The 144,179-nt window shown below is 36.8% G+C and overlaps 1 protein-coding gene across 3 annotated transcripts; it reads left to right on the forward strand.

The window, feature by feature from the left end:
- Nucleotides 1–18,875: 18,875 nt before the first annotated feature.
- Nucleotides 18,876–98,875, forward strand: MSR1 (macrophage scavenger receptor 1). 3 transcript variants are annotated; one of them, XM_066236661.1, is made up of 10 exons: nucleotides 18,876–19,013; nucleotides 29,179–29,282; nucleotides 31,781–31,894; nucleotides 39,043–39,449; nucleotides 49,371–49,557; nucleotides 57,126–57,206; nucleotides 63,372–63,461; nucleotides 67,217–67,270; nucleotides 86,342–86,530; nucleotides 96,458–98,875. In XM_066236661.1, the coding sequence occupies exons 2-10, from the start codon at nucleotides 29,183–29,185 to the stop codon at nucleotides 96,589–96,591; spliced, it is 1,356 nt and encodes a 451-aa protein (XP_066092758.1). In that variant the 5' UTR covers nucleotides 18,876–19,013; nucleotides 29,179–29,182; the 3' UTR covers nucleotides 96,592–98,875. The 3 variants fall into 3 exon arrangements, with proteins under 3 accessions (XP_066092758.1, XP_066092759.1, XP_066092760.1); XM_066236662.1 differs by lacking the exons at nucleotides 86,342–86,530; nucleotides 96,458–98,875 and adding an exon at nucleotides 69,488–70,210; XM_066236663.1 differs by lacking the exons at nucleotides 86,342–86,530; nucleotides 96,458–98,875 and adding an exon at nucleotides 68,193–68,212.
- Nucleotides 98,876–144,179: the final 45,304 nt, after the last annotated feature.

Raw genomic sequence — 144,179 nt, forward strand, 5'->3', positions numbered from 1 at the left:
ACAATAGTTTTTATTAACTTCAAAATTAACTTTTTGTCCAAACATTACAAAATCTCATCTACTGTAGGATATAAGCATGCAAGAAAATGAAAAATAGTAAAATGATTATTTCTTTAATATTCTGTCATTTAAAACAAAGGAAACATTGAAGATTTAAATGTTTGGCTTCTTTGTATAAACACACACACACACACACCCCAAGGTATAGTTTGAATAATGCTTGACTTCTTTGTATAAACACACACACACACACACACACACACACACACACACACACACACACACCCAGATGTAGTTTGAATAGTTCTTGCCTTCTAATTGTGCAACTGCATACGAGGAAGCATCTTCATTTGCCTGACAATTTTCATGCTCTTTTCTACAACTGAATCAGCAGTCATGATTTGTATCCTTTTGCTTTGGAGTCTTGCACTGTGAGAGTTCCTTTTACATGCAGTTTTGCCAGTGTCAATTCCTTTAAAACATCTTAATTCTTTTTTGTCACAATCGCTTTCTGGTTTGCCTTCACTGTGTTCCTCTGGCTGCATATCTACACTGCTCACAAAAATTAGGGGATATCTTAATTGCTTCATATTTATTTAAAATATCCCCTAATTTCTGTGAGCAGTTAGATTACGCTAGAATAGCAGAAGTTTCAGCATCCACACAGTCAGCTATTTCTTCTATCCCTTTATTTACATTTGACCTGAGGTTCACTTCTAACATAGTCACTTTTTGTTTCCTTGTTTCACTTTCAGCTTTTAAAATGCACACAGATCATATACCGAGATAGGTAATACTAAGAACCATAACACAAGTCTCAATGAATTTCAAAGATATGTTCTCTGGTAACAATAAAATTCAATTAAAAGCAAATCAAAAATATTATTAGTATTCCAAATATTTAGAAATTCAATAGCATACTTTTGTATAACCCATGGGTCAAAGAGAATATCAAATTGAAAATTAGAAAATATTTGGAGTTGAATAAAATGGAAACACAGATATCAAAAATTTGTAGATTGCAGATAAACCATCATTAGAGTTAAATTGATAGCATTAACATTATGTTAGAAATGCAAACTTAACCTTTAAACAAGTTAGAAAAAATAATAAACCACTAGAAATTAATAAAATTGAAACCAGAGAAACAAGAGAGGAAATCAAACAAAAAGTTTTTTCTTTGAGAAATGAATAAACAATATAATAGTCTCTCTAGACTAATCATTTTCAAAAGGGAAAACATAAAAAAATGTGGCTACAGCAAACTAAAAGGCTTTTACACAGCAAAGAAAACTATCAGAAAAATGAAAAGACAATCCACTGAATAGGGGGACATATTCACTGATGTATCTGATAAAGGGTTATTATCCAAATTGATAAAATGTTATAAAACTTAATACCAAAAAACAATTCAATTAAATAATTGGAAACGGACCTGAATAGATACTTCTCCAAAGAGGACGTACAGATGGCTAACAGATATATGAAAAGATGCCTAACCTCATCAATCATCAGAGAAATGAAGATTAAAAGTACAATGAAATATCACCTCACACCTGTCAGAATGGCGCTCATCAACAAGTCAAAAAGCAACAAGTGCTGGCGAGGATGTGGAGAAATGAGAACTTTTGTGCACTGCTGGTGAGAATGTAGATTGGTGCACCCACTGTGGAAAGCAGTGTGGAGTTACCTCAAAACATTTAAAATAGAACTGTCTTATGACTGTGTGATTCCACATTTGGGAATTTACCCCTCAAAACCAAAACACTAAAATGAAAGAATACGTGAACCCCTACATTTATTGCAGCATTATTTACAATACCTAAGATTTAGAAACAGCCTGTGCTCATGAGTAGATGAGTGAGTAAAAAGAGCTGAGGTATATTTACATGATGAAGTACTATGCAGCCATAAAAATGAAGGCAATCTTACCCTTTGCAATAGCATGGAGGGACCTGGAGAGCATTATTCTAAGTGAAATAAGCCAGTCAGGAAGAAAACTACCATACGATTTCACTCATATCTAGAATCGAAGGAACAAAATGAACTAACAAGTTAGGAAAATAGAGATAGAATCACAGAGAACAGGCTGACAGTTGTTGAGAGTGAGGAGTTAGGGGGAGTGGAGAGATTGAGCAAAAAAGGTAAAAAAGAGAAACTCGTGGATACAGACAACAGTGTGTTGATTGCCGGGTTGGGGAGAGGGAGGGTGGAGGAGGTGAAGGAGGGTTCAGAGCGGATAAATGGTGATTGACGAAGACTTGATTTGGGGTGGGGAACCCCCAATACATATACAGATGATGTTGTACAATTGTGCATCTGAAACATGTAGAATGTTTTAACTAGTGTCACCCTAATCAATTCAGTAAAAATGAAACAAAAGGTAAAAAAAATGGGTGAAAAGCATCAAAAGAAGAAACTTCAAGTTATAAAATAAATAAGCCATAAGGATGTAATATACAAAATAGCTATAGTTAAAATATTGCATTGCATAATTGAAAGTTGTCAAGAGAGTAAATCTTAAAAGTCCTCATCACAGGAAAAAAAGTATGTAAGTACAAATACACTAGATTTACTGTGGTGATCATTTTGCAATATATACAAATATTGAATCATTATGTTATACACCAGAAAATAATACAATGCTATATGTCATTTACACCTCAATTTTAAAAACTACTGACTACCTTAGATAAATACAGGGTGAAGCTCAAGTAGGTTTACAGTTGTTCATATTGAAAATAATAGAATAATTAATAAATAATGATACAAGGAAGAAACTGCTTCATGTACTCCCAACTGTAAACCTCCTTTTGCCACATCCTATCTGTAAGCCTCGTAACTTTATCAGCTTTGCTTCCAAAAAAAAAAGGAGAAATGTAAATTATTCAGTTCTAGCATAATAGGACAAAGCTTGAGAACATGATCTTAGAAAATAATGGGAGATTTCATGACTATCTTATGACAATATATTTGAAAACTTAAAAATGAGTAAATATCATGAAAACCACAAATTAACAAGGTTCGCACTAAAAAGAAAAATAGATAGACTAAAAATCCCTATAAATTTTAAAGGATATTTAAGTAACAGTCCAAAGCATTTCCACAAAGGAAACCACTTATAACTTTATACTAGCAATTTTCAATCAATGTGCCACGAGAATTTTTAAGACCTGCAATACCCATTTCGTCAGGGGAACTAGACTGTCAGATTTTAAAAACTGACAACAGCCCAAACCATAATAGCCATTCAGTGTGAATGAATGAAAAATATACCTAATTTTTTTGGTCAGATTGGCAAAAACTATATTTTTGGTGTGCTACAGAATTTTAGTAATAATGTGTGCAGTAGATGAAAAAGGTTGAAAATCACTGGTCTATGTTACTGAGTTCTATCAAACATTTTAGAAAGAAGTTGACCAATACTAATCAAACTGTGCCAGAAAATACAAAAGGAAAAAATACCCTCTCATTCTATGAACTCAGCATTACTCTGACACCAGAACCAGAAAACCATACTACCAAAACACTAGAGCAGGGGTCCCCAAACTTTTTAAACAGGGGGCCAGTTCACTGGCCCTCAGACCGTTGGAGGGCCCAACTATAAAAAAAAACTATGAACAAATCCTTATGCACACTGCACATATCTTATTTTAAAGTAAAAAAATAAAATGGGAACAAATACAATATTTAAAATAAAGAACAAGTAAATTTAAATCAACAAACTGACCAGTATTTCAATGGGAACTATGCTCCTCTCACTGACCACGAATGAAAGAGGTGCCCCTTCCAGAAGTGTGGCGGGGGCCAGATAAATGGCCTCAGGGGGCCGCATGCGGCCCGCGGGCCGTAGTTTGGGGACCCCTGCACTAGACTAATGTTCTTCATAAACCTAGTCACAAAAATCCTCAACAAAATATTAGCAAAAATGAACCCAGATGTATAAACAAGTAGAATATAAATCATGACCTAATGGGGTGTATCCTAAGAATACAAATTTGATTTTAAGTTCAAATATTAAACAATATAATTTGTATTACTAACAGACTTAATAAAATGTCCATATCAATAAATACAGAAAAAGCTTTTGATAAATTCAACATCCATTCATGCTAAAAGTTCTCAACAAAATTAGGATAGGAAGGAATTACCTTCAGCTAATAAAGGACAATTTACAACAAACAAAACAGTGGCTAGGGCGTACTCACTGGTGAGAGGCTAAATCCTTTACCTCTGAGTTTGGTCTCAGTACTAGGTTATCCATCCTACAATGTGTATTCAATATCTCCCTAGAGGCCATGTGTAGTAACATATGGCAATAAAAAATAAAAATGTACATATACTAGAAAGAAAAAGTGTCCATATTTACAGGATGCATAATTATCTGTAAAAATAAATCTTAAGAAAAATCTTTGGCAAAATCTTTTAGAACTATTAATTAAAGTCAGCAAGATTATAAAATACAAACTTAACAAACTAAAATCAGTTGTATTTCTGTATATTAGTAATCAGTATCAAATATAAAATAAAAATATTATTTATAAGTATCAATAATGTGAAATACTGAGAGAAAAATTAAGCAGAGTTGGACAAAATCTGCCCAATGAATACTATAAAACATTGCTGAAAGAATTTATAAAGACAAGTAATTTCTGATACTATATACTAGGCTTGTGGATCAGAGACTTGATATGAACACTTTATTTCCTCCAAATAGTTCTATAGATGCAACAAAATCTCAGTAAATTTTAGCGTTTTATAAACTTAGCAAGCTAAAATATACATAGAAAAGCAAAGTTCTTAAATATATAAAACAATTTTGAAAATGAAGGACAAATTTTGGAGAAAAAGTAACTTCTAATAAGATAAAAAGAAATAGGTACCTTGGTCCGCCTGAGGTTCTGTAAGAATATACCATAGACTAGGTGGCATAAATAACAGACTTTTATTTCTCCCCGTTATACAGGCTGGATGTCTGAGATCAGGCCACCAGAATGGGCAGGTTCTGGTGAATACTTTCTTCCTGGTTTGCAGATAGCTATCTTCTTGCTGTGTTTTCACATGGCAGAGAGAGAGAGAGAGAAAGAGAAAGAGAGAGAGAGCCCACTCTTAAAATCTCATTTAAACCTAATTAGCTCCCAAAGTCCCCTTCTTGACCTATTGTCACACTGTGGGTTAGGGCTTTGACATACCAATTTGGAGGAGATGCAGTTAGGTCCATCGCTATCGGCTAAAGTTAATCATCCTCAGAAATGTGTGTATCATTAGAAACTTGACTTATTAACACAAGTGAATGATTCAACTTATATCAGTGTGTTAAGCAATGCTTTCATGACATTAGTACATTTCATATTATTGTTATTTTAAGAGCAATATGCTCACATATCCATTTGTCATTTCCTCTTTATCTAAACATGTATCAAAAATTGCTAACAGACACTACGATATTGTTCTTAACCCAGTCTCTAGAACTGAGCACTTCGGGCCTGAATCCCCGATCCGACACCTTACGGCTGAATGACCTTTGACGAGTTTTATTAACCTCTCTCTGGCTTACTTCACTAATTTATAAAGTGAAAATAATAATAGCACACTTCTCAAAACTATAATGAATATTAAATCAGTTTACATAGAGTGTCAGATATGTATGAAGTAAGAAAATGTGCTTGATTGACATTATCAAGCAGTTATGAACTGTAATAGTATGCCAGTAACACTATGGGGCAGGACATGGACAGTAAGTAGACCAATTTGAAACAAAAGAATTCAGCAATATAATAAAAATTTCTCCTCTAAATTTTTTTTATCTTTTTCATCACTTGAGTTGCTCATTCTTACATTTTTACAATATTTAACACACATAGGTAATTATTGCAAATATTTTACAGTATTGATAAGAAAATAAAACCTATAAAAATTTCCTGTCTTAACCATGTATTTTAAATACACATTTCAGGCACTTTTTGACAATATTTTATTTGGTGCTAAAAACTTTATCTCTACTGTAACCTTGTTTCCTTTCGTAGTTTCCAGGTTTTCCTTCTTGTTTAAGAACACCCTCCCCAGTCAGGACAAAAACACACATTCTGAATTCCTTCTAAAGCATTTTACTGATTTGGTTTATGTTGAATTTATAGTTTTGATTTATCTAAAATGTGTTTCAAATGGTGAAGTAGAAGTGTGGTCTAGCAGTTTTAGGCAAATGGCTAGTTATTTAAAACCAATGTTTTTCTCTCTTTGCCTTGAAAGGCAATGATGATTCTAGTGTATGTCTCGAGCACCTGGACAAAGGAGGCTGGCAGCATTTACTGAGAAGGGAAAATGGTCAAGAATAAGAATTATTTTTGAAAGGAAGGATTGAAATAAAATATTTTAGAAGTATTATATTAGAGATTCTATTAATGGTGCAAGTTGTGGCTATTCAGTAAACAATTAGATATTTCATTAAAGACAGAGGTGAAAATATAATTTTGAACAGCAGTAATTATCGGGACAAAGTCATCCTCTGACATGGGGGACAAGCCTGATAAAGACACCAACAGGAAAGCGTGCTTCTTAGAGTCAGTAATTGAAGGAAATTCAAGCTTTTTGTCACTTTTTTTTTTCAGGGAAGTATGCTGTTAAATATTTTGCTGAGTGCAAAGGAAAAGGGGGGTTTGATAGGAGTTGAAAAGAGTACCAAAAGCTTAGATTAGATGCTGAAGAGAAATAAAATAACGACTAGTAAAAAGGCTGACAGACTAAGAAGGTTCATTCCAATGGGAAATGAAGAGTTTGTAGTACAACCCTCTGTGTCTTATATATCCTTCACCAGCGCTGGAGCAGGAGCAAAGGAGTTAGGTCCTAGGTTTGATCAAAGTTGGGAGATTTGAAGGACAGCCACTCAACTGATAAAGGAAACTTTGTTGAAATTGTTACTGATAAAGTAGTTCTAATGGTTAAACATTTTCTTCTGGCTAGTCAAGAATGATAAAGGCAGATAAAGAAAGACTAAAAAAATTGGAGGGAAAAGTGAAAAGGCCAAGGATTGGATTGCCTGGAAAGGTGAAAGTATTTGTGATTAGTCTTAAATTAACTTGAAAATTTTTCATTCTCAACTTCAACTACCCTAAATGTTAAGGTATACTTTATATTGCCTGTCAAACTTTTTTAAATGAAGATCCATCCTTTGAAATAAGGTGGAATTGTATATGAAAACTTTTGCTGACTCACATCTAAAATGTTTACAAATGAATTATGAGATTTTTTTAAAAAGTCATAGAACTACAATTATTAATTGGTTGTATTCCCAAATTAGAGTAACTCACATGCAAATATGGTTAAGTTGCACACAGGTGTCCCAGTTATCCAAGGTATTAGCAAATTATGAAAGAAGAAATTTAGAAGTTTTCAACCCTCTAGGACTTAAATAAGAACTTGAAATAGGATATTGCTTTTAGAGAACAGCTAGCTTGTTTATATTTAAGAGTAGCCGAGATAATGTTAAAAAACCACAAGAAAGCCCAGGTCTTTATTTTTTAATTATAAAAAAAGTATTCACTTGTTCTGGTAACAGTCCGAGTCGCCCATCACTGCCAATTAATCACAGCGATGGCTCTGAGTGATAGAAGAGGGTCTTTTATTCGTGTTGCCAGCAAACTGAGAAAGCAGGGAACTCCAGTCCAAAAGAGCCGCCTTAACACTCTCCTGGTGCTGGGTGTTTTTATAGGGGTCAGGGGCAAAGTCTGTGCAGTTAGTCAGGTACTATTGTGCAGGAGATGAGGGTTCAGTTGGCAGAAATGTTTCCCCCACAAGTTCTTCTGATGTTGACAAAGGCCCAATTAGCATGGTCCTATCTGGTGTCCTTGGCAAATCTTCAAAACAGCCAGGACCTGTCCCCTCTGAGACCATCTGCCTCTGGGAATTGTCTGTGAAAAAGACTCCCTATTTCCTTAGGAGATAAAGTAAAGATTTAAGATTTGTCAACTAAATTTCTAATTGTCTGGGAGACATTTCATTAGCCTCCAACTAGATTTGGTCCCCTTCAATGTTTCCAACTATTGCAGATACCTTTGTTAACTAAAAATAAAAGACCAAAGTGAGAGGCAACGAGCATTTCTTTGAGATATAAAACAGTAGCTATTTGGAAAGCACTGATTCAGGCAGAAACCTAAATAGTGTTTTGATTAGGAAGTGAAGGCAAGTGGAATTTATGAGAAAGGGAAGGGGGCAAGTACCTGAAAAGAAGGAAAGAATTTCTACAGATACAGATAAACTAATATACTGATGCTAATTCTAAGGAATGTCATTCAATCCGGCAGTCATAAAATCTGCTTTCTTGTTCACTTTGCAAACAGTTGTTTGGGCTACAATGCTGATTCTGGCCCAGTCCAAAAGCTATTTTACCCAGTTTTAACCTTGCAAAAGTTTGTGGAGTAAAATACTTGCAAAATGGTTACTCTGGGATAAATATTCCCACTCTACAGTGTGTCCATAAAGTCATGGGGCACTTTTGACCAGTCACAGGAACAAAAGTAACAAAAGATGATAGAAATGTGAAATCTGCACCAAATAAAAGGAAAACCCTCCAAGTTTCTGTAGGGTGATGTGGCAGCATGTGTGCATGCGCAGATGAGGACGTAACACCATGTATACAGTGGAGTAGCCCACGGCCATGCCAGTCAAGATGTGGACGATACAGAGGAAAGTTCAGTGTGTTCTGTGGCTCACCAAATTAGAATCCGTGACCAAAATGCAATGTGAATATTAGCACATTTATATCGATTTGCCACCACATAGGAATAACATTACTGGGTGGGATAAGCAGTTGAAAGAAACCGGCAGTTTGGTGGAGAAACCCCGTTCTGGTAGGCCATCAGTCAGTGATGAGTCTGTAGAGGCTATATGGGATAGCTACCTAAGGAGTCCTAAAAAATCTGTGCATGAGCCCACATCGAACTGCACTGAATAGGTATGAAACTGGGAGAGTTTTCCTTTTATTTGGTGCAGATTTCACATTTCTATCGTCTTTTGTTGCTTTCCTGTGACCGGTCAAAAGTGCACCATGACTTTACAGACATACTGTATTTGAAAGTGGGTTTGTATATATTATTTTGATACTTTATTCTTTGAATTAAATACCTTTCTGCTTAAAGTGTTTAAATACATTAAGGAACATATATTTCTATTTTGGTACATGAAATTCTAAATTCAAAATTACTAAATTAATAGAAAAATTTAAATCTGTTAACAGAGGTTAGCAATTTTTTTTTGAAAGAGATATTAATTAAGTCAGGTTTTGTGGAACATATGTTCTCTGTCACAAATGCCTAATTCTGATGTTGTAGCAAAAGCAGCCATGGGCAATATGTAAACAAATGGATATGGATATATCCAGTAAAACTTTATTCATAAAAACAGGAAGTTGGTCACAGTTTGTTGACTCATACTCTAAGGATAAGATAATTCAGATTTTAGTAAACATTTGATACTAATGTCTTGAGAAACATGGCTGTATTTTTAAAATAAAATTTATTTTATTAGAGCCCATAATTCAATATATATGCATATACATTTCAATAATTTTATTTTTGTTTTAGTATATAACAGAAAATATAACTTAAGTTCCTATGATGAATATTAAAAAGTTGATTTAATTCTGAAAATATTCCAAAACATTACAAGAGAGTTCTATAAACCATTTTATTCGCCATTTTGGAAACTATTCTGAGTTTCAATTTTGTGAAATTTTTAAAAGCTTTGAAGTATCTTATTTTATTTGGAAAGAGTAAGTGACTACTTTAAGAAACTATATTTTCAATACTAATTTAAATGTGCTATGTTTTTTGCATGTTATAGTATGTTACTTTGGGTGTCATGTCATTTCTTTGCAATGTGTGATCCAATGTTGAATAATCTTTATAGTTCTGAGAGTCTAGCAGGATTTTTCTACTTGAGCTTGTACTTTCTATTGCTTTAGCCCCAAAGTGACTCATTTCATATTTTACCAGCCATAACAGTCACATGCATGCAAAATTGACTGAAAATGTGACCTTACAAATACCCAGAAAGAAAAGGAGACCGTACTATTGATGAGTACTAACAATAGCTTTTAATATATATATACCCCTTCTAGATTATAAACCTACACACAAGGAGTGTTTTATTGTATATTTACTTTGCCCACATGTCTATCAAATTGGCTAACTTATAATAGATCCTCAATAAGCATATTTTTGAAATATGAGTAATGTCAAAGAAGTAGACATCTGTCTAAAATTATAGCAAATACACATTTTAAAGGCCCAGAAATAGATACCAAAAATTAAAATATAATGACGTCATGATAAGCATTATTATAATAATACCACCAATAATGATAACCCTTATAAAAACACTGCTATGCACTTATTTATTTTTCACAATAAACCTATGAGATAACTCTTATATTATCCTGTTTGAGAGATGAGCAAAATTGAGACACAGTGAGGTGAAATAACTTGCCCAGAATCACATAACTAATAAGAATAGATCCAGAATTCAAAGTTTGGTTCTAGAATATGTGATATTTTCCCCATGATGTTATAATGCTAGACTTCATAAGCGAATCAATTATGATAATATACATAACAAAAATCTTTCCACTTATTATCAGATTTAAGTTTTTCACTTGAATTGTTGAATTGTCAAGGATAAAAAATTCTGTCAGGAGAGAAATAGCTAAGAGAATAGAAAATATAATAGCCCATCTAGTTTACCTCAAAACAAAGTCCATAGTTGAGTTTACTGGGTAAAATAACATGTCATTGTAAGAAATAAGCTACTAATGATCAATGAATATTACTAATTAGGTAATATTTCATAAGAGAATGTTCTTTTAGAAAAAATTGTAATATTAATGAAGAAAATTCAATGTTGATTTTACAATTTTAAATTCTAACATTTCTATTTGCTGTTAACGATACACTTATAGAGTACTATTAGATGCCAAACACTATTAAACTCGTGTTTTAAATATTAAATTATTCAGTTCTAATAGGTTCTTCTTTAAATTCTCATTTTGTTGATGAAAAACTGAGGTAAAATAATTTGCCTGATGTCACAGCAAATTCCAGAGGCAAGATGCAGTTGACAGCCTGTATTAGCATTCATACTTTATCTTCCATGCTGTTTACATAAGAATCGTATGTATAACCATGAGTAAGTTATCATGAGAAAATAAAAATGTTAGGTTTCTAGAAAAATTGAGGACTCTATAATGTGTTTTTAAAATAAATAACATCATGTTTCTTTCCTGAATAATTTTTTACTAGCTAGTTTATATTCTATCATTAGAGGCCTCACCTAGCTCATTTCCTCCAATATTGTGTAAATACAGCAGGTGATTTGGATGCCAGGAGTTTAATTGGAGACATAAACATGTCAGTAAGTGATTTTCTCAGTCTCCTTCCTTTGACTTAGCCAGTGTATATGTGAACAGGTAAGAAGTAAAGTGTTTAGGTATAGGTTCTAGAGACAGGCTAGAGTATTGGATGTGCTGGTGTGCACTGCACTAAAACAAATCAAGTGAACAAATAAAATCTCTTTTATGTGGCCTGACCAGGCACTGGTACAGTGGATAGAGCATTGCACTGGGACAAGGAGGTCTCAGGTTTGAAAACTTGAGGTCGCCGGCTTGAATGCATGCTCATCTGGCTTGAGTGCGGGCTCACCAGCTTGAGCTCAAGGTCGCTGGCTTGAATGTGGGATCATAGACATGACCCCATGGTTGCTGCACTGACTTGAGCCCAAAGGTCGCTGGCTTGAAGTCCAAGGTCACTAGCTTGAGCCCAAGGTTGCTGGCTTGAGCAAGGGGTCACTTGCTCTGCTGTAGCCCCCAGTCAAGACATCTTTGAGAAAACAGTCAGTGAACAACTAAGGTGCCGCAACATAGAATTGATACTTCTCATCTCTCTCCCTTTCTCTCTGTTTGTCCCTATCTCTGACTCTCTGTCTCTGTAAATAAACAAACAAACAAAAAAACCTCTTTTATGTGATGCAAAAACAGCTGAGGAAGTCTGTTCCCTTTGCTTACGATCAATGCCACGTGACTCTGTGTAAATTTGTTGTGAGCATTATGATAGATGGGAAAAAACTTGTTTAAATTTCAAAAGCTTTGGTTTGCAAAGAAAATTTTGACTTTTTAAAAATGATTTTATTTATTTATTTTTTTTAAAAAAGAGTGTAGAGAGAAAAGGAGACAGAGAAGGAGAGAGAGAAGGGGTGAGGAGCAGGAAACATCAACTTGTAGTAAAGTTGCTTATCATATGTACCTTGACTGGGCAAATCTTGGGTTTCAAACACAAAGAAATGTTTTAAAATAATTTTTATTCCTATCTAAATAATAGAAGGTTCCATATAAAGCATTGCAATTGTCATTTATATTATAAAGAAGATGCAAACTTGAGTGCTTTACACTTGTTTCTTTTTTTCATTTTCCTGAATCGTTCTCTTCTTTGAACTATTTTTCGAAAGATAGTGTTGCTTTCACCCTTTGTGGGGTATCCTTCACACTGGCTAATGGTGGAAAGTGGCCATTTCCTTTTCTCCTTATTATCACTGTCACTGTTCTCCTTAGTTGGTTTCTTTTTGGATGATGCTCTTGTCCTGCAGAGAATTGCAGGACTTCATCAGATCTGTTCAGTCATCTGAGCCTAATTAATGACGTTCTATTTTCTTTATTGTAGACTTAATAAATTATGGTGTTTCCCCATAAATCATTCAGGACTAAGTGAATATTTTTTTAAAAGAACATTACTAACAATCACAAAGTGTATCTTGTATTCATATTACATCCTATACAGTCTAATGAGGAGAAATAGAAGGTGACCCATTTTCGTGTAAGACTCTATTCATACTGCCCCTTACCCCATAGAGATAGCATGCCATTTACAAAGTGACCATTAGGATAGGGTAAACTATTGAATTTTAAACTTTTAACAACTGAATTGGAAAATAGGGAAAGAAAAGTTCTGAACAATGGTGATTAGCCAGAGTATTCAGTATTCTTGAGACTATTTGGTTTCTCTACATGAGCTTTTATTTGGTTACACACAATACCATCACCACTGTAGTATGTAAAAACTCGAGCTAATGTAAGCAACAAAGAACTTTACTACAGACTATCTGATCCCTCCTAGAATCAGTAGGAAGGCTGAGAAAAGGGCAAGAAGACGGCTCAGTACACAGGCCCTAAGCCTCTTTTACTTAGAACGGTGCTTACAGCATCACCAACACAGGATTCTTTTTTTTTTTTTTTTTTTTTTTTAAAAAAAACTCTAGTGAGACACTTAGCTTTTTTTTTTTTTATTTTTATTTTTATTTTTTTGTATTTTTCTGAAGCTGGAAACGGGGAGAGACAGTCAGACAGACTCCTGCATGCACCCGACCGGGATCCACCCGGCACGCCCACCAGGGGGCGATGCTCTGACCCTCCGGGGCGTCGCTCTGCTGCGACCAGAGTCACTCTAGCGCCTGGGGCAGAGGCCAAGGAGCCATCCCCAGCGCCCGGGCCATCTTTTGCTCCAATGGAGCCTTGGCTGCGGGAGGGGAAGAGAGAGACAGAGAGGAAGGAGGGGGGGCGGGGGTGGAGAAGCAAATAGGCGCTTCTCCTATGTGCCCTGGCCGGGAATCGAACCCGGGTCCCCCGCACGCCAGGCCGACGCTCTACCGCTGAGCCAACCGGCCAGGGCCAACACAGGATTCTTAACAGTAAATCTTACTCTGGACTCTCCTTTCTAGCATTGCCACAAATCATTTCTTACCTAACCTAATGTCTTTGTTTTATTTTTTTCAAGACTCAAAATCCAGGCAGGATAAAGTCCTGGCCTGGCTTAACTCATAGTCTGAGCTCCAGTTATCAAGAGTCAGGAAGAGAGAAATGCAGGAGCTTGCAAGGACCCTGCCTCCCACAATGGTAATCACCATGGGAAATGAGCAGAAACAGAACGGGTCACTAATGGCTCACTTCAGTTACCATCATCATATTTACCGGTCGTAAAGTGCTGCAAACAATGCTCAAGTAACAAACAAGTTGGGTCCTAATGCAAACTGAACTTTTACCAGTCCTTATGATCTTGACTAAGAAGTTAATTCTCTGAGCCTTTGTTTTCTCAGAAGGATGGTACATGTCAAGTGTCACCAGTGTGCCACCAGATGACTGACTAGGCCAGCAAAAGAAGTTTCAGTGGCTACGTCTGCTGTTGACATATTGAAAACTCATTAGCAACAATCCCAAGGTCATCCCTGTGGAGCTCAGGAGTCACTCCCATCTCTGCTGCAAGATCTCTTTTCACATGTAGTAGCTGGTGGAAGAGAATGCCCAGCTTTCTCCAGAGAAGGTCATCCTGACAACTTGATTATTGGAAGGACCCGGGCCAAGATGGTTCATAAGCATTCAAAAGGTGTGAATTCAGAGCTTCTAATTTACAAGGCCCATAAGTCCCCTGGGTATATTATCTCAGGACCCTCTGGAGATGGTATCAAGGGAGGTTCATAAAATAGTCCTTATTATCCACTAAATTGTGTTCCCCGAAAGTTCATGATAAAACCCTGAGCCCTAGTACCTGAAACTGTGACCAGATTTGGAGATAGAGCCCTAAGAGAGGTGATGAATCCAATCTGACTGATGCCTTGTAGGAAGAGGAAGTTGAATACATGAGGACATAGGAAGACAACAGGGGAGTGTGAGCCCCGAGGAAGCACCATGTAAAGCAGGAGCAAAAGGGCAGCTCTCTGCAAGTCAAGGAGAATGCTCAGAACAAATCACACCTGCTGACACCTTGGTCTTGGACTTCAATCTCCAGAACTGTGGGAGGTACATTTCTATTGTTTTCACAACCCAGTGTAATATATTCAGTGACAGCCCTAGGAAATTAATGCAGTCTTGCATTAGTTTTTCCTACTGCTGCAATAATAAATTAACAGACACAATTAACTTGGTGTCTTAAAGAAACATAAATTTATTTTTTTATACTTCTATAAGTTTGATGTCCAACATGAATCTCACTGGGCTAAAATCATGTTGGCAGAGCTGCATGACTTTCTGGATGCTCCAGGGAGAAATATGGCCTTGCCTTCTCCAGCTTCTAGAGGGCACCACAGACTTTAGTGGCCCTCTTCCTTCATTGCCAAGGTCAGCAACCTTCTATTTCTCTGGGCTTTCTTCCATCATCACGTCATTTTTTCTGATTCTTTTCTGCCTTCCCTTCTACTTTTAAGGATTCTGATTATTACATTGGACCCACTCAGATAATCCAGAATAATCTCTTTATTTTAATTTCAGGTGATTAGCCACCTTAATTCCAGGAGGAATTTAAATTTGTCTTTGCCCTGTAACATAACATTGTTCTAGAAATTAAGATGAGGCTATCTGCTTGCAGGGGGCATTATTGTGCCTACCACAAGTCTAACCACTCGTGGCTTCCTAAAGGGTTCCATCACTTAAATCCTGTTGGAACAGTTTTTATCCTCACTGTTTGGAACTGTATAAGATATTTAAGTTATAATAATGAAAGTTAAGTTTCTACCTACCAAATCCAGAAATTTTCTGTTTCTATGGGTCAAGTAGCTCCTTGAGAGGTCATCTAACATTCCCAGACAAAAAAAAAATATTTATTTTATTTCTAGACAATTACCATGAAGAACTAACTCTCCTTCCTTTCACAAAACTCCTGCTGGGCTGCCTGTTTGTCAGGCCTGATTGGAAGCCACAGGTCAAGGGAGTACAAAAAGGTGAGCTTGTTGGAGACACTAGAAGGGTGAAAAGAGATAAAGAGTATATCTGGAGTAGGAAATGAGAAAGTGTCAAGCCTACTATCTGTCACCATCACATTCAATATTAAGTCCCATTAAAATTACCTTTTAATATCTCTATCCACTTCTCCCCATTCCAACTCATGTCACCCAAGTCCAAGCTGCCATCAGCTTCCCCTGTACTCGTACAGCACCTTCCTCACCAATCTACTTGCCCTTAATCTAACCTCCCACCTCCATTTATTCTCCATATTGCACTATGAACTAGTCTGCTTTCCAAATCCAAACATGTCTCCGTAATCCCACTTCACAATCATTAATGTATTGGCACTGCTCTTAAAATAAAGGAAAACCTCTCACTCTGCTGACCTCCTACCTAACCCTCAGCCTCATCTGGAACCATGCTTGCTACCTTCTTCCCTCCTTCTCCTTCTCCTTCTCCTTCTCCTTCTCCTTCTCCTTCTCCTTCTCCTTCTCCTTCTTCTCCTTCTCCTCCTTTTCCTCTCCTTCTCCTCCTTTTCCTCTCCTTCTCCTCCTTCTCCTTCTCCTTCTCCTCCTTCTCCTCTCCTTCTCCTCCTTCTCCTTCTCCTTCTCCTTCTCCTTCTCCTCCTTCTCCTCTCCTTCTCCTCCTTCTCCTTCTCCTCCTCCTTCTCCTTCTCTTCCTTCTCCTCCTCCTCCTCCTCCTCCTCCTCCTCCTCCTCCTCCTCCTCCTCCTCCTCCTCCTCCTTCTCCTTCTCCTCTTCCTCATCCTCCTTCTCTTCTTTTTCATCCAGCCACACTGGCCTTTCTTTGATGCTCTTCATGTTCTTTCCATTTTCAGGCATTTGGATGCACTGTTTCCTCCATCCAGAATCTTCTCTCCCTTTTCAGCAATTCAGCTTCCTCTCTTTCTTCAGATGATGTGTCCTTTCTGAGTTCCCAGACTAAAGCAGTATCTCCCAGGCATGAGATACTGCTTTTTGCTTCACTTCACAGCATCACTATCTTGTCTTCACGTCTTCACGTGCCCCAGAGAAGATACCAGGAACTACATTGCTCAGAATCACCTTCACCACGTAGTTAGTTCCTGGTTAGAGTTCATTAGTGAGTGGTGCTCTCAAGAAATGTAGAAGACAAAAGAAAAAGAACCCCTTATTCTCTGAAAGCCATTGCAGGCAGATCAAACAGCAAAAGAGACCTGAACTTTAGAAGCACAGCTGGTAATTATCAGCCATGGCTTCTAAAGATTTTAAGAGAGAAAATGGAGAAGTGTAGACAAATAATTATGCACGTTCACAAAAACTAAGTATCCATGTTGCATAATGGAAAGAACACTACAGAATATAGGTTTAGTTAATGTTCTGTTACTGGTCAGGTGACCCTAAATAATTTTAAGGCGAGTCTTTAAGTTTCTGCGTTTTACAATGAAGAGCTTTTGCGACAAGAAGAAAAGGGGCCCTGGCCGGTTGGCTTAGCGGTAGAGCGTCGGCCTAGCGTGCGGAGGACCCGGGTTTGATTCCCGGCCAGGGCACACAGAAGAAGCGCCCATTTGCTTCTCCACCCCTCCGCCGCGCCTTCCTCTCTGTCTCTCTCTTCCCCTCCCACAGCCAAGGCTCCATTGGAGCAAAGATGGCCCGGGCGCTGGGGATGGCTCTGTGGCCTCTGCCTCAGGCGCTAGAGTGGCTCTGGTCGCAACATGGCGACACCCAGGATGGGCAGAGCATCACCCCCTGGTGGGCAGAGCGTCCCCCCATGGTGGGCGTGCCGGGTGGATCCCGGTCGGGCACATGCGGGAGTCTGTCTGACTGCCTCTCCCTGTTTCCAGCTTCAGAAAAATGCAAAAAAAAAGAAAATAAAAAAAAGAAGAAAAGGGTTGGGAATATGAGAAGTGGCTGTAAAGTCAATGATATCCACTTTGCTCCAATTCTCTTGACTATAAATCCTGTTTTCTTCTTGCTCTCCTAGTCTGACATCCACAATGATTCCAGGAAACATCTGGGTAGGATTTTATGTAATAAATTTTGCTCAGACTTAAATTAATGTACACTTTTACCACTTTTAAGCTTATTTAAGCTATATATGTGAGTCTGTCACTTTAACTCTAAAGGGGCCCTTCCCTAAACCAAGAGCAATAAGCATTCATGTTTTTAAAGTATCAGTTGAAAACAAACTCATATTCATTTTTTTTTCTTAACTGGCACTTTCGTGTCCTTTTATTAAGACATGAGTCACAAGAAAGGGTGAATTGTGGATGCTGCTTTGGGGAGTCAGCTGAGCTTGCGAGGAAATTAGTCACCAGTATATTTTGCACACTTTGTCTCCCATCATCTTCCGAGGAACATGACTTGTAGGGTCTGGGATTCACTTTCCTGCTTTTTAGCAAACCTTGTAATTTTGTGTTGAAAGCCAGAAAGGATAGACTAGGTAATAGGAACTGAGGTGAATAGGGCATAGGGTGAGGTTTTTTGATAACCTGGCTGGAAATTGGGTTGTATTTAGTGTTTGCAGTGGCTGTAGCTGACAGAGGTTAAAACTTCCCCTAGTGACCTTGTTTTTATCTCCTCTGTTGTCATTCGGGTTTCCCTGCAAACTTCCTTTAAAACAAAAACTTGCAGCTCTAATCTACTGTTATAACTGAGCCCTGCGGCTGGGGGTGGGGTTAAAGTATGCAGACAGAAGTGTTCTGTAACTTTAGGATCAAATCCCAGTCTTTCTGTGGGCCTGTGGCCTGTGACCTTCACAGGTGTTTCTTAGTCCCTCCTTTCCCCGCTCCCTCCCATTAGGAGGGACAGCAATGAAGCTGGAGCTGGGCAGCTTCCCTGTAGCTGACTCAGTGAGATGGGTCTATTCACTAAAGAGGAAACCTTTAATATGAAGAATGCTCTGTTCTATTCTAAATGCTTACTGTTCACTTTTTTTTTTTTTTGCATGTATCTGTCCAGACATACATATCATTAAAAGGGAAAATTAATCTGCTGTATATTATGTACCCTGTTCTAATAACCCTTGTTTCTTTTTCATCTTACTTCTCTTTTTCTTTTGTAATGTCCTGGATAGGAAGAGGAATGGGTTATCTGATAAATTTAGATTTTGCAAACTTGTGCTTTGGTGAGACTATTTGTTAAGAAAGATTTTCAACACTCAATGTGTCATTTCCTTTCTTCATGTATCAGATGCTGAAATACTATGTGATAAAAATTTTACATTTCAATTGTAAAGAGTGGGAAGTGGATAAATCAGTTCACCCGTCTTGAGGACAAACGGTAAAGTTAATTTTAATATTTTCCAAAACTGTTTCTGTTAATTATATGTGTCTACTCTGTGTCTGTGTGGCTATGTGATGTATGATATATATCATCATATATATATGTGTGTGTATATATGTATGATATATATATATATGTGTGTGTGTGTGCATATACACAAAATCAATAATTTTTGGTAGTATTTTTAATCCTACCACTAATAATTTGGTTCAGTTGTTTCAATAATAAAAGACAGAAATTTTTGTTAGGTTTTCAATGATGTATCTGTGTACATAGATTTTTATGAAATATACTACTTTGTAGTATTAAACTGGTAAAAAAATTTTGGCATATAACTATTTTTCTTGAAAAATATTGGTTTTATTCAAAATATGATTAAACATTTCAATTAGTCACTTTCTTAATTTTCACAATCTACATTTGGCTTTAACTTAATACCCTTTATTGCCTTTACATACTCATGAGAACTATAGGTTGTGCATCTCTGTGTATGCACTTCATTGCATGTATGTTCAAATGTAGGAACATATACAGTCAGAATATAAAATACAGTCACTGTGTTCAGGAACGTCATGATTTAAGGCATATATATATATATATATATATATATATATATATATATATATATAACTTGAACACCTTAATATAATAGAATATATAAACTTATAATTTATCTTATATTAATTAGTTATACTAGTTGGTACCGTAACTTGTGTGTAAGTATACAGATAACTGCTTATGGGAATATAGGAGTGGGAAAAATTCCTTCAAAGAAAAGAGAGAAAGGACTATATTAAAAAGGTCATCATGGATTTGTTAAAATTTAGATTCACCTTGAAGACTGCATAAGATTTACACAGCATAAAATGGAGGTTCGCGTTTCATTGGCCATGTGAGAGTAGGGATAGAAAAGTTATAGAAAGGAGATTATAAATGCTTTATACAGTAGTTAGAAGCTGATATTCTGGAAGCACACTGCCTACATACAAATCCAAGCTTCCCCACTCACTAGTTCTATAACAGTAACTAGTTATTTAAACCTCTTAAGTCTTGGTTTCCTAGCCTTGTAAAATGGGGACAATACTGCTATATATCTCATGGAGTTACTGTCAGAATAAAATAAGAAAAGTCCAGATAAAAAGGAATTAGGTCTTTTAAAATAAAATTATCAATTATTGATGGTTGTCTGTGTAGCAGACTATTTATAAGAATTATTTTAAATCCTCATAATTCTTTAAACTGAAATTGTAATCATATTTGACATATAAAAAGAAGCTGCAATAAACTAAAGTATTTGTCAAAGGTCACAATTCAGAAATAGCACAACCAATACTGAAAACTAGACTTCACATTGAAAAATTGATGCTGTCCTGGCTGGATAGCTCAGTTGGTTAGAGCATTATCCTGATATGCACAGGTCATGGGTTTGATCCTTGGTCAGGGCACATACAGAAACAGATCAACCTCTCTCTCTGTCTCTCTCAAATCAATAAATACATTTTTAAAAATTGATGCTCTTTCTTCTTCTCCGCCAAAGGTGAGCATCTGCAGTATCAGGGACAATATAGCTGTTTCTGTTTTTTAACCTTAATTCTTTTAGTGGACACATTCCTTAAGTGGAGAGCTATTGGTTTTAGAAATATGTTAATTATTCATACACATTTTAAATCTGTTCATGCAAAATCAAAGATTTTTTTATTAAATAATAAAGGTTACAAAGTTATTATTTACCCCCCAATCTGAAAGATAAAGTTAACCTTAAGAGTTTGATGACAAATCTAAATAGGGAAGAGTCTTCAATGGAAGACGGTGCATAAAATAGGTGTTGCATATCAAGGGCTTATTCATAGCTATACAAAGATCCCCTGGGGATGGATAAGCAATTAATATGAATAAACAAAACCCAAGGAGAAAAATAAATAATTACATGGAAATATCTCTTTCAGACTAATAACAAAGAATGCAAATAAAAGCCATCTTGAGGTATTAACTCTTATTAAAATAAATATCATGACTGAACAGTGTGAGTTTGGTGTAAAAGTGCTGTACTCCTATCTGACTGGAATCTTTGTAAATTTGTACTTTCTTTATAATGAGCTGTTTATAAAGGGCAGTAGATACCAAGAAATTAAAAATAGTTTTTCTGTTAAATGGTAGTTCAACATATGATGAATTATCCTAAAGTTACATTTCAAAAGAAGATAAATTATAAAAATATTTGCATTATCTATTTAGTAAATATTGCTTTCCAAGAAGAGAACTTTTTTAAAATTTAAATTATAGAAAAATGGATACATAAATAAGATTCATATATTTGATGAGTTGTTACATAATCCACAACTTTAAATTAAAAATAGTTTTACGGCCCTGGCCGGTTGGATCAGTGGTAGAGTGATGGCCCGGAGTGAGGAAGTCCAGGTTCAATTCCTGGCCAGGGCACACAGGAGAAGCGCCCATCTGCTTCTCCCCCCTCCCCCCCTCCTTCCTCTCTGTCTCTCTCTTCCCCTCCCACAGCCCAGGCTCCATTGGAGCAAAGATGGCCCGGGCGCTGGGGATGGCTCCTAGGCCTCTGCCTCAGGCGCTAGAGTGGCTCTGGTCGCTACAGAACGACGCCCCAGAGGAGCAGTGCATCGCCCCCTGGTGGGCGTGCCGGGTGGATCCTGGTCGGGCGCATGCGGGAGTCTGACTGTCTCCCCGTTTCCTGCTTCGGAAAAATATAAATAAATAAATAAATAAATAAATAAATAAATAAATAAATAAATAAATAAAATTGTTTAACGTATAAAGATATTGATATGATTTTAAGGAAAATAGGTAAGACCAAATGATAAGGTCACCATGAATCAACTAAGTAACATGGATATATAGGTACAAAGACTCAAGTTTCATACTAAAAATCAAGCTTTTTTTATTTAATTAGGGCAATGATTATAAAAACTTTGTCCCAGTTTATCTATAATATTGTTATATTTTTTAAATAATAATGAAAAATAAACAGGAAAATGGTAGAAAATATGTTTTCAAGGCAGTTACCGGCAACAGTGAAATTCTGTCCTAAGGGTTTCCTGTTTTAGCTGTTGTAAACTTTTCACCCACTTTAGTAAAAGCTGATATTGCAGAGATGTGTTTCACTTCTCATGAGAACATGCTGTTAATAAATTATACAAACTCCGAGGATTTCACAGTCCTTTGTCAGTGTGTTGACATATGGTTGGAATTGTAACTTTATGTGAATCTACTTTTTCTCTTAACTTTGGAAATAACATATACAGGCACATTTTAATTATGTACATTGTTCACTGGCTGCTAACAAAACTTCCCTAGTGTAGGTTCTTTAAAATTATTTAAAAATTACAATAATAATAAAGTAAAGAACTGAAGTAATCTATTAAGTCTAGTGGAAACTTTGGGGCTAAAATATATTGTTTCAGTTTCCTATTTAAACAAAGTTCAGAGAAAACCTTTTTATTTTCCAATTTATAGAAGAAGAACTTTTAAAATTTTCACATTAGTGAAATACAAACTATTCTTGCATCGTAACCTCATATAGGAAACCGAGTCATCTTGCAAAAAGTATCTTTCATTTATTTATGACATTTCTTATATTGTGTTTATGTATGTAATTGGGTACCTACCAAGTGGCGAGAACTTTCTGGTCATTGAAACGAAGAGATTAAAAACTTCTGAATCATGGATCTAACATGAGCGACAGGAGAACGACAATAGACAGGATGAATAAGAAAAAAGTATTTCAAGTTAGATAGTGATAAGCTTTTTTGGAAAAAAAAAACAATTAAGCCAGGAATTACTTGAGGAAATGAAACAAATATGTTGTAATTTTACATCTGAGGTTCTAGAAATGTCTGTGTGTCTAAGAGAGTGAGTTTTAATCAGGACCTGAGTGAGATGGGCAGGTGGTCACAGGTTTTGAGCAGTGAAGTGACATGCTCTTACCTGCTTTGTGAGAGGGACACTCTAAAGGTAGTGTGGGGAATAAATAAGCAAATACAATGAAAATGGTAAGCATGAAGCTGAGAGAGCAGTTGAGAAAGATAATGGAACTCTGACCAGATGGATGGTAGTAGGGAAGGTGAGAGTAAAATAGAGGCGGATTATGAGACAAGGAAGACCCTGGGTTTGGGCCATAAAGAAATCCAAGTAGCGATGCTGGTAGGCAGTTACATACATACAGTAGCATACAGGTCTGGAGTTAAGAGGAGAGGTCTGAGCAACAGATACCAATGGAAGAGTCATTAACCAAGCCTCATAGTTTTGATTTAAGACAATGAAGCTAGAGAGAACACCAAGGGAATGAGTAGAAAATAGAAAGAGGATTGGAACTGGGACCTGGCACATGTGTGTTCCCATATCAGTAAGTTTGGAGATGAGGAAGAAGCAGGGAAAAAAAAAACTTCCCTCAGGGTGTCATCTCAGTGCCATCTTTAGTATCTCTTCTCAATAGGAAAGCATGAGCATGAGATCTTCAGTATACGCTCAAGGCCTGTTGGTTTTATACCTTTACTTTTTCTTGATCTCTCAAGAATCTGCTCTGTCTCCATCATAACAGCAAAAGAGTTCAAAGTCCATGTAGCAGGTTGTGGATGTCTTGCATACCTTGCAACGATTTTTTCTATTCTATGACCCACCTTGTTGTGTTACCACAGTGTTGAGGATTCTCCCTGACCTTAATACTGATTCTTCTTCCTGTACTTGCCCGTTACTATGTTTGTTCTCAAGTTTATGTCCTCCATTTTTTTTGCCTGAAAAGTATTGTTTGATTTTTTTCTTTTAGTCTTTGTTAAAGTGCTACATTTTGATGCTTATTTATAAATTCTTATTATTTCTTTCTCTTTCTTAATGCTTCTTGGATTTTCTCCTTTAATTGCCAACTCCATTGCTACTATCCAAGATGCCTAGCTGGGGTAGAGAAAAATGTGCTGAAATAAAAAAAAAATTGCAACAGAGTGGAAGGAATGGCTCTGAGGAAGTCAGGAGTCGCTCTGCAATGAGATGATCTACCGTGTGAGAGTGAGCTAGAACAGTCCTGGCCTCTGACAAAAGACTCTGTGTGTTGCTACCATCTCTGAGTTACCTTTATATCTGACGGTATCGTGTGTATCTCACTGCATGAAAATCAGAAATAAATGAGTATCATGATCAGATTATTTGAGTAGATGATATCCCAACACCAAAATACCTGGAAAAAAGGAAAAGTTAGGTTGATGTGGAAAATACACCATTGTAGCTAGTTGTAGTATCAAAAAAATTATTCTGAGCTGAATCAAAAATGGGATCTGAGGTGGCTATGTATATATTTTGAAGTGTGTCATCCTGACACTCAAGGAATTAACAGGGCTGGGTTCAGACTACCCAGGTCTAGGGTTATGTGGCCCTTGCAGGTGGGCCCAGCTACAAAAAACACACAAGGGAATGGGCAAGAAGGGAAGGGGGGTGTTAATAGATTTGGTCTTGAGCTGGGGGTGGGATGGACAGTGATAATCCTTAGGGTTTCAGATGGGGACCAGTAGGAAGCTTTATGAGGCCGGCCTGGTGGGCCCAAAGGAGCAGGCTGCTGCCCTGGGGCTCAGAGTTGAGAGGGAAAGAAAAATGAGCCCCCTCCCCCTCACCGAGGACAAGGCACTGGGTTCAGCCTCCTCCTGCCCCAACCCATCCATGGAAGAGATGAGGCCCCATCTCCTAGCTCTTCTCACTGGCCCAGAGGCTGTTCCAGGTTGAGCCTTTGACAAAAGCTTTTGCCCAGCTCATACATGCTGCTGCTGATGACACAAGAGGACAGTCTTGATGATCCTTGGGAGGAAGCCTCCGAGAGTCCCCTGGTGCTTGACTCGGCCTGGCTCCTCCACAGTAGCAGCCAGGGACTTGGTATGCAAGGGTATGTGTGTGTGTGTGTGTGTATATGTGTATATATATATATATATATATATATATAACATATATATAATATATGACATAAATATATAATGCATATTATATATGTATAAATATATATCAAACACTGGTGATAATTTATAGATTTTAGTCTTCCATATTGGTGCATAAAATCTTTGGTACATGAGATATTCTATACACATTGGTCTTGGCATTCTAGTGCTTTGCACAGTACTGGATATAATGGTACATAATAGAAATCTGTCGGGCTAGCCTTCATGAAGGGATAGATATTTTTATCTTAAAGTTATTGATTGAAAAATATCCCAGTGCTTCCCATCTATTTTTTTTTTCTGTGTATTGTGTAACATCTAGTATTCTAGAGCCACCTTAAAAAACAAGAAGAAAAAAGTGGACTTTTTCTCCTGAGAAAAGTTCATTAAGCCAAGGAAACCCTGTGGGTTTTAAATTGCCAATTTATTGAAAAGAACATGTGAAGCTTCTGAGCATGTATATGGATAAAAATAACACTCATTTTGATTTATTGAGGCCAATATTATATCACTGTACTATCATTCTGGATTTGCTACTTTCTTTCTCTTTAGAATAATAAAATGTTTAAGTTTTCTGTAAGAAATATTCCTTTACGCTTTAACAAAGTTTTATAGTGAATATTTATTTAAAGGGCTAAACACACAGGGAGTGATTTGAGAGATATTTTGAAAAACAATTTGAGGAATCTGCATTATTGCTGAAAGTCATGGAAAAATCTTCATTTGCCATGTTAACAGTCTAATTGCATTGCCTAAGGGATCCACACCAGGGATAGTATTGAAGAAAGGTCTCAAAAAGGAATGGGTGTTTGGAAATGTGTGGAGATGAAATCTTTGAATTTTTTTTCAGGGAGGAAGCAGTGATATAACAATTAGGAGACATTATTGACATTTAGTGGGTGGCAACCAGGTGTGATAAACATTCTATACAACTAAGACAGTTCTTCGCAAAAAAGAATTGTCCCAACCAAAATGCTAGTAATTGTTCTCTTGAGAACTGCAGTGGAATATGACCATTGCTAGTTGCCCTTTGGACCTGACAGAAGGAAAATGAACCAGCGGCAGTGAGTGACAGTGTCTCAACAATGTAGCTTAATCACCCAGACCTAATATATTTACTTCATGTTCTAAGAAGCTGTAAAAAGAATAATAAGAGTATAGAACAGGAAAAAAATCCGAGTTAAGTACAAAACCTGTTCCCCAAGAAACTATCAGAAGAAGCATATCTTTTTGGTCCCCCTGTCTCCAAATATCCATCTTGTTTAAAAAAATAAAAACAAAAATAACACTAATATATGAGACAAATACCTGAAAAAAATACAAATATGATCATTCATTCAACAAATAGTATTTATTAAGTATATTTTATATTTCATTGTCCCTTTTCTTATATACCTAACATCCTAGAGAGATTTATCAGGTTTAAAATATTACACTTTTTTTAAAAACAAAAATATTCCCATGGAGATGACTGAAAGATATGAGATGTTTGCTTTGTAGATAAGTGAAATACTGAGTCATAATGTCAAATATTAAGGTGAAAGTCATAGTCAAATACACTGAGAAGAGCCAGTAAGCAGCCTGAGAAAAAGGGATTTCTCACTACACAGAAGGTGTCTCTAACTGCGTATTTTCTGATCTCATCATCTAAAAACTAAGTTCCAAGTTAAAAAGCTTTGCCACATAGTCCCCACAGCTTTGAAGCTTAGCTTTAAAATTTAATTTAGCTGAGCTTTATTGTTATCTCAGTTTTTTTTTTTAATTTTTTTTGCATTTTTCTGAAGCTGGAAACAGGGAGAGACAGTCAGACAGACTCCCGCATGCGCCCGACCGGGATCCACCCGGCACGCCCACCAGGGGGCGATGCTCTGCCCATCCTGGGCGTCGCCATGTTGCGACCCTCCTGGGTGTCGCCATGTTGCGACCAGAGCCACTCTAGCGCCTGGGGCAGAGGCCACAGAGCCATCCCCAGCGCCCGGTCCATCTTTGCTCCAATGGAGCCTTGGCTGCGGGAGGGGAAGAGAGAGACAGAGAGGAAGGTGCGGCGGAGGGGTGGAGAAGCAAATGTGCGCTTCTCCTGTGTGCCCTGGCCGGGAATCGAACCCGGGTCCTCCGCACGCTAGGCCGACGCTCTACCGCTGAGCCAACCGGCCAGGGCGTTATCTCAGTTTTTAAAAATTATTTGTTTTGCCTGTCAAGTGAAACAAATAGGATTTGAAAGTCATCCTATTCAAATAATAGAGTGAATTAAAAGTAAGTAAATATTAGAGGAGTCTGGATCTAAATTATCCAAGTCGGTTTCCTAAAATGATCAATTTCTTCAGATAATTGTTTATTTTTTTTACTTTGCTTCTGCCTCAGAAAGGAGGATGTAGTGTCTATCCCTTCCTCCTTCACTTTCTTCCTCCTTAGTGGCCAAGTCATTTAAGAGCACACTCCTTGATCAGATCAACAAGATTGTAGAAAAGTAAGTTTTCAGAGTGATTCATGAACAAATTCACAGAATGATGCATGGACAAAGGCGGTCATTGCAAAATGCAATATAAAGAAACTCCTTGGTAATATTTAAAAATATATATTGACAGGTGTTGAGTCTGTCCCTTCCTTTCTTATCAATACCTCTCCCCAGAGCAGGACGAATGTTTGCATGTGAATGATTTTATTTCCTGGACAAGATATGAATTTGTTGTCCTAAGGCTGCCAGTGCACTCAATTAAATTTTGGCTGTGCTAAATCCATAACTCAGCATTAAAGAAAATAAAAAATCATCAGAAGATGTTGGTTTTATTCTAAATTTGTCAATCAAATGAATTGAACTGAGTCCAAGAAAAAGTCATATAATCTCTTTTCTTGGAAACTGTTCTTAGAATGTGGTCCTCAGATTGAAAGCTGCAGCATTACTAGAGGAGTTGTTAGAATTGCAAATTCTTGACTCCCCCAACCCAAACATTGGAAACGCTGGGTGTGGGGCTCATCAATCTGTTTTTAATCAAGCCTTCAAGAGACATAGGCATAGATTGTATCATAGAATATGAATTGTGCTTAAAAAGGTACAAAGACATATTTGTAATGCTGCCAATGTATAATGAGGAGTCCTGTAAAAGAAATAGATAAATTTAAGTAAGAAGAGAAAAAACCCTAAGTGTTTCCTATGATTCCTAATCTAGTGACTAGATTTTATCTTTCCGAAGTGGTAAACAGGAGCCTTGGCGAAAGAAAAACTAATTCATGAAGCACTGATAAAAGATCACAGGAAATATTTGCTTCACATTTTGCACAACTATTTGTTCTAAGGAAAATTACTTTTTCTTTTCAGTTAAACAGTTGTTTTCTGTCTCTTGGGAAAAACAATATATATCTGAGATGTTTGCTTTGCATTTAAGTGAAAATGAAGTCATAATATCAAATAGTAAGGCCAAAGCTATAGTCAAATACATTGAGAAGAGCCAGTAAGCAGCCTGAGAAAAAGGGATTTCTAGTTACACAGCTGGTGTATCTAGCTGCATACTTTCTGATTTCATCTTCTATAAACTAAGTTCCAAGTTTAAAAGCTTTGCCACATAGTCCCTATAGCTTTGAAGCATAGCTTTAAATTTTAATTTAGGTGAGAAGAAAGGAGACAATGAAGGAAGACTCCAGCATGTACCCCAACCAGGATCCAACCGGCAACCCCATCTGGAGCCAATGCTGGAGTCCCGAACTATTTTTAGCACCTGAGCCTGGTGCCCTCAAACCAACTGAATTATCCTCAGCTCCTGGAGCAACACTCTAACTAAGCAAACCACTGGCTGTGGTAGGGGAAGTGTGAGAGAATGGGGAGAGAAGCAGATGATTGCTTCTCCTGACCAGGAATTGAACCCAGGCCATTTATATACTGGGCTGACTATCCACTGAGCCACTGGCTAGGGACTGGGAAAATATTTTTTAGCTAAAAAAGAAAAGCTACTTTTCACTCTCAAAAATTACACACCTGCAAACACAGATACGCATTTGTGCATAGAAAGATACATGAGTAGGTTCTATGTGTCTGTCTTTTATTGTTACAATTAAAACTTATGGGTAAGTATAATATACATATATATATATACATATGGTATATATGTAAATGTAGTTTATTAACTGTTTCCTTGCTTAAATGGAATTTTAATTATAAAATTCAATTGGAAATATTGTGACCAAAGATCCTATGTAATTAATATATTTTTCCATGTGTCTGATAGAAATATGGCAGAGTGGGATGATTTTCTTGATCAACGACAGGAAGCTGATAGTTCAGACTCTGTGAAGTTTGATGCTCGATCAATGACAGCTTTGCTACCTCTGAGTAAGTAGCAGAAGTGGGGGATGCCCAGGAAAGTTATTCTTAGAACTATTGACACTACGAAAAATTATAGTCTTGAGACAACTTAAATGTGTATGAATGTTAACATAATATTTATTGGATAAATAGGTCTTTCACTCTCTGGTGGGAGAGTACAAAATAAGCTTAAATTGAAGGAAGGAAGCCTGACTTGTCGTGGCGCAGTGGATAAAGTGTCGACCTGGAAATGCTGAGGTCGCTGGTTCAAAACCTTGGGCTTCCCTGGTTAAGGCACATATAGGAGTTGATGCTTCCAGCTCCTCCCTCCTTCTCTCTCTCTGTCTCTCTCTTCTCTCTCTCTCTCTCTCTGTCTCTTTCTTTCCCTCTCTCTCTCATCTCTAAAAGTGAATAAATAAATAAATGAATTTTAAAATGAAGGAAGGAAACATTATAATAGATTAAATTAATCTACAATACTGATTGAGTTCTTTAATTTCCCAGACACTGGACTAGGTCCCAGAGATGCTATGATCCTAGCACCATGAGTTGACATTGGAACATCCTGGGTGTAGGTGCTTGTATTAGTTTCCCGGGAATGCTGTAACAAATGATCACAAAGTGGGTGGTTCACACAACAGACATTTATTCTCTTACACTTCTGAAGGCCAGAAGTCTGAAGTTGGGGTGTCATCAAGGCCACACTCCCTTTGAAAGCTCTAGATTAAGAAGCCTTTCTTGACTCTTTCTGACTTCTAATGGCTCCTGGTAATCCTTAGTACCACCCCTTTGTTTGTAACTGAATCACTCCAATCTCTGCCTCTGTCTTCACATGGTCTTCTCCCTTGGTATCTCCATGTCCTCTTCTCATAAAGACATCTGTCATTGGATTGGAGCCCACCTAATCCAGTATGGCCTCATTTTAGTTTAGTTATATCTACAAAGACCCCATTTCCAAATAAATTCACATTCACAGATACCCAGTGTTAAGTTTCCAACAATGTCTTTTTGAGAAACACAATTCAACATACAACAGTGAGGAAACAGATGTTTGTACAGGTTACCATAAGCCTTCAAAAGAAGCAGTATTCGGCTGTATCTAAACAGGTTCATTTAAGGTATCAAGACGGAAGTGCTTTAATTCTGCACAGCCTTAAGTGCACTTGAACAGTGGGTGGAGAAGAAGCCATAGAGATTTTTCAGTCAGAGGAAGCAGCAAATGCAAAGTTATAGGATCCTATATGAATTCATACATAAAAAACCTGAAACAGAGGCCATACCTCCAAGCCATGATGGATCTTATATACTGTGTTAACAGTGGATGGAGGGATGTGGCACCAATGAGAAAAGGGGAAAAGATAATAGTAAAAGCTTTGAAATGTGGGATGTTGAGGGACTGAGGAAGAAGAATAAATTCATTAGGAACAGAGAAAAGGCAAAACAACCAAACAAAACTTTTGAGAGCTTTGAAAAGGCAGCATACAGATAATTTGTGATTGTGAATTGGAGATAGAGGACCAAACAGCTCCTGGTTTCTGGCTTAGCCACTCTGGCAGATGAAATGTCCCATCTTGCTTGTGTTGTGGCTTGTTCATTTTTTTTCTTAGATTTTTTTCTTCTTTTTTCTTTTTCTTCTTCTTTATCTTCTTTTCCTTTCATTCCCTCATAGAACATTATTGAACTATGTGTGAACTCTTGTTTTTAATTTTGGAGTTCACAATCTGAAAACAAAATTGACTTCTTTTTATTAAGCAATAAGAAAAATGGCCATAGGGAAAATATTTTAATAAATATTTTATTCACTTCAAGAAATGTCTTCCTCTTCTCCTGAGATGCTCTCTATATCAAGTTATCTTTTCCACAATTAGCATCCATTTTGTGAATCACTGCTTATTATAAATTAATAAATATAAAATGTTAATATGTTCTGATATATTCAGAAGATGGACTTTATTGATCCATTCCAAAGTTTAGTCAAAATATAAATAATTTTGTTTATTTATTTATTTTTTTACATTTCATTCATATCGTATGAGATATTTAAATACAAAGTTATAGAGATGGAATTGTAAAAAAATATATATGATTATCATTGAAAACAGATGTTTCTCTTCTCTGACTTAAAATAAGAAAAAATTTATAGTTACATAGTTACTTGAGGGATTTTATTTTTAACCAGAATATTTTCCCATATATAAAATAGAATACAATTGTTTGCATATGTTGGCTTGAATATTAAAATTTGTCAACTAATGCCCACAAATGAGACAAGTACAATGTAGAGGACAGTCACTTTTTCATGGATGCTTAATTTATAGGTAAGTAAATCAAATATCCATAGTGATGCCTGTATTGGCTTAGTCTGTGATTGTTCCTTTTTGTTTCCTACTGAATAAACAAGGACATGTTTCTTTCCCTTTTTATTTCGATATGCTTGGTAGTAACAATATAATTGCAGATTACAAAAATTTTAATTAAGTAAGAAAGCTGTTTTCTAACAGTAGGTTGGGCTTTTGTTTTTTCAGATCCTAAAAATGGCCCTTCCTTGCAAGAGAAACTGAAGTCCCTCAAGGCCGCACTGATTGCCCTTTATCTCCTTGTGTTTATAGTTCTCATACCTATCATCGGAGTAGTGGCAGGTACAGTATCCTGGAGTTCTGAAAACCATCAGCTCAGCCCATGAGTTAGTTATTGTAGAAGCTAAGAGAAGCATTCAGTCTTTTGTATGTGATTCAACAAGGTGAACTTTATATCACAAAGTGTTCCTCAAATTTATTAAATGAACAAAATAGATTCTTCAAAGCTACTAAGTGGTATAATAGAAAAAAATGAAGTAGAATATGAAATAAAAGATTAGTATAAAAATAAAAGCTGTGGAAAGGATTAGCCCATTTCAAAAATATATTATCCTCCAAAATCTTATGGACATCTAGTGATAGGTCACAAAGTTCATGATAAGTGTTCTGTCAATGTAAAAATACAAATATGATCACTTACATTAACAATGCCTAAAACATGAAAACAAGCCCGTTGATCAGGTACAGTTCTTCTAGTATTAGAAAGCAGAAAGAAATGTTACTGTAAGTCTTCAAAAAAAAAAAATAATGGGTTTCATTTCAGTAATGCAATATCTTTACAGTTTATATGGCCATATGTTTCATAAGGCTATTGATCAAAACATCTCTAAAAATAACCCGATAGTATCTCCTCAAAGAAAAAAATTAGAATGCTTTACTTGAGTTCAACATAATGTTTGCAGCACATAATTCTCTGAAGAGTTTGTCTTAAATTGGGATAGATCTGAGAGTTTCCAAAGGGGTGACTGATATAAAATTCAGTCAGATCTGTAACTATTGTTCCCTTAAGTAGCATTTTTGATATATTTGATTGGCATTTGAGTTTATACACCTTGTAGTTCTTCTTTCTCTAAGACTGACAAAATATGTAGACATGTACTCTAATAAGAAACAAGCTGGGAGTAAGATACATTTTTCGTGTGCATATTAATCAGCTACAAGAAAATGCTCCAAAGCAGAAGGCCAAACCTCTGCTGAGAGTCGATCTAAAGGACTATTCCAAAAGAGTCAGAATAAGTGGAATCTAATAACAAAGTGAACTGAGGAACGGAATAGAGGCAGAGGCGGGGTCACGGGGAGCAGAGGGACAGCTGTCAGAGGGAAAGAGGATGAGAGGATGGGATCAGAGAAAGTGAGGGGATTATTGAGATTATGTATACATAACACATAGATACAGATAACAGGACAGCAAATCCCAAAGGGAAGGGGGGGAGGAGGGCAATGGGGGACAAAGGAGTGGAGGGGAGGGAGTTATATTGAGTGGGACACTTGAATTCATGTTAACACAATAAATTAAAATTAATCAAAAGCTAAGAAAATGAAATGATAATAATACAAAAACAGCAACAATTTTAACAGTAGCTATCATTTTTGAGCATTTTCTACATGCAGGCACTGGGCCATAATTTTTTTCACAGATTATCTGAAGACACCTTTCCAGTTCCCCTGAGCAGATGTATACTTACCCTCGTTAGCCACAAAAGGAACTGAAACTGTCCAGCAGTGGGAGCTGGAGTTCCCACCCATACCACTTGACTCCTAACCTCTGTGGTCGACTATTTCCCACTGTAATCTGGCTTTTAACACAAAATATGGTTTGAACAATAAAAAATCAAAACAAAACAGAGCTGCTATCATTTTAGCCAGGAAAATATTTTTCACAGGAAAGAGTAATTCTTACTTTGGCCATTAAAAACAAATAAAAAACAAAAACCAACCACAACAAAGTAAACCAATTAGGCAATCAGTCCAACCACAACCGTCTAAGTAAAAGAACACGATGTCTCTGCCATGAAACTAATCTCCTGATGAACTGAGGTTATCTGTTTGTTGTTTATGTATTGATACATGCTTATCTGTAGTTTCAAAGCCATAACTGAGAGATGTTTTATTGTTTGAGATTTTTAGGTATAAGCAAATTTACAATTCAGGCAAATTCCATCACCTTTATACAAACCATAATCTGCAGAGCCAACATAAGAGTACCGCTTCTTTCTAATAAGCCTGTGCAGAATGTGGACCAAAGCTGTAAAGAATTCAGGGTTCTAACCAAGTTCAAATATCTCTGGGTTATTAGAAAATACTACCAACCCAACATATTTGTTACAGCGTTGACAATGATTGATCTGAAGTGGTTCTTGTTTACTGAAACTACCGCAGGTACTATTGAAGTTGACGAGAAGTTAAAAATGTTCAAATCAAATAAGTTCATGTTATCATGAAAATTCACCAGAATTTGGAATAGATCTTGCTGTGTCAAGCAACCTTGAATAATGAACAACTGACAGTCCATTTATTACTTTAAGTTACAGATCAGGATGTTTTTAAAAGAGGAAACTAAAATACAATACATATTTCTACTTGATATCAAAAAATCACAGTTATAGACAAAATATATTCCTAAAATGAGAGTAATCACTTTGTTTTGGCAAATACAAATTTGTGGGTGAAGTAAAATATACATAAAATCTGTACTTAAATAAAAGTGTCATATTCATGAAAGATATTTCTTAATTTTAAAATCTATTCTGTATGCTGTCTTTTCTTACAGAAGCTACTGGATCACTGTTGTAGTATAACAACATAAACATGTATGATGACAATAAAATATGATTTAGTATTAATATATGTCAATTGTCACTGAAATTCTGAAGATTCTTTAGGTCAAAATAATAAAGATTTTTCTTTTTTTCATTTTTCTGAAGCTGGAAATGGGGAGGCAGTCAGACAGACTCCCGCATGCGCCCGACCGGGATCCACCTGGCATGCCCATCAGGAGGCCATACTCTGCCCCTCTGGGGCATCGCTCTGTTGCAACCAGAGCCATTCTAGCACCTGAGGCAGAGGCCACAGAGCCATCCTCAGTGCCCGGGCCATCTTTGCTCCAATGGAGCCTTGGCTGCAGGAGGGGAAGAGAGAGACAGAGAGGAAGGAGAGGGGGAGGGGTGGAGAAGCAGATGGACGCCTCTCCTGTGTGCCCTGGCCGGAAATCGAACCTGGGACTTCTGCACGCCAGGCTGACGCTCTACCGCTGAGCCAACCGGCCAGGGCCAATAAAGATTTTTGGTAGAAGATATTACCCTTATGAAAGAGTAAATCTGAACTGTAGAATCAAATATAACTGGCTCCCTAGGTCTTTGCACCAGCCATAAAATATTGTCTCCTTTCAAATGGAAATAGAAAAGTAAAAAGCATTGTCTCTTCAATGATAGTGAAATTAATCAACATTTGAAATTAGGGACCCTGGTGTTCTTTACTAGATTTGTGATACAGAGTTAAACATTTTTAAAGAAAATAGGGATCAAATTAGTTTTCATTCAGATATCGGGGAAATAAGCACTGTTGTGTTTTTAAATCTATAAGCAAAATGTAACTTTGATTGTCTATTCTTGTTGAACTTGATGTCAAATAAAAATCGTTGGTCATTTGACATTTTGTTAAATCAAATCTCTCTTTTACCTGTGAAAAAGATTTGCTTTACCCATATAAATAAAACTTCTTTCTAATATAAGTAAAGTTATATGGTTGAACAATTAGATCCATGTACCTAGTAAAATACAGCACAGAGATTACGTATATCAATACTGAACTTCCCTCAATTCCTTTATAATACACAATTTTAATTTCCCCTAGTTATCAATGTTGTCTATATGGATGTGTAAGTCACAGAGAGTGAATCCAAAATATTAAGAACATCAAAAATGCTGAAACTTATGAAATGCTTATTATGGTATGTGTCAGGAAGTATTCTAAGCACTTTATATATATTAGTTTACTTAATTATTTAAACACTATTTTTATCCCATTTATAGGGAAGTGAAATAGAAGCATTGACAGATTATCTTGCCCAAGGTCACAATTTACAAAGGAAAGAGTATGAATAGCTAATCCAGGCAGTTCTAATCCAGAACCTGGATTCTTAACTGCTGACTAGAAAAAACAATAATCATCACAAAAGGAAAAATTCTAAGGAACACCATTGCATTTCATTTGGTCTTATTCTCCGAGGTGCTTAAACAGTGCTTAATAAATAAATCATAGAATTGATCAATGCATATATGAGGTTGTCAATCCAAAACTTGTTTTGCACACTACATTTAATAAATGTGATAAGATCCTACTAAGAAATATATTTTATTGCCCAATTTATTGATAAATTAAGAAGTATAAAAATAATGCACACTTAAATGGCCTCTATTGTGGATCATATTAAATAAGCTAGTTTTAAAGAGAACTGAAAATATATGTTTTTTAAATTCAGATTTAATTGCATATATAGTTTAATACTTAGTATAATGTCTACAACAGGGGTTAGGAATCTTTTTGGCTGACAGAGCCATGAATACCACATATTTTAAAATGTAATTCTGTGAGAGCCGTACAATGACCCGTGTACGTCACGCATTATCCAATAAAAATTTGGTGTTGTCCCAAAGGACAGCTGTGATTGGCTCCAGCCACCCGCAACCATGGACATGAGCGGTAGGAAATGAATGGATTGTAATACATGAGAGTGTTTTATATTTTTAACGTTATTATTTTTATTAAAGATTTGTCTGCGAGCCAGATACAGCCATCAAAAGAGCCACATCTGGCTTGCGAGCCATAGGTTCCCGGCCCCTGGTCTACAATAACAACCATTATCAATGACTTCTTTAAGTAAAGGTGGTAAAATCAGTTTTCTCTATAGTGAAGATAACATCTTTCATGGATAAAGCACTTAAATGTGAATGAGGTTTCATATGTGATCTGTGTGCTATGGAATTTATATGCCTTAACTCATTTATCCTCAACACCACTGTTGAGAGAGCTACTATTTTTAGATCATTGAGGGAACCTGAGCAGGGAGAAGACAAGTAACTTTTCCAGAATAATCCAGCTAATGATGAGGAGTAGAGCTAGAATCCAGAATCAGGCAGCTTGACTCTGTAAACACCAAGGTCTCATTCATATAAGAGGCACCCTGAGTTAAGGATGAAAACTAAATATTTTTAATGGGTTGTCTCATTTAATTCTCAAATACCTATAAAGCTGGTGCTATTCCTGTATCATTTTTACTCATAAAACTGACAGATCAAGTATAGCTATCATGTCTGAATTTAAACTATATGAAGTTATTCTTTTTATTGCTTAACAATGGTCAAATATGGAAAATCTTATACTATACATTCAAATTAATATAAGTAAGAGACTAATATAGAGGTAGATAAAGTGTATAAATAATGAAGATAAATATGAAGAGAGATATGGAAAGATAACAATTTTAACCATCACTAGTTAGTGGTAAAATAGTTTTTAAAGTTTTCTTTATTGTTTATAGTTGTGTTGTTTTTATCTGCAAAGTTAACACTTATGCTTTTCATTTTTGGAAACTCTAAACATATTACTCTAGATCCTTTCAGAAGAATAATTAGCTTGTTTAGACTCTAAACTTTAGAGAATATGTGTCTATTTAGAAATACATATCACCAGCTCCGTATGTCTTCAAAATACCATTTAATAAAGTTTTATTAGGAAATAATTACTCAAAAGATTGTTTATAAAAATATTGAATATATTAGTAATCATGGAAACAAACTAATTTAGGGGCTTTGTTAAATAAATCTGGTAGATCCATATATAGAATGAAATGTAGTTATTAAAGTTATTTTTGTTAAATGATTCTAAGTAATATGCAAAAGTCTTTATAATGTAGTATTAATTTTAAAGTAGTTGCTAGGTTGTATATAAAATATAATTTTGATTTTGCACTTATAATATGATAGGGAAAACAGAGTCAGTTTTTTTTTTTTTTTTTCATTTTTCTGAAGCTGGAAACGGGGAGGCAATCAGACAGACTCCCGCATGTGCCGGACCGGGATCCACCCGGCATGCCCACCACGGGGCGATGCTCTGCCCCTCTGGGGCATCGCTCTGTTGCATCCAGAGCCATTCTAGCGCCTGAGGCAGAGGCCACAGAGCCATCCCCAGCGCCCGGGCCATCTTTGCTCCAATGGAGCCTTGCTGAGGGAGGGGAAGAGAGAGACAGAGAGGAAGGAGAGGGAGAAGGGTGGAGAAGCAGATGGGTGCTTCTCCTGTGTGCCCTGGCCGGGAATCAAACCCAGGACTCCTGCACGCCAGGCCATCGCTTTACCGCTGAGCCAACCTGCCAGGGCCCAGAGTCAGTTTTAATATACATGCACCGAAATGTTAGCATTTAATTTGGGATGAAAAGAAAAAAAAATTAATGATAAATTATTTTTTCTTATTATTCATCTTTTCTAATTTTCTACCATGAATATATATCCCATAGGCAAAGAAGAATCTTATAAAAGCAGTACTTTTTAAAGTAAAAATATAATTTGCCTAATTTTTGTTTTACCAACACTAAATTAGGTCTGTGTAATCTGCAAATGAAAATTCTCTACCAGCTTAATGATGAGGAAGATGAAACAACTAATTTTTTTTCTTTTACTACATATTTTGTCATCATTATCATTTATCTTGATAATAACTAACATATTCAACATGGTTACCTCAGATACTGTGCTAAACAATTTCTCATTTTATCCTAACAACAGACCTGAGCAGTAGGATACAACACACTTTATAATCTGTAGAATCTTTCTTACTGGGAAAGCCAAATGCAGTGGTCCATAAGATTTTTTTATAGTGATGATGGTATCTTCCTTTAATTTAAAATTTTTTATTGAATTTGTTTGGATGACATTGCTTAATAAAATTATATGTTTCAAGTGTACAATTCTATAGTACATTATCTGTATATTATATTGTGTATTCACCACCCCAAGTCAAGTCTCCTTAAAACTTATTCCCCTTTTACCTTCTACCTCCCTCCACCTTTCTCTCCTTCTTACAATCCCCAAACTGTGGTCTATCTGTATTTTTTTTTCTCTGCTTAACCCCTTCACAATTTTTATCCAACTCCCTAACCCCCACCCCCTCTGACAACTTTTTATAAGCAGCAATTCAGAAAGAATGGCTTAATCAATTCTATAAGTTATAATGTAAAGTGGGAAGAGGAGACTGTCACCCTATCAAGAATATGCCTCCCATAGTTCATACATTGTCTATTTAAAATAAATACCTGATTTACAATAACATTAAAAATATTAGAATGGAATGGAATGAATGACATGATACAGAATAGAATTGTATATGCATTTGAGGAGACAGACTATGACTCTGTTTATTTTTACTTAAACATACAGCTCAACTCCTAAAGAGGGAAACGAAGAATGTCACAGCTGGTTCAATTAATGCCGATGGTACACCTCAGAATCCCATGAGAAAAGGAAACGACAATGAAGATAGCAACTTTCGAGAGATTCTCACGGGAAACATGAGCAACATGGAGAAGAGAATCCAGTATATTTCAGATACACAAGCCAATCTCGTAGATTCAGAGCATTTCCAAAATTTCAGTGTGGTGACTGATCAAAGATTTAATGATACTCTTCTCCAGCTGAGTACTTTGCTTTCCTCCATCCAAGAACATGGAAGTGAAATAGATGAAATCTCCAAGTCATTAATAAGTCTGAATACCACATTGCTTGGCTTGCAGCTCAGCATTGAAACACTGAATGGCAGAGTACAAGAGAATAAATTTAAACAAACGGTAAGAGCTTTCGTATTGGAAGGTCACATGCTGACATTGAATTCATTTAGGTCCTATCTCCTCAGAAGAGCAGGAAGACAAACATTGCAAACCCTGTTTGAACATCATCCTATTACCTTGATTCCTCTGACAATCTTACCAAGTTTCAAATAGGTTTATCTCATTTCTTTCCCAGATTCCTAGCAAAAAGAAAAATAGTTTTTTTTTAATTGGATATAGTTTCTCTTAAGGTATTTTAATATTAGAAAACCTGGTATAGAATCTCTGGTATAGACTGCCTAAACCAATTATGATTGTTAGATGTATTTTAGCAGATCTTGGGAGGGGTAGGCTCTCTGTAAATTTTACAACAGACCCCAGAATTTTTTTTTATCATCAAAAGAATGAAAACCTTACATGGAAAATTTAAAAAACTCTACATTTTAAAATAGCTATTTTTTCACTCCCAAAAAGTATACATAAGTTTCTTATGTATAACATATAACTTAAAAATTAAAATTTAAATAATGCATTGAATATCGTATTGTCATAAAAAAATGAAATACACAAGGCAAAAGAGCAAGACATATTCTAGATCAGTCGTCAGCGAAAGTTTCTTTTTAAAGGGCCAAATAAATATTGGGCTTTGGAGACCACGTGGTCTTTGACCTAACTCTGCAACTCTGCCATTGTTTTGTGAAAGCAGCCATCAACTATAGCGGACAAGTAAGTACAGCTGTGGTCCAATAAATCGTATTTACAAAGTCAGACGTTGGCCCATCAAAATGATCCTATTTTAAACTTTTCATTGACGAATCTTCTGGATTACTTTAGATCTATGAGAAAGAATTTAAGTCACTTATTTCAAAATGGGATTTTTTCACTGGGGAAAAAAATTTTTTTTTTTTTCATTTTTTGTTGCATGAGAATTTAGAACTCTTTCTATATATATCTGCACGGCTGATTACAAATCTGAAATCCATTCTTTGGTGCATGCTCTAGTTTTTATGCAATTTTAATTTCTTTTTGTTACATTTAATGGCATGCATTGGTTTTTGTATCAGAGTTAAAGGGCAACTACACATGGATTGAACATAACCACAAGACAATTAATGTTTTACAAATATCACTTTTACATAATTATAGTTGTGTTTAAAGGTAAAAAATTATTACCTGATAAAAACACCCTCTTATTTTGTTTTAAAATTAAATCATGGCTTCTTCAAGGAGGCGTAAATGAAAGAATAGTCCTGACCCCTTCTGTTATATATGTGGCTGTTACACACTTCAACGTCAAAGGCACAATATTTTATCATTTGTGACACATGCACAGATTGCCTTTTTTCAAGTTCCTCCTGGCCATCAAGACAAGAATTGGGCTCCTCATATTGTGTGTCATAATTGTGAGGAAATCCTTTGTGACTGGACACAGGAAAAACACAAAGGAATGCCTTTTGGTATTCTCATGGTTTGGCGTGAACCTAAGAACCACAGCAGTAACTGATACTTCTGTCTGATCCATACAAAGGGCATTGGCAAGAAAAAACGGCATATGATCGCATATCCTAATATTCTTTCAGCAATACGACCTATCCCACACTCTGAGACACTCCCTGTTCCAGTTTTCAATAGTTTTATTTCTTTTAAGGAAGAAGAAAGAGAAAATGGTGATCAAATGTATTTTGATAAGATGCATGAGGAAATGGTTATAAAATCTGAAGGGTCTTCTTCTGATGCCAAGCAGTCATTAACCCCTCAGCAGTTTAACCAACCCGAATTGAATGACTTAGTAAGAGAATTGGGCCTATAAGCAGCTGAGTTATTAACCTCCAGGCTTCAAGAAAAAAAATGTACTTCACCGTTCAGCTAAAGTATCCCATTTCAGGAAGCGTGAACAAATTTTTGTGGACTTTTTTTCCAAAGACAAACACTTTGTTTACTGTCATGATATTAGTAGTCTTCTCAGCCAGCTAGGTGTTACCACTTACAGTCCAACAGAAGGGCAGCTATTTCTTGACAGCTCTAAACAGAGTCTGAAATGTGTTCTCCTACACAATGGTAATGTTTATTCAGCGGTTCCAATTGGTTATTCAACTCATCTATGAGAAGATTATAATGACATAAAAATTGTCCTCAACTTACTGAAGTTTAAGGAGCATAACTGGATCATTTGTGTGGATCTTAAAATGGTAAATTTCCTTCTAGGACAACAGAGAGGTTTACAAAGTATCCTTGCTTTCTGTGTTTGTGGGACAGCCAAGCTCAGGAGAAACACTGGACACAGAAGGAGTGGCCAAAAAGTGAAGCTCTGGAAGTAGAGATGCAAAATATTGTGAATGAACCTGTAGTTAATCAAGACAGCATCATTTTTCCACCAGTTCACATAAAACTTGGCTTAATAAAGCAGTTTGTCTTTTGAGAAGATAAAAGCAGGTGTATTCAATGGACCTCAAATGCCAACCTCACGTGATGAAAAATTTGCCAGGAAGATGAATAAGGTGGAGAAAGCAGCATGGCAGTCTTTTGTGGCAGTTACAAAGACTTACTTGACAACAAAAAAGCAGAAAACTATGAACTTCTGGTTCAAAGAATGCTGTTGGCTTTCTGCGACATTGGATGTAACATGAGCATTAAGATTCACTTCCTGAACAGTCACCTTGATAAGTTTCCTGAAAATCTTGAAGCTGTTAGTGATGAACCAGGAGAACTCTTTCATCAAGATCTGAAAATGATGGAATAGTGTTTCAGGGGTGATGGGACAGAAATATGATCGCAGACTACCACTGGAGCATCATCAAACACAGTTGTCCTCAACAAGTGCACAAACGCAGGAGCTACAAACGCAAATTTTGCCTGAATAGAATTTAAATAAGTTTTGCGCAAATTTTATGATTAAACTAAGTGTTTTAATATGTTCTATTTTGAAATTGTAGACAAATTCTGATGCAATCATATCTTTTAGTGTATTAGTGTATTTACTGCATTATATAAATGTTATATTTTATGATGCCCAAGAAAACATATACTTCATTATGTTAAAGTAAATGTTGAAAATTTTACAATAAGATGAAAACCTAAAATCTTGAACTGCAAAAAAACTGTAGCTTACAGAGAAAAACTAATGTCATATTTGAGATCAGCACACTCAAGTTAGGTAAGAACGAGTGTTTTTGTGGATCCAACAAAAAGTTTGTTCCCCAGCGTTAGTTATAATTGTTCTTTTCCATGAAAAATGAACATATGTTTGAAATTTTACTATTTGTGAAAACATAACCTGCATAATATGTAAAACCTGAGATTATAATTATTGTGAAACCTATAAAATTTCCATCATTAGCTAAAAAATCTGACATCTTCGTAGTAGATTAAAATGAGTAAAGCAAAGATCAATTTAGTATTGTATAAAGCAAAGAGAAGCCTCTAAGTTTACAACATCAGATGAAAACCAACTAATTATTAATTAGAGGACAGACTAAATGGGTTAATACAGAATATTCTCCATGTTTATTTTTTTTTTAAATACAACGACTCAGAGCTTTTAAATTTTTACACTGTCCTTGTCTTAAGGCATTAGAAGACAATGGTATTGCTTTTTAAATATGGGGGTCCTATGAACCTCATTTCAACAGCAACCTTGATATTCTGTTTCTATTCAATGTCACATTTTCCAAAATCTAACTGTTAGTGCTTCCCATGTAATTAATAAGTAAGCCCATCAAGACTCAGGCCAGGAAGGGTTTAGAAAAATGTACAAAGAAGAAACTGGCTCTAGGATTGAACAATATGAAGACAGAGGAAAACAAAACGTAAGTTATTGAAATTGACAGTGAGTAATTTGGAGAGGAAGAGGAAGAGAAAGAAGTGTTACTCTATGTAGAAACTGGATCAGAGATGTAGTGAGATGGAGTGAGGAAAGAGAAAAGAGAAACCATATATAAGAACTAGGACAAAGTTGATATTGGTTATAGCCCAAATCCAGCAGGGATTGGTGAATATTTATGAACCCACATTAATGAGGCGTTGAAACCAAATTGAAAACATGATAATTAGTGGAAATAATTAAAATCTGGTTACCAGTGAACTGTTTGAGTTTGGTTAGATTGCACTTGGGTTTTGGAGGGGGTCCCAGCATTAGAAATGGAGGTGCTTGTACAAGGAAATGAAGGAACTTCAAAGCCTATTTTTTTTTCAAGGCAGTAGTGACTTGTAGAGATTTAGAAACTAGGTCAGTGCCAGTGTATGTGTGTATGTACGTATGTATGTGTGTATGTATGTATGTGTGTATGTATGTATGTGTGTGCACGCGCATGCCTGGGCTCACTGCAAACAATGTTGAACTCTCATTTCCATTGCTTTGACAATCTTATCTTTGAATCTTTAGCCAAACACAAGAATTGATAAAATAAAATGAGTGTGTGAGTCAGTAAGTAATGTTTGAAAAGAAGGCTTATAAGTAACATTAGTATAATAATTATCAAGAATGGACCAAACATTAATTAAAAAAATAAAAAAGAATACTGGCACAAAATAAAAGAGAAAGGTTGAAATTTATCATCTTTATATACAGAAAGGAAGTTAAGATGGCAAAATATAGCCTGCTTCTGGTAGGCCCACTGATGGTGGAGTGCGGAATGTGTGTGTTTAGATGCCGTATAAGACTGAAAACAGTCCAATGTGTGTTTCCTTCTCTCAATTTAATTCTTTCAAGTGGAAGATGTCTAATGTTAGCATCGTATGCAGTTTTCAAAGAAGGGAATAAAAGGCCAGCCTCAGCTTTAGGTATTCCTGGGTTTTATGTAGCAAAACCACTTGCTAATCCTCCGACCTCTGCTCTGTGGCTATCTGGAACTACCTGGCTGGCATTCCTACAGCAATTTGAAGGCACCTAAACTAAGTTGAGCTATATATTATGTTGCTCAACTTAATTTATTTGTTTTTAATGAGTTTACTATTATAGTGAACATATATGTGTTTTTCAAATATTTATGTTTACTATTTATTTTTGGCACATTGTATAGACAATGCCAAACAGGGAAGAAGGAGATAGAAGCACTGTTCTATTCTAGAGTAAGGTTTTGGGTGAGGGGAGGCACAGTTAGAGCGGCAGAAACTGATAAGCTTCTCTGCTAGAGTACAGTGCCATTGGTGAGACAAATCTGGGTATATGTTCATTTCTTTTCAAAGGTTTTACATGCTCATGGCCTTGACCCTCTCACCTCAACTTGTCCAATCAAGGCAAGGAAATGCATTTTTTTTTCACACCTGGATTAAGCAACAAGTATACTACTGGTTTATTTCTTTGTACAAGTGGGAAACAAGACTATCAACAGTTGATCATGGAAGTATTAATACTTGAAAAGTATAAAGCATATATACCATTAAAACAGAACTTGGGGTGAAAGTAGAACTGAGAAATAGAAAACATTACTAGAGTAGGTAAGAAGGTTTGGGGCATCAGAAAGAGGAAAGCCAACACCCAAGGGAAAACCAAGCAAAAGACTTGAAAGAAAAGTAATAAGGAAAAATATCATCAAAAACTTTATGGCTTGGTAATTGACCTTTTCATACTTCAAAAAGCAAATTAAATAATTGGACTGTGTTATGTATCTACTCTTACCTTGCAAATTTCTATATATTGATGGTATCTAATATTTGGGTGCAAAATATAGGCTCTAATGTACAATTTGTAAGATTTTTAAATGGTACTATATATTTGGAGGGAAGTGCGAGATTACTGAACAAAATTTTTAATATTTAAAAGTACATGATCACATTTACTTCCAAGAAGCTGTCTTATAGGAGCATTTATAAAAATATGTAAACAGCGGAGGACCCGGGTTTGATTCCCGGCCAGGGCACACAGAAGAAGCGCCCATTTGCTTCTCCACCCCTCCGCCGCGCCTTCCTCTCTGTCTCTCTCTTCCCCTCCCGCAGCCGAGGCTCCATTGGAGCAAAGATGGCCCGGGCGCTGGGGATGGCTCTGTGGCCTCTGCCTCAGGCGCTAGAGTGGCTCTGGTCACAACATGGCAATGCCCAGGATGGGCAGAGCATCGCCCCCTGGTGGGCAGAGCGTCGCCCCATGGTAGGCGTGCCGGGTGGATCCCGGTCGGGCGCATGCGGGAGTCTGTCTGACTGTCTCTCCCTGTTTCCAGCTTCAGAAAAATGAAAAAAAAAAAAAAAGAAAAAAAATATGTAAACATATATATAAAATGGTGTTTATTATAACATTATTTAAAGTTATAAAATATGTGCAGTTCAAAACTCTATCAATAGGAATTAAATCAATTATAAAAATACATATAATATACTTCCAGAAAATTATTAAAAATAAGGCATCCTCTAAGTATTTTAATAGGTAAATATATTCTTACTATATTATTGACTAAAAAATAAAAGCATGTTTGAGATCAAACAAATATTACACTAGGGAACAAAATTTTTTTTTTTAAAGATTTCTAATTTTTATTTTTTTATTCATTTTAGAGAGGAGAGAGAAAGGGAGAGATAGAGACAGAGAGAGAAGGTAGGGAAGAGCTGGAAGCATCAACTCCCATATGTGCCTTGACCAGGCAAGCCCAGGATTTTGAACCGGCGATCTCAGCATTTCCAGGTTGACGCTTTATCCACTGCGCCACCACAGGTCAGGCGGGAACAAAATTTTTGTTGCATCCAAAACACACTTGTTCTTACCTAATTCAAGTGTGCTGATCTCACATCTGACATTAGTGTTTCTCTGTAACTTACAGTTTTTTTGCAATTCAAGATTTTAGGTTTTCATCTTATTGTAAAATTTTCAATATTTACTTTAACATAATAAAATAGAATGTCTTCTGGGCATCATCTTTGTGAAAATATAATAATTTATATAATGCAGTAAATACAACTAATACACTAAAAGATATGATTGTATCAGAATTTGTCTACAGTTTTGAAATAGAACATATTAAAACACTTATTTTAATCATAAAATTTTCGCAAAGCTTATTTAAATTCTATTCAGGCAAAAATTTGCGTTTGTAGCTCCTGCGTTTGTGTACTTGTTGAGGACAATCTCGTTTGATGCTCCAGGAGTAGTCTGCTCATCACTAACAGCTCCAAGATTTTGGCAAAACTTATCAAGGTGACTGTTCAGGAAGTGAATCTTAATGCTCATATTATGTCCAATGTCATGGAAAGACAACAGCATTCTTTGAACCAGAATTTCATAGTTTTCTGCTTTTTTTGTGGCCAAGGAAGTTCTTTGTAACTGCCACAAAAGATTGCCATGCTGTTTTCTCTACTTTATTCATCTTCCTGACATATTCTTCATCATGTTTGAGGGTTCGAATTGGAAGTCCATCGAATGCACCTGCTTTTATCTTCTCAAAAGACAAGGCAGGAAAAGCAGAAATAATATGGTGAAAGCATTCACTTTCTCTATTCAAACCTGAACAAACTGCTTCATTAAGCCAGGTTTGATGTGAAGTGGTGAAAAATGATGCTGTCTTAATTAACTACAGGTTCATTCACAATATTTTGCATCCCTACTTCCAGAGCTTCATATTTCTGCCACTCCTTCTGTGTCCAGTGTTTCTCCTGAGCTCAGCTGTCCCACAAACACAGAAAGCAAGGATACTTTGTGGAGCCTTTCTATTGTTCTAGAAGGAAATTTACCATTTTAAGATCCACACAAATGATCCAGTTGTGCTCTTCATACTTCAGCAAGTTGAGGACAATTTTTATATCATTATAATCTTCTTGCAGATGAGTTGAATAACCAATTGGAACCGCTGTATAAACATTACCGTTGTGTAGGAGGACACATTTCAGACTCCATTTCGAGCTGTCAAGAAATAGCTCCATTGTGTTGGACTGTAAGTGATAACATCTAGCTGGCTGAGAAGACTACTGATATCATGACAGTAAACAAAGTGTTTGTCTTTGGAAAAAAAGTCCACAAAAATTTGTTCACGCTTCCTGAAATGGGATACTTTAGCTGAACGGTGAAGTACATTCTTTTCTTAAAGACTGGAGGCTAATAATTCAGCTGCTTTCTTTGATAGGCCCAGATCTCTTACTAATTCTTTCAATTCGGGTTGACTAAACTCCTGAGGGGTTAATGACTGCTTGGCATCAGAAGAAGATCCTTCAGATTCTACAACCATTTCCTCATGCATCTTATCAAAATACACTTGATCACCATGTTCACTTTCTTCGTCCTTAGAAAAAATAAAACCATTGAAAACTGGAACCAGGAGTGTCTCAGAGTGTGGAATAGGCTGTAATGCTGAAGAAATATTAGGATATAAATCATATGCCGTTTTTTCTTGCCGATGCCCTTTGTATGGATCAGACAGAAATAACAGTCATTGCTGTGGTCCTTAGGTTCACGCCAAACCATGGGAATACCAAAAGGCATTCCTTTACATTTTCCTTTTGTCCAGTCATGAAGCATTTTCTCACAATTATGACACACAATATGAGGAGCCCAATTTTTGTCTTGATTGCCAAGGGGAACTTGAAAATAGGCAATCTGTGCACATGTCACAAATGATGAAATATTGTGCCTTTGACATTGAAGTGTGTAACACCAACATATATATCAGAAGATGTCAGAACTATTCTTACATTTACGCCTACTTGAAGAAGCCATGATTCAATCTTCAAAGAAAACAAGAGGTTGTTTTTGTCATATAATAATTTTTTACATTTATAAACAACTACAGCCTGACTGGGCAGTGGTGTAGTGGATAAAGTGTCAGACTGGGATGTGGAAGACCCAGGTTCGACACCCCATGGTTGCCAGCTTGAGCACCGGCTCATCTGGTTTGAGCAAAAGCTCACCAGCTTGAGCCCAAGGTCGCTGGCTCGAGCAAGGGGTCACTCGGTCTGCTGAAGGCCTGCAGTCAAATCATGTATGAGAAAGCAATCAATGAACAATTAAGGTGTTGCAATGTGCAACAAAAAATTAATGATTGATGCTTCCCATCTCTTCATTCCTGTCTGTCTGTCCCTGTCTTATCCCTCTCTCTGACTCTCTCTCTGTCTCTGTAAAAAACAACAACAACTACAATTATGTAGAAGTGAGGTTTGTAAAACATTAACTGCCTTGTGGTTATGTTCAATCCAAGAGTCATTGCCCTTTAACTCCAATTTAAAAACCAATGCATGCCATTAAATGTAACAAAAAGAAATTAAAATTGAATAAAAACTAGAGCATTGTACTAAAAAATGGACTTCAGATTTGGAATCAGCGATGCAGAAATATATATATAGAAACAATTCTAAAACATCATGCAACAGACAATGAAAAAAAATTGTTCCCCAGTGTTATCTCTCTTGTTCACAATCTCTCTATATATGCATGCAGGTATACAGATGCACACAAAAATGTATAAATAATTGAAAACAAAATAAAAATGAAACCCTAAATACAGAGGCAATACAAATTAAAAGTAAGATATTGTTGATGTGCTAGTTGAGTTTGTAATGAATATGAAAAGCTATCCTGAATATCTACTGCCACTGGGAAATATGGCATTATATTCAGTTATTGCTATAAAACATTTTCATATTCAAATATATTAAATCACAGGATTAATACAGTATTAATATGTTTTACTTCAAATAAGTTCAAAACTATATCCCAAGTTTTAAAAAATTACTTTAGAATTTTGACATCTATATATTTGGTAATAGGAAAACACTCTAGATATATTCAAGTAATCGGTGTGGGGCGTGGCTGTGGGTGTGAACATTCAGCTATTTAGTCAAAATAAAAAAATACTTCAAAACCAAAGAATTGCTATTTTAAAATAGTTCTCTAATTTTGTATTCTTATCTCATAATATTCATGTAATATATGTTTTTTAAAAAAAATCTGGCTTCTAGGGTTTCTTAAACTTACATATTTGATAAATAATTGTGTAATAAAAATTGCAGATGCTTGCTTATATTTCATAGGAGATGAGTAAGTTAGAGGAGCGTGTGTATAATGCATCGGCAGAAATTATGACTGTGAAAGAAAAACAAGCTCATTTGGAACAGGAAATAAGAGGAGAAGTGAAACTACTGAACAACATCACTAATGATCTCAGACTGAAAGATTGGGAACATTCTCAGGCACTGAAAAATATCACTTTTATTCAAGGTAAAATATCTTCTTGTTCTTTCAAAAAATGACATATTAAAATGTATTGATATATGCAGAGAATTTGTCCTCAAAATCTTATAGCTTAAAATAGTTTTTATATCTAGAGGAAGGCATCTTCAGATTATATTAAGACCATATATATTATGGTAAGATAATAGTATCCTGGTTTCCTTTATGAGAAAGGGATTAAAAAAAAGTAAATGAAATCTCTCTTAAGATCTGATGAATCAGTGTTTCAAATATCCCATATTACTAAAAATTGAAGAATTTATCTTTAAGGTACAAAGTTCTCTACCTGTCTATAAATCAAGTTTGTTAATTCTCTTTTTAAAAACTAGATTCTTTCTTATGTCTTACCCCTATGCTATTATTTGGAGAGCTCAAAGACTTTTCTAACTAGAAAAAGTCTTTGAACTCTCAAAAAACAGAAAACAAAAAACAATGAATTTTTCATTTTCTTTTTTACTTGTTTGTAAAACAAGGTGAATTAAATATTACTAATTTTCAAATTAATATATATATACTATATATTTTTTCACATTAGACTTTTAATTATAATATTTTTCATATTTATCTTCAACCTTTTGGTGTAGTTTTGTTTCGGTTTGCCTCTCATAAAGAAAAGTTCCAGAAAGTTACATATAGTACATTTTTGTTTCCAGTGTTCAGAATTTAGTACAAATAAATAATCTGTATTTTCAGATATAAACACATATAATGAGAATATTTGGTTTTAGACCTTAGATTTATGCAATACATTAAAGTTTTAATTATTTTTTAAAAAAGAATGATTGTTTTTAAAATGTCTGCTAACGAGCCACACAAAATTCATATTAATGTTTATCTCTGAAGTTGATGTAGATGAATGGATCCTGAAATACCCAAATAATACCTACATCTTGGGTTGAGATATAACAGGCATCTTCTCTTTATTATTGTGCTTTACATCTTGTGTAGAACAAATTGTATGTATTCTTTAATTATCAGATTAAAACAGATAATAAAGAAAAAGTTGAGTTAATCAGCTTTCTCTCTAACAATTATAGACAACTCCACTTCAGATTTCAAACAAATTTCTGAAACTTTACAAATCCAGACGAAATCCTTGATTTCTGAGCATCCCACCCTTGTGAACCCCTAAAAGTGTTGCTTTCCCATCTTACCTGTTTGTTGTATTATCGTTCAATTTGTTACTTACTCCAACATTTTGGAAGCTATCTTTGAGATTTCTCTGTCTCTCACTCCCTACACTCAATTCATGTATGGGTACAGTTAGCTCTTGTATAACAATTTCAAATAAAACTCCTTTTCAGCATCACCTCTGCTACTATTTTAATTTAAGCAACCATATTCCAGTTTGATGTACTACATCAACTTCTCAATTGTTCTCCCTGATTCTACCCTTAAATTATTTTACGTAATATAGAACAAAAGGTGTTATCAAAAATTATCACTGGATATTTTCTTTCTCAAGCTTAAGACCCCCTCATTATCTCCCTATTAGACATAGAAGAAAATCTAAACTCCTACTTGGTCTGGCACCTATCTGCTTATCTGCCCACATTTTCTAATTTTTTCTCTGTCTAGCTTGGAAATCTGGAATAATGAAAGTGCCATTAAAAAGTATAAGTTAATAAGGAAGGAGGGCTAGTTTCACTTGTCACTTTTCATAATGTGCAGTAAACTCAGAATGCTCTTTGTCTTGAAATGTTTTCTCTTGCATCTCAACTCCTTTTGGACTCCACTCAAAATAGCCACTTTAGAAATAATTTCTCCCCCATTCTCATTCTCCTCCCCATCTCTATATTATTATTGGCTCTAACTTCCTCACAGTACTTATTGCTACATAAAATAATTTCCCATGTTTATTTGCTTATTAATCATGTATCTTCTCCAGTAGAATGTGTGTTCCAGAAAGTTGGGTCTTGTCTCCCTTGACTTATTTAGCGTCTGTTAGAGCACCCGACATAGAGTGGGTTAACAATTACGTATGTGTTGAATGAATAAGCAAGTCTAGTGCTTTCATTTCCTCTCATTCTTCACAGTTTCTTGTTAAGGTATAGTTTGTAGTGACAGTACCATTCTTCTAGGTTTCCAAGATAGAAAATTTAATTGTTTTTATTTTTCCTTCCAAGGTTATCATTAGTTCTTATGTTCCATGTTCTCTATCCACTCATCACTTCTTTATATTCCTGTATAAACTATATTTATCCCTACTCTGCCAGATTATTGAAATAGTCTTCCAGTCATTTCCTGCCTCAATCTCTCACACCATAATCCTTTCTACATTTTTGTTAGAACACAGTGTTTCGAAGGGAAACCCTAGATTGCAAAAAGTCTTTTATTGCCTCCTCATTAGAGACATTTTTTTTCTTCTTAGCACTTAAGGTATTCTATAATGTGTTTCTTAACTATTTTTGAATGTCGCATGACCTCCCTTTTTCCTTTTAAATACACAATATTTCAATTTATTTTACTGTGATTTTAATATACCTGATACTTTTTATATCCTGTCTCAGGTATTTTCCTTCACTTGAGATAATCTTTTTTCTTTTATTAGTATCTAAAAAATATCTATTATTCAATGCCCATCTAATATGTGACCTCTTACATGAAGCCTTCTCTGGTTCCATCATAGTAATACTCTTTTTTTCTTTTTTTATTCAATGAGAGGAGGAGAGGCAAAGACAGACTCCCACATGTGCCCCAACTGGGATCTTACCCAGCAAGGCCACTAGGGAGCGATGTTCTGCCCATCTGGGGTGTTGCTGCATGGCTCAACAACCAAGTACTTAGAGTCTGAGGTGGAGGCCATGGAGCCATCCTCAGCAATTGGGACCAACTCACTCCAGTTGAGCCATGGCTGCAGGAAGGGAAAAGAGAGAGAGAAGCAAGAGGGGCAGGGTTAGAGAAACAGATGGGTGCTTCTCCTGTATGTCCTGACCAAGAATCCACACACGGGTCAAATGCTCTCCCACTGAGCTAACCAGCCAGAGCTCGTAGTAATACTCTTGCTGACATGTATGTCTTACTTAAAATTGAGCATTAAGTATTTTTTCCACAGGATAGTTTTTAGTATGATTGTAATATCTAAAAATATTATGTTAAGTGAAATAAGCCAGGCAGAGAAAGAAACATATCATATGACCTCACTCATTTGAGGAATCCAATGAACAATATAAACTGAGGAATAGAATAGAGACAGAGGCAAGATCAATGGGTCCAGAGGGAAAGCAGACAGAGGGAAAGGGGGTGATAGGAAGGGAGCAGAAAAAGGAAAAAGATTGGTCAAATTATATACACATAATACAACGTTATAGAGAGCAGAAAAGCTAATCCTGGATGGAAAGGGGGATGTTGTGGGTAACATCCCACAGGAGAGGGGGGGATGCATTCAGGGGGACGCTAGAGTCTATGTAAACACAATAAATTAAAATTGTTTAAAAAGTCTGAAAAATAAAAAATAAATCTCATACTGTCTTCTAGTAAAATGTTATATCTTCTTGGAAACAACATGTTTCTTAAAATTAGAGACTATTTTTATATTCTTTAGAACATTTAGCTATGAAATAAATTTTTAATAAATATTTATAAAACTATAACCCAGGGAGATATATTGTAAAATTAATAAGGTGTTTATTATTTGTGGGTTTTTGGATCAGTATTATTACTTTCTGTCTCTTTATATTTACAAGTGTTAAATAAGTATAAAATAAAAAAGATATAGATATTTTAATACATTTTTCAGGTAACTATAGTAATTAGAATCTCAAAGACTGAATTGTTGAAAAGGTAAAGGAGAGTTTGTTGGGGAATGTGGATAACATCATTTAAAGAAACAAAGTTGGCAAACATTGAAGAAGAAAGTTAAAAGAAATAAAATATGATATGTGTCAGTGGTGAAAAATAAGTAATCCAATGTTCGTTTGGGAAAATTTGAATGTCTTTTTCTACTATTTAACATTTATTTCATGATAAGGAAGAATAAGCAGTTTATGGTATTTAAATTTGGAGATTTTCATTCAATTACTTAATGGTATTTAAAAATTGATTGTGTCTTTAGCCATTATTAAGGAAAAATTAATCTCAGGAATAATGGAAGAACAAATGTCTAAAATGAAGTCAATTAGGTTTGGAGTAGTATAATTTAGGCCTTAATTATTAGGAAAGAGAGTTCTAATTCTGGTTTTGCCCAATTAGCTTTACGACCTTGAAGAATTCACTGTCTTACCCTCTATAAATGTGTTTACTAAACAACCGTTAAGGCCTCTCCCAGATTAAATATACCTAAATCAGTAAGCATAAAAACTATAAGAATAGATATAAAAGGGGGCATATTTAAATGTGGACAAAGCCCACCGGGGGTGAGGATGACGGAGGCACAGAGACCCGACTCTGGGGACCAGGTTCAGTGACGCAGATCCTCTTTATTCAGGAAGCAAGCTAGCTTATATACACAGGTTCAGCCTACAGGGTGTTACAGCGTGTTCTTCAAAGCCAATGGCTGAAAAGATCAAGGATCTTCTTGGTTGGCACTGAGTCACTTCCTTATAGTGGGCGAGCTCCCTCCTGGGTGTGCCTAGGAGAGTTTCAGGTGCTGGAGTGTTCTCACAGCATCGCATCATCCACAGCTGTTAGTAATGCGCTCTATGCTCCACCCACATTTAAACAGTAAGAGCCTAGAAGATTTGGGAGATTTCTATGATAATCTAAATATGAGGCAAGATTGAGAACAAGGTAAAATAGTGATATTAATGATCATAATGAGTAGGACATGATGCATAGCTCTGGAAATGTGGGCAGATATTGTTAGTGCTGTGTTATCATCTGAGGATTTTAAATAATGATATGCCTAGGTCTGTTTTGCCTGTAAACTACACAGTGTTTATCTATAATGGTTATGATGACTGAGTATTCTAAATCAGTACATTTCTTAGGGTTATATAGAAATTGCAGTATTCCATTTTTTTTTAAAAAAATCACATGAAAGGAGCTAAATAGTGGATTTTTAATGTGTCTTTTATAGAGAGAATTGTTCCTGGAAACTTTTAGCTATAGCATTTATGAATTAATCCTGTAACTCCACAGTTAGGAGGAATTAAAGATGAAGAAAAATAATGTGTATTCATATGGCTTTTTGAACTAGAGCAAATCATACATTTTTTACCAATAGTAGTAATCTTGTTCCTTTGACATACATTAACAAAGGAACTTACAGATAGCATTATTTCCATTTGATATATAGACATGATTACTGATGTGATGATGAAATAGAATCTTGAGAAGCTAAATAGTAACTCAGAACAAAGAAGATGATTACAATGGACTCTAAGTCTCTCAACTTAAAGTTCTTTATTCTTTTGTCCAATACATGGTAAAATAGATTGCTACATTTTTTTATAGTGAGGTGGAGATATATAATACTTAACTTAATAGGTCAATCAGATAGATGATAGATAGATAGATAGTTTTTTTTAAAGCTTACTGAAGGAAATCTGAAGGTGAGATAGACAAAATGCTTTCAGATCAGATTTAAAAAGAAAAGAAAACAACTCTAGAATACTCCCACTGCAGAGCCATGAACGTGTAAACTAAAGCAGGGATGAAAAGGAAAGCAGTTTTGGAAGGTAGCATCATAGCGTTGTGTTGAGAAAGTTCTCAAAAGTTCTATGCAAGAAGCTAAAAGGAAAGTGTTTTATGATCCATGTACTTCTATCTGTCCAAACTAACTAAGACAACAAAAACATTTATTAAAGTAGTTTTCACATTTTGTTCTTAGCAGTAGAAGAGTTATATCAATGGCTAAAAATAAAACATTATGTAGTAACTGAGATTAATGCTAAATGAAGAATAAAATACAAATTAAAAAGTAACTTTTAACACTCTTAGTTAGACTCTGTAAAGGAAACATTGACCTGGTTTCCTACCTCTGAGATTCAGATATCTGATCTCAGGTTTTTTTGCTGTATTTGTTGTTCTATTTCTTTATAAATCAATTTATTTATTTTTTAAATTATGTTTTTATTTTTCTGTTGCAGTTGGCATTCAATATTTTATTCAGTTAAAGTATATAGTATAGTGGTTAGAAATTTATGAAACTTATGTATGAAGTGATCTCCCAATAAGTCTAGAGCCCACCTGACAGTCTACACAGGTATTATAATTTTATTGACTATATTCTATATGCTGTATTTTACACCTTTGTGACTATTTTATAACTGCCAATTTGTATCAGTATTTTTATATAAAAAAATAGAGAGGTGTTTATAACTCAGAATTTTATAAAATAACATGTATTTGTTATAACTGAACTAATGCCCCAACATTAGAGGCATATACAACTACTATACATAGTTACATGCAAAATAACTTCAAAAGATGTAAAGGAAATGGACTAAATATACTAATGCATGAGATCATCTTTACCTATTTATGTGGCCATCTCTTAGAATTCTTCAGTTGTTACCTCTCCCCACCTAACTAATATTTGTAAACTAACAGTTCTAACCAGTGATGCTAAATATAGTCGTGTGTTGTCTTTGGGCTATGTATGTGGCTAAACCACAGTAATTGGAAAATACTTCTCTTAAAACATTATTATTTTATTATTCTATGATACATCCAGGTTTGGTTCTTTCTTTTCGAACTGAAAAGAAAATTTCTAAGTGTTTTGCTTCAAAAATAAGGACTAATACTTGTAGAAGAAGGAATACTAGTAGGACACCTTTAAGTTCTAAAGACATTTTCAGTACCATCATTCTAAAGAAATAATTACCACATATCATGTATCTTTTTTGCTGGGCACAGAAAATTCAAGTGACTAATCAGTGTTGATCTAACTCAGTACTCAAGGACATCTGGGAAATTGTGAGACCAAGTAGTCAAAAATTTTTCTGTAATCTTTCCATTTTATTTTACAATCTCTATATCTATCTAGGGATTATATTTAATATTTAACTTGAAAAAGTATTCTTGTTCTCCCTTTCATCTGCTTGCCATTCCCCACATCTCTTTCACTTACCCAGAATTCTCTTTTTTTTCCATTCTACTCAATGTTCAAAGTACACTACAAATCCCACTTCTTCAAGAAAGTCTTTTCAAACATTGCTACTCAACTGAACCACTATGTGTGGTTTCATTTCCCTGATGGTATCATTCATGAGTTATAAGTCCTTACTTACACATTTTCCACACCGCATCAAACTCAATATAGTGAAATCTGTTTACTATGTGCACAACACTAATGTGAGTTTGTGCCATCACTGACTCAGTGTCTCTCTCTGCTCCCAGGTTATGAGAACTTAGAAAGGTGCTAGACACACATAACTATTTATATATAATTAGGTTGTCTAATTTAGGGCTATCCATTTTATCAATACACAGCATTGTACTATTCAACAGCAGGGTATGCCTCTATCCGGGAAAGTCGGTCTTATTTATTTTGCATTATTGTATAACGAATAAAAGACTTTGAATTTACTTATACAACTGTCTTAACAAATGACAAATCCATGTTACCTGTGCTTTAAAACTATCATCAGTAATTGTAATTTGTTTTTTTAAAGGTCCTCGTGGGCCCCCAGGTGAAAAAGGAGATAGAGGTTTCACTGGAACCGTTGGAATTCCAGGCTTTCCAGGTCCAATGGGTATGGTAATAGGACTACTTACTTATATGCTACAGAATAGGTAATGCACATCCATGTGTGTGTAGGAGGAACCACTTTGATTATTTCCTTGTAGGTAGTGTATGTGTATGTGTGTGTGTGTGTGTGCGCGCGTGCACACGTGCATTGGGGGGAATATCACCTCGTCCAGCAGCCTAATCACTATAAAGTGCTGAAAGGCAACCACTGACCCTGAAGAAAGTTAAAAGCTTTAGCCAGAGCAACCACATGGTTGCATAAGTCTCATGAATCTAAGGATTGCTCTCCATACCATGGACTGCAGACAGCATGGGGCAGTGATCTGGCTCTAGATCACATGTGGAGGAGAAAAGGAAAATCATCTTCACATTGAAAATATTTACAAGTTATCTGGTTTTTAAGATACAAAAATTACACATTAATAGGTTAAAGGCAAATTGCATTGCATTTCTTCTATCGTCCCTTAGTGGAATGTATCCGCAGAAGCCTACAAAATCCAATGGTAAATACTGACTAGAATGCAGTTGACTTTCACCTTCGCTGTCAGACATTGTCTGTTTCATTTAGAGCAAAACTGTTTGCAATTATTTTCCTCTGTCTATGCTGTAATCTTGAATGTAATATTTTGAAAGAAAATAATACAATAACAGAAAAATGGAAAGAGCATAAACCTTCTTTGCTCTCAAGAAAATAAGGAAGACAATAATAGCATGATTGTCATGTTATTCTTGGCTAGAAATCAAATACCCTGCATGCTTTCTGAAAGTGGGGAGTATATTGCATTGTCTAATTATAACTGGGTTGGTTGAGCTGGCAAAACATGTCTAAATACCAGGTACTTCATCTTATTTTTCTGTCTTTTGATTTTATTAAGTGTTAATCTTTCTGGTCAATATTAATTTTTTAAAATGAAAAGTATGACTCTTACACCCACCTGACCTTTACTTCAGTGTGCTTAAAAAGTCAATATATAAAGTTTACATTAAAAAAATTAAAATTATTTTAAAGAAAAAATATATCCATTACATATATAGATATATGTAAATATCTATCTATCTATCTATCTATCTATCTATCTATCTATCATCTATCTATCATGATCTATCTATCTAATAGGTTGTTTGTGTACTTTTGAAAGTACTGCCAGGTAAGATTCTTTGTTCAGAAAGTCTTTCTACTTGACTAGCACTCAGCAGGATCTTAATAATGGTACATAAATGTCATAAGCAGGTGAGGTTACCAGTATTATGTCAGCTGTCAGAGCTGCTATTGTCAAAGGTCTGCCAGCTCCTTCATTACAATTGTCAGTGCTTTATAATTGAAGCGTAGAAGTTTAGACTGGGCTACAACTTGCCTTGCAAAGCTTCATCTGGGAGCATCTTTTGCAGCTATTTCTGAACTGTGGATGTATGAAATATAAAGAGGGATTTAAAAGCTTTAGCTTTAGTTAATACCATACAGATGCCATTGCAAAGCTGCTTTGATTCTTGTAGTGAGGGCTTAGTCCATTGCTGCTGGTTCTGCTCATTTACACAAACAGGCATTATCCAGACCCTCATAAAAGAAAGATTACATTAGTTGGGGTGATAAGTTGACTTTTTTATGATTAGGTCACCATTTGGTTTGGTGTATTGCAGCAGAATATTTAAGTTATCAGGCCTCTCTCTTAACGGATTTTTCCCTGCTTAATTGGTGAATTTTGTTTTGCTTTCTGACAGATTGCCTAACTGCTCCATACTACGTGCTAGGATAAGGAAGTTAAGAGCATATAATGGACTGTCAGTATAATTCTACTTCCTGATTTGAGCCAGTTCAGTAAAACCCCACCTATATATCTAATTAAACCCACTAAACTCAGCTTGACAAAGTCAAAGTCATCTGGACTCACAACAATAATATGAAAATCTGAGAAATTTAAGCAGTTATGCTAGTGGTCTTATATAATTAATACCATCACAATTCTTCTTTTTTTTTTAATTTATTGGGTTGGCGTGGTTTCAAGTGTCCTACTCAATATAATACCCTCCACACACCAACCATATCGTGCCCCCCAGCCCTCGTGCAAAGTTTCTTTCTACCCCCATTTCCCAGTCTTTGCCCTCCCTCCCTCCATCTCCCTCCCTCTCCCTCCACCCCCACCCCTTTCCCTCAGCAATGGCTGCCCCCTGTGTGTATCAATGCGCTATGGATGTATGATTGTGGCTAATCCCCTCACCTCCTTTGATTCCGTCCCCTCTTTCCCCTTCCTTATGACAGCTGTCCTTCTCTTCCCTGTGACTCTGCCTCTGCTTCTATTTTCTTCCTCAGTGTATTGGATACTTACTCATATATGGGGAACATCTTATGCTAAAATATGCTTTACCTTAAAATAATATTATAGAAATTTATTTCAGAATGTCATTTCCTTGGAATTATGCCAGTGAGAATGACCTATTTATTGTCTTTTACTTGAAAGAATGTTTATTGAGCACTTTTCCTGTGCTCTACTAGGCTCTGTGGATCCCACAGAATTACAAAGACTTTCTGCCTTCACAGAACTTAACAGTATGACAAGTCATTATATAAGGGTGATGAATGTCATCTCAAAGGCTTTTGATCTCATCTGAGATCCTTTGGGGACCACTTTCAGGGTTTTTCCACCATGACAGCTATGCTTTGAAAAATACCTTCTTAGTTCTAGTGGAAGCCTCTTTGTAGGCCACTTAATGGTTAGTTTCTTCCCACTGTGGGGTTACGGGGTAGCCTGACCTGTTGGTATTACCTTTATAAGATGCCATGAGAGGGAGCCAAAGATTCCTTGGCTACAAGATTTTTATCATCAACTAATGCTGTTAACTTTTCTTACATAGCCTGATTTTTCTACCATAAGAATTATGACTGGAGGAGAAATAACTTGTATCCTCACTGTGGACATTGGAACACAGGAACTATATTTTATTAGACTTTACATCCATGCATGACTTTATCCCATCCCACCTCTACTTCCATTCTGACCTAGAAAAGCCTCTCCTCTGGCTTTGTCAAGGGCAGTGTTTGCTAAAATACATGTCTGAGTAAGAAATGTAGTGCCAATGACTCTGAAAAATGTCACTGCTTACTATGCACATATCATTAAATAAAACTAAATTCAGCTGCCTTTTCAAAAGCCTGGTGCAAATAACGATTACATCACTACAAAGAAGGAGGAAGAAGAGGAGGAAGAGGGCGAAGGAGGGGAAGAACCAACACAAAGCATTTATCACGTGGAAGGCACTTTTTTCTGTTTTACATTAATTCACTTTTTAATTGAATTTATTGGGGTGACATTGGTTAATAAAATTACACAGTTTACAGGGGCACAATTCTGCAATACATCATCTGTATATTTTATTGTGCATTTACTCTAAGTCAAGTCACCCTCCATCACCTCTATGCCCCCTACCCTATTCTACATCCCTCCACGCCTATTTTAATCATCACATCAATTTATGATATAGGAATAAGTACTATACCATTTTATAGATGCACAGGGAGGGTAAGTGGCTCGCCTAAGGTCAAACAGCAGCTGGTAAGTAACAGAGCCAGTGTTTGAACCCAGATGTACACGAATGCAGAGTTTGTTTTCTTAACCAGTCTGCTAGACCACAGAAAGAAGCCTGACTTCAGAACTGGGAACCCAGGATATGTGAATAATAATCAGACCAATGTTACATAAACTGTTAGCTCTCCCTTGTCTTCTGTATCTACCTCTACAAAATGACAGCTTTTAACTGGATAATGTGGAAGGTCTCTTTAAACTCTTAACAGATTATAGTTAGGATTCTGTGTGAGATGTGTTTCTCTTGTCTGTGGATTAGTAGCAGGTGCTAGACCCTATTCCCCACGCTACAGATCATCACAGAAAATGAACTAATTCCCACCTGAAAGGCTCAAAGAATCTGGTGTCTTGGAATAAAATTCAATAGTGGTACTTATATTTAGGGGTTACATTTCCAAACATCATTGAACAAACTAGTCATGTAACTCTATGGGCTATACAGAGTCTGCTCAAACATCTCCCATAATAGAGGTCTAATAATTGAATAATAATGACTAGTATCACATGTACTTCATTTATGGATTTATTTGTCCACCTATTAAAAATGTTACATAATTCCTGAACAGCTGTATTCTGAATGTCACTATGATTTACTCAGTCAGCCATTGTTGGAGAGGCTCTCTCTGATTCCCCAAGGCATTCTCTATTTCTATTACATTTCTTTGTTTTTCTAAAACTTTAATCTCCAAAATAACCTTCTATATTTATTTGTTAACTTTCTTACCATCTGTCTCCACACCAGGAGGTCTGTTTGGATAAGAACCTTTGTAACTCCAGGAATGTGCAGGGACTGAAACAATATGCTTGCTCAATATATTTTTGTTGCATTAATGGAGGTAATGGTAAAAATGGAAGTCACTAGTGAGTTGCATTCTATAAAAAGTCAAGGCTGGGCCTGACCTGTGGTGGTGCAGTGGATAAAGCGTCGACCTGGAAATGCTGAGGTCGCCGGTTCAAACCCTGGGCTTGCCTGGTCAAGGCACATATGGGAGTTGATGCTTCCAGTTCCAACCCCCCTTCTCTCCCTGTCTCTCTCCTCTCTCTCTTTGTCTCTCCCTGTCCTCTCTAAAAAAATGAATAAATAAAAAAAATTTTAAAAAAAGTCAAGGCTGTTCTAAGATAAAGAAATTAAAAAGTTCAGAGTCAATGTTTTTATTTATAAATTTGAGTGACAGATCTTTATAATTGCAAGTGCAAAGGTCTGACTGCCTTGCTTAGATAATGAAGAAAATTATAAATATTAACTCATCAGCCAGTTTTGAGAACTGATGTTATATAATTTTTCAAGCTGTATACTGTGAAGTCCAGCAGTTATAAACTACAAAGTGTGTGTGTATACAAACATATATATATTATAGATATATGTGCACACATATCAATATATATATTAGTGTATATTGAGAAATTAAATGGAGACATCCTGACTATTCATATTTCTAAAAATAATTTGTATTTTATTGCTGTAGATATCTGCTTAATATCTGCAGAATCCAAATTTTACATTAGTTTGAATATTTCTTAACTATTTAGAATAATATAGTTCTGAAACTGAATAGTTCTTAGAGAACGGTTAACCCAAATTTAAGTGTCTATATGAAGGAACCTTAAGAAAATATTTTTTGATGAATTAAATATGTGTAAGTCCTGCTTCCTGAAACTTGTAAACTAATGGCAATATATTAAAAGATTAACATTAGCAAAAGGTGTGAATCAATTTTATATAACATTTTTTCCAAAGAGTTAACTGAGAATTGGATTACTAGGATTTCTGGGAACTGATAATGACCCCTAAAATGACATTTTTACCATAATTTATGTCAAACTACTGGACTTTAAAATGGAATACTTTATCCCACAGGAAAATAATATTTGCTTTCCTATGTAGTCTTCATAGCCACCATAGCGGTGTAGGGTAAAAAAAAAAAAAAGCTGTTTACATTAAAGTGTGTAAAACCATGGTTTTGTATATGTATATAATACATACCCATACATGAATCTTTATATACTGTACACACCCCCGCACACACACACCCTTTCACATGTGTGTGGGTGTGTACGTGCAGTTACATTGTTGTTCAGGAGTCCAGTGGAATATGTAAAAACAAGTCCATGAGAACTAGGGTAATATATTCTGGAACTAGGACCCCAATTTTTAAAAAATAAATACTCTTTGATACTTCTAACTGCCTGAGCTGTGCTTTTTCTGGGATAAAGCTCAAGAACCCAATTTCCAGCTCATACATTTAAAAGCTGTCATTTTAGCTACATCAAAATCCTGCTATTTGAAGACTCCTGATTAGATGGCTTAAGCTTTCTGGTTAAAACACCAAGATGTTTTCCTGCTATGTTTTTATTTGTAATAACAATGCTATTTATTGAAAACCTGTACTGCCTTAAATATATTAATGTTTTTCTTTATTATTTATACCATCTCTCAATAGCACACATGAAATTTTAGGAAAGCTATTATTACTCCATTTGGAGATTCACATATAGCATACTTATTAATGAAACTAAATTGTTCTGTTATGCTATGAAGTCGATCTGAAAAGTGAACTATTACCCCTGTGTTTCATTCATTAATGATACAGGTCCTCCAGGTCCTAAAGGTGATCAGGGACCAATCGGCTTTTCTGGACTTCGAGGAGCCCCAGGACCATCAGGGAAGATGGGGAGGCCAGGTATTATAACAATTTTTTTTTCTTTATAGACTATGAAAAATAAACACCAGATCATAGATATTTTTTCAACTTAAGTAACCAAAACAATAGTCATCATAGTGTGAATAGTAACACTCAAAGGCTGTATATTTAGTTGTCTGAAACATCTTGAAACTTTTTATTGTCCTTCTGAGGAAAGTTTCTGTGTCTTAAAGGAAAATAGCTATATATAAAAAAAGAGGATTTATAAACTTTACACAACCATAAATCACCATGAAGAATGGTATCTATTTTAGAACAAAGAGGTGGAAAGTCTGGCAAAGAAAAACAAACACACAAAGTATAAATAATGTTTTAACCAAAACTGGCCAGACCCTCTTAAACTATAGTTCGCCAAGTACAGATTGGCCTGAAATCCTACCCTATGCAGGATAAGCTGCCTGCTATTATATACTGATATATTACTGATAGAATCAATTGGAGTTCGAAAAACCAGAGTAACAGGCTTTAATGAAAGGACACCTGCCAGGCTGTCTCATCAGGGAGAGCAGCCCCTGGCTACAGTCTGAGGCCACGTTTTAAGGGCTCGGTTTAGGGAAGTAGGAAGGGTAACGGGGTATTTGCTGATTGGCTGTCGCTATCGCTGGGCGCAGGGGTGCTTGTCCACTAATCAGGAATGTTGGTGCATTTTCAATCGTCAGCAGTTTCAACTGTCGGTGACTTCGTCAGACATTCCTTTGTGGTTGGTCACCTGCCACAAGCCCTGAAATGAAACTCGTGCGGGCAGGGTAAAAGAAAAGAGACCTAAGAATTACTACTTTATAATTAGCATTATTTGCGTTCTTTAAAATTTACATAGATGATGATGTCATTTCTATTTTTTATGCCAGCCAGTAGTATAAACTTGAATTGTGAACTTTGCACAGATATTTTAGAATTGAACAGGTTTGTTGTTTCCTAAATTGAAAGTAAATTATGATCAGGAGAACAGGATTTTTATCGCTGGATGTTTAAAAAAGTTTTTAGAATAGTTTTAGGTTTGTAGGAAAATTGTGCAGAAAATAGAAACTTTTCATGTCACCTGTCCACGTACAGTTACCACTATTATGGCTAACTAGCATCGGTGTAGTATGTTTGTTACCATTGACTAATAGTGAATCAGGATTATGAAGTAAAGTCCACAGTTTACATTAAGGTTGACTGTTGGTGATGTTTATGCTATGGTTTTGACAAATGACATAATATCACACAGAGTAGTTTTACTGCCCTAACCATGCCCTGTGGTCCGTTCACCTACCCATCATTACCAGCCCCCCAGCCTGTGGCGGCCACTGGTCTTTTTGCTATCTCCATACTTCTGCCTTTTCCAACATGTCATACAATTGCAGTCATATTATGTGTAATCTTTTCAGGCTGGCTGATTTCACTTAGCAATTTCAGTGAATCCATTTAAGGTTCTGCATGTGGTCTGATCACTCGTCTCTTTTTAATGCTTAGTATCAATATATTCTATTGCATGCTGTATCATAGTTTATCCATTCACCTATTGAAGGACATTTTAGTCACTTTTAAGTGTTGGCAATCATGAATGAGAGCTGCTTTAAGCATTCACATGCATGTTTTTAGTTGGACATGAGTTTACCTGGAACTGTGATTGCTGGATTGCCCGGTAAACCTGTGTTCAGCTTTGTGAGAAACTGCCAAACTGCCTTCCAAAGTGACTATACCATGTTGCATTCCCACCAGCAATGAATGGGAATTCCTATTATTCCACATTCTCAGGCATTTGATATTGTTACTGTTTTGGATTTTAGCAATTTCAGTAGGTATGTTGGGGTATTTTTGACAGTATCAGTGTCAATGGCAATTAAGCTTAGAGAAAATAAGCCACAAATAAGCAACCTACAATAAGTTTCCACCAGAGACCCGATTACCTGAACGAAATGGTGACTTACGCATCAACCAGTTCTAAAACCATCTTGATTTAATTATGCCTTTTCAGCAACATGGGAAGAAGTATTTGTTCATTTGTTAGAAATTATATGCATCACTCAAAAACTGCTAAATTTACTATATGGGTGATTTGTGTTCCATAGATAAATATATTTAAAAACCTTGGATTTGACAAAATTGCAAAGCTAGAAATAGATTATTCCAAGATCACTCAAAATAATACTGTGAAGTGAGAAGACATTTTTTCCTATATTCTAAGTCTAAAGTTAAAATGGTGCATTAGTCTATGATCTATCTCAAGTAGCTAGTCATTTACTATCCCTGGCAAATCGTGATAAAATTTTGTTTGGGACTCTTTCTGGTGTGCTTTATTTCTAACTTCCTGTTTACATTAAATCATAATGATTAACATTATAAGTGAATTATCATTATGAACTATAGATAATCAATAGATATCTTAAAATGTTTCTAATAGTTCTTATCACAAAGCAAGCTATATATACACATTGAGTATTAACTACAGCTTATATAAGTTTAGATATTTTTTCACTTTCAAACTCCTAGAGTTCAATTAGTCAAAGTACTTGGGGGAGCATCACTCATTTATTCACCACGTCAACACAATCTTACAAAAGTTCCCTGTATGTTGGAGATGAACGTAGCATAGCCCTGCCTTCAGTGGTCAGGTGACAGAAAAATGCAGAAGCAGATAGCTTTAATGCAATGTGGTAATAAGCATTTAGGAAGCAGGACAAAAGCTTTGAGAGTAGAGAGTAAGAATGATTAATTCTGTAGAGCAAGATGTGTTGCAGTGTTAGTACTGGCTTAAAAGATATTTAGAATTTCTTTCTTTCTTTTTTTATTAAATGAGAGGTGAGGGGGGAGAGAGACAGACTCCTACATGTGCCCTGAATGGGATCCACCAGGCAAGCCCCCTACAGGGCAATGCTCTCCCCATTTGGGGCCACTCTGTTACTTGGCAGCCAAGCTATTTTAGCACTTGTGGTGATGCCATGGAGCCATCCTCAGTGACTGAGGCCAACTGGAGTCATTCGAGCCATGTCTGCAAGAGGAGGAGAGAGAGAAGGAGGAAAGGTAAAGAAGCAGATGGTCACTGCTCCTGTGTGCCCTGACGAGGAATTGAACCTGGGACTTCCACACGCTGGGCTGACACTTTACTGCTGAGCCAACTGGCCAGGGTGATACATAGAATTTCTTTAGGTCTCTAGTTCTCAAACTTCAGCGGGCACCAGAATCACCTGTAAGTCCTGTTCAAACAGCTTATTGGGCTCAATCCCCAGTGTTTCTGATTCAATTATCAGGGATTGCGCTCCCAAAAATTCATTCACAGCACTTGTCTGGGATACACCACCCTAAGGAAATGTAAAACAAGACAAATAAATTGTAATGGGAATAGTTAAAAAACACAGTTTAGATTGAAGTGGAAGACACCAGGATTCCTGGAGAAAGGAGGAAGGCACAGTCAAAGGAAGAGGAAAAAAAAAAAAAAAAAAAAAGGACAGATAAACCCAAACCAAGTTGGTTATACCTCACTTCTGTATACTTTTAGTAAAATCGACGTTTAATGTCCTTGTACATTTAAGATAATGTGTGTAAAGTATCTACCCAGAACAGTGCCAGGTTTGTAACAGGGTTTCTAAAATGATAAAATAATAATACTTAACATGATAATTATCATTATTATTATATTTGAGTTTCTATAGATTATTATGAAGTGTTAGTCTATCTCCATTTAAAGCAAGCATTGTGAATTACCCTAATTTTTAAAAGTTTTTTTTTCTTTTCTTTTTTTCCCCCCCAAGGAAATCCCGGACAAAAAGGCCAGAAAGGGGAAAAAGGAAGTAAAAGCACGTTATGTAAGTTTATAGTTTCCTGTTTATTTATGTGCATCTTTGTAATAAACAAGCTTCGATAGTAGTGGTCTGGGCTTGAAGCAAATGTTGAGAAAGAATTTTAGCATTGAACCATGGAAACTCTGGGGAAGGCAGCCACATTGGCTACGAACAAAGTATGCTAATTGGAGTAAAACAAATAGATTAAAATTATACAACTCTTTGAATCTCGTTACCCATTTGTATTTTATTTTTGTGATGAACACAATTTTCTAAAAATCCCACATAGAAAATTGTTCAATATTCAAGCCAATTTCCATCTACTTAAGGAAAATCAAGCTTATGAATAGAAACAATTATACCTGCCTTACCTGTGAACTGAGCGTACTGAAAAGTTACATATAGGAATCTGGATCGTCTAAAAGCCCTGACAGACTAGTTTTCAGATGGGTGAGGTTTTTGTGTTCTGCTTTATTTTACTAAAAACCTGAAAAGCGATATTCTATCTCTGAGGCCTTCAAAACTGCAACAGAATAGATATTACAGACGGGATCTCTGTTCAGTGGAGGGCTGAGCTCCTATTGTGAAGTAGAGACTCTGTAAATTGGGCCTTAAAAACTAAATATTAGATGATATGTCTTTAAAATTCCATGTCATATGGCAATCACTGTATGTTAGCCGAATCTATATAGATCTAAAGAATGGATTATGAAAAGGAATAAGGAATCCCTGATTGACCTCTCAGAATTTAAGGGTTCCTCCCCTGTGTTTCTAATAGGAACTACATGTGATGTACGTGTCTGTCTTGGGAATAGCTGATACGCCTACATAGGGAGTCATAACCTTTACCTATTAGAGAGGTCTGTTTTAAACAGATTTTGAAAAAACCTTTAATATATTAAAAATCTACCAATTTTCCATCATAATTATTGTTTTAAAAATACAGGACCAATTTCTCTGCAGTAACATAAGTAATCATTTTAACTAAATCCTGTGTGTGGACACCACCTTCAGACCACTTAGGGTCCCCATTGTGAATGCCAGACACTTAACTATGATGTAAGTACAGGACACTTTCCATAATTGTTGCATTGTTGATCTGATTGCCTGAGTTAAGTCACACTGAGTATTGTGTGTCTCCTCCAAGGCCTTACTGTTATGCAATGATTATTAGTGTTGTTATTATGTTAAGACAATAAAAACAGTAGATTTTTTTCTCCTTTGATCACTTTTGTCTGCTGTATACTTTCTCCCCATTTCTTCCCCTTTCTCCTTGATGCTACATTTATTTTCAGTTGAACCTTTTGTGTAACTCCCTCTTCCCTATCTTCATATTTTTTCTCTATCTTTATCTCTACCTCTATCTTCAGTTTTTCTTTATCTCCTTTTCTCCTTTTCCTGAGACTTTCTCTGTGCTACTTAACTTTGACTCTGGTTAATCTTGGCAAAGAGAGGACTTCTTTATTTTGTAGTCTATAAACTGAACACATACACAGTCCTTGTTGCCCGAGGTTATCAACTGCTTCGAACAGTTTTTTTTTTCAGATGTGTTCAGAAATATTTTCAATTACAGATATTTTCATGGCTGTTTGAAGTTTATGTGCACTCTTTCTCTGAGAAAGCGTTTAGAGAGATATATCTGTGTGTAAGCATGTATAGCCTCCAGATGCGATGGAGAGTATATAACTCTATAATGTTTCAAAAGAAAAGAACCACATACACAAACATCTATACAGTATGTTTTGTTAGTATATACTAACATGTTCATGTCAGTATATACGCCTCTACCTTTTTTCTCTCAATGGCTGTGCACTATTCCATTATATAGCTATATTGTAATTATCACAATATATCATTCAATCCACTAGTCATGAACATGTGAAGATTCTGTTTGCTTTGATTTGGCTTTAATAAACAATGCTACATTCAGCATTCTCACACATGATATTGTGAGATATTTTATTAAAGAGAATATTTTTTAATAGAGAATTTTCTAGAAGTAGAATTAAGAGTTCAAAAATGACATGCATATTTACAATTTAGAAATTCTTGCAAATGGCTTCTAAAAGATAGTGCCAGTTTATTCTCTATGAAAAGTGCCCGATTCCCTACATTTTCAATTAATTCTGATATATAAAAATTTATATTGAATTATTTTAATATACATTCTCTTATATTTTTCAGGCATGATTTAAATATAGTACAAATAATAATTGATTTCCTCTTTTATATATGTGTCAGGACCGGTACCACTCCCTGGTCATATTAGGGCAAGGCCCTTTTAAGATCAGGTGAGCTTGGCAGGACACCCTCTGCTACCATCTCATTAAAAGGCCTTTCACTTCCGGACAAGTCATCAGCACAGCTGACTCCAAGATCCCTTTGTGGCTCCTCCAAACGACCTTGACTCCTGTGTGGTGTCCGACTCCGCATGGCTCCCTCTCCTGGTCCTGGGTGCTGATTGGGCCTTTGTTTTCATGCTCATCCCGCTCCCCACTCCAGTATCCCACCATCACTACCATCTCCTAACATCCTCTAACATCGCTGATGGGATACTTTCCATTGTACTCACCGGCATGTTGTTGCAACCAGCCCTCAGAGCCAGGCCAGGAATCCTCTGACACCCACTCCTCTAGTGCTTGCTGAACCAATTTGACCCATGGGGTTCCAGGAGAAATCTCATCGGTACCAACTAGATGAGAGTCCTTTACGTTCAAAAAAACCACCAATAGGGACAACATGGAAGAAAATCCATCTATTTGTTTATTCCTATGTTCATCCTGTACCTCCTGTGACTAGACTCCACAGCTAATAAAAATAGCTACCGTGTCCGGCCTTATAGAGCTAATTGTATTATTCAACACAGCAGAGCTCGAATGAAGGAAAAACAGGGTTCTAGAGGTGTTTAGAGGAGATCAAGATTTTTCTAATTCCTTGCGATATTAAAAGTTCAGCTGATTGTGATTTGCTTAGTTCACCTTCTTGTCTTCTTACTCTCTAAACTGCAGCACTTTTTCTCAAGTGTTATAGTGAGGTCAAGTGGAGCCAGAACGGTTCATTCGGCACATTCGAATTAAAATTAAAAACAAAACTTGTTTTCTTAAGTTACCTGGCCATTTCAAGCAAGAATTTTTGATCATAAAAAAAAAGTCCTGACTTTTTTAATTCTAAAAAGTTCTTTGTATTTTGTGCTATAAATATTCAGTATAGATCTAGGAGAAAAAGAAATATTTCAGTAGAACTGGAGATATTTTATGTAGATTAACAAAGAACTAAAAATGAGGAAAGAGAAAAGGTAAGAAAAAGCAGACCAAAAAAAAAAAGAAATACATGGGATTCCACCTTATTTTTTAATAATTGTTTAATAATAGATCAGATTTTCACAACTCCTCTTTCCTTCAGGGTTTAACACATGGTCCCAGGATCCACGTGTTAACACAGCATTAAGGTTCTAGTAGAATGCTAAGTAGTGTATCAGTATCTCACCACATCTGTTCTCTTCGCTGAGAAATGGACATCGTAACACCTACCTCACAGGGTTGTTGTGCGGAGCACACATGATACCGTGTGTGAAGATACCCTATAAAATCATAAAGTGTTTTAAATACGGAAGATGTGGTTCAGAGTGGTCTCTCGGAGCCTGAACTGCTCTTCCATGTTGGTATAATGCAGCTATTTCAAATCTGTAATTAGAAGGAGGGAAAAGGAAATGAAAAGTTAAGGAGCCAAATAAATGTCATGGACAAAAAGAAAGATGCTAGAGAATAAGATAAGATTTTATATCAGATAGAGCAATGCAAGTGTAACCATGTCACAAATCAAGGCGTTGCAGCCAGCCAGAAGAGCGTGAATTATAAATCAAAACAGCAACTAAACAGAATGCCTGCCAGAGGCCAGAAGCTGTCAACAGAGGTCAGAAAAAAATGTCAGGCTAATAAAACAAGAGTCCGGGCTCTGAAAGACAAAGCATGAGCCCAAGACACCACTGATGGGAAAGGTGCAGAAGTTGAAATAAATTGGAGTTGTCAGTGGTATGCTGGGTCAGTGCCTGCACAATACCAAGGTCTCCAGGAAAAAAAGAAAAAAGAAAAAAAAAAGAAAAGAAAAGGAAGGTGGGGGGAGGAACCAGCCAGTTGTCAAATAGTCCTAAATATTAGCAAACCAGCGATGAGGACTAGCCAGTGATGCAAACATCTGGAGACTAGCCGGATCTCTGTTTCTGTGGTTTAGTATGACGGGACTTCCTACCCCACTCTGCACCGGGGAGCAGGTAGAACCAGAGCAGCCTCCTCGCTCGCAGCAGGCCTTGGTCCACGCCGGCTGCAGAATGGCCCTGATCCCAGAGGTCCTGGGGGACAATTCCAGGGGGTTCAGTTCACAAGTTATCTGACACCCCAGACTACAAATAGATTCTTAAGTGTGTGAAATACTAAACTGAACTTTCCAAATTATGGGAGAAGGACTTCCCTTTTTAGACAGAAATGATGCTGAATGAGCAGTTCAAATGCACAAATTATACCAACTTTAATAACTTATAACGAAAAGAAAACAAGTCTGAACCAAATGCTACTGCTATGCTCTCGGCCTGACTTGGAGGGGTAAATATTTCACTCAAGCAAAAGAATTTGTATCATACAATTAAGCACTGTGAGACTGGTCCTAAGTATACCTATTGCTAATGTGTGGATTGCTAGTATGTTACTGGGCTTTGCTCATGCCCCTGAGTCTATAACTAAGATGTGACTTGAGAATATCTTTTCTGAAACTCATACAATGATAGGAGCAATCGGTTTCTCTTTCATTTGATGTCCACTGAGGACTCAGCTCAACCGTAAATGAACTCTGGTCTTTCTCAAAGCATTCAATTGACCGAAGTAAAGCCTTCTCCTCCAATTACTAAATAATTATAATAATACGCATTTAGAGAACATTTGCTGTGCACCAGGGGCATTTGATGCATTATCAAAGTACTATTTGCCATAAGCACTATTATTATTCTCATTTTATAGACTAGAAACTAAAGCTTACTGCTAATTCATGGAAGAGCAGAAACTCAAAGCCAAATGGGTCAACCTCCAAAGTCCCTGTGTGTAACTACAACTCCATTCAACACTCCCCACATAATTTGTATGTATTGTTTAAAATGTAAATGAGTCTTTTGTGTGTGTGTGATTTTTTTAAAAGATTTTTTTTCATTTTAGAGAGGGAGAGAGAGAGACAGAAGGGAGGAGGAACAGGAAACATCAATTTCCATATGTGCCTTGACCAGCAAGCCCAGGGTTTTAAACTGATGACCTCAGCATTACAGATCAATGTTTTATCCGCTGCACCACCACAGATCAGGCCTTTATGTATGTATGTGTGTGTGTGTGTGTGTGTGTGTGTGTGTGTGTGTGTGTATTTTATACAGGGGATATGGAGAGAAGAAGGGAGAGAGGAAGAATTCTTATGAGCAGTTTGGTTTTGTACAATGGGCCTAATAATTTGAATAACTGAAGGAGATAGAAGTTCATACAGCATGGCTTCTATTAAGTCAAATTCAAAAAAAACACCCTGAATCAATCTCTATTTGTTTATGTCTCTGCCTTCATATTTAGTGCCTCTACTCTCTCCCCCAAGAATGTTACTGAGATATATACTCTCCCTGAATGTTCACAAAGCTTCTGTTATCAGAAATGAGGGTTACTTCTGCAGGGGAAGGAGCTACCTGTTACTAGTCTACCTTTATTTCAGTAACTGGCTCAATTTTAACATTTTTTCAATAGAAGTTGTCTGCTTTGGAGTCGTGGTTTGTTGCGTCTCTTTTTGGTTGCCTCACCGTCCTCAGCAGCTGCAGCTGTGACTTAGCATAGCAGAGGGGACTCGAGCAGCGGTGCTCCAGGTTACTCAGACAAGTGCTGCTCGTTCTTGACAGTCATGTGATCTTTAAGGCTTTATTTGATCCCACAAACTGTTGCCAAAATGCATGGGATCCCGTTCACACGGTAGCTGTGTTCCCCAATGCTGTATATAACTGATATGTCTTCTAAGTTGAAATAGAGGTTTCAATCAGTAATGGATCTAGCAGTTAGCACGTGTTCTGTTTAGTACTTATCCCAGCTGACTCCCACAGCCTGGCTCTCACCAGAGCCACTTAGCTGGGAAAAAAATCACTTGATACAGCTCCAGCCGGGTCTTCTACACCAGCAAAACTTGAAATTCATTCAGTTATGTGCAGCAATGCAGCTGGAATAGGGAGACCTAACCCACCACTTCCCATTCCTCCACAGCCCAGAGAACCAAGTAGCTTTTCTGCCCTTCTGCAAGTCCTGGGTCTTGCTTTATTTTCCACAGTAAACTTAGTCTTAGACTAACAGAGGATCGTTCATTTCATCCTAGCTAAAGCACAATCTGAATATAGGTTCACAGCCTGTTACTTGCCCCTCACCCTGGCCTCTCTGGAAACGTGCTGTCCTACAGTGTGAATCTCAAGACCACATTTCCTGGATCAGCATAGTGACTTGCTTGCATAATGAAGTGTCCAAGACTGTCTCTCAGTGTGGCTTCTTCTACAGATGCCTGACCCTTTCTTGGGGTGCTACATTTATTTCCCTTTTGATTCTCCTGCATTCCTGTTCAAATCTGGCTTTTTCCCTTACAAAGTAAAAAACACCTGGATCCCAGTGACCTTTCAGAGACTCATTACAGGAAACTATTTAAAGGAATCATGCACATTCCGTAGCAAAAGGAAAAACGTGAGTCTCTCTAATAATATTTTGTGTAATTTAAAATTTGTATTTTCTAGAAATCCTGAAAGGTAAATTCCTTTAACTGAATACAAATATTTAATTTCTGTACACAATATTTTTCAAACACTCCACATGGCTTATAGCATAACTCATTAATTCCCTATGAAATGACTATATGATGTATTCCAAAACATCTCTTCCCTCAGATCTTCCTGGTATATTCTCATTCAGTCCTGTTACCTTCTGTATCACCTGTACTAAAAACACTATTATTACTATACAAAAAGAATACATAAAATATTAATCACAAGAATAGCCAAGTAGATAATTATTACTGCTGTATCAAGATATCTAGTAAGTCCCTTAAGTACATTTAACATTTTTAAATAAGAGTTTTTTAACCCTTTAAAGTAAGTATTTCATTGACACAGAGATTATTTTTGTTAATAAGAAGTTTTCAGTGTGTTCAGATCACAACATAGCAGGTCTTGTCACTTAATTCTCATTTATAAGTTAGAAGAAAAGCTTATATTTTCAAGTTTATACCCATTGAGGTGCTCTATTTCTCATTTTATTTGAAAATAATCAAAAACACAAAGAAAGTGAAAAAAGAAAAAAGAAGAGCATTAGTCTGCTAGGGTTGCCCAAACTGAATAACTCCGACTGGCTGGGTTAAATAACAGAAAGTTATTTTCTCACCGTTTCAGAGGCTGAAAGGTCAAGATCAAGGTGCTGTTAGAACACCACTCTTATTGGGTTAGGACCCCACCCTATGACTTAATTTAATCTTAGTTGTCTCTTTAGAGCCTCTATATCTAAATATAGTTACTTTGGGGGTTAGGATTTAAAACTATGAATTTGGAGAGTACAATTCATCCCAGGGTCTGTGGGCAGTCTCATGTCTTAATCTTAGCAGTACAGGCTAGAATTGTTTCAGAATGTGTAAGATCCTGCTCCAGTTGTCTTTGCCTGTCTTTCTGTCATTTTGTTCTCAAAGAGGGCCTAAATGATAGCAGAAATAAATTAGAGACATTCTCGTGTTTTTGTAGCTACGAGAACAAATTCAGTTTTATTTGTTTCTTGCCAACATTAGAGTTTCACATTTCAGTGATGTTCTTTTACATGATGGTGTTTTGTTAAATGTTAAATAATAAAAATTGCCAGAATTGTGCAGTCTAAGTAGATAAAAACTAATGATGGTGGAATGAATGACCTGGGAAATCACTTATAATGTTCTTTGTAAAATCGATGAATTTGTAAGATTTTTTTTAAAAGTAGAAAGTAATATTAATTAATTAGCTTAGTCAAGAAACAAAACCTATCGGTTCACAATATTAAGACTTTCAAGAGCTAGATTTTGCTTCAGGCGTGACAGAATCCCAGAGCTCACATTCAGTCATCTTCTATCCCTGTTGCTGTTTCTTTTCGTACATGGTATAGTCATTGTCAAGTAGGCTCTGCTCTGCTTCCTTATCTACACATCTAGCCTTGTCTGAGAAATAATGCCCCCTTCTCTCCTTCAAAAGAACTCTTGTTGTCTCTCCTTGGATCCTGAGATTCCCCTTGACCAACAACGCTAGTGTCGAAAGAATAGATCACACTCATTGTCCCACCCAATGAGGTGGATAGCAAGTGACAGGTTAGACGGGATCACCCCTTCCAAATTTCAGACTGCAGGCAAAAGTGCCCTGAAAAAGTGGATTAACCTTGTGGTGTTGTCCAATAATATTTAGTAGTACCCTTGCAAATTGCTATCAGACAACAATGTATTAGGTCAATTTTTCCACCATGCAAAGATTTATATCTAACAACTGTACTGAGTTCCAGTGTTGTTTGTTCTAGCAGATCTTTCCTGACTATGGAGAGCATCTAAATGACCTCTCAGGCTTTACCCATAAGTGAATGGCTGGGGTTAACATACAGACATTCTGATCTCATATTTGGGTCGTGGTCAAATATGTATAATTACCAAAAGCTCTCCTTGGGATTCTAAAGTACAAGATAGTTGAGAAACTCTTTTAAACTTTTGTCCTCTCATCACCCATCCCAATAATTAGGCCAGATATTTAAATTTTTAAGAAATAATAATATTAACAATAAAAATAATTCCTATAATATGGTGACCCCTCTGTGCCAGGTGCTCTGTGTACCTCCTTCTCTTAATCTTCACAGGAAACTATCACTCTGCTGTTGTCCCCATGAGGACTTAGACAGTGAAGTAGCCTGTGTGGAATCACACAGCTAATATAAATATATATGTGGTGGATGTGCAGTTTGAATCTTGGGGTATCTCATTTTAAGCTCTATCACTAAGCACAACATTATATTTCGGCATAAAATGACTCTGCCTCTCAATCCTCTTCAAAGTGAACTAAAATAACTCACAGGAAAGTCCTGGGAGAGAATTACAAAAGATGTCATAAAAATGGAAAAAAAATTAAATTGAAAACAGGCAAAATAGCATATCCAAAGCCAATAAAGAAGTGTGTAGTGCAATAAAGAGCCGGGCCCTGGTCTCCTGACTCCTCGTCTAGGGAAGCATCATTCTCAAGATGAGGGTCCTGCCCCTTCTCTGATGAGTAAGCCCGGGCCCCCTCCTGTTGGAAATAAAGCATTTAGTTAGTAGCCCAGCCTCGCTAAGAACTCACAGGTTGAGATATATTTATACCATATTTTACAGGTTTTCATTTTTTCCTTTCTGTTATTACCCAAACAAGATATGCCATCCATGTTTTCTTTCATGGTCTAAGAGCATCAACTTTGATTATGCAGCAAGAGTCAAGATGTAAGCTGAGCAAATGGAAACAGTGTTTCCTGGAGCATTCTTTGTTCAATTTTTTTTTTTTGTTTGTTTTTTTGGGGTTTTTTGAGGCATCAAGTGATCTGTCCTCAAATACCTCTGAGCACAGCTGTTAGACACAAATTATGGCTTCTCTTGTGGAGTGCAGAGATAATGAAGACCACACACTCTCTTGTCTTCTAACAGTTCCAATATGTCAATCTGATGACAGTGTGCGGCACTCTGAACAGTGATGAGCATAAACAAAATATGGCACACAGTGCCATGGAGAACGTACATTGTCTTTTAATTTACCTCCCAATGCAATTCAAGGGCCAAACTACTCTGTTAATTTGAAAAATTATTTTCTCTTCGTAAAAAGTCAGAAAATCTGTACTGAGTTGTCAGCCCCGCCAATACCCGGACAGATAAAACTTTAGTGGGTCAGACGAGGGACACTTTCCCCCGCAAGATCCATAGATCAAATCGCCCCTGGCCTGTGACTTCACAGGTTCCTAGACTAGCTTTCAGAATAAAATATAATGAATAATTCTATTACTACCATTTATATAGTACTTTAGAGTTTAACATACATTTTTCACATACCGTCATAGTTGAAACGTCAATCCTAGGAAGTAGGTGTTATGTTTATTTTATAAATGAGTAAATGAAGCCACAAAGGAGTTATGTCACTTGTCAATATTTTCGCAGTTTATAAAGAGGGCCAGGAAGACTTCTGTGAGGTCTGGCTGAGGCTTACATTTTCAGAAATAAAAAAAAATAATGCAATTTATGCTTTTTATGCTGTGAATTTTTTTAATTAGCTTTGTTTCATATGTTAATGTATGCCTTGATTATTTTAGTGCCCTAGTGTTTTAAGTTAAGAGCAAAATTTTAAAAACTTTACAAATAGGTAAATACAATTCCCCTTTATACATTTTGAAATATTTTCCTACGTAACTTTAGAGACTAAGACTCACTTAGAAATGAAATATTAGCCCTGGCTAGTTTGCTCAGTAGTAGACTGTAAGCCCAGCATGTGAAAGTCCCGGGCTTAATTCCCAGTCAGGGCACACAGAAGAAGCAACCATCTGCTTCTCCACCCCTTCCCCTTCCCTTTCTCTCTTTCTTTCTCCCCCTCTCCCAAGCCACGGCTCAATTGGTTCAAGCACGTTGGCCCCTGGTGTCTGAAGATGGTCAGTGGCCTCCACCTCAGGGACTAAAAATAGCTCAGTTGCCAAGCAATGGAACCATGGCCCCAGTTGGGCAGAGCATGCCCCCATAGGACGTTTGCCTGGTGGATCCCGGTTGGGGTGCTTGCAGGAGTCTCTCTGCCTACCTGCTTCACACTTAAAAAAAAAGGAAATGAAATATTAAGTAATAATAAGATTACTCTAAATGATAACAAATAGCCCCATAAATGAATACTGTCCCTGGAAGAAAGCAATTTGCTTTTTCAAGTGCTGGCCACAGTTTGAAAAGCTAGGGGTAGAAGTTGGAATTTCTGAAGAGCATTTACACCAACTATCTGCACTCCGCTCTTCCTGTCTCTCTCAGTCTTTCAGTTTTGTTGGTTTTCCCACAAACTTACTCTTAAGCATCACATCCCTGTAGGGACCTGTACAACTAGAGAGGTGTTCTTAAACACCAAGTTCTTCTTTCATCTTAAATGTTTACCACTTTTTAATCACTAAAGTCCTATCTGATGATTCAGTTCAAAGACTGACAAATTAATACTGACAACAATAGCTTCCTACTATTTTTTAATCTTTTGTACATTGAAGTAATATACTCTTAATCATAATTAAGTTAGATTCACTCAGTATCATCTGAGTGATTTTTTTAGTATAGTTTTATTTGAAGCAACAAAGTTTCATTCTTTATTGTAGTTGTTCAGTAGTTGAGCTATGAGTGTTTCCTATAACCATGATTGACTTTGCTAAGTAATTTCCAGTGCCACCAAAATATCGATTACCCAGCCATCCTGCATTCCACAAATTTTGAGGACCAGTTTGTTCTGTAGTATTGCAATAACACGGTTTGGGACCAACCTCATGCTCTCAGGTAATTTCAGGGACTCTTGTCGGAAAGAGTCTGATGAAAACACAGAAAAATTCTATTCTTCCAGGTCTCCTCACTTGAATCCCTGCCACCTCTGTGATAGTGGGTTTAACAGTGTTCCTAAAAATTCATGTCCACCTAAAACCTCAGAATGTGTTTTCATTTGGAAGTAGGGTCTTTGCAGGTTTAATTAAGCTAAAATGAAGTCTGCTGGATTCAGGTGGGACTTAACTCCAGTGACTGACACCTTTATGAGAGGAGGCCATATAGAGACCCAGGGAAGATCGTGTGAAGACAGGGACAGAGATTGGAGTGACGCAGTTGCAAGCCAAGAAGCCACTAGAAACTGGGAAAGGGCAAGGAAGGATTTCTCCTGGCCCCCAAAGGGAGCGGCACTCTGCCGACATCTTGCTTACAGACTTCTGGCCTCCAGAACTGTGAGAGAATCAAGTTCTGTTTTCAGCCACACAGCTGTGAGCATTTGTGACAATAGCCCTCATTTCTCCTCTTTATCCTGTCTTGGGATTTCCTGAAGATGTGTCTCTCTTGACATCCAGGGTTACAGAATCAAAACCGGTTACTTTTTTTTCAGAGAAATTTAACTTGTTTCATCAAACATCTGATATCTGGGTTGTACCTTTCATAGCTAAGTACTTCATTACGGTAATTACCTTAAATAAAGAAATCAGTTCCCTTCTTGGAGGAATTTTGCCATATTGCAAGGACTTCCAGATCAACTGGCAACAATTTTTAAAAATTTCTTTATTATATTTGGAACTCAAATATAGTAATTACTAGTGTAAAATATTTAATTCTAAATCTCAATTTAAATAAATGATATTAAAAATCCCATGAGGTTAACAGGATCATAATTGCAAATAAATTACACTCCCCAAAAGTCATTTTTAACCTGTTATTCACCCAAGCAGCAGTGACAGCCACATGCAGACAACCACCAGAGTTCACATACTTACCGGACTTCTCTTTTCAAATTAGAATGTTGCTTGTCTAATAAAGGTGAGCAGATTCAGAATATCGTTTTTCTAACTTTTAAGAAAAGACCTACGTAAAGCACTTTTATAACTCATTTAGGGCTCATGTTATGGCTCCATCAACATCTTTGTGAATCTGTTGTCTTCTTTAAATAGAATAGTTTCATACATAAAGGAAAGAAGGAAGAACATTTTTAACAAATAGCTAATAAATAGTCATCTACACACCACCTGGATTTTAGAGATACTAAAATTTTACCAGCCAAATGGCAGATACTTGGTTTTGAAGATATATAATTTTAACTAATGCAGTTGAGCCCTATTTATGCCTGTCTTCCTTGTTTTTCCAAAGTAAAACATTACCTTGGAGTTTATATGTTTCTTCTCATTCAGGTTTTTTTTTTTTGTTTTTTTTTTCTGTTTGTTTGTTTGTTTGTTTTCTGAAGCTGGAAACGGGGAGAGACAGACAGACTCTCGCATGCGCCCGACCGGGATCCACCCGGCACGCCCACTAGGGGCAACGCTCTGCCCACCAGGGGGCGATGCTCTGCCCCTCCGGGGCATCACTCTGTTGCGACCAGAGCCACTCTAGCGCCTGGGGTAGAGGCCAAGGAGCCATCCCCAGCGCCCGGGCCATCTTTGCTCCAATGGAGCCTCGCTGCGGGAGGGGAAGAGAGAGACAGAGAGGAAAGAGAGGGGGAGGGGTGGAGAAGCAAATGGGCGCTTCTCCTGTGTGCCCTGGCCGGGAATCGAACCCGGGACTTCTGCACGCCAGGCCGACGCTCTACCACTGAGCCAACCGGCCAGGGCCTCCATTCAGGTTTTTTATACATTTACTACATATGTGTGTGTATGTATGTATGCATCAATAGATGACATTGTATTGTGTGTTGTTTTACATAAATAAAATTAACTCTCATTCTGACCCTTTTTTTCTTCTCAATTTTATAAATTTCAGCTTTGAATCATATACCTGTATCAACAGTAAGGACATTAGTGAATATCCAACCACTACCTATTTTATTAAAAAAAATTTTTAAATAATATAATTATATAAAATTAGAAGATTATATATTCAACTTCTGTGCCATATTACAGAATTACTGTTAATATACTTTGATCATTTCATCCAGTTTTTTATATAACAACATTTTGCATAACTGAAATAAAATTTTTTAATATTAATATAGTCACTTAATATTTTATTACCTTTTCCCCCATTTCTGCATGATCCTTTTACAGTCACTTAATGCTTTTAAACTATCCATCTAATGTATAATTATCACTCTATTCTGAGATATTAAATATATTTCTGTTTCATTTCCTCCTTTAAAAATAAGTCTGCAGCAAACAAAATAAAAATAACTTCTGAACTTGTTAATTTTTGTTATATTTGGTGTTATTTCCTCAGTTTAAATTATAAAGCCTTTTGTAAAATATCTGCTCTATTGCATGTTTTTATTTGGTATCTTATGGTCATAGAAATATAAATGTACAATTAGTGTAATAAATATTTTATATATTATTTTTATTTTATATATGAACTTTAAAAATTATATAGAAGTTATCATACTACATTCCTCCCTCCAGAACTAAGATGTAAGAATAGTAATATTGCCTTTAAAAAGTTAAATTACAATGAATTAGAACAGAGAAAATGTCAAATCACTTAACCTGATTGAATGCATTAACATATATAAAGAAAAATGTGTTAACTAAAGAGCTTGCTGTTCAGCCCCAGAGGCAAAATCTCATGGCTATGTCTCATTGTAAATTAATAAATTAATTTAAAGAATAATTCACTTATTGTGATTTGACTTCCTATGAAGATTGCCCATGGGAAGAAAATGGCCCTGTCAAGCAGATACAAATATTCCAGTTTTTGAGGCAATTACATTTCTCCTTGTAAATTGAATTGACATTTATTCCCAGATTCTGTCTAACATTAGTCTGCTTTTAAGAGATAAATCCTCTAAACCTACAGGTTTTGGAATATGTAAGCCTTTTGATCAGACCTCCCCACCAAACCGTCCTGCCCGTGGGCCTCTCTAGTAGGCAGCCAGGTAGTTCTTTATCATAATAAAACCCTAGTTTATCTCAGTTAAATCAATCTTTTCTTTCACAATTTTCCATACTGCTCCTATATGGAGAAACTGTATTGCCTCTAGAGACTTGTGCAATACTATATTTTATTACTTCTATTGTTTGATATTTTAAGCATTGACCAATTTAATTCATTCAATTAATGCTGTTTGCGTAGCAAGAAGAGCTCACCATTCATTCATTCATTCATTCATTTGTATTCCAATTGTTTATCAAGTGACTACTACTGAAAATCTACATTCTGTCGGGTGTTGAAGAAATAACTGTAAACATTTCAGTCTAGTGGAGAAAATTAACTAGTTCACAACGCTTTGGTAGGTCAGCAATGAAGCAATGAACCCATCCAAACCAGGGACTGAGGGTGGAGAATGGGAAGAAGATGTGTATGGGAGAAGGGGCAGGGGTATCACAAAATAAAAAGAGCAGGCATGCAGGGGCTGAGAGGTGCTCACAGGATTCCACTGCAGAGCAAAGCAGAGACACTCACGACCTTCTTTCTCTCAGGGATCACTTGGCAGGAGTATCCCTACTGAAATCATAGTCTACTGTGTTTTCCCCTGCAACAGTGGACTTGGCAAGCTTACTCTACAAGGGCCAGAGCGAATATGCCTAAAGGTCTCTGTCACAACTGCTCAACTATGCTGTTTCAGCCTGCAATTAACTCTAGACAATATGCAAGCAAATGGCGATGGCTGCATTCCAGTCACACTTTATTTACATAACAGACAACAGGCTGCAATTGGCCCAGGGGCCATATTTTACTTATGTCTAGTATAGAAGAGTTTCTTCAAAATATGGATAATCATGTTTGGAAATAACAAAAGTAAAATAAACTCACATCTAAAACCATAGGTAGGTTTTGTCTGTTTGCAGAAGCTTATCCTAGTTAGTTAATAACTCTTTGAAAAGCATAAGCATTAAACATGAAATTAGTTAAAAACAAAAACAAAAAAACTAAGGTGATTAATATCACTGGTGATATATTCATTCCAATATTCTCTTCAGAAAATGAAAACCTCAAAAACTTGTAACAATAGAAACTTTATATTTCTATATCTTTTTAAAGAATGCACTATTTCTGCTAACTTTCATCATAACCTCAATAATATAAGAAATTTGAAGGTAGAATACATATTTTATTTAAGTTATTCCAGGAACTCAGGAAAATGTCTAGTCATAGTGTAATAATACAGAGAAGTTGCATTGAGACATTTAACTAAGAGCAAATATCATTTTCTCTTTTAAATAGCTGAAAAATTTAGTCTTAAGTTAAATGTTTTTAGTAAGTCTCATAAACAGTGTCAGAACAGACCTAAAATCCAGATTATCTGACTCCTGGTATTTTATTTTCCACTAATCTCTAGAGTCACAGATATGAAAAAGAACATAGGAATAAACAAATAGTGTAATTAATATTGCATACACAAAGAATATTAAAATGTTTTTTTGTGGAATGAACATATTGTCCTTTTCCACTCTAAACTCCTCTTCATCAAGGACATGTCTCTGACCTTCACTCAAGAAATACCATATAATTACAAGTCTTTGGCCCAAGCTGTTTAGTCCATAGATGGACATCTAGCTCAAACTAAGCCATAAGAGGCCTTCCCTAGTCATTCAGAACTGGTAGTGACAAAGAGACTGCAAAATAGAAAATTAGGAGTTATTAACACATTTTAGCATGTGAATTGGGGAGAGATATCCAGCTTCCAACAGAAGAAAATAATACAGCAGTTTAGCCCGACCAGGCGGTGACGCAGTGGATAGAACATCGGACTGGGATTGTGGAAGACCCAGGTTCGAGACCCCGAGTTTGCCAGCTTGAGCCCGGGCTCATCTGGTTTGAGCAAAGCTCACCAGCTTGGACCCAAGGTCACTGGCTCGAGCAAGGGGTCACTCGATCTGCTGAAGGCCCACAGTAAAGGCTCATATGAGAAAGCAATCAATGAACAACTAAGGTGTCCCAACGAAAAACTAATGATTGATGCTTCTCATCTCTCTCCGTTCCTGTCTGTCTGTCCCTATCTATCCCTCTCTCTGACTCTCTCTGTCTCTGTAAAATAAATAAATAAATAATAATAATAATAATAAAATAAAGCAGTTTACAGAAAGGCTTTTGGATAAAACTTGGAAAGAGAATCCTGAGAAGATTTGAGTTGATTCAGCTGTTCTTGATGCCTAAAGATGTATAACCTTATCCCTGTGTTCCATAGAAAATCCTGTGGTCCCTAACATACCTGATCATTTCCATTTCGGTCTGAGTTTCTGTTTTCAGCCAGTTACAAAGTAATGACTCATACAAAGAGTCATTCAGTGGATACATGGTCAATGTTTATCTGTGTTTATCTGATTTGAATCTGGAGAAAGTCTACATTAATCAAGTTAAGAGGAGAATTAAGACAGTTACCCAGGGAAAAAATACATAAAAATTATTCTCTTCTGAAACCTTTAGGTACAAGGCACAGACTACCCAATGGAGAAAAATATGTCTGGCCAAATATGTTAGTTTGATACCTAAGAAACCATAGCCATTATTTTCATTCCTATAATTAGCTGGCTAATTTCAGAGAAAATTCTGAGTCTTATAGAGAAAATGTAGATTGAGGCTGTTTAAAATGACAAAATGGACTTTGCTCCATCACCAAAACAGTGTAGTTGAAAGAGCCCATTGGCCTCTCATTTCCCTCTATATTAGTTAAGAGAGTGTCAAGAATCAGTAAAGTGTGGTCACATGTCTATAATTGATTTATAATTGAAAAATATTTAATTGAAAGGTAGGCATAGGCATGCCCAAGCATATTTAGCCATAAAAAATTCAACAGAACTTACTCGCCTTCAAAATTGCATGAGCCCGACCAGGTGGTGGCGCAATCGATAGAGCGTCAGACTGAGATCTGTAGGACCCAGGTTTGAGACCCCGAGGTTGCCAGCTGGAGCATGGGCTCATCTGGTTTGAGCAAAACTCCCCAGGTTGGACACAAGGTCGCTGGCTTGAGCAAGGGGTCACTCTATCTGCTGTAGCCCCCTGGTCAAGGCACATATGAAAAATCAACCAATGAACAACTAAGGAGCCGCAATGAAGAATTGATGTTTCTCATCTCTCTCCCTTCCTGTCTGTCCCTACTGTCCCTCTCTCTGAGCCTCTCTATATCTGCCATAAAAAAAAAAAATTACATAAGCATAGGGGATTTGGAAGAAATCTACAGCAGTTCTCTTTGAATAATTGAAACTAAAGGATTGTATAAAAGTATTGGTGGGTGTGTCTAATTAATATGCCTTCTCTTTTAAATATATATGTGATCTTCTACATTAGTGGTTCTCAAAGTATCGAACCCAAACCAACAGCATCAGTACCACTTGGGAACTTGTTAAAGACACAAACTCTTAATGTTCTACTCAAGACCTACTGAATCAGAAACTCTGGGGATGGGGCCACCATCTATGATTCTAATGCATACTACTATTGATTGAATTGTGTTCATCCATTCTTCTCTTCCCCTTGCCCCCATCAAATTTATATGTTGAAGTCAAAATTACTAATGTGACGCTATTTGAGGGTGGGGTCTGTAGGAGATAATTAGATTTAGATGTAGTCATGACAGTTGGGTCTTCATGATGGAATTAGTTCCCTTAAGAAATCAAAGGGCTTATTCCTTCTCATTTAAAAATTGTCTAGGTTTTTTTTTTGTCTCATTCAAAAAAGAAAAACATGTTCAGACAAAAATGGAGCCTTCTAATAAGAAATATTCTTTCTATTTCTAAATAAATGCCACTCTAGTTATTCTGTTTCTCTTGATAGAAGATAGGATGTTTGGTCATCTATTTTTTTAAATTTTATTTATTGATTTTAGAGAGAGAAGAGAGAGAAGGTGGGGAGGAATAGGAAGCATCAACTCCCATAGGTGCCTGGACCAGGCAAACCCAGGGCCTCGAACCAGTGATCTCTGAGTTCCAGGTTGACGCTTTATCCACTGTATCACCACAGGCCAGGCTGGTCATCTATTTTTGTGTTTATGATATTATAAAATATCTTCTCCTTCACCTCCTATACCATTGAAAATCACTGGATTGTGTTGTCCAGTTTGTGTTAGTGTGTCAAAATATTCACTTTGTTATTAAAGGTTCTAAATAGTATAAAAAAATCTACATAAAATTTAAAAAGCTCATAGATGTTAAATTTTAATGTCATTGGAACATAATTTTTAAAGTGTTCTCAAATATGTTACATAAATGTTAAAACAGAGAATCTTAGGTTTTACTCTTCAGCTTTGAATTCCAGGCTTGCAATTAAACTGTTTACCAGTAGGTGGTGCTAGAAAGTTTCAAATTTATTTCAATAGTAGCATCTACTAAAGAAAAGACCTAACAGGATTTTAAAAGCAATATGAAACTATATTAATATATCATTAACGCTTGCTTGTTTTTGTTACAGCTTCATCTAAGACAGTTCGACTGGTTGGTGGTAGTGGCCCTCATGAAGGCAGAGTGGAGATTTTCCACGATGGCCAATGGGGTACGATTTGTGACGACCACTGGGAACTGCGTGGTGGACAGGTCCTCTGCAGGAGTTTGGGATACCAAGGTGTTCGAAATGTGCATAAGAATGCTAATTTTGGACAAGGTAATTTTTTTAAATTTGATTTAAAAAAATAAAGTATAGACATTCTCTAAGATGTAGAATCCAGTAGAGACAAACTTACAGGATTGGAAGAAAAATTCTATGTGTGATTTTTTTTAATGGCTTTCACAAGAAAGTAGAAATGAAATGAAAAGGCTATTAAACTCAGATGACATATGCTGTCACACACTAGTTAAAATTTAAGTTTTATTTAGATTCAATTGGTTAGTTGGAGAGTACTAACATAGAAGAAAATAGAGTGATTGCCAAAGTAGGACAAGTGAATTTATTACTTGACAATTAGAATTTATAAAGTGAACAGGTGCAGTTCTAATAGCAGGCATACATTTGTCATTCATGCTGACCTACTCACCTGGGAGGCGATGGTTAAAATTCTTCAGTTTTAGAAATAACAGCATGTGATGCTCTCAACATTCTTAGGACCTGCCTTCATTAACAAAATAAAATATAGTTTGCCAATTGTGCAGATAATTTAATCAACATGGGGAAATAGCTCAACCCGAACAGTGAAAAATACACTAACATGACTTTTATCAAGATGACTTCTACCTTATGTTATCCAAAGAGTTGACAACTCTGTGTTTAGCTTTGTATCTTTAAGGAACAAGCCTGTGGTAGTACAAGTTATTAATTTCTTGTATCTAAAAATAAACCTTTTATCTGTTACAAAGAGAAAACCAAATTCAGAGCAACAGCAGTATCACCTTAATTAGGTGTACCTAATGAACAACGTACCTGAATTAGAGGAAACATAAGGTTTGGCAAAATAGTCTATGGTAGGAAAGAAAAAGATGTTGCACCTCAGCTTTATTTCATCTCTGAGATGTTTTGCCACAGACGTCAAAGCTCTTTTTCCATTGACGTTTCAAACATAGATGGTGAAGTCACGGTCGGAGACCACTCTTTTAAGACTGCGTTAACTTGACCTGGCCGGTTGGCTCAGTGGTAGAGCGTCGGCCTGGCGTGCAGAGGTCCCGGGTTCAATTCCCGGCCAGGGCACACAGGGGAAGCGCCCATTTGCTTCTTCACCCCTCCCCCTCTCCTTCCTCTCTGTCTCTCTCTTCCCCTCCTGTAGCGAGGCTCCATTGGAGCAAAGATGGCTCGGGCGCTGGGGATGGCTCCTTGGCCTCTGCCCCAGGCGCTACAGTGGCTCTGGTCTTGACAGAGCGACGCCCCGGAGGGGCAGAGCATCGCCCCCTGGTGGGCAGAGAGTCGCCCCCTGGTGGGCGTGCCGGGTGGATCCCGGTCGGGCGCATGCGGGAGTCTGTCTGACTGTCTCTCCCCATTTCTAGCTTCAGAAAAATACAAAAAAAAAAAAAAAAAAAAAAAAAGACTGCGTTAACTTGAAGTTCTAGTCGCACAGGTAAAATATTCTTTGCCGCACAGCTTTTATTCATGCCTGTTTCTGTCTGTAGGGATTTCTGGTCCCACGTGCTGGTAAGAGGAAGAAAATGTGTTCTAGAATACTGGCAAGAGCGTGTTTTCTATTTAAATAGGTAATGGAACAATAGAGTTTAGTCTCATGTGAAATTATTGTCATTATTATTTTTTTGGCTATATGGGGGCAGTTCTCTCGAGTTTTTTTCAGACACTGACTAAGACGAGTGTCCGTTTTTATTGAGGCTGTGTGTTTATGGTAGCTGGCGATTCTGTACATTGTACTAGAGTGTTATATTATAATAAGACAACAAGACATGTCAGAATTTTGGGTTTTGTTTCACACTTTCAAAAGCCTGCCGAAATGAATTGGAAAGAGCAAGTGCTGGATGACGTCAGCATTGATGTTTACGTCTCAGACCTTCAATTTCTGTTTTCAGTACATGAGAGTAATAATCATACCATGCCAGATTTATTTTGAATCTTAAAAGAGCTGGCATTAAAAAAAAAAAAAAAGTGTCCAGAACAAAGCCTGCTTCTTAGCATTGCTCAGTTGTGGAAAAGATCACCACAAACTGTAATTACAGGTTTATTTTTCATCCTCTTTGAAAGGCAGAAGATTTAGGTCTGTATTCTAGTGTACAGTGGCAGCAGTGATTTCTCAGGGTCACGAAGTGGAACGTGACTTCCTATTATGCGGAGAGAGGTGTGGCTGAAGTGTACCAGGCAGGAACGCGGATAATCTCCCGCTCCACCCAAGGAGCCGCCCTCTCGTCTCTGCGCACTGCCTGCATGGAGTTCAGTACCAAACAAGTGGACAGTGATTTTGAGAATTTTAAAATAATGAAGCAAGACGAGCTGGGAAGATGTAGTAAAATTGAGGTTTTGAGTTCTGAAGAAAAAGAATCTCAGAAATAAATTTCACGACCTGCTTCATTGTGCGTTTTATTTTAAGAAACAGGCTTACATTGTAAGCTGATTTTGGATTAGACACAGCAAATAACCTTTTTATGCAAAGCTGCTTAAACTCCTCCTTATTTCCCCACCCCTCCACCTTAAATTTACAGTTTCACTCAGGGGGAAAAGAAAAAGCAATTTGGAATGCGGCGTCGAGGCGGGAATCAGAAAGATGAGTGGTAGCGTCCAGGAGAGAAAAAGATGCATTCGAATTTTAATTATTTGTCATTTCTTAGGACAGTAAAAAGAATCAGATTAATACTATGTATACATTATTCCAAAAAATTGAAACAAGAAGGAAAAAAAACATTTGAATTTATCCTCTTTGTGTAATTCCCCCATTAAAGACAGAATATAATTTTGTGGATGCAGTTTTTCTTCTCTCTTCTTTTTCCTTCTGGTTTTAAAACAGCCAACCTGGCTTACCCGAGATAATCCTTGTTAGCTTTAAGAACAATTAGTTTTGCAGCTGCGAGAAAAATGATTCATAGGAATAAAGCTTAAAGCATGCTCCTTAAATAGGTTCCTTTGTTCGGATGCGCCTTTTGCTACAGTGGAATGTTCTTTTTCTTTTTCTTGAGTAGACAAAAAGGTTAAATTAAGGAAGCACGCAGAGGCATTTTGTTTGCCATCGCATGGCGCTGGGAAGTGGGAGTGAGTCTCTTCTCTCCCTGTGCAGGCTCCTCAGTCTCTCGTCCCAAGGGTCTCCCTGCAGCAGACTTGGACGGTGGTACTCCCAAAATTTCTTCCCGGCCTGTCTGAGCCCCTGTGCGAATGCAGGACGTAGGGGCTGGACCAGAGGCAGCTACCACTTACTTCTCCTCAGGTTGCAGAACTTTCTGCTGAGGCCCCAAACTTGAGAGCAGAAACAATAAAAAAAAATCTAAACATAAATGTCATCTTTTATTCATTACTCCGTTTACATTCCATAATCAGTTTTCTAAGTGGAATTTAAAATATTCCATTTAGAATGTACAAGAATAAACTGAAGGAGATAAAAAAAAATATAACTATACCTCTGAACTATGCTTTAGTAAATGTGAGGAAAAATAATTTCAAAGGTAAATAAAATATCTCAATGGGTCAGATTTAAATTCTTACATACTACACCACACACGATGAAAATTTTAAAAGATGTTTACAGGTTCGAGTTTATGGAACCCGATATAGAGCCTTCGGAATTCTTAACATATCTATTTTGTTACATATGGTAATAAAGACAATATAAAATCGGAATAATATCATAGAACAAGTGCTTATTACACAATCTCATTTAGTGCACATGGTGCCTGTGAGAAACAGATGTCATGGTCCCAGTTTTTCACAGAGAAAGTATGTAAGCTGTCAGTTGTCACAAAACTTGCCCAAATTTACGCAGTTACTATGGTGTTTTGGGTAAGGGGCTTTCTTTATCCTTAAGAACTTCATGTCTGAAGGGCTTGCTTTTTTGAAATCCTAATAGAATTTTAAAGGTAAATGACATTTTAGAGGGACTTTAGCCATACACCTTTATTTTGCACATGTAACACACTAGGGAAAATCATTTTTTCAGAAGCACAAAACTGGAATCCAGAACTGTAGTCTGTTGAACCATTCTTTGTTCTGATTCCCATTCCATCTTCAACGTTGATTAGAGAAAAGAAAAAAAAGAAAAATATGTTTTTCTTGAGAGGTTGTTGATACAGTACTTCTGTATCAGAAGTCTTAAAAGTGATAAAAACTCATGTCACTCAACCACAATTAGACTTAATTAAATTCATGCAGATTTTTAATCATTTGTGATTTCTACCCCTCACGTATCTGTCCAGCAGCTAATCCCACACCTCCTTTCTGCTATATATCTGGCTAATGTATAAAACCTGATTCCCCCCCTTTTTTCATAAAAGGTGATGGGTTACTGAAGATTCGGTTTAAAAAACTTTAATCCCTCAAAGAACAATAGTATCTACACGTAAGAGAGAGAGAGAGAGAGATGGAAGGGAAATGATATCATCTGTCAGGCATACTCTCAAGGATCATACACTAAGCTCACAAAGTCCAGGGCCGTGGACAACACTTAATCATTGTCTGCTTCTGGAAACAACCAGTCAATTTGTCCCCCCACAGCCCTACAATTTTAAGGGACAATTTTAAGCCCTACAATTGAAGGTCTGTAGATAATTGGTAGGTAAGTAGGTAGATAAGTAGGTAGGTTGGTAGGTAGATAGATAGATAGATAGATAAAAAGATAGAGAGATAGATAGATAGGATTAAAGAATAAAAACAGACACATCAATTTTGCATCGGTTTCCACTAAATGGAAAGGATAGTTTAGAGGCAAAAATAACAACGACAGTAGCAACAACAAAATACTTGAGTAACAGTTATTACCTAAAGAAATAATAATTTTTTTTCCTTTGAGGTCTGCATGAAGATCAAACTTTATTTATTTTATGCTACCTTAGCATTAATTGTTAGTGAAGAAAACAATTTGGAATGATATTAAATAAAATGTTCCCTTTGGCTCAATAGTCCTGAATATATTAATATAAAAATAAGAGGAGAGATCTTTGAAAATCATTTTTATAACCGTATTTGGGCTTCTGTGTAGTCGATAAATATCACCAAGGTTTAAAGGTCATTGTGTTTTATTGCTTGGCTCTGTTCTGTGTGAGAAAGCCAGCCATTCATTCTTTCTGCATCTCAGTTTATTTCCCTGTGAAATGGAGATAATTGCCATTATTTTACAAGATTGTTAGGAGAGTCAATTTTAAAAGTCATGTGTGAAAGGACTTAGTATGTTCACTGTATCTGAAAACATGTTTGCTGTGTCTGAATCTTTTCCTCGTTGGAAAAGATCCGAGTTACTGGATGGTGCAACATATTTCTCATCGCCGTGGAATAAGAGCTAGGAGTTCTTAATGCAAGAGTCAGCTCTGCAACTAATTACACATGTGACCTTGGTTGCTCCATCTGCCTAAAACAGAAGCCCTCCCTAGGAGGTCAGTCCAAGAGAGAATGGCTTTCGATTTAGCTCACTCGTGTAGGCCTTCAAAACATCTGTTGAACGCCTGACTCCAGTAACGCAGAGCATCGCAGTAAATCATTGATTACAGACCCTGGTTCTCGGTGGACGCAGGGGTAACGCTGCATCGTGCATTAGCTACGTGACCTTGAGCAAAGTTCCTTCTTGTTTCTGACTTTTACTTCCCTCCCACAGTAAAACACGGCACTATGAAAGCACTTATCTTTTTAAGGTTATTTGAGGATGCAGTGAGATAATAGATCAAAAGCACCTGGAATGTTTCTGGCCACATTGTAAATTCTTCAAAGAGTGGGCTTAAGTGTTCTTTATGATTACTATGGAATGATACTCTGACATTCATGAGTTCTTCTATAGTGGTTTCTAAAACCTTGTGCCCTCATGTCAGCACATTGACTATATAATATCTATCTTGTGCTGCCCCTGCAGACTTGGCCCTGCTAGTGTTGCAGCAATTGGGAGATCTCACTCCTCATTCTCTTCCTGGAATGTGAAAATTCTGCCCTGCTGAGATCCAAATCCAATGACTAGATCTACAAAGTGTGGAGTGGGTGCAGGTGTCATGGTTCCTTGGGCACAGAAGCCATGGTACCCTACCTTTCTCACACTCCCAATAATGACAGAGACACAGCTTTCACAAAAAAATTTTACTCATATTTATTTCTACAATGTATAAATGTCCATAAATGTGATAAAAGCAATGTATAAATGCCCAGTCTATATCAAACTAAAAAGCTTTTGCACAGCTAAAGACAACAAGAACAGAATAAAAAGACAAACTACACAATGGGAGAACATATATGACAATACATCTGATAAGGGGTTAATAACCAAAATTTATAAAGAACTTGTAAATCTCAACACCAGGAAGACAAACAATCCAATCCAAAAATGGGCAAAAGAGATGAATAGACACTTCTCCAAAGAGGACATACAGATGGCCAATAGGCATATGAAAAAATGCTCAGCATCACTAATCATTAGAGAAATGCAAATTAAAACCACAATGAGATATCACCTCACAGCAGCCAGAATGGTGCTCATCAACAAAACAACACAGAATAAGTGCTGGCGAGGATGTGGAGAAAAGGGAACCCTCCTGCACTGCTGGTGGGAATGCAGACTGGTGCAGCCACTGTGGAAAACAGTATGGAGATTCCTCAAAAAACTGAAAATCGAACTGCCTTTTGACCCAGCTATCCCACTTTTAGGAATATACCCCAAGGACACCATAGAACGGCTCCAAAAGGAGAAATGCACCCCCATGTTTGTGGCAGCATTGTTCACAGTACCAAAGATCTGGAAACAGCCCAATGTCCGTCAGAGGACGAGTGGATTAAAAAGCTTTGGTACATATATACTATGGAGTACTACTCAGCCATAAGAAATGATGACATCGGATCATTTACAATAACATGGATGGACCTTGATAACATTATACGGAGTGAAATAAGTAAATCATAAAAAAACTAAAAACTATATGAATCCATACATAGAAGGGACATAAAAATGAGACTCAGAGACATGAACAAGAATGTGATGGCAACAGGGGTGGGGGGTGGGGGGAGGGGGGAGGGGGCAAAGAAGGAATGAGGGGTTGGGGGAGGGGAGGGGCACAAGAAAACCAGATAGAAGGTGACAGAAGACAATTTAACTTTGAGGGAGAGGTATACAGCACAATCAAATGTCAAAATAATCTAGAGATGTTTTCTTTCAACATATGTACCCTGATTTATCAATGTCACTGCATTAAATTTAATATATAAATTTAAAAAAATGCCCCAGTCTTTTGACTCCCTTCAATGTTAACATGGGCATAGTTTTACTATTTGTGCAATGGTAATTATTTGCCTATATTTTTTAGTAGGTCCCTTTGGGACTTCCAAAAAAAGTTGGTATAGACTTTATATAAAGCATTTAAAAAAATAAATCAGTCCTGGCTGGTTGGCTTAGTGGTAGAGCGTTGGCCTGGTGTGTGGATGTCCCAAATTCAATTCCCAGTCAGGGAACACAGGAGAAGTGCCCATCTGCTTCTCTACCCTTCCCCCTCTCCTTTCTCTCTATCTCTCTCTTCCCCTCCTGCAGCCAAGGCTCCACTGGAGCAAAGTTGACCTGGGCACTGAGGACGGCTCCATGGCCTCCGCCTCAGGTGCTAGAATGGCTCCTGTTGCAACAGAGCAGTGGCCCAGATGGGCAGAGCATCAGCCCTTGGTGGGCATGCTGGGTGGAACTCGGTTGGGCACATGTGGAAATCTGTCTCTCTGCCTCTGTTTCTCACCTCAGGAAAATACAAAAAATAAACATACTAACACAAACACTCACAAACACAAAAGGGACCATGATATACCTAGTAAGAGCTATTTGGGAACCAAAATAAATTTCTGGAAAGAGTTCTAATTTTGAGATCATATATTATTCCTAATCCTTTTTTTTTTTTTTTTTTTTTTTGTGAGAGGAGGAGAGGCAGACACAGACTCCCACATGAGCCCCAACTGAGATCCACCCAGCAGGCCCACTAGGGGGTGATGCTCTCCCCATCTGAGGCCCTTACAGCATTGTAACTGGAGCCATTTTAGATCCTGAGGCAGAGGCTGTGGAGCTATCCTCAGCGACCCGGCCAACTCACTCTAATTGAGCCTTGGCTGCAGGAGGGGAGAAGAAGAGACAAAGAGAAAGAGAGAAGTGAGAGGGAAAGGGAAGGGGAGAAGGGGGAGGAGTGGAGAAGCAGCTAGACGCTTCTCCTGTGTGCCCTGACTGGGAATCAAACCCGGGACATCCACACGCTGGGCTCTACCACGGAGCCAACCAGCCAGGGCCCCTAATCTTTTATTTTTTTTAATGTAAATTGTTTAGTGGCATAGATGTAAATTCACAATTTAAAGAAACAAAAAATTATTTTTAACAACACTTATCCTAGAGGCTGCTAAGGGATAAAAAAGTTAGTTATGTAATTTGAGTATAGAATGAAAGCCATTTATCTGCCTTAAAGTTTCAATTAAAAACTGCTCGGTACTGATGAACATTTCAAGCCCACTTGTGCTCTTCAGGTTACTGGTACTACTCTTGCAAAAGGTTAGTCCAGTATAACCTTTGCTTTTTAGATAGAAATATTGTTTGAATCCTATTACATTAAATGAAAAATACAATGTCTTAGTTACCTTGATAATGTAAACCAAAATATAACTTCATCTGATATTTGAATCTTTCTAATGAAGGCACACATTATTCAAAAATTAAGTGATTTTACTCATTTATATCATATGTGGAAATCAAAATTTTCTGTCTAATTTGCAAGGTAATTAAAAACACGAGTCGTCACAGAAAATGTTGAAATTGACCTTTTATTAAATGACAGATTCTTCTTTAATTTAACTTCCACATTTCTGCCAGACAATTCTAAAATATAGTTCTGATGATGTCATTTCTTTTTGTGACTCACAGTATAAAATTCAAAAAAAAAATTTATGCATGGTCCTAAATGTCTATCCAACCTTCCCTCTCCCTCATTAATATGCTCTGTGTTTAGATGTCAGGAGACTACTAGCTACTTTAACACCCAGCATTTTCATGCTACCCTCGCGAAATGGAATGACTTCTTTTTTATACATGGAAACTTCTATCTATTTTTTAAGGTAGGGTCAAATTTTATCCACATTGTGATCACAAAATTCCCAATATCTGCTAATTTACTCTTAGATTATATGCACACAGTACTATACAGTGCATACACATTATTAATTATGTATATATTGTTAACTTATTGAGCTCATACACTATTTAAAAAACCAGTTAAGAGCAATGTTTTTATATGTGCTATCACATATGCCCTTTGAAAAACAAGTTTTTATTTAACTTTGTTTTATAGCTACACAAAGATCTGTTGCTAAGTTGAATTTAGTATTTCTAAGTATGCTTTATATAGCTCTTGTGACTGAAAGAGAACCTTTTAACATTAGATTGATTCAAATGGAAAAATGATTTATTTATTATGTTTACAATACTAACATATTTATTTACTCTCCACCAGTTTTGCAAAGGTGTTGGTTGAAATTTACCTGCTAAATCATCAGTTTCTTGATGGCATGAAATGTTCTTGAAAATTCATTAGGAAGTTTGCAGTATTGTGTGTTTAACAAAACCCAATAAATCATTGATTTAGAAGTTTTCCAAGATTCTGTTCCTAAAATATCTTAATCCTAAAAGAAAGCAGAAATATAATATATGAAGCACTTAAATAATTTAGAGAATATTAAAAATAAAAATAATTTGTTAAATATATGAAGAAAACCAATCAATCATTCTTTACTCTATAATTTTGTAGAACGGTGTACTTTTGTTATAGCTCTTCCACTTCGGAATTTAGTATTTTACATATTGACATAATATAATGTTTTCTGAGGCAGAGGATTAATTTTTGAATCCTAATACAGAACTTGTATAGAGATAATGATCAGCAAATTTTGTTAAATTAGTGAGTAAATAAATGGCTTTGGTTCACTCAAACACCAACACTTAATTATACTTATTAATGCAATTTTATCTAATTTTTGTAGGTACTGGTCCAATATGGCTGAATGAAGTATTTTGTTTTGGAAGAGAATCATCTATTGAAGAGTGTAAAATTCGACAATGGGGTGTCCGAGTCTGTACACATGAGGAAGATGCTGGAGTCACTTGTGCTTTATGATGTATCATGTTTCATTAACATGCATGAAATCATTGCAAAACGATTTTTATTGCTTTTCTCCATTAAAAACAGTTTAATGAATATTTAAAACATTAAAAATATTGCCCAAAGATAAGGAATATTTAAAAATCACTAGGTAAACATATTGAAGACCTTTATACTTTCTTTATGTCTGTTTTTGAACCATTTTTATATCTAGGTTGGCAAATAGAATTTTATGATGATATATTTTGAACTAAATATATTGAAGTGTAAGGCTTCTAGATTATAAATGTCAGTGTTAATGGAAACAAAGTTAAATCCATGGCTCCAATTTGTATCTTCATCATAAGATTATAATTTTTCTCAGTTTTGTCTTTTTTTTTAATCTATTTAGTTGATATTAACTTAAATACTGTCTGAATAATCAGAAAGTTGAGAAAATTTCTTTGGTACTAAGTTTGCAAAATCTCTAATCCATCCATATTTTTAAAGAAAGAACTTTATCCAGCCATCAAGATCTCTGATGAACAATAACATGGTTGTTAGATAACAATGGAAACTATGCCTGACCAGGTGGTGGCACAGTGGATAGAGTATCGGACTGGGATATGGAGGACCCAGGTTGGAAACCCTGAGGTCACTAGCTTGAATGCAGGCTAATCTAGTTTGAGCAAGGCTCACCAGCTTGAGCCCAAGGTTGCTGGCTTGAGCAAGGGGTCACTAGGTCTGCTATAGCCCCTGGGTCAAGGCACATATTAGAAAGCAATCAATGAGAAACTACGGTGTTGCAACGAAGAATTGATGCTTGTCATCTCTCTCCCTTCTGGTCTGTCTGTCTCTATCTGTCCCTCTCTCTGTTTCTCTCTGTCTCTGTCACAAGAAACAAACAAACAAAAAAACAAAAAACAATGGAAATGATAAGTTTGGGCCATATAAAGCCTTTTGACCATGACCTTTATCAGAAGATCTTACATGCTCATATACTAATATGGTGAATAATAACACTGTTAATAACATGGTTATTAGCAATAATAACATGGCTATGGCCTCCTGAGGCCATTTATCTGGCCCCCGCCGCACTTCCGGAAGGGGCACCTCTTTCATTGGTGGTCAGTGAGAGGAGGACAGGATGCATCCGCATTCTGTGCTCCTGGAGTACTGTGTGGTGGCTCCGCAAAGCGCAGTGTCGCTCACGTAAAGTACTACTTCCAGTGACGTGGGATGCACGTCACAGCTTTGTTCATAGTTTTTACATAGTCCGGACCTCCAATGGTCTGAGGGACAGTGAATTGGCCCCCTGTGTAAAAAGTTTGGGGAGCCCTGTAATCTATATGGTCCTGTAGTAACAGTGTTTTGTTTATTTGTTTGTTTATTTACTGCTTCAGAAACTTAGTTGACATCAGGACTCAGGAGAAAAGGCACAGGCTCCCCCTCGCTATATGTGTCTAAATAATTGGTGGATCAAAAATCTCGGTTTCAGCATGGAGCTCAGATTGTTTTACATGTAAATTAAGTTGAATATTAGCCTATTACAGTTCTAACACACTGTGTTAAAATGTAAACTCATCTACTGACTCCCTTTAAACTAGCAGCATGGAAATGTCATGAGTGCAGAAGGAAGTGTCCACTGTCCTTTGAAGTCTTTCATAAAGTCGGTCCCTGACTCCCCTTCCTGTGCTGGATTGACATTACATTAGCATGGCTATGCTAGACCTATGTTTTCCAGAATCCCCTCTCCTACATGGCTCTGGTTTATCATGGGCCACAGAAGGCATTTTGCATGGGAATGGGAAACTGAATGTTTAGCAGCAGCCATGGTTACTTTTATACCCCCAGGTTGCCCCTGCTCTGCTGGCTGACCCGGTTTGCAGGACAGCAGTTCCTGTAGCTCCGGAAGTTCCCTCTGAAGCCCCCGTCAGTTTCTCGCACTCCTGGGGTAGGTGTGTATTGAGCTCCATGATGGACTCATCACCTTCTCCTGAGGCTGCTTGAACCATCCAAGTTGGAGGCAGTGAGAAGTTAATCAGGTTCCAGCTCGTCCTCGTGGGTTCCATTTTGTCCTTTCTCTCTCCAATTTCATGTCTATCTTCCTTTCTAAGCTGCCACCCTGCCAACCTCAGACGACCCAGCGCCAGGCACAAAAACAACAAACTTCTCTTAGGCTGCTTAATCAGCCACCAAAATGTGTAATTGCATAAGATCAAACAGCTTGAAGGAAAAAAAGGAAGAGTTGCTTTGGACTTGAAGACAGCAGCCTTAGGCAGGAAGGTGGACAAGAGAATATAAGGTGTTTAATAATTGTGGTGAGCTTGGTATTAACCATCTTCCAGTTTATAAATAAATAAAATCATTTAATATTATTTTGGATGTGGAACTGTACTTTCTTTTTTTGTTGTTGTTTTTTCTTAAGTGAGAAGCGGGGAGGCAGAGAGACAGACTCCCGCATGCACCCTATCAGGATCCACCCAGAAAGCCCACTAGGGGGCGATCCTCTGTCCATTTGGGGCTGCAGCAGCTCCGTTGCTTAACAACCAAGCTATTTTAGATCCTGAGGTAGAGGCCATGCAGCCATCCTCAGTACCCCAATCCAACTTGCTCAAACTGTTTGAGCCAGGGCTACAGAAGGAAAAGGGAGAGAGAGAGAAGAAGAGAGGAAAGAGAGAGAAAAAGAGAAGAGGTAAAGAAGCAGCTTCTTCTGTGGGCTCTGACTGAGAATCTAACCAGGGACTTCCATCCACCAGGCTGATGCTCTACCGCTGAGCAACCTGCCAAGGCCAAACTGTGCTTTCTGAAGGCAATGCTATGCTGACATTGAAACACGTGGGCCCAGGTTTTAAAAGAGTTTAAGTATCAAACTCTTATGCTGTCAGTTTTTCTACAAAAATATCAAATACACAAGTGATTTTTAAATAGGTAAATTACAATACTATTGTTAATAACTCTAGAATTAAATGTGACCCTTAAAGCTCTTTGGGATTTCCTAAATGAAAAACTTTAGAATTGTATACCTAGCCAGAGTAATTTAGGTTACAGAGGAAAAGAGACTGAAATACATTTGTTAATCATCCATTAAGAACCTCTCTAGGGCTAAGTTCAATTAAACCAATAAAACATTTCAATTTTTTTTTTCAAAAAAATCTTTGATGCTTTGTGCTACAACATTTCCCTAAAAAGACTGATAAAATTAATGACATAAATTGTTCTTCTATTGTCTTTTGTTATATTCATAAAATAGTCCTCTTCTAAGAGTTCAATGATAGAATACAGTGAAAATTTATTCACCTACTGCTGAGTGAGGGCTTATTAGCGAAGCCCAGGCCTGCTTCCTTTGAGAGAAGCAATTTGTTACATATCCAAGTCAGCTGCCAGAACCATTAGAGGGGTAAAAGCAATAACCTGAGAGAGGTCACAGTAAAAACAAACAAACAAACAAAAGGAGGCAGGGAAGGAAGTAGAAAAAAAAAGAAAGAAGGAAAAAAGGATGTAAGAAAGGAGATTCAAGGAACAGCAAATGTGCTCATCATCACTTCATACGTTGCAAGTTTTGAATTAAAAGGAAGGTCGATTCGCGATAGTTTTAAACATCTAATGCTGAAGAAACGACGTCACAAATTAACTGGGGGGAAAATGGCTCTTGAGACTGTAGTGGTGTTAGATGATTATTTCTCAATAATTCAAATCCTGAAGTTGATTTCCTACTTAAAAACAGTCTCGTTTCATATGGCAGGTAGCAAAGGAACCAAGAAATTTAAGAGAACAAATTTATGGTGTAAATACTTTCTACCAGTGGCTGTGTGCTCAAATTATCATCAAAGAAGCTCACCACCTGTCAAAGTGATTTATGCTTACACAGACAATTGTCCACACATTTCTTATGCTGAAACACCATTTGTTCTATTTTTCATTTTAAAATAGAATTACAATAATATCTTCTAATCATTAACATTGGGAAAAGTTCTATCAGGTTAAGAGGAAGCACATATGCATAACATTCTCTGACTGTGAATTAGGCTTTTCTTTTAGAGATAAAAGAAACTTCAACAACTGCTTATTATTTTCCAAGTGCTCGTCCATGAACAGAGAGCAGCAGCATTTCACAAAAAAGGCTAATAATTGTCACAAAGCCACAGGGTGTGGTCAGGGTGCCAGGCAGGCAGGGAAGAGCCATATTTCTGTCCTGGCTCTGCCTCTTGCTTGCTGCGTGTTCTTTAGGGAAGTCATTTTACCGCGAATGCTCAAACCTAGCATACAAAACAGCGGCGATTATATGGGTGTTATCTAACTCATGTGTGATTGTGAGGACCAGAGAACATGAAGTACCAGAGAGAAGTCATGCACCTTCTAGGATCTGTAATATTTACTAGCCTGCCTCCACACTGGACGGTGATAATTCAAGTAAAGAAATTGAATTATGTTGAAGTTGCTTTTGTTTTCAATACTGTGTTCTTTTCATTTTGATGTGACTTTTAGACACCCCCCCACACACACACACTATAGCTTTATTAGTATTAAATAGGGGGTTGTGCTCTATAAATTAAAATAGAAAGCCAATGGTAAATCCAGAACTGTTCCTTTACCCAGCTCTTTAGGCTTGGAGAAATGCTGTGTGAATCAGCTTGGTCTAATTTAGTGCAGAAATGACCATGTCAAGTAAAAAAACAAAACAACGTAAAAACAATTAGGGGAACATTTCCAAGGCTGCCTGGGGTACTTGGCTTGTCCAGTGTAGACAGCCAGCTCTAGCCTCCCTCGGCGTTCAGGAAAAGAAACCAGATACTTCCACAGACGGCCCCAAAATGGAGCCACGCCTGAAATCTCAGATCAAGAAGCTTTGGCAGAAACGGCCCCCCGTGAATCCACTTCCCTCTGCCTTACAAAGCTTCGGTCCCTTTGCTGTGGAGTTTTCTCTCTTTACAGCAATTCTCTCCTCTCTCCACTGTTTTTCCTTTCCTCTCTCAGTCCCAGAAGGGCCTGGGGTTTAATTTAAAAGCTGTTAGACTGGCACTGGCTGGTCCCGGAGACTGTCAGCTGGGGCCCTCACCCAAACCACTTGCTCCTCAAGCCCGTCAGGCAGCGCCTGAGAGCGCATTCATCCCTGTCAGGCTGTGCAAGGTCGCCGAGAAGTCCGGAACAGAATGGAAAAAGGACGCCTGGGCCCTTCTGGGAAGCGGTTATGATCGCATGGAAAGCAGTGTGGTTTGGCGGGGAGATTTTGATAAGCAGTACCACGGGAAGGTAAAACTTGAACAAGCCAAGTAGAACGCTATGCTGAAAACACTCCAATCACTTGCTAGAAGAACAAAAGCTTCCATCCAGGAGTTTTTAATTGCACTCGGGCACCTGGGCCCCACCATGAAACCGCAGAAAGGGAAGGGATAGCCAATGATGATGGTGGCTGGGAGAAAAGCTGGTTATCTGCGGGCTTGAGGGACTGGTGACACCTGAGACCAGGCGTCCCTTCAGCTGGAGCATGGATGGACCTGTTTTTAGCCGAAAGGGACACCCCTCTTGCGCTCCACAGCACTTTAGAGCAGGTCACAAGATCTGCATTGAAGCGTCATGATGCCCCTAACGACATTAAGCAAACCAAGGGCACTTTCTGTGCTTAACATTTGTTATCTTTGAAATTAGATAGGTCCACTTGATGCTCTTACTTCACAATGTCACTGTCACCAGAACCAGCTGGGAATCGAGTTGCCCGTCACTGCCAGTGAGTCACAGAGATGGCTCTGAGTGATAGAAGAGTGTCTTTTATTCGTGTTGCCAGCGAACTGAGAAGGCAGGGGACTCCTGTCCTGAAGAACCGCCTAACACTCTCCTGGTGCTGGGTGATTTTTATAGGGTTCAGGGGCAAAGTCTGTGCAGTTAGTCACATAACAATGTGCAGGAGATGGGGGTTCAGTGGGCAGAAATGTCTCCCCCACAAGTTCTTCTGATGTTGACAGAGGCCCAATTAGCATGGTCCTATCTGGTATCCTTGGTAAATCTTCAAAATAGTTGGAACCTGGCCCCTCTGAGACCATCTGCCCTTGGGAATTGTCTGCAGAAAAGACTCCCTGTTTTCTTAGGATACAAAGTAAAAGATTTAAGATTTGTGAACTAAGTTTCTAATTAATATATAAATTTTCACAGTAAATCCTGTGGCTAGGCTTTTACAAACAGCTATTCTGAGTTAAACATTTCTACTCTTCAGATCCCTCCCTATTTAAGCTCCCCCCCCCCCATTCCTGCAAAGATAAGCCTTTTACTGCGTTTCAAAGTAAAGTCCAAGGAGCCATTAAGAGAGAATAGCAGGCAGGTTATCTATTTTCTAACCCTTACATAATCTCCTATTCTGTACAACTGGAAAGTTACTGGTACTAAAGCCAAATTTCTAACCTTAGGACTCACCTATCATCACTATTGGGATAAAATTAGATTTCTGATATGACTATCTGTTTAAGCTGCACAGTCTAATGACATTTAAGTTAGCCTTATTGTTATTATTATTATTGCAATCTGGGAAGAAAAGGTGAGAGGCAGAGAAAATGTTTCTATTTTATACTCAAGGAATGAGTCAGGCTTAGTATAATTGGAGTATGGAATTATACATATGTGCAGGATGAATTTTAATATATGATAATATTATAAGTTTCTTAGTAGTTTTGATTAATCATTTTGGCATAATTACCTTGTTTTATTATATAATTCATGTTATGATACCGCCAGGTGCAAGCGTAGTCAGTAGAGACTTTGCTTTAATTTCCATAGTTTCTTAAAAGGCTTAATTTAAGCAAGGTGCATCTCAGCGTATAAGAGGCACAGTGCTATGTGGAAAGTGTTAGCAAAGGAATGTTGGGCACGGGCCATGGTGGCTGGTCTGCTCCTGCACTCAGCAGTAACTCCTGTCCTAGGTGTCAGGGTCAGATGTGGGTTTGATGCCGGTTCCACCACTTGTAAGTTTCAACTCCATAAACCACAATCGATGATCATCAATGTTCTCATCTGTGTATAAGGGAAAAATAAAAGTACTCACGATCTTGTTGCTAAAAATTGATAAAATAATGTGAAAGCAATTGAAGAGATGTTGGTATTATGTAAGAACTTATTTAGAAAGAAGGTCTTCTCAACATTGAAAGATGATGCTGAGGGGAGTTGTATTATAAGCTTTAGTAACAAGGACAATGGGCAGAGTTCTATGTGTCTACTTTAACTCCTGGCTGTTGAAATTCTAGCTCCCCACCCCAAAGTCTTATAAATATGCCTTTGTGTCGTGATAATCCACAGTAGAATGTTAATTTGAGTTCATCATTTTGAAGGAATATAAATGTTTTTGTATTAATTAGAAGTTTTTTAATGCCTGATCTATACTGAATTATAAAGTAGGAAGATAGAGAATTGCTTTATGTGTGTTCTTATGGTCTGGAAAAGGGAAATCTTATAAACTTATTTTACATTAAACAAATTGAGTTCTGTACCCTCACCAGCAACTTGACTGGAGTGACAGTCATACCTGACGGTGTAACCTGGTTTCCATGATGCCCAAAATATCACAAACACAAACCCTGAGGATTCAGAGAATCAGATAAAATTCCCAGTAACAAGGAGCAACTCAGGACCAAATAGTGCATGTCCTGTTGTTGATGTCCTCACCACTGGGACAATCTCACTGATTGATTTTACTTCCCCTTTGCTTCTCAGCTCCCTCCCTTCCCTCAGCCCCTTGTCTATCCTCTGAGGCTCTAACTTAGCACCCAATGCTTGGAGATTGCTTGAGCATCAAAGGTCTTTACTCTATTTCTTTTCACTATGTCCATGACTAAGGAGTCTGACTTTCCTCCTTCAGATCTACCAGGAGAATTTTACCCACTAGTTATCATTTTCTCCAAGAAGATCTATTACCAGCATCTAAAGTAATATTCTTCACCATCTTGCAGACTAGTTTCAAAAGCAGAACATTACCATAGATATACTAAGAAGTCAAATAGGCAGGCATATAGTTATGTACTGTGGGAAAAACAAAAAATGATTAAAATAATTGGTAACTAAGAGGTGGACAGCAAGAATCACCATGGATAAAGAGGAACTGAGTTTGTTATTCATAATCTGTAGAAGGCTGTAGCAAATAAATAGGTTCTGTTACCTAATGACTCAATCAGGCCACTTTTTGAGATAAGAGTGAACATGTGTGAGAAACTCAATCCCCACAAGGCAGGAACAATCTCAAATTCTGAGCACGGCTGTAAGCCTGGTATCCATCCTGTTTCCTGAGAATGCTGAGTGTCCCTGTGCCTCGGAAAGCTGTCTTCTTATTACACCTACTACATGAGCTAGACAAATAACTGGATGTTTGCCCTCAAGGATGATTGTCTCAGGGCTTCACTGCCTGCCTGGAGAACTTCCTGGGACCCTGCCCAGTTTGCCAGGGTTTTAGGGTCTCATTTAATCTAAGCCCCTGGTCGGCAAACTGCAGCTCACAAGCCACATGCAGCTCTTTGGCCCCTTGAGTGTGGCTCTTCCACAAAATACCATGTGCAGGTGCTACCTCGATAAGGAATGTACCTACCTGTATAGTTTACGTTTAAAAAATTTGGCTCTCAAAAGAAATTTCAATCGTTGCACTGTTAATACTTGGCTCTGTTGACTAATGAGCTTGCCGACCACTGGTCTAAGCCAACGCCCTCTCCATTTTATTCCAGCTGGGTCTACTGGTCCAGGAAACCGTAATGTGTCGCTTCTCACACTGATAGACACCAGGAAAACTAGACCCCCTCCATCCTCATTTCTGGTGTGGTGACATATTATTTGGACTCAATTAAAATATCAATCCTGTGCCCTAGTCAGTCATCAGAAGGGGTGGAACTCTCTTTACTCACCCTTCGTCTCTCTCATGCAGAAAACTCATTGATCCCATAGTATCTCCCCAGCTCTCATTCAACAATAGTTCAATTCTTTTATCAATTTATCCTACTGGTAATGTGACACGGAATATTTCAGTCCAGTGCTTCTGAACAATGTTCCATTTAGAAGATAATGGAAATAACTACTAGCTTAAGCACAGAATTGTTAATAGACCATAAAAAGGTATTTGTTCAATAAAATATCAGTCATTGCTTTCCTACCATACCCTTTATCTAAGCACTGTGTTGATGTCTCTGTACAGTAATAATTTCATTTTTGAACTTTAAAATAATCCTTTAAATGACTTACGCATGGCTGAGGAGGCATGGCCATCCCAGAGTGTGACAACAGGGCACGTCAAATGAATTCTGTGAACATTTTCTGACTTTTCAACGCACATTTTATAAGTTGAGCTTAATTAAAAATAATTCACAACTAAAGTAGTTGACAGACAATATAATAATTTAGTTGTAAAATAGCCGAGTGTTCTCTCAAATAATAATGATGGCACCCCTGAATCAGTAGCTGTTCTAGACTGGAGATAGAAGGAACTGGGAATAAAAGGAAATATTGTGAAATAGAGAACCCTGTTGCTTTCCTGTCATTTGTAAAACTCAAAGATTTATCAAGAAGGCAGAGTAGAAGGGGGAAAGGGGGATACCACCCCCATTTCATTTTGGCCGGGGTATGATGGCACATAGGAAGGGCCGGGCTGGGAGAGGCTTGTCAAAATTCAGTCACACACTTTGCACTGAGGCATCTGAAATAATGCAATAAACTGACACAGCTTGCAGATTGAACATAAAAATATGGAATGTAAGTGCGTACCTTGGTAGATGAAAAAACACAATGGAAGGGACACACTCTGAGGTCCAGGAGACCTGGGTTCAAATCTGGCCTCTGCATTTAATGAGTTTACTACTTGTAATCTTAGGCAACTTTTTCAACCTTCCATAGACTCATTGGTCTTATCTTTTATGTTAATATAATAATAATTATAAAGAAACACGGCAATCTTCTAGCTCATTGGCAGACTCACTAGATGTTGTGCACTGTAATCTGATTCGGTCCTCAGAAGAGCAGACTCATCATCAGCATATGTGCTCATAAATAATTGGATTGAGGCTTCTGGACCAAAGGGGACACAAGAGGGGACTAACAAGGGGATAGAACCTATTGAAACTCAAACCAGTGTTAATAACGGACTAAAACAGATGAGTCTAGGCTCTTTGGAGCCTGCCAAGTTCACATAGAATCTGAGTAGGATGAGCTAAATCACACCAAGTGGGGGGAGATGTCTGGGGTCCTAGCCTTCAGCTCTGGGACACAGTGAGCCACTGTGGACTGCCAGCACAGTCCCCACCAGAGCCAAGGAGTTGGAGCTGCTGCCGTGTCCCGGCACACCTAGCTGGGGTAGCAATCGAATTTTAGGAGATTTTGCTATTCTTCTGCCCTTACTTTGTTCTGCAATGTCCTGGTTCATGGTTAGATTGGCACTCCAACTAAAAATATTTTTGTCATCGCAAGAGGTGATCAGTCAGTCTTGACTTATTTCCCTTATAGGTACATGAACAAACGTATTCAGTATTTCTTAGAAAATCGTCTCCATTGCTTAGGGGTCCACTGCTAGGAGGTGTTGCCTAGAGTGCATTACCCTGCCATGGTTTCCTGTTTGGCAGCTAGGTTTTGCTGAAGCTCCATCTCCAAAGTCTCAGAAATGTAATCCGCAGGCTCTGCCTCACTCTGATAACATCCCAAACAAGGGCTGTTATGTTGAGAAGCTCCAAGACAGGTACTCAAACTGGCTTTTTTCCTACTTTAATTCCAAGTTTATAGAACCAGATATGTACATCATTTCTGAGTTCAGCTGCTCTATGATTCTGTTCAACTTGCTCCTTTATCTCTCTGCAGGAGTCTGGAATCCTGCTACTTCCATTTATTATCCCTCCAACCTGAATCTTAGCAATGAGAGTGATGGAAGGTGGCCAGTGTGGTTCCATAGGTCTGCAGGGAGTCTAACCCAGCATGGTCATTATAGTGATTCTTTCTGCTTCCTTTCTGTATGTATTAGGTAAGAAATAGCATGAACAATTGGAGCCCGGAGTAGACTTAACAAGTACAGGAGGGTGATACATGACAGAAAGTTGGAAAAGTTATGCTCTGTTGTACTGAGAAAACTGGTCATCCATATTGGCAAAAAAATGAAACCAGTTTCTTGTTTATACCAAGCACAAAAATCAATTCCTGGTCAATTAAAAAAATGTTCAAAGCCAACCTGTAAAAGTAGGAGAAAAAATAACACAGGAGGTTATCTTTATAAATACTTTGTAGGGAATATTTCTTGAATGGAGCAGAAAAATATAAACTATAATGAGAATATTGATGAATTTTGCTACATTAAAAAATCCTTATAGGAATCTAAACACAGAACACAGAGAAAGAAAAGACAAGGCAAAAATTGGGATATTTGCAATGCATATAATCAGAAAATAATTGGTTTCCAGAAAATGACAAAACATCTAAAATCAAAATAGAAAAATATAGACCCAATAGACAAATGGCCAAGAAATCTGAATAACAAATGACAGGGCAAACCAAGTAGTGACTAAGAAAAGCAAACTAAAGCCCCAATAATGTTTTAGTTAACATTAGGAAAAAATTTTAAAGTCTACCAGTGGCAAATATTGGCAAGTGTGTGGAGAATAGAGACTTATCGTAACAGTCCAGTGAGAATTTATGTTAGAACAGTCTATTTATACAGCAAACCTTCATTAAATATTAAATTAAAAATATATATACTCCTTTTAATTATTATAGTTTTAGGTTTTTAATCTGAAAAACGGTATGACAACATTGTTCATAATAGCTTTGGAAATCGTCAATTGACAGAGAAATTGTGGTGAGAATTTAAACACAATATCATCATTCTGTGCTAAACACTACTTTTTTGCCCCCAAATTAAATATAATAGAACTTTGTTAACAATAGCCCTGTTTTAAGCAGTCTTGAGGACAAGCAAAATAAGTTAATTTGCTACCAAAAAAACTTGCTCCCGGAAATAAGCCTATGAACCATACAGAATAGCCTGTTTTAACAATTAATAATTATCCTATCATCTCAAGACTATACAACTCATCAAAATTCTTTGCAAGATTCTCACTCCAAAGATGTAATACCATAGTCCTTGTTCAACCCCAAACTGCTTCAAGCCTTGTAAGGTCTACCTTAAAATCACCCACCTCAGTTTCTAAAACCCCATGAATATCTTTTGCTTTCCACCTTCTGAAGCACTTTAAAAACTATGTCAGCACTGTGTTCTTTTTTGCTGCGAGAAGTTAATAAACTTCACTTGATTAGCAAGTTATTCTGGTGATCTTTTGAGCAGTCGACGCAAATATATATTTTTTATTTTTCTTTTCAGAATTGAAATTTTATTTGTTGTTCAGAGGATAAGTTCAAAGATATTTCAATTCGTACACAATTCTTAACAATGTAAATACTATACGTAGACTTTAAAAATAACCCTATAGCTATGCATACCAATATAACTCTCACAAAAATATTATTGACTTGAAAACAGTAATAAAACAAAAGCTACTATAGAGCAATACAGTTTGCCACCATTTCTTTAAAATTAAAAAAATGAACATCGATAGTAGAAGTTATTTGAGATACATGCAAATGTGATAAAAGCTAAAAACATCAAGGTAGGTAATAGACACCAAGTAGAGGGTTTGAAAAATGGGGCTTGGGAGAAATAGTATTGCAATCAGAAAACACAAAGGAGATTTGAACTGTATTTGTAATGTTTTAACTCTCAAGAGAAGTGGTGGCCTCAGAGGTGTTCATTATTATCATTTAAACCTTTTCACAATTTTACTTATTTCGTAAATTTTAAAGAAAAGAGTAAGATAGGGTACAATATTTGAAAATGATTGTTTCCAGAAAAAGCGGATCAGTGTCAAATGATGCAGAGTATTCAAAGTTTAAAATGCAAAAAATGTCCTTTGCCTTTTAGTACCTAATAAATTTTTGTTGACTTGGTGAGAGGAGTGTGGAGTGGTGGGAATGGAGGCTGGGAATAGACTGGAAACTGTGGAGGTAGACACAGGCCTATAGACAATGTTTATGAAAGCTAGGCTTACTCCAACTGAACTCTGTTGTTAAATGGCCTGGGCACGATTCAAAAGTGACACACTGTGTAGAGGTTTATTTCGTGTGCTTTTTTTTGTGTGTGTATTCCCTGTCACTCTTTAAACCAAAAGACACTGTAATCAGTTCTTCTACTGAGAATTAAAAACACAAGTATTTATAGTCATGCAGTTTGCATTCTTACAGACTTTAATTTCATTGACTACAGACCACATGTCACAACTAAGACAGCCAGGAAAGTTCAACAGGGTGAGTACAGAGGAATAAATTTACCGAAGAGCCTCCCATTTGTTGGTTCAGCTTTAGGAATAACAGGCAACGGAAAACTGGAGAGGGAAAGATCGAAGAATCAGAAAGAGGCAAGAGAAAAACAGGAAAAATAAAACAGGATGGGAAGTGAGGATTAGGGAAAGCCTTCCTCAATTTGCAATTACTGACCCATGCAAACACATTTAATACTTCCGTTGCCTTCAATAAATACATTTACAATTAAAAACGCATTATCTGTGCATGACACATTGTAAAACTATGTGCTCTCTTATGGAAGCTCAACTATTTAACTAAATGCTAATGTTACTGGTGATGTTGGCTCTCAGTTCTTGAGTTCAGCGAAGAAAGAATTTAGAGCCAAGAATTTAGAGCAGAAGAAGTTTATTTAGCATGCAAAGCGAAAGTACACTGAACGAGAAAATTCAAGCGAATTGCTCAGAGAGCTACCTCGGCCTTTTAGAAAAAAAGTCACAGAGGCAATGGCAGTGAGCCGGCTGGGCTGCGTGGAATCGGGAAACAAGTTAGAGGCAAAGGAAGGGCCCTTGGAGACAAGTTCAGGGGGTTAGCTTGGGATGAGCTGCCACTGTCCCCTTGTTGCATGTCTCTTGGGAACCCTTAGAGCTTACAAGAAAAAAAGCAAGATGTACTCCCAAAGAAAGAAAGTGTGGTTCTCTGTCTGAAAGGTTTTTATATTCCCTAATGACAGAATTTTAGGGGAGGTCTCAGGGGAGGTTGTCAACGGAATATTCCTCTTTCCAGGTATGTCCTTTAGTATGCTGGTTTATCTGTTTTGTTTTGGGTTTTTTTGGCAGAGACAGAGAAAGGGACAGATAGGGACAGACAGACAGGAAGGGAGAGAGATGAGAGGCATCAGTTCTTCATTGCAGCACCCCAGTTGTTCATTGATTGCTTTCTCATATGTGCCTTGATGGGGGGCTATAGCAAAGAGAGTGACCCCTTGCTCAAGCTGGATGAGCCCATGCTCAAGCTGGAGATCTCGGGGCTTTGAACCTGGGTCGTCTGCATCCCAGTTTGATACTCTATCCACTGTGCCACCGCCTGGTCAGGCTATGCTGACTTATCAAAATGAACTTTCAGGGACAAGGATGTGGTCTCTACTGATTGGTTGGGTGGGTCATTGCTCGCTGCATCTGGTCCTGATGTCAGCCATGGCATAGCTTCATCTCACTTTGCTGCTTCTGTGGGCCTGGAGCTGAAACACAACTGAGGCCTAGATGTTAACTCTAGTTTGACCAAAACTCTGTCTTTGTAGTCTACAAACCCAGTATTGTTTCTAAGATTATTTGTTGCTGATTAGAACTTCATTGTCTTGAAGGTTCAAGGGTTAAGGAATTGCTTGTGCAAGGGAGAAAGGGCAGGTGAGTTTGGGAGCGGAATGGGGTCAGTTTGCATCAGTTATCTGTCTGTTTCCCCATTCCACTTCCCAATAAATTTTCCTAGCTTCTTACTATCCTGCTTGCTGACAAAAATGTTAATCCTGTAGCAGCAGCATCTGGAAGATTCGGTATACCAAATGAAGTCAGAAATGATTACAAATGGAGGTTAAACCAGAGTACTATACTAAAGTATAAAGGTAGAAAATAAAAATTTAATAGTAATAATCAAAATAAGATATAGTCATTGATTTGCTCTTAAGAGAGTTGCCAAATTAAACTCAGATGACCAGTTAAGTTTAAATTTCAGACAAACAGCAAAAATATTTCAGTGTAACGATGTTCCTTGCAATATTTAGGACATGCTTACATTAACATTGTAATGCGTGGTTTATGTAAACTTCACACTTAGCAGGGCATCTGTATTATATCTGGCAACCCTGTTCTCAGATGTTCTTACTGGCTTTTCAGTCTGAGTGAAACATTTATGTTCCTTTTGTTTCTCACTCTTAAATTTTGTTTTCATTTTTCCTGTATATTTTTCTGTCTCTTTTACTTTCCACCTCTTCAGAGGAGTAACCAAATAAGATTTCATTTCTCTGAAAATATCTTATCGTTCAGACTAATGACTTTACTTACAACTTTCTCTAAAATATCTAGTCATGTTTTGTTTGATGAGTTTCTGTTTAAAGACTGTTAGCATGCCAAACTGCCTCAAAAAACATTTTGCTCAGAAAACCCAATCCTGGATTTTCTGTCTTTGAATTAAAGAGAAAGCGGAAAAGACTGTCCTGTACTCATTTCAGGTCTATTGGCTGGGACCCTGTAAATCCGAGAGAAAAGACAGATTAACAGGAGAAAATCAGACAGAACGTTACTTATGTGCATATCACACATACACACGAGATATCAACAACAGATGATTAGTAGAATTAGTGAGGTGATCACAGTGTAAGATATAAATATGTGGGATCAATGTACAGTAGCCCCGAGACTAATATTTCTAGTATAGTAATATATACCAATTATTCTTTTTTTAAAAAAATATTTTATTTATTGATTTTTTAGAGAGAGAGGAATGAGAGAGAGAGACAGAGAGAGAGAGAGAGAGAGAGAGAAGGGGGAGGAGCAGGAAGCTTCGACTCCCATATGTGCCTTGACTGGGCAAGCCCAAGGTTTCGAACCAGCGACCTCAGTGTTCCAGGTCGACACTTTATCCCACTGCGCCACTGCAGGTCAGGACAATTATTCTTAAATTTAAAAAAAACCTAGTAAAAAGAAAAAATGGGCAGATGACATAAAAGACTTTCTACAAAGAAGATATACAGATGGCTAATAGACATATGAAAAGATGCTCAACATCACTAATCATCAGAGAAATGCAAATCAAAACCATAGTGAGAGCCCACCTCACACCAGTCAGAATAACTATTATCAAAAAGTCAATGGGTGATGTGTTGGCCACAATATGGAGCAAAGGGAACCCTTGAGCACTATTGGTGGGACTGCAAATTGGTGCAGCCACTCAGAAAATAGTATGGAGAGTCCTTCAAAACTAAAAATTGGTATGCCATGTGACTCAGCAATTCCTCTTCTGGGTATTTATCCAAAGAAAACAAAAACACTATTCAAAAAGATACACATCCCTACATTTTAATATTAAAATATTAGAATTGAAAAGATTTTTCTATTTGGCAGAATTTGCTCCTGCAGTGATTAATTAAAAATATAATCTATTATACAATTATAGATTACTTAATTAATTATGATATAATTAATTAAAACTATAATCTATAGAGAAGAATCATTTGAAAGTGTCAACAGTTTCAATGGTTTTAATCAGAAACTACCTCTTGGAAGAAAACTGATGAGCACAGTGAGAAACAAATTGTTCCCATCTCCCGAGGAGAGATGCTGAGCACTCGGTATGTGGCAGCCATGTGACGTTCCCATGTGTGCTGTGCTTACTCCTCTCTTCTGTACCTTCTGTTAAACAGAAGTGGCTGGATGGCTCCCTAAAAGCTAAGGGTCCCACCCTGTCCCCAGGACTAGAGATCTCTTAGCCATTTAACTAGTATTCCTATTTCCATTCTACCAAGCAGAATTGACAAAGTTTACAATCCTCAAATAACCAACTTAACTAGCTTTCACTTTGTTAGTCCCCCCGTATGGCTTATCACCCTTAGGAATTTATCTTCCTTTTTTTTCCTGGTCTTTTTTCTTTTCTACAAATGTACTGTTCTTTTGTTAAGATGCTACACAAGCCAGGTTTTCACTGTCCTTTTGGGTTACTTGTCACTGGGTACTCTCATTTGTTTATGTGATGAGCATATAAATAATTTCCTGTTTGTTTTTCTCCTGTTAATCTGTCTTTTCTAATTTGCAGGGCTCCAGCCAGTGAACCTAAAATGAGTAGAGGAAAGTATTTTTTACTTCCTCTTCAATTCAAACATATAAAATTCAGGATTGGGTCTTCTGAGTAAAATGCATTTTGCAAAGGACTGGCATGCTAATGTCATTCATATATGTCATGCTTCTTGAGAACTTCGAGTTCACTTGTGAGAAAACCTACAACACAAGTAATTGCCCAAGAAGATAAGAGATAATGCAAAGTCACATTTAATTCAGAGGGGTGGATTAAATGATCACAATTCCAAGTCCAGAGAGAAGAAAGGAGTTTTATCACAATGATTAGAGCCTTGATCCTATTGCATTATGACATTTTAGAAACTAAAAAATAGTAGTGCAAACTTTCCTATAAGTTATAATTTTTTGCATATAAATTGTGAAGTCCCTAGCTCGTATAGATTATTAAAATCCAGTCATCTGTTAAAAAGAGAGATTGAAATATTTGCAGTAGAAAGTTTGAATTCTTTTAAATGTAATCAAAGGCAAAATAATCACAAAATATGTGCATAAAATGGTACTATTTAATAAATATTTATCACTTTAAAGCAATAGATTTGAATATGTAACTGGCAAGTACCTGGTATTCAGGAATTATTAAATGCTCAGTTAGAATACCAGACACAAGGGGCCAGTCTTCAAAAAGGAAGAGAATTAAAAATAAAACTTGAGCTGTTAACTAAAATCATAGATTATACTAAATAAATGACAAAATATCAGGAGTTGAAATAGAGGTTGTCAGTAAGGTAAACCGTTTTTACTGAATTTTCTTATTTTTTACAATTTTCTTTAATTTTCACCTTTTCTACAAAAGCTGTCAAAAGAGATGCCCATAATTTTGTATGAGATGTGCCAGAGTTTTCTGGTGGCATTGATTAAAACTGAATGGCATATATCTTGAGCTGCCCAAACCTCCACTTGAAAATGGACTACAATCACAACAAAAGAACTGAGCTCTTTCTCAAGCAGCAGTGTGATGCTGTTAGGCATTTTGGGTAAAAATATGCACTAATTAAATACCTTTATTCTGATATTATTTGGATCCCACCCCCTCACACACATACACCTGCAAGAATAGATTTTGATAACAATTTGGATGCACTCAAAATATATGCTGAAAAGACAGGAGTTGAGCTTTGAGCAAGTCCCTCATACCGTTTTCCCCAAAATAAGACATCCTCTGAAAATAGGACCTACTGCAAATTTTTTTCAAGCTTAGAAATAAATATAAGGCTTCCCCTGAAAATAAGACAGCGCATCTTTAGGAGCAAAAATTAATATAAGACACTGTCTTATTTTGGGGGAAACAGAGTAGATTATTGTACATGGAAATGGAGTCACAAGAAATACTTGATGGAATTCAGAGTTTGGCTGGTTATGCTGATGTTTGTGATGACTACAGTATATTAATAAATGTTGATTTTTTTTGTTCAACAATAAATGTGAATTCTTGTTCATGGAAAAATAAGACATCCCCTGAAAAGAAGACCTAGCGCATCTATAGAAGCAAAAATTAATATAAGACACTGTCTTATTTTCAGGTAACCAGGTAGAATCTCAGGGCAACTGTGAGTGAGTGCACGGAGCTCGCAGCTCCTCCCGGTCCGCGCTGGGGAGACAGCCTGACTCGGGGAGAAACGGCCCGCCCTCGCCCCTGGCCAGAGCTGCTTCCCGTTTCACGGTTTCTGGCTATTGGCTCACAAAATTATTTGAGAAGGGATCATAGATAAGAGTTTTTGTTGATAAACTCATGTAATCCACTTCTATGAGAAGTTATTTCTGAAAGTAGAACAAGTCGCTCCCTACTCTCTGGAAAACCCAGGAAGGAGTTCCCTGTCTCTGCGATAGCATTCCCAGTGCCTACTATGGAACCGAAGGCCCTTTACAATCTCTCCCTACACCTGCTGCTTCCTTGCCAAGTCCTCTCCAGCTACTGACAATTTTATGAACACCCTGGGCATTTTTGTATCTCTGGACACTTGTTTACTTTTTTTCCCTGATTAAAATGTCCTCTTTATTTCTCTGACAGACTCCTAAAAAGTTTGTAATTTAAAACACCCAATTCTTCCATTGGATCCTTTGCTCCTCCAAGGAACTGCTCCTTTGTAACCCCAGTTTCCCTTCAGTACCCAGAACACATACTGTGGTTGCCTTACCATAGCAACACTGTTTTTGTTTGTTCTCCTCAAGGGGGCGAACTGTGCTTGTAACACTGGAACCAAGTATTGCGACTGGCACAGGTTAGGAACTCATTAAATAATTATAAAAAGAAGCAATGAAAAGAAAGGATCATGGAAGGGCGGGGAAAAAAGAAAGAGGAGAAGAGATAGGGAAGTGAGGGAAAGGGAGAGGAAGAAGAAAGGGAGTGAGATAGCGAGAGGGTGAGGAAAAGCAGGATAGGGATGGGGAACTGCAGAATTAGAAAATAAGTCCTCAGCCATCTGAGTGGAATAAACATATAACTATTAATCAAAAGTGAAAAACCCAAATTCAGAATGTGTTAATTCATGAAGTGCAGAACTCAGAAAGCATACAGTTAGTAGCTGATACCTAACCCCAAAAATGTGAGGTTGATTTTATGAAATTTGATTTCAAATTGTCCTTTAGTCAAAGGGATTAATTAGCAATTAATTATAATTTTGTTATTATTAATCTACTTTTATTAGAATCCAAAGTGAAAATCGAGCCATGCCATCACTAAGAGGTGAAGATAAAACACATATCTATCTGATCCTAAATAAACATTTTTGAGAATCACCCTAACAACTTGTATCCTTGACCATCATGTAAGAATTAACAATATATGTTCTATGCTAATTACTTTTTAGAATTTGCTGGCAAAATTAGAGTGATGAAAATGGAGATAATAGGGTAAGAAAAAGGAATAAAAAAGGAAAGATGCAAAGATCTGTTGCCCTAATATATGTATATCTATAAGTTGTTTTTTAAAATACTTAATATATCAAACCTGCATTGGCTTGTATCGAGAATGAAAAATATGTCAAGTAGAACACCCATTTGGTGAGATGCAAACGATCTTGGTCAATGTGGTATATTTGTCAGGTTGTTGTTTTTTTGTTTTTTGTATTCCATAGCTTTTATTTTCATTGTCTTGGGCTGAGGACTTTATTGTTTCAGATTAATGGAAAAAATCTATTTCTATCAATATAGTTGGTTACTTATGACTTAATTCTGTTAAATTAGCTTTATGTTTTATTGTTTCTTTTAATCTCTCTCTAACCTCCAGCTCCCTGCTCAGTTTTTACCTAATGTATCAAGTTGACACACTTCATAGAGCTTGATTTTCCAGAATGTGCACTTCTTTATTTAAACGTCTGTCTGCAGTTAATGGGGTATCTTTGTCCAGGCCCTGTAGTGGGTCTGATCACGTTTGCCCAATGATACCAAAGTGTAATGACTTTTTGCTCAATTGTGATCATACTGAAGAAAGGAAAAAAATGAAAAAGAAATGATGTGCTTGTTTTCCTTCTGTGGTTCTTCCCCTTTTTTAATCTCTCAGTAGGCTGGGATGGGAACAGGAAAGACAGAGCCAGCTGGAAGAAAGAAGCTTGACAGGCAATCTGAATTACACGAGGGGAGGGAATTACTTCTAAAACATCTTGCTGCAATTTTCTGCCTGGCCAACACAGACTTCGGTTTAGAAGCATATTTAGGGAATCACATTTTGTTTCCAGCATTTTTAAACAGCTGCCTTCTTCTTTAAAGAAGCCAAGTGTTAACAACCAGTTCTGGAAATCGTAATAGCTTGTGACTGTCACTGGAATCACTCTTAGTGGAGCACTGATGGCAGCTTTTAGACAGTTCCCAGGGACCAAACAAAGCATCGTGTTAAGTATGTTTTATAAAGCTTCTGTGGATATCTCTGAATTCAATTTTCTATTCTTTGTGACAAAGGTTCGAAACAGTTCTATCAAATTATACTATGAAAAACTTGTTCCACACTAACAAGGTCTCCCTGAGAATTAATTATTTTAACAAAAACCTCATTTTAAAAGTTTTATTTTCGAGTGAACTTGCAGACTCTTTTATTAGAAGCCAGTTATAAGCAGAGTGTTCTTAAACTTTTTTTAGATTTATTCCTTCCTTGATTTATGGTTTTAAAAAATAGCCTACTCATTAAATTCTGATAACAGCTTCTCTGTTATTGTTGTTTTTTCCATCTTAAAATACAGGGGTTAGCAGACCTCATATTGACAGAAGGTTTATCATTCCCAGAATTTCCACTTTGTTTATACCACTCACTACCCCATTAACTTAAAGACAAACAAACAAGCAAATAGTGATTTCAACATGGGAATAATTCAGTTCACTGAGAAGAGCTTTACCATTCTGAACATAAAAGAATAGAAAAGCATAAAATCCAAGGCAAATTGTCACGTGCCCATGAGAACTCTCTAACTTTATTATGCCGATGCTGGGAGATGTGAGGAAGATGGAAGTTAGGCTGAGTGATTTACATCATCAAATGATAAGCATCTCATTTTTTCAGTATGCCAACTGCTTCCTCTCCATTCTCATTCATGGGCTACTAACAGATAGGAAACCTGATGGGTTTGCTTTTCCTCTATTTAATTTCCTATCTTTTCCTTGCTGCTGCTGCTAATGACCAGTGAAGAAGAGGTCCTAAGGAACAAACACGTGGCTTGTATAGATTAGGGGATCTCATCCAACTGCAAAACTAGATCAAGAGGCCCTGAATAGCATGGGCTTTCTGGCCTCCCCTTGAGGTCTCAAAACCCCTGGGAGTTGGATTTAAAGCTTCCATCGCCTATTTCTTCAGGCTGGTGGTACAATGAAAGGTGTGGAAAGAAGGTTCCTTTTGGATACAACTTGAGCAGAAAGAGGACCCCCATGGTCTGGCGAGCTGCTCATGGGGGAAAAAATACTGCGCCTTGTTAATAAGCGCCTGACTTATTAAGTACCCAAAATGAGTGATACATGAATAAATTAATGACTAAGCAGTGAGGAGAAATAGGAATTGTGTTTGGATTAGTTATGGGAACATAAACACACCATTTTACTTACTTGAGTATCGATTTTCTCATCTAAGAAATGATAACAGACATATGAGTTCTGATTATTTAATAGTTACTCTGAGCTTCAAGTGACATGATGAATGTAAAAGCACTTTGTAACCCACCTATTACTATTAGAATGTAAAAAATTATGTATGTTTTTTTCTTGGGACCTGTTTCCATAGTTTCTAAAGATGCTCTTCTCTTCATAATTCTTTCATTTCTCTCAAGCCCACCCGCCGAGCTGAGCTGGCATGGCCTTTAGCAGAACCATAGGAAAACTCTGGCTAGATCGGTTTGGAACACCTTCACCTGCTCCTACTTTGTACAGGTCTGTCAGGAATGGCCCGATGCACCCATTTATTAGAATTTTGATGCGCATATCTGGTTTCCCTCTGTTCTGATTACTGAATTCCCCACATTCAGTGGACTCCGAACTCTGGGAAATCTCTAATTTGGGGTCCTTCCCTGGAGCTGGTCTAACTGGGTCTTCCCCCCATCTTTGCCCTCAGACCTGATCTACACTTCAGACTTCTTTTTGTACCTACAATCTTGGACCGGCCACCACCTGGGGCACTAGTGCTCATAAATGGGGACTCTGGACCTGATCTACACTTCAGACTTCTTTTTGTACCTACATTCTTGGACCGGCCACCACCTGGGGCACTAGTGCTCATAAATGGGGACTCCGGACCCCGGGTCTCACAGACTTCCTATGACAATCCCACAGCAGAGGGACCTTCAAATTACAGAAGCCATTCCCCTGGGATCTGAAGTGGTTGACTTGGAAAGCTATGGGATTTCTTTTCTTAAAAAAGAAAAGAAAAACTTTTTTTGCATAGGTATCTACAAAGTCAAAACTGTACAATAGTATATACAGAGAAATGTTTATTTTTCATATAAATGTTCACTTACTTTATCAGCAACTCCAAAGAATCAGAACAACCATCAGCTGTGGCATTAGACCGGGTCCTGGTGTCATCTCTGGGTCGGGAAGTCAAGGAGCCCCCTAATGAGACAATGGTATAAGCTGGGGTAGTAGGAATATATATTTTCCTTTTTGTTTGCTTGTCAATGATGTGTGCGTTGTTTGTTTCAGGCTCTTTCTTTTATAGTGCTTACACTATTCAGGTAATTTTTTATATTTAGTCCTTGAATTCCTATTCCATTGGGAGACTCTGGTGATGCATTGTGTGGTTGTAGGCAGAGTGGGGGGGGGTAGGGAGGGAAGTAGAGAAATAGGTGAGGTGAATACCCAGGTCCTATCTTCTGATCTTTCTGCCTCTTTAGAGGTTGTGATGGACTTTGTTTTAGGGCAGAAAGTTTCTAATATTAATAAACCAAATATTCGCTTGCTTCTGAGATATCACCAGGGTCCTGTTTGGGGTGGTAATCTGTTTTAGTTCACCCTTTTATCATGAAGTGGACTTTTTATCTCCTCACACCCTTCCTAATAATGCATATTGCATGCTTTACAATTAACTTTACAGAATCTATCTTGAAATCATGGTAGAATATATTTTTTAAAATCTCTAAGTCTTTATTGCATTTCTAGTTATAAAATATTTAAACATATTGTCCTCTTGAAAATTGAGTGATTTATGATTATTATATTTTTCTAAATATCTGCCAAGGTACTTTAAGACTAATAAGTGAACCATAAAAGTTATTTGATTTAATGAGCACTTTCAATGTAACAGAAATTCAGAAGGATAGCTTTCATGCAAGGACAAGGAATATGGAAATTTATGGCATCTCTGATGTGCTGTCTGGGATAATTTTGCATATAGGAATATCATCTACCATGTGGTTTCTGAATGAATGTTTCCATGGAGATTACTGCTTGAATTAACTCTATTTCATTAGTTTTAAAAGCCCACATCAAAAATCTCATGTCAACATCCTTCACTGCAATGCTCAAGAGATGTTGTCTGTTTCCTTTATGATCTGAAACATACTTCACCCAGAAAATGCAAATCATAAACTCAGTTTTTGGAGAAGATGATATATTATATAATGTTAAAATCCTGAGTTTTAAGACATAATTATTTTGCAACGATATTTTTCCTATAACAAAAACCAGTAGAGGAAATTTCAACTGGTAGGGGAAATCCAAGGTAATGGCTTAAAAATGTGATGTGAAAGAAAAATCAGAGTCCAGGAATATTCAAAACTGTGGGAATATTTGTAGTATTAAATTTAAAAAGTAATACTGGTTACTCATGCATCCAGTGGAAGACCTCCAGGTCATAGTAGGTGAACAGCAAACAGAGTTACTGATAGAACCCTAACACTTGCCATTACTAGGAAGTCAAAACTTCATTGACAAATATGAGTACTTTCTGGCCAGAATTCTAAATTCCCTGATACTTAGTTCTTTGTTCACACTGGTCTCACCATAACACGTTACGGTATAAAATAATTGTGTGTCTCTTGGTTGCTAGTGTCTGGTAGCTAAATACGACTAAAAAAAAAATATAAAATTATACAAGATAAATTGATTCCATTATAAATACAAAATTATTAGTTCCCAAAACTTACTATAATTCTTCAGTTAACTGAATCTTATACTGCCTGCTATGACAATTAATAAACTTTCTATTGATATAATTGCCTCTAACAGGGCTACCTACCATCTTGGGCTGCCACCATGTCTTGCCAGGGCCGTAGCCTCCTAATTGGTCTTTCCAATTGTCATCTTGCTCCTCTCAAATAAACTCTTCATAAACATCTAAAGTGAGGTTTATTTTTTAATTTTTATTAAAATATACATGCACAGAAGTCCACATATCATAAGTGAGTCACTTTATAAATTTTTATGAACTGCAAACACCCACGTAATCATTACCCAGTCAGGAGAGAATGTTGCTGGCATGTGAGCTTGCCTCTTCCTCTTGTCCAGTCACCAGCCAGCCCCCAAGAGCAAATGCTTTCATGACATCCACCAGCATAGTTAGTTCTGTCTGATTTTATGCTTTATATAAATGCACTCATAGAAAATATATCCTTTGTTGACTGTTATTTTCATTGAGAATTATGATTGTGAAATTAATCCACATTGTTTTTTTTGTTGTTATTGTTGTTTTAGTGAGAGAGATAGGGAGAGCAGAGAGAAGAACAGACAGGGACAGAAAGACAGGAAGGGAGAGAGATGAGAAGCATCAATTCTTCATTGTGGCACGTTAGTTGTCCACTGAGTGCTTTCTTATATGTGCTTTGATGGGGATTAGGGGAGGTGAAGAGGCTTCAGCTGAGCCAGTGAATTCTTGTTCAAGCCAGCGACCTTGGGCTCAAGCCAGTGACCATGGGGTCATGTCTATAATCCCGTGCTCAAACTGGTGAGCTCCAGGTTTCAAACCTGGGTCCTCTGCATCCCAGGCTGATGCTGTATCCACTGCACCACCACCTGGTCAGGCAACACATTGTTGTATAGTATTTTCCTGTGTTATCTTGTCCAAAAGGTTATGCCTAATACCACCCCAATTCCTTCACTTGTCTTCCCTGGTGCCACTCTCTTTCTTCAGCTCACAGGTTTGCAGTCAAAATGAGTATCTGACAGTTAGTTAAACACCACACTCTTCATCTTTTCTTAGGGTCCTGGAAAATACTTTTCTCTACCAGCATGTTTTCTCTTATGCTAGCACCTTCATGTAGTCAACAGACATACTTATCTCTCAGGAATCATCTCAAATATCACTTCCTCAATAAAGCATTTCTTAACACAATTATAGGTTTCTCTTACCATCAGTGAATCAGAAAAACTAGAGTTGGTTCCAGAAATATGCATTTCTAATAGTTACTCAGTTATTCCTTATATATTCTGATGTTTGAGGGTCTATGTGGGAGTGCTTGGATAGGATAAAGCATATTCAAATTAAAAGGGTATGGTTACTAATATTGGCATGGAGAAAAATAAGATAACTTCTTTGGAGAAGAAAGAAGCATATGTACTTTCTGGACTCTATCCTGTGATTTCTTCTTATTTTTTACTAATGAACAGTGAATCATGAGGAATCTGACATGAGGTTTAGCAACATACACAGTCTGTTTAGGATGATCAAGAAATATAAAATATGCTGAAAAAAAAACACTACCTTAAAATTAATGAGAAAACTCTGCATTAATAAGTCTTGCTCTGACAGTCTTACAGGATCATCATTAGAATCAAATGTTAAAAAAATAGTGTGAATAAACTTTGTAAACTACAAATGAAAAGATCAGCCATAGAAGGATAGACTGTAAATATCTAACTTCTCTTGAGATTATAAAAGAGCTGAGATTGCAAAACAACCAAACTGTCTGAAATCTAAGGAAAAACAGGCACCTTCAAGAAGAGCAAGCACCCTCCTTTGTAGGCTCTTCTCCATGGACTCACTAAAGTACTCGCTAAAGGATTGGGGGCAGAGAGAGACTCAAGAAAGTTTCCCCTCTGGTGTGTGTTGGAGGGGTAAAGTGGCTTCGTGTGTGTGTGTGTGTGTGTGTGTGTGTGTGTGTGTGTGTGTGTATTTTTCTGAAGTTGGAAACGGGGAGGCAGTCAGACAGACTCCCGCATGTGCCCGACCAGGATCCACCCAGCACACCCACCAGGGGGCGATGCTCTGCCCATCTGGGGCATCACTCTGTTGCAACCAGAGCCACTCCAGCTCCCGAGGCAGAGGCCATGGAGCCATCCCCAGTGTCCAGGCCATCTTTGCTCCAATGGAGCCCCGGCTGCGGGAGGGGAAGAGAGAGACAGAGAGGAAGGAGAGGGGGAGGGGTGGAGAAGCAGATGGGCACTTCTCCTGTGTGCCCTGGCCGGGAATTGAACCCAGGACTTCCGCACGCCAGGCCGACGCTCTACCATTGAGTCAATCGGCCAGGGCTGAAGTAGCGTCTGTAGGAAAGATATGAGGTCTGATTGGACACTTCCATCTGACCCATTGCTCAGCAACAGAGCTACTTATTCTAGATCAGTTCACCAACTGGCTGGGCTCTGGGTAATGATGAATTTTAGCATTATCTGTGATATAATAAAAAGTATATTATTATTCTTTGTCCCTGGTTCATGGCATAGAACTTCAAAAATCTTTGAAATTTCCTGAGTGATAGAATTATGTCTTCTGTTATTCATAAGTAGCCCTCATAACCATGCCTGAATTTATGCTAATGTGACTCATGGATAGCTTCAGGGTAGGGGTAGACATCAGAAAAGCAAACCGCGTTATTAAAGAGAAGTTTCAGTCCCACCTCTCTCCGAGTAGGGCGAGGAACCAGATATTGAGCTTAATCTCTAGCAGGTATTGATTTAATCAATCATGCCTAAGTAATAAAGCTCCCCTGTACAACTGTAGACATCAAGGCTCAGTGCAACTTCCAGGCAGCTGAACACGTTGCTGTATTGGGAGGGAGATGTGCCTGGGTTCCACAAGGACAGGGCATGGAAGCTCTGTGTCTACCCCTCTTACCAGACCCTCTGGGTTTCTTTCACTTGGCTGATCCTGGGTTGTAATCTCTACAATAAAATCATAATGATAAGCTTAGCTCTTTCAGTGAGCTCTGTGCCAGTCAGACAGAAGTGTAGGGAACTGGGTGCTGTGAATGAAATGTGTTTCCCTCTACCACCTCCACCAGCCCTGCTACCATGAGTCACGTTGATATGTCAAAGCCCTACTCCTAGTGTGATGGTATTTGGAAATGAGCGCTTTGGGAGATAACTAGGCTTAGATGTGGTCATGAGGGTGGGGCCCTCGTAATGGGGTTAGTGCCATTGCGGGAAGAGACAGCAGAGAGTTTGTGTGCTCCTTCTTTCTGTCCCTGTCTCTCCCTGCACCATGTGAGCACATGGCAAGAAGGCAACAATTCACAAGCCAGGAAGAGGGCTCTCCCCAGCCCAGCCACACAATCAGTTGGCATGTTTATCTTGAACTTCCCAGCCTCCAGAACTGTGAAAAGATAGATTTCTATTGTTTGAACTACTCAGTCTATGTTATTTTGTTACGGCAGCCCGAGTAGATGAGGACTCCTGGGGACCCCACTTACAGCTGGTGTCTGAAGTAGAGACAGTCCTGTGAAGTCCTTGTGATTGGGCTTTCAGCTGTTTCTGGGTCGTTAGTGTCAATTTAATTTAACTAAAGGACATCCAGCTGATGTCAGAGAATTGGTGTTGGAATATTACATCTAAGGTGCAAAAATCTTAAATTTTCTAATATTTCTGAACCAAAAAACAATACCATCAGGAACATTTGGTCTCTGAACTTCCTAACCACTTAAAGTATAAATATACATAACATTCATACTGCTTTTAGTTCCATTGTCTGCATCCTCAGCTATATCCCTAGCACTTAGGACAATGCTGGCACATAGTAGCTGCTCAGTAAATACTTCTGAAATGAATAAATCCACAGCCTTTTTCCAGAAAACAAGCATCAGTGCCATCACAGGTTTTCAAAGTACTTTTTTTTAAAGAAATTTTTCTAAAATAGATTATAAATACTTGCTAGTTAGGTTTAACTGAGATGTAATATGGGGTCTTTTTAGTTCATTAAATCTAGATAAGATTGCCTCAAACACCAATTACACAGTATGGTAAAGCTCTAAACTCCTTTTCCTCCAAATGGTGCCAGTGTAGAAAGTATTTTCATGGTTCCCTACAATTTCTGTCTCACTTTTGATAGCCACCCTTTCTGTTTTATCTTGCGCTGACTCCCACACAAAGCTTAGTCCTGTTGGTCAGTATCCACACACACGTGCACCAAGCATGTTGTGGGGTTGAGGTCAGAGGGGGTCACAGAGGCTGGGCTTTGCCTTTTGCCAATGAGGACAATTTTCAAAAGATGTAATTATGTATTTCTTGATGCAATGCTATGAAAGTAATTCTTCCATAATTATATATAAAATTTCACATGAAAAGATATTCTGATGGTGCCTTTTTGGGTTTAAGCAGGACAATCAGCACATTTGGTTTTTTATTATAAGAACAGACAATTAACAAAGCAAAGTTAGACGGAGGGAATGCCCATATATTTTTAAGAATCTTTCTCTGAAGGGATTGTCTTGGAGCCTTTTTTCTTTGCTTCTTTTCTTCTTCTTTTTATTAAATTTTATTTTTAAGTACAGCATAGTATCAGAAAACATGATTGATTGACTGACATATTTTATTTGAAGCATGACAACTAAACCGTGTATAGGTCTTCACTGCAAACCAGAGGCAAACTTTTGTAATACTCATTTTAATAAAACAGATCAGATTCCCCAGAAGCAATTCTTTCCTGGACTAAAAAAAAAGGCTCAAGAAAAAGTGATCTTTCAGACCTACTTAGAGAATCTAAGCATTGAAAGAATAGGCCGTTGATAATCTCTGGTTTGGTTCCACAAAAATGTCACCACCATAAACACCTTTACAAAGCCACTGAAAAATAGTTTACTATTCAGGGATCTGCCTCTATCTTACTATTATTGACAGATGTGAAACTACTTTCTTCAATGTGGGAAGACTAAATACAATATAATGTAAGAGTGTGTATATGTGCACTGCCACATTGGATATTAGAGGCAGATATTAAATATCCACAGACATAAGTATGATTGCAATAAGAACTACGTAAAAAACTTGGAGTACAAATTTTTATTTATATATTTTCAGACTATAAATTTACAGACAAATGAAAAGAATACTTAGAACATAAAATATATGAAAGAATATTTTTGCAAGCATTGTGCACATAAATATATACGTACATTTTATTTTTCTAAAATAAAAGAAGACAGTGAAGGTCAATTACATTTTTTAAGTTTTTAAACTAATTTTTACCAAGGAAGAAATTACTCTTTAAAATAATTTTATTTTAGAAAAGTTTTATATTTCCCTAAGGATTGGGTTTGCTTTTTCTCTCCCAAATTGAGAACTTTATAACAAATTAGATTTTCCTTTGTGTAATAATTTTTGAGGAAGCACAGAGCCAAGTTTAAAATGATGTTGAATCTCATGGCTGCCATTTGTATCCCCATATTCCTAAGTTCTGATTTTCTATTTAGATTGCATTATTACTTGTTTGTATCTTTTATTATAAGCCATTTGAAAAAAACTTTGCAATATAGAATTAAAACATATAAATAACATCTTTGAACAACTGAAAAAGTTGTAATTCTTTGAATATGTATTTATGTAGATATAAAACAAAATGAACTTTCAGTCATTCAAATAATATTAACCATTTATTTTAGAAATGACCCAATGAATAATATAATTATTAATAAGAGAAAATCTGTCCTAGAAATCTACCTCTTCTCCTTACCTTTATCATATAATCTAGAAGCATTTAAACTAGCAAATGATATTATTTTTCTTCAATCTATTACTATGTCTGAAAATCTTACATGATTTTCACAAAATACTCTTTTATATATTTCATATTATGAATATAGTTCTCATCTGTGCATAAATTTAGAGTCTGAAAGCCTACGTAAACAGAATTTACCTTGAAGTTTTCTATATTGCTCTTACTGAATTCATACTTACTCTTCTAATTATACAACATCTACTTCTACTCTAGCAAGGACAGGAGTTACATTTGCCTTGTTCACTATGAATTTTTATATTTTTTTAGAGAAAAGGTTAGTAAACATTTGTTTGTATAGGGTTAGATGATAAACATTTTAGGCTTTGTGGGCTATAAAGTCTTTGTCACAATAATGCAACTTGGGTGTTCCAGTGTGAAAATAGCCACAATTCAACTCTAAGGATGTACTGTAAATGAATTGGTGGGACACTGGGACACTATTCCAATAAAATTTAACATACATGTGCTAGTACATGGCAAGCAATAGTTTGCTGACCTCTGCTATAGAGTGAAGTAGACATTCAATATTTTTTAAAATAAATGTATAGGAATCAAATTTAACAGGAAAAGATCTGGAGAAAGAATATATTTCACATTAGACAATCCTAATGGTGGAACAATTTTTTCTGACTGCATATTTTTCTTGAGTAGAAAAAATATTAAATATTCTAAAATATATTAAAACCAAAATTAATATGCTCATTGTTGATTAACTCTGGCTGGTAGTATAATGTAAAGAAATATTATTTCAGATATTTGCACTGTAATTTCAGTGGGTTGCCATTTTTTTCCCTAAAACAAAAAAAAATCAAATTTTGAATTATTAACTATTTTCAAATTTCAAAATTTTGATTAATTTTGGCTTCTAATTATTCCCTCAAGCTATAAACATCACATTTAAAACTAGATTTGGCAAGCTTTTAACAAATGGTATTTCTTTAACAAACTATCTTTTCTCTCCCAATGTATTCATCTAAAACAAAATCTATAGTTGCAAACATATAGAAAAACATATACTAAAACTAACATTGTGATCCCAATAATTTAACCCAAAACAGCACCTGGACATTTTGTGAGAAAGTATTGTTTGGCCTTGTTTATCAATGTCATTCATTCAATGATTATCTTTTTTCTACTATATTCAGAGACAATTATAGTAGACCAATAACAAATAGAAAACTTACATATACTGATAGAGTGGGGCAAAAGTAGGCTTACAGTCCATATAAAAAATGATACAATAATTACACAAGAATAAAAACTGTTTCTTGGACTCACAACTGTAAACATTTAGCCTGTATGACACACTTTACCATGTATGTAAAGTGTCATCAAATCAAGAAATCACTATCATTGAATGAATTTAAACTGTGAAATACCTTGAAGTACTGGCTGTACTATCGAGCTGTATTTTCAAAGCGAAAGCAATAGATTGTCTGAAAGCATGGGCAAGGACATTTCAGACACGGCATAGTGGGTAATGGATGTATGGTAGGACAGGCCTTAATTGTCCACTAAATTTTGCTAAGTTAGGCCTAGCCTAAATAAAGAAGTATTAAATAAATACTTCCAAGTCATTTAGCTCTTAAAAGTAAGGCTAATTTGTCCTCAGACACACAGCTTTCCAATAATTCGCCTAAAAGTAATTTCTGTTCCCACTCACACCGAGTCCAGCATACTATTGATTTTGAAAGCTTTGCAATTTCTGGTTTGTTTGTTTGTTTTGTTTTTTTTTTTCTGTCTACTGTCTCTTTCATGCTCTGGTTTGGAACTTATCTCACCTGCTGGGCATACTGCTACTGAAAACATTTAATCTGAACTGCATCCATTTTCCATCTAGTCCTCAAAGAAGAAGACAATATTTTTTTATCTCTGTTTTATTTATTTATTTATTGGGGGAAAAAAGTTAACACATTGCCGAAGGAATTAAGTTAAATCAAATTATGTTGAGATAGCAGAACAGATCTTGATGAGGGACCTACCATGTTGCTGGCTTAGTATGCTTCGTGGTCTGTCTGCACACATTGTTTCCTTTGGGAACTGGCCTGTTAGACTGAACAAGCTAAAGAAAAAAATTAAGTTTTTGGAGCCTAAAACAACATTTAAATTGAAAAAATAAATTTTACAGAATTAGAGAATAATTGTGTGAAACAGTAAAAAGAGTCAGAAACTAAAGTTGAATACCTCAGCCTAAAGGTACCCCTAAAGTGGATACCTCAGCCTATTTGTTTCATCTAGTGCCTTGGATTACTAATTCATAAAATGGAAATAGTAATTTCTCTTTTTCAAGATTCTTGGGCTAAATGAGATATACCTAGTTCTGGTAACATAATTTATTTATTTTGCTATTTTTACGAATAGAGAAACATATCAGAAAACGGTCTCATCTAATCTCTGAAGGTCGTGGCTTCGTAAGCAACAGTAAAAAAGAATCACTTAAAATGATTTCATATAAAATAAAACAGATTGAAAAAATACCTTTGTAGACAATAGAAAAGTAAATGCATTTTTCCTGTTTTTTGAGCCGTTTGCTGTAGAGAGAGAGAACAAGATACGCAACCAATAACTAAATGAAAAAAGGAAAGAAATGAACAGAAAATGTACAGAAGACACATAGAACTTGGTAGCACAGTTCAACACTTGTAAACCAAGAACAAAGATTGCCATGTGAAATCATTTTGGTCAAATTTGTTTACTTTCTGGGCACTCACCAGCGCTGGTAGAGGACTCGCACTGGCTGAGACTGAACATTGCTGCTGGTACCAGTCTTTCTGGAAACAGAAAGGTATTTGGTATTCTCTCAAAAGGGAAAAAGGTGTTAACAATTGAGATAAGTCATTTCTCTTCAGGATACTCATGCTAGAGAGAGAATCTAAATGGAGAAAGATACAGATCTAGAGTTCCAAAGCATTTAAAAAATAATGAAAAGCTGTATAAAACAATGTTAGTAATGATGGCACACATTTAAAATAGCAATTGAGCAAGCAAATTTTTATAATACTAAATAAAAATGTAGATATTAAATTATATGCACGTGATTGTACATCATATGTATCAATAATATATAGTAAGGTGAGAATATGAGTAATTTTTAAAATTTCTCATTCAATTAAATAATAGAAAAATACAATTAAAAACTTAAACTTTAATTAAGATTAATTAGTAATTTTCAAAATAATTAACAAGAACACTTAAAAGTATTGAAAAATTTTTTTTTCATGAACTCACATTTTTGAAAGTTATAAAAGAAAAAACTCAGTTTTCTTAGTGGTATACCCAGTTTACGAATGAGATAGGTTCTGTAGGTGTGAAAATGTTTCAATATTTGTATTTACAGAAAGGTAATAATAAATACTAAGTTTAAAAAATCTGCCTAAGTTTCATTTAGTAGATAAATATACCTGTTTTAACTTATATACAAATTCAACTTAAACCGACAGAACCTGCCTCGTTCGTAACCCAGGGACAGCTTGTCATTGCTTTTATTTCTCTAGGGTTTCTTCACAGCTGGCTCATTTGCCAAATTGCAAATAAGCCTGGTTTCTGGTTTTGTATGATGACAACAACATGAGAAAAGCATTTCGGCAAAATGAAGATTTTCTGGTTTCTGTGCCCAAAATTATCTTGATTCCTTTCTGGACAGGGTTAAGTTGTATGAATATGGAGTGTGTGACAACATTTATCAGTGGGTACCTCAGCCTATTTGTTTCATCTAGTGCCTTGGATTACTAATTCATAAAATGGAAATATAATTTCTATTTTTCAAGATTCTTGGGCTAAATGAGATATAACTAGTTCTAGTAACATAAATTTATTTATTTTGCTATTTTACAAATAGAGAAACATATCAGAAAAGTGTCTCATCAAATTCTCTGCCCTGAGAAACAAGAGACCCAGCTCTTACTTCAGGCCTGTTTGAATATTCCAAATGTGGGCCTCCTGCATCTTCATCCTGTTTCCATCTCAGTTGTCTGATCTATAAAATGGAGCTGGTCCAGAAGATTTCTCAAGGTTCTAACTTTATTGGCCCCTAAAACTGAGAGTTACACAAGCACATGCATTATTATTCATTTTTTTCCATATTTCATCTTAATAAATGTTTTCCTTGTAGTCACTGAAACATTTATCTCCAGTTAGAAATATTCTCAACCTCTAGTTTATCACTGAGGTAGAATCTTTAAAGATCCAGATATCTAGTTAAAAATTAAAAATAGCCACTGCCTAGATAGAACTATCAGTTGTTTATCAGACATGAGTCATGAGCTATGCTGAGTCAGGTAAGCCTGCGTGGGCTCCAAGGTACAGCTCCATGGCAGGGGTCCCTAGCCACTCCTCCAAATTTTCCAACTCTGTCAGAATTGGGTTCTTTATTTTAAATCATTAATTTATCATTTGTTATAAATAACATATTTGTGTAAGATTCCAATTATACTAGTAAATCCTTTACATGATCACGTTAGTGCCTTGGAAGTCTCCATAAGTTCAACATTCTGCCCCTGGATTTGAAAACAGCCTGTTTTATCTGGCCATCAACACAGGAACATTTTAAACTGAAAACAGAAGAGAAAACTGAAAGGAAAGCAAAACTCATTTTCAACAGAGAGACACAGTAACTTGAACAGTAAACACTCAAGCGCTTCTTGAAAGTCAAGCTTTCTTCCCTCAGTAGGAAAAGCAATGATTTGAAGAGAAAAAAAATGTAAAGAGAACATGGAAAGAAGGTCGATGACTCAGATGCCAACATCGCAGCAAGTGAGAAGGGCAGGGAGCATCATCTTGGCTGACCCGCAACGCCGAGGTCACGTGACTAAACCTTACACTCGAGTCCTGCAAAGAAAGCGGTAAAGCAAGTCTTGCTGTAAAGCAAGATCGAGATTAAAAACCTCCAGAAGCCTTAGGAACATCTTCCATGCTGATGAAGATGTAAATAAAAAATAGAGCTGAAGAAAATGTGCAGAGTGGACTGGGACAAGGAAAGAATTCACGCATTTTTTTCTTTAACACAATCCTGTTTTGAGGTGCGTGTCCCTGCACCAGCAGTCTTGGGACAGCAGACCTCTCAGTGGCGGGGTCTTCCAGAGTGCACAACATCATGTCCTTATGGTTTCCCTTTTGACAGCAGATACGACCCAATTAGGAAAAGAGATTATATTACAGATTTTATCTTCCTGTAAAAGTCAAAGCATTTTCAGAAAATAAATATAGCATTTTTCCAAGGTGCTTGGCTAAATGAGTTTCAAAAACTGGCAACTGGCAAAATTTTCCCCTTTCCTGTAAATAATCGGTGAAAAGAAAAATAATGGAATGATCTCCTGGCTGGAAACACAAGTACCTGTTAATGCAGATTACATCTCTAGTATTGGAAGCTGTAAGACTGTGCAATGAATTTTATAAAAGTGTCAACCTTCACAGGAATGACAGATTGAACTTATATATTCATTCAGTTTTGATTATACTCTGCATAGCATTGTGCCAGGTGTGACAGATTCAAGGTGGCTCGGCTAAAACTATCCCTAACTCCATTTCAGTTCTGAACCCATTAGGAAATATAACCAAAAAAAGATACCTCTCAGGATACTGATCCTTTAAGAAATACCACCAGGAAAAAAAAAAAAAGAAGAAGAAGAAAAAAAGAAAGAGAAAGAGAGAGAAAAAAAAAAGAAATCCCATCAAGGCTCCTTGTCTGATTCATAGACACCTATCCTCATTGAGACCACTACAACTACCTAATAGTAGTTCTAGTACACACCAAGTGTTGACCGTAAGTTTTTTTTTTTAAATAAAGATACTAATAAAGCAATAGGAAAGATAATTATTACAGTTAAGACTAGAGGAAGGATTATAAAGAAGGGGAAAGAAGAACAATTTGGTAGGAAAAGTCTCAAACTGCAGGGCAGCTCTTGGAAAGTTATTGCTACATTGATCAGCAGTCCTTCCTGCTCAGTAGAAGTCAAAGAAGTGAATTGTACTGGTGGTATCCCCACCGGCCTCAGTCACTGGCTGGAGTCAACCTGAGGTGGTAGCAAAGCCTTAAGGGAAACATTGTCATTTAGCTATGACAGTCAACTAGGACACCTGCAGCAGGACATCAGGGTGTTGCATTTCTATGGCTGCCATGCATAGTGTGATGCTATGGTGATAACATATGTTCTTCTCGCTGACTGCAGTCCTGTGAGTAGAGTCATACACTGGTAGAAAACTGTCACACATTTTCATCTGCAGATATCTTTGTTTCGCCTTCATGCTTTAAATATATTCACTGTGTAACAATACTGTACAGACATATAACTTCTCAGTCCTTTGAAAATATTAAGCATGGTTTTCTAACTTTTATTTTGTAGCAAGAAGTCAGCTTTCCATCTAATTCCCTATTTTCAAGTAAATTATTTTCTTTCTGGTTGCTTTCAAGATGATCGTCTTTGGTGTTCTGCAATTTCACTACAATTGCCAAGGTGTAGCTTTGATTTATCTCTGCTAACGGAGGTTTGTGCGCATTTCTGAACCGGGGCATTCATTTCTCCTACCAGTTCTGGGGATTTTTTTTTTCCTTCCACCTCTATTATCATTTTCTGAAGTTTAAGTCAGACTTATATTTAACCTTCTCCCTTCAATTGTTGGGAGGTATCTGGGAATAGAGTTTGCTCAACCAAAGAAAGAGCTGATTAAAAATCAGGTATTCCTAAAGATAGCATACATTGCCTGAAGGAAATAGTGAGGGTTTTGTTTTTAGTACCAGGAATGTATGAGCAGAGTCTGGGCATACATGAAGAATATCTCATTAATGATACTTAAATATGATAAGGGTGAAATTCTTAAGGTGATCTTTAAGTTCTTCAAAATCTTGAAATTTTATTACTATTTTAATGAAATCACATTTAATACTTTTACTTCTGATGCATCAAGTGTTGTTAAATACAGTACTTTAAAATAAATCCCATAGTAATATGTGCAAAAGGGCCTACCTTGTCATTCTTTCAGAATCCTGAAATTAATTTAAAATGTTCCAGACAGTTGACCTTGATGTTCAGTCAGCGTGGATTAATGTTGGCATCATAGTACAGTGACCTGTCAAAATTATTTTAGATTGCCTCTGTGTTCTTGTAAAGCTTTAATCACTTTAAAAGCATATATTAAAGAAAGAAATATTTTCTTTTTGGCTATATTTTCCATTTATTGTTCTGTAATTTTTTTAATTGTGGCCTATAGGGTCTTTGAAAGAAAAAGGAAGGTACCAAAAAAAACAAAGAGAAAAATAAAAGAGTTTTAATAATATAAATTAACTACTTAGTAATCAGGAAGAACATATACTACACCTGCTGTCCAAATGCCTGCCTTCAAGAAGCGTTTCTCCCACCGCCTGCCCAGACTTCTTGTACTTCCTGGACTCCTCAGGTAATTCACATCACCTATGTTCCCCCATACTACTAAGCTGTCTTCCTTATCATTTTCTTTTCAGACAAAAAAAAAGTAAATAAATAAATAGAGAGAGAGCACTTAAAGCCATGCCTGCAGCAAAATAAGGGTACAATAAATGTTAGTATTCCACTTTAACAGAGCTGCAGTATATCCAAGTCTTGGGGTGGCTTTCTTATCAGAGTCCTGGGGGCAGTGGCTCCCCATGGTTATGCAGTACACACCTATGGCTGAATAGTGGCCGTGCACTTTAATGGACCTGGCAAAAACTTCTCATATTTTTGTAGAGATGAGAAAAATATTCTCATTACATTAGTCATAAAGAAACTCAATTACTATTATGACAACTCTAAACCCCTTCCCAGTAACACTAATTATTATTTTATGTTCATTCAAATCAATATGATCTTTTATTGATATCTGGGTGTATAGCAATTTAGAATTTTCAGCAAGTTAAAACTATGAATCTCATGCAAATATAGAATAAGCACAAGTCAGCAATTTTATTTAGTTCAGAAATTAATGGGCAAAGTAGTAAGCTGTAAAAGTTGATTCAAAGAGAATTTGAAGAACATATATACCCTTGTGTGTGTATACTGAGATAAATGTTAATTAATACTAAACAAATTAATATCCCTTAGGTAAAAAAAATTGAGATGTTTGTGGTTTTCTTTTCTGCTCAGCAGAAATTACTTGTATCTCACTGAACAGAATTCATGTGTATTGCTATTGACAAATATTGTTTACATTACCAAAAGTTCTGTACAAATTCATTTCTAACCCATAAAATTATAAAATAGCCTACAAATAGAAAATTAATTAAATGTGCGCCCTTATATAATGAGATAATCGCCGGAGAGATTCCTAGACAACACCCCCTGAAACCCTTTTTTGTTCATTTCTATGTCTCAACTCAGAGAACTATCAGATTTAGGGATATGAGAAATGAGAATATGGCTGAAGGTGTATGAATTGTAGTGGCCTGCAGCTGTTTTCTCTGCATGTATAAATGAAGGCTGAGTCTGTTTAGTTACTTATTTATATACTTATATTTATCTTCGAGTTAAGTATAGTATTTATCCTTGAGAAACAATTTGGTTTGCTTATATAAATTTTCTGAGTAAATATATTTTTGTGGGTATTTATTTATGTCTTTAATATGTTGCATGTTAAAAATTCAGGATGTAAGATGGAGATAAGTAAAAAATCTTTTCCATAAAGTCCAATATGGTGTTTACTTTTGAAGCAACCTCAAATCAGCTTATTCCCCATTAATATCCTCTGCTGTGGTAGTTAATATAATAATTTCAGTAATTGCTATCTCATTTTGGGGGAATTTTTTCAGATATTTAAAGAGCTATGACCCATGCCAGTCTATTTTCTTCCTGCTGATTCAACTTGAACTTTTTTTTCAAGCTGTAGTCAAGTCTTGACCTTTCTGTAGGATGAGATGCTTTCTGTGCTTTCTTCCTATCGCTTGTTTCATCCTTGACTATATTTCAAGGCATTGCTTGGCCCATATGTACTGATGGGCAGAGTCACTGCAGCCTGCGATACACAGTTTTGTGTATATACATAACGTTCCAGCTTCTGTCACCTCCAGGTGAAATGAGTAAACCAACTATTTTCCCAGCCTGCACTCTTTCCTTTATACACATAGCTAAAGCACACTGCTTATCACTTTGGATTGTCCAGCCAGGTGGAAGGTAGTAAATCCATCGGACTAGCATTTAGGTGTGTGGAAAGGTGTCCTGTTCACTTCAGAAGGCTAGGCGCTCCAACAGTGTTTAACCAGGGCTGTGAACTTGAGATAGTCAGCACTAGCCCAGCTACTAAACAGAGTGGCTGCTTTTTACCCAGCAACGTTGCTATACTTCTTCATGTACTTAGCTGCCTTGGGAAGCCAGTGTAGAGAAACAGTGATTGCTAACTTCTTTCATATACCTAACAGTGGTCACCACTGATTCTTTTCGGAGTGGATAAAGCATCAACCTGGAAATGCTGAGGTCGCCAGTTTGAGGCCCTGTTCTTGCCTGGTCAGGACACATATGGGAGTTGATGCTTCCTGCCCCTCCCCCTTTTCTCTCTCTCTCTCTCCTTTCTAAAATGAATAAATAAAGTCTTTTTAAAAAGAAATAGTTTTTTAAAGAAAGTACCTGTGCAGTGAAAACATCATAACTAAGATTAAAATCAAACATCAGGTTGAGAAATATGCCTTGTGGAAAAGCTTCCCCCAACTGTTGCTGACTTTGAAGGTAGAGGGAGTATGCATTAGTCCAGGGATGCAGGAAACCTCTGGAAGCTAAAAACAAGAGGAAAATAATTCTGTTCTAGAATACAGGTCTATCAACACTGTGGTCTTAACCCAGTAAGGTCCATTCCGCACTTTTGATTCAAAGAACTGAAACGTAATAATGTGTGTTGTTTGACATCACTAAATTTGTAGCAATTTTTAATAGCAGCAATAGAAAACTAACAAACCAACCATAACTAAATGCATTTACTACTTTGTTCTCATCCCCTAAAGTAGAAAGCACACATTCTAAAGAAAAAAAAATAAGGAAAAGTAAAAGACCTAGCACATCTCAGACATAAAGTTTGAGGTTCTTATCTGAATCCTGGATTCAATAAGAACCATGGAATTCCATCCTAAGAGTGTCCCTCACTAACACTACTTTAGTTGAAAGAAGAGTTTATGCATTGGGCAGACTGCTATAAGGAAGAAGCAAGAAAAACATCTACTTTCTGAATCTCAAAATCATTGGATTTCTATTTCAATACTAAATTAAGCCTTTATTTTCTGTGTAGTTATCTTTTAATTATACCTTTTGGGATAGCTCAGCAGGAGAGACATAATTATAAAGTATGTGAGATGAGCAATTTTTGTTTTTCTTTTTATTTATTCAGTGACAGAGAATGGTTGAAAATTGTCCTCTTACTTTTCTGATATAGTTTTCAGATATTAAATCTGATTTGAATAATACTGCAAAAAGGTTTCTGAGCATTTACCTTGCTCACACATTGAAATCACAGTCCTCATTAAAATATAATCATCAAGTTCTATTTTATACAAGAATGGAAATACACAATGCATTTGTTGTCAATTTACTCTACAAAAAGAAAAGGGATTTATGGGAGAAAGCCTGCATTTTAAGAACAAATTACTGATGCCTTCTAAATATACATATGACAGCACTTTAACAACTATTGAAGACTATGAAAAAGTTTATATTAACAAAACTACAAATGACTCAGACTTCCTTTCAAAGCAATATATTTATTTGATTAATATACATAGGCATATAAATCTTTGAAAAGATAATGTTTTGTGGGCATTGTTGATATGGGTAATATATAATAAAAGATGACCCATTTTATTTGCTGGAGCTTAACAACCTAGCTCATTGATTGCTTATTTCAGATAATAAGCTAGACAGTGCTTAGGGATTTGTAGCACTGGGATGAAAGATGTCCAGCAAACATGTAAGCATTCTGACATCCTTGCTATCAGCACCACAGGTTTTCACCAGTTTCCTCAGCTGCTTCAAACAATAGATAACTTCATAAATATATAACTGCATTTAGTCAAATTTAACATTTTTAACTGAAGACTTCACTTCAGTAAACACCATTAAATATACACATTTATATGTATAGACATGCACATTTATATGTGTGTATATATGTATATATATCCATGTGTACACACACACCTCCCCACACCACATATACACACAAATTCCTCAATTAACATTACATGGAATCAGACATGTTAAAGTCAAAATTTATTCCAGTCCTTAAAATTCTGTTGTTGGAGGGCAATATGGTCATACAGTGTGGGCAAAAGTAGGTTTACAGTTGTGAGTACACGAAGCAGAGTTTACTCTTTATTATTATTTATTAATTATTGTATTATTTTTCATACAAACAACTCTAAACCTATTTTTCCCCACCCTATTTAGATAACACTCTCATTCTGTAAAAGGGAATCTCAGAAACAAAAATGTCAATAAAAAGCCAAACTGTACAAATCAGGACTAGAACTCAGGATTCCTTATGCTTATGCCTGCTTTGTTTTCTTTGCATTATTCTCACTCTGCAAACAATATATAACATGCATGTATTTTATAAGTGTGTATAGATTTTACATTATTATTTATAAGAAGACATCTGGCTCAAAATATTTCATATCTTATAAGTCACCTTCCCTTCTTCTCTCTCTCCCTTCCTCCCTCCCTCCCTCCCTCCCTTCCTCTCCTTCCTTCCTTCCTTCCTTCCTTCCTTCCTTCCTTCCTTCCTTCCTTCCTTCCTTCCTTTCTTCTTTTGCTTTTTCTCTCTCTTTTTTTTCTTACCTCTTTTTCCTTCATCCATATGTTAAGTAAAATTTAATAAATTCACAGTTGTAGAATTTATGCAAATTAGTAACTAAATGTTTCAGATAGTCTTTTATCTGTTTAAGTCTTTTAAACAAATCTCATCTAAGGCTGATTTAAAAATCGCATATTTTCTAGTGTGCTTTAAAAAGCAAGACAAACTAAGTCTTCCTGATTTTTTTTTTTTAGATACATATATTACACCATAGTGGGTAGGTTACTATGCTCCAGAGGGAGGGAAACAATATGCTTTTCTGAACCTCTTCTGAAATTTTTCTTCTGGCATTTCTTTTTGCTTCTCTTCATATCACACTCAATCTCTAGAAGCATGTTTTTTCCCGTAGATGCCATAATAGACATATACAACTGCATATATGTATCTTGCCAATTTGATTATCCACTAAGGTTGCCTATGTCTATCCCAGATGGTTTGATGTTTCAAATCAAATCTGATTTAATAATGTCCCCATATGTAAGTTTTTTTATTAGCACTAATCAATTATATATAAATAAAATGCCTTTTTATTTTTATACTGAAAATCATATATAAAACATAGAGACTGTCAAATTAGTTTAATTGTATGAGTAGCCCTTTTAAAGCCAAAGTCCACAGAGGAATGTTGTAGAAACAGCCTCAGGAAATGTTCACATACTTTCTGACATCTCTTCCAATATGCACACCCCATGGCAACAGCCTTTAATCACTCTTCCCACCTCTGTTCATTTCTCTCACTCTCCCACCACTGCTCTGCTCTTTCCTTCCCAAACCCTCCTCATCCCTTAATTCAATGTTTATGGAACACATACTATATATGTGCCAAGTGCTGGAGTTAGAACTCTGAATCACACAGAGTGTTGTTTCTCAGGGAGCCTTTCTTCTGTGGCGGTAGTAAGATAGTATATGTCTAAATTAAGTACCCTAATAAAAAGAAAGGAGAATAAAGATTAGAGTGCAGTTAATGAGCCAAATGACTTCTGAGGGGCTCAGGGTGGCCTGCGTAATATAGAGATTCAAATAAGGAAAACTAGTGAGGATCTGTCTTACCTTTGTAGAGAACTGATCTTCCTGGTCTTAAATGTACCAAGGAGATGCTGGAGAGGTGGGTTTCTAACTAGGTTTTTTCCAACACCCAGACATACAAGGAAAACTTCACTCATGGTGACTTACCCCAGGGGCCTTTGTAGGGCATAACAGCCTATCTGTCCCTTTTAGGTAGAGATGGTGTTGACTTACACTACCTGTGACACTGCCCCCATTTGTGTTCTGAACCTCAGCAATCCAACAAAGGAAATAACCTGTCTTAGAAAGACCAACATTCAATGAAAGAATGGCCAGAACAAGCAGAACACATATCCAGAGAAGTAAAGATCCTGAGAGATAATATGATAACTTGATTTGAAATAGCAAGAGTATATAAAGACAGCATAGCAAACACTTAGAAAAAGAATGTTTGTAGATCAACAATATCATTTATCAACAGAACAAGTCAGGAGATGAGTTGAAAAAGAGGATGTTTACTACTCAAATGTGTGTCCTGGAAAATGAAGTGCAAGAAATAGCTCAGTCAATTAGGGTATTATCTTGAAACGATAATATCTGAGGTTCCAGGTTCGATCCCCAGTCAGGACACACACGGGAAACAACCAGTGAATGCATGGCTGAGTGAAACAACAAATAAATGCTTCCCTTACCCCTCCGCTCTCTGTCCCTTTTTCTCTCTGTTTCTCTAAATATCAATTAATAAAAAAAGAAAAAATCTAACCTCTGGCCAGATAACTGGATTGGCTGGAAGATCTTCCCCAAGCTCAGAGGTTGCTGGTTTGATCCCTGGTCAGAGCACATAAAGGAGTAACTCGATGTTTTTGTCTTTCTCTCCCTACCTCTATCTCTAAAATAAAAATAAAGAAATATTCCAAAGCACAGAAGAAAAACTGACAAAGAAGTCAAACCAAACCATGAAGGAAAAGAAAAGAGACTCTTAGAGGATATAACAGAAGACTTAATATACGATTAAAAGAGCTACCAAGAAGAGAAAAGAGACAAATAGAGGGGAGTCAACAGAAAGACAAATGATAGGAAATTTTCTTGTCTGAACTAAAAACCTGATGCCACAGATAAAATGGGCTTTTAGAGCTCCAGGCCAGATGGATGAGAAAAGGGACCTAAAGACATCCTGTAAAATTTCTGAACTCTCAGAGTAAAGTAAAGAAAAAAAAAAGACAAAAAATGTTGTAAAATTTCGAGCAAACAAAGAGGCAAAGGAACAAGGTCAGAATCCTCATCGGCAGCAGTGGGAGCCAGGGTGCATACTAACTTCTGTGGGAAAAACAGTGCACTTCGAGAATCCTAGACCCATTAAGATTTTATTTCATTTCAGGGCTAAAGAAAAACATTTGAGAAATAGAAACCTAAGGATGACAGAACAGGACAAAGAGAGGCAGCTGTAGACACACAAATGTGTGTGATACAGTTATTTTCCTATTTTAATGCCCTCTTGACCTAGTTTTGAGGCACTGGCTAGAAGCTGGTCGGTTTCCCTTCTTCAACTACTGATTAGTCCACAAGGCAACAACTTCCCTTATCTGGCTCTCACACTCTGGACCACTACACACACCTGCCCTAAGTTCCCCATGGACACAGGGACTAGACAACGAGGGGCAGTCCGTATGCCCCAGAGCCCAGAGACGTTATTCTAAGGAGCCGGGCTCCACAGGTACAGCAAAATCTAGGTGACCACTTGCCACATGTAAGCTTCAGTTTGTTGTTCCCTTTCCCTGACGCAGGCCCTGAGTGGCCAAATCATAGCTCCCTCCCAGTCGGAGCTGTAAGTAACAAAGGAGTCTGTCCTTTTTCTGAGTGTCATTATACTGTATTCTGCCACCATAAGAATCTTTACATCTTATAAAGCAAAGTGTCATAGTGCAATTTATTTCTGAATAAGAAATTCTTAAGTAAAAATGATGTGCTCTATAGCAGGGGTCCCCAACCCCGGGGCCGCGGACTGGTACCGGTCCGTGGGCCATTTGGTACCGGTCTGTGAAGAATAAATAATTTACATTATTTTCATTTAAGTCTGGACGATGTTTTATTTTTAAAAAATGACCAGATTCCCTCTGTTATATCCGTCTAAGACTCACTCTTGATGCTTGTCTCGGTCACGTGATACATTTTTCCGTCCCACCCTAAAGGCCGGTCTGTGAAAATATTTTCTGAGATTAAACCGGTCCATGGCCCAAAAATGGTTGGGGACCACTGTTCTATAGGAAATTCTAATAATATTCTAGAGTGAAAAGTTTAAAAGTACCTAAAGCCTTCAAGTCAAGAGTGACTGAGTACGATTGGAGATTTTGTGAAGTGAGGGTTGGCGAGGTGGGGGAGACCTAGAGCTCTGTTTTAGGTATAGCAAATGTCAGCTACCTATTGAACATCCCAGTATATATGTCAAATAAGCAGTTGGACTTTTTAATCTGGAGCTCATTCTCCATCCGGGAAGCCGCCAGTGAATGCTATGTGTTAAGGAGCCATAAAACCTGAGATTACCTGAAGATGCCGTGGGAAAGAATGACCCCGAGGCAGACCATCATTTAAAGGTGGAGAATGGAAGAGAAGGAAGATCTAATGAAAGAGCCCAATGGGAAGGATCCTAGGAGACAGGGAGAATCTGGAAAGTATGGTATCCCTGGAGCCAGGTGAAGAAAGCCTTTAAAGAATGAGAGAGATTAACTCCATCACATGCTGCAGAATATCGAATAGGGCTAACACAATGAACTGGGCAATGCATTTAAGCACATAGAGGTCTTCAGTGGAAGTCATTTCAGTATGGTGTGGACAAAATCCAACTGGAAAAGTTTCTAGAAAGAACAGAAAATAAAAATGGAAAGTGAGAGAGGCAGAAAACATAGATAATGTTTTTAAAGGGTTTTGACCTGTGAGAGCAATGAAATCAAGCAACAGCTGGCTGGCAATGTAGGCTCTAGGCAGATGGTCTGTTTTGTTTGAAGATGAGAGCTAGTTCATTTATTCTGATTTAAAGGATTCTAGGTGGGAAGTGGAGAGAAGTATTGAGAAAGAGAAAGAGAGAGAAAGGATTTTTGTAGGAACATAACATTGAATAGGAAGAAGTAGATGGTATTCTATACATAAATGGAGTGATCAATATGGAAAAGCAGAAGCCGTTCATTGTTGTAACCCAAGAAAAGACTGATTCTATGGGTCCAGATGCAAGTAGGTCGTTGGGTAGAAGAAGAAGGAGAACATTCTTTTCTGGTGGTCTTACTGGTTAAATAAGAAGCATGTTCATCTGCTGAGGTGAGTTAGTGAAGGGCTTGTTGATAGTTTGAAAAAGAGGAGATAGGAGAATTAGATGAGTTTACTGATTAGAGAAAGAAGTAGTTGAAGATCAAGTGTTGAGGTCCAAGTAGAGATTTATGATAATCACTCACTTATTATGACTTTCTTTTCAGCGCTGATTGGATTAGTCAGAGTTGAATGTGCCCAGGACAGAACAATGAGAAAGTCAGGAGCCTGGCTGGGGAAGATGAGAATTGAGGGCATGCCCCAATCCAGCCTTCAGGATCTTTTGTTCTTATGTAGCTCCTCCCTTCCCCCAACTTCTCGAAATTCTATTTCATGTGAGCTTAAAAAACTGCCAGAATTTCCCATGAAAGATAGAAAATAATAGAAAACTTCCAGACAAAGCCAGACCCCTTCTAAACAGGCAGAATGAGACAAAAAGTCTGAAACAGTCTATATATAGCTTAATAATTTTTCTGACTTTTTCTTTATTATTATTTAAGCTTTAACTTCTATACATTTTAACAATGTGGAAATGGAATTAAAATGCTATGGTAAACCCTTGCATTTAGGTATTATTTATAAATACGATATTAACTATTCTCAGGCAAAAACTAATTAATTAAACTATAATATTAATTGGCATAACAGAAAACAAATGTATCCAAGTTTATGACCTGGTACTGTAGACCACATCAATTTAGAAGCCAGGAAGGAGTTGCTTATGAAACTATTGTTTTGGCTATAAAAATGCATATATATAGGCAACACTTGTTTTGTTGTTGTTCGTGACTGGGAATTGATTATAAAATATGGGCTGGAGGTCCTACGTAGATAAACTCAATATGCTCAATGATAACTTTCTAAAACACACATTTACCTCCTATTTGTTTTAAAGTTCTACTTATCATTTAGAAGTCTACTGGATACTCTTAATTATATCTTTCTTAACATCTAAATTGGGGAAAATATAATAATTATCACTACAGGGCACTGAGAGCTGTTTTAACTTATTAACTCAAATGATGATATATAGAGAGGATTTTAGAAGCAATGTGCTTCATTCATTT

Source organism: Saccopteryx bilineata, chromosome 6, assembly GCF_036850765.1.
Source record: "Saccopteryx bilineata isolate mSacBil1 chromosome 6, mSacBil1_pri_phased_curated, whole genome shotgun sequence".
NCBI classification, from domain to species: Eukaryota; Metazoa; Chordata; class Mammalia; order Chiroptera; family Emballonuridae; genus Saccopteryx; species Saccopteryx bilineata.

Bases quoted from the DNA above. Each gene is read 5' to 3' on its own strand.
- MSR1 (XM_066236661.1), top strand. From the start codon at position 29,183: ATGGCAGAGTGGGATGATTTTCTTGATCAACGACAGGAAGCTGATAGT. The intron at 39,450-49,370 runs GTAAGAGCTTTC...TATATTTCATAG, and splicing joins AGAATAAATTTAAACAAACG to GAGATGAGTAAGTTAGAGGA. The intron at 86,531-96,457 runs GTAATTTTTTTA...TAATTTTTGTAG, and splicing joins GAATGCTAATTTTGGACAAG to GTACTGGTCCAATATGGCTG.